This window comes from Zalophus californianus, chromosome 3 (genome assembly GCF_009762305.2).
Source record: "Zalophus californianus isolate mZalCal1 chromosome 3, mZalCal1.pri.v2, whole genome shotgun sequence".
In the NCBI taxonomy this organism is placed as follows: domain Eukaryota; kingdom Metazoa; phylum Chordata; class Mammalia; order Carnivora; family Otariidae; genus Zalophus; species Zalophus californianus.
The window spans coordinates 69952787-70096965 of NC_045597.1; the positions used below are offsets into that span (position 1 = coordinate 69952787).

A 144179-nucleotide genomic window follows, 5' to 3' on the forward strand; every position below is an offset into this window, starting at 1 on the left:
ATAAACATCAGGGTGCTTGTGCCCCTTTAAATCAGTATTTTTGTATCCTTTGGGTAAATATCTAGTAGTGCAATCTCTGGAAAGGTTGATTCCTGGGTATCTTACAGTTTTTGTAAATGGGATCAATTCCTTGATTTCTTTTTCTGCAGCTTCATTATTGGTGTATAGAAACACAACAGATTTCTGTACATTGATTTCATATCCTGTGACTTCGCTGAATTTGTGTATCAGTTCTAGCAATTTTTTGGTGGAGTTTTTTGGGTGTTCTACATAGAGTATCATGTCATCTGTGAATAGCGAAAGTTTCACTATTTCCTTGCCAATTTGGATGCCTTTTATTTCTTTTTGTTGTCTGATTGCTGCGGCTAAGATTTCCAGTACTATGTTAAATAATAATGGTGAGAGTGGACATTCCTGTCTTGTTCCTGATCATAGAGGAAAAGCTCTCAGTTTTTTCCCCTTGAGGATATTAGTTGTGGGTTTTTAATACATGGCCTTTATGATGTCGAGGTATGTTCTATCTATCCCTACTTTCTTGATGGTTTTTATCAAGAATGGATGCTGTATTTTGTCAAATGTTTTTTCTGCATCTCTTGAGAGGATCATATGGTTCTTATCTTTACTTTTATTAATATGGTGTACCACGTTGATTGATTTGCAAATATTGAACCACCCCTGAAGTCCAGGAATAAATCCCACTTGATTGTGTTACATAATTCTTTTAATGTATTATTGGATTCGATTTGCTAGTATCTTGATAATTTTTGCATCCATGTTCATCAGGGATATTGGCCTGTAATTCTCCTTTTTAGTGGGGTCTTTGTCCAAAACCAGACAAAGACCCTGCTAAAGACTACTCTAAAATTAATTCTTAAATTGATCTTCAATATATCTACTGACTCAAAATTGCCTTGAGTTAATGGAATTTTTTTCTTCTGGGTGTTCATGTTATTTTATCACAAGATGGTTGAATCCTTTAGCAAGTTTTAAATTCAATAAGACTGTATAAATTCAATATTTGGCAGCATAGTATAAGCTTCTCATGAACCCGTTTAGAGGTCCCTTTCCTCTCCTATATGCCTTTAAGTGCTTTGCAGGTGACTTAAAACTATTCTGGCATTTCTCTGTATAGGGATTCCTTATATTTTGGTTAGTGTTCTAAATTGTCCGGTGGACTTCAATCTGACCACAGTAGTTGCATCGGGGTTTAGAGTGTGATACCCAAACTTCCCCTTTGAATCCCCTCTCTCCTTTTACCCTCCGAAGCAAATTCTGCCAAACAAAACTCTGCTGTTTGCTCAGCCACCAGGAAGTCTCTCCTGAACCTGGTACCAAGGTCTGTTCTCTGATGTGTCCCTTTCTCTGAGCGAATTCTCTCTATCTCATGAGTTAAAGCCAAGGGTTTTACTCTGCCTCTTACCTGTGTGTTCTGCCTTGCCTCATTCATTCTCAGCACCAGCAAGAAGGACATCAGACATTTTCTCTCTTTTAAGAAGATCTGGTTACACTGAAAAACACATAAAAGATGCTCTATTCAGTAGGTAATAAAATTGTGAAAAGACCTTATATGGATCTCAGTGTCTTCCTCTAGGTAGGGTTTTTACATCTTTGGGTATGTTTTCTTATGTATTAATAATCTACAATTTCTTATGTCCTGCATAACACCATTTCAGCCATCTAAAATACTTGGATCATTCTAGATAATTAGAGTGTGATTTCAGGAAGCTAAGGATATACATATTTCATTTACCCATTCTACAATTATCGAGCCCCTACTGTGTATTAGGTAGGCATTGCTCTAGACGACCATTTACCTATAAAAGCTAAAGTTTGAAATGAACTCTTTCTAAAACTTTTTATATCTTTTTGCTTTATCCTCTTTATATTGATATTAATCTAATCCTTTCTTGGTGTCAAGGTTAGCTACAGTGTGGAAAAGCATTATATTAGGAGTCAAGGGGACTGGATTTTAGTTTCAGTTAGTTCTGCTGAAAATAACTTGTATGATCTCAAGTATTTCTTAAATTGTTTTTTGTGTAAAACTTCCTTACAAACTGTGGATGGCTGTACATATATAAGGCATCATTATTATGGACATTCATTCTAGTACCAGATCACAAACAAACATTTCTTCAGCATCAATTAAGGCATATGGGAATTATGTGCACTTTTACTAAATGGCCTTACATACATACTAGCATTTGTATGTATGTGCAGGCTGCGGGATAAACTGTGAACAAGTTTCTGGGGGAGGCTCACCACTCTTGCAGATTTATTCCGGACCAAAGGAAAGTGAATTTTGATAATGTTTTCCTTCCGTTTTCAGAAAGTCTTGTAGGGTGAAGCTATCATTCATAAAATTTGGTCAAGCTGAAGGAAAACCTACAATTTCAAAGATTTTCCTTTTGTTTGGTGCAGCTACAGGGTCAAGACCCTGAATAGAGGGTTCTTTTTTTTTTTTTTTTTTAGCCATGTACATTAATATTCTGGATAAGCAAAGGTAGGCTTGAACCTTAGTTTCAGGCAGGGGTGAAGAATAAAACTATTTTGCAGAAAAATTAACAGAATTTTGGAGGTAGGAAACTGACAGTCAGAATAGGGATAATGTGTGTGTGTGTGTGTGTGTGTGTGTGTGTGTGTAACAGAAAAGCCCCAGGGGTACCTGGGTGGCTCAGTTGGTTAAGCCTCTGCCTTAGGCTTAGGTCAGGATCTCAGGGTCCTGGGATTGAACCCCACATTGGGTTCCCTGCTCAGCAGGGAGTCTGCTTTTCCCTCTCTCTCTTCCTGCCGCTCCCCCTACTTGTACTCTCTCTCTCTCTCTCTCTCTCTCTCTCTCAAATAAATAAATAAATAAATACAATCTTTAAAAAAATAATGGAAACGGTGTAGGCCTAAATGTAGAGGTGAAAATGTTTGAGCCTTTAGAACATTTTTTAACTATTTTACTGAACTGTAATCCATATTCTTTATTCTTAACTATCAGTACAAGTCTATGAACAGTAGTCGTGTATTGATATTGTGTTGGGGATGATATAGGAAGGGGTGAGATAATGCAGCCCTCCCTACAGTGTCCCTCTAAAATACTATTGTGTTGGTGGCAGCACCACATTGAGGAGGGAATGAAGCCTGTGGCCCAGGTGTTCAAGGTCAGAGGATTCTCAGAACTGGGGATCAGGGAAGAAGGAAAAACACTCACAGAACAGGAACTGACCTCGCCAATTGTAAATTTCCTGAAAATTCAAAGAAACCTTGAAGAGACTTCTGGACATTCTATGCTGTGATATGTAGGATGAGGGCTTGAGCCATTTACATTTTAATTCTGAAAGATGATGGGACCACAGAAAAGTTTACAAATTAATATATAACAGATAACAATGAACATACTGTCCAAGTTAAACCAATAATCACATCAGTTATATTTGCTTCAGGTCTTTATAGGTTTTTTACAAAAATTATTAAAGACAAATTAATTTTTTTCTTTCATCTTTCCCAGAGGTGTATCCTTTCTTAAAATTAGAAGATATACCCACATATTGGATATATATGGGATATATTGTTTTGTGCATTTCAAAATTTTGTATAGATGATATAGGAGACACAATATGTCACAATTATCTTTTTTCAGTCAACATTATGTTTTTGACATTTCTCTGTTTTGATACATGAGATCATTTTAACTGTTGTCTGATAATTGATTGTTTGAATAAGCCACAGTTTATTTATCCCTTCTTTTATTGTATGAAACTTGGGATGTTTCCACTTTTGTGCTGTTACAAACCGTAAGGCATTAGATATTTTGGATTCATCTCTCTGTGCACATATGCAAGAATTTCTCTAGGGCGAACATCTAGTAGTTGAACTGTTAGGTTGTAGGATGTCTTAGTCTGATTCCCTAAAAAATCAGGGCCTGAGGCAAGGCTTAGGTGCTAATGATTTATTAGGAAGCCAGGCCTAGAGCAGTGAGGCTGAGGGAAGCAGGAAGCAAGGCAGGGAAGGATGAGAAGCAAGTGCAAGGCTTGTGTGAATGCCACTGCTTCCCAAGAAGCCAAGAAGAGATACAGCTGGTGGTTGGGCAGGTGGGCTTACTGGGCCACACGGACTGTCTCTGGGTAGGCTATACTATTCCCAGGAACAGCCCATAGGAGGAGCAAAAGAGGAGAATGATCTGTTGGCTCTCACTTCTCTTCCCTCTTCCATGAACAAAACTGATTCCAAGGGAAGTAAAGCACCCTGTACTTTCAGATTACGTTACCTGGCCTCTTTAATAGCTGCCAGATAAGTCAGAGTCCACTTCCCCCACCCCGCTTCTCACCCCTCCTGTAGCCCAATGCTTCTTCCTGAGTGCTAAGTGATGGGAAGCATCAGGGACTTTGATGTCTGGCTGGCCAGTGCCAGGCAGTCGAGCTTCACAGGTCTCTGTGGAGCTAGTTGTAGTGACAGCAACTGAGTTGGCATAGATGGTGCATGAGAATTTAGGGAGGCCCATGAGATGTAGCCAATAGGGAATGCCTATGACTATTATGCACACGTTCAAGTGTACTAGTGTCAAATCGTTTTCAAAAATGACTGTGATAATTTGCACTCCCACCCAGCAATGCAAAAGATTTTCTGTTTCACCACATCTTTGAAAACTCAGTTTACTTTTACTAATATAATGGTATAAACCAGTATTTCATTTTTGTGTTAAATTGCATTATCTGATTAATGGTGTAAGTTTGTTTTTTGTTTTGTTTTTTATATTTTTTTAAATATTGACTACTTGGTTTTCTTCTCTGAACTGTTGATTCAAACCCTTGGTCCATTAAAAAAACTTTTGGCTTGTTTGTCTTATTCCTATTAATTTCCAAATAATATATATTTGTAATTTACATGAGTTACAAAGACATTCTCCAAGCCTATAAACTTATTTTTATTAAAATTTTTTTAGATTAAAACTTTATTTTTTTTAAATCAGTTTAAAGTGCATAGCAAAATTGAAAGGAAGGTACATAGGTTTCCCACATACTCCCTGATCCAATGCATGAATTATCTCCCCACCAGAGTGGTACCTTTATTATAGTTGACGAACCTAGAGTGACAAATCATGATTACCCAAATGTCCACCATGTTCATCATGGTTCATTCTTGGTGTTGTATATTCTACAGGTTTAGACAAATAAATAATGACATGTATTCATCAATGCAGTATTATACAGAGTACTGCCTTAAAAATTCTCTGTACTCCACCTACTCATCTTTTTTCTCCCTGCCTTTGTACCCCTGATCTTTTCACTACCTTCATAGTTTTGCCTTTTCTGGAATGTCATACAGTTGGAATCATACTGTATGTAGCTTTCTCACATTGGCTTCTTTCACTTAATAATATGCATTTAAGTTTCCTCTATGTCTTTTCATGACTCTATAGCTTATTTCTCTATAGTGCTAAATAATATTCCATTGTCTGGGTGTACCACAGCTTATTTATCCTTTCACCTACAAAAGGACATTTTAGTTACTTCCATGTTTTGGCAATTATGAATAGATCTGCTATAGACATCCATGTGCACATTTTTGTATGGACATAAGTTTTCAGTTCCTTTGGGTAAATACCAAGGTGTACAATTGCTGGATCGTGTGGTAAGAGTATGTTTAGTTTTGTAAAAAACCGCCAAAACTTCTTCCAAAGTGGCTGTGCCATTTTGCATTCCCATCAGTAATGAATGAGGGTTACTGTTGCCACCACATCCTTGTCTGCATTTGGTGTTGTCAGTAGTCTAGATTTTGGCCATTCTACTGGGTGTGTAATGATATTTCACTGTTGCTTTAATTTCCTTTCCCTGATGATATATGATGTGGAGCATCTTTTCATATGTTGTTTGTCATCTGAGCCATCATTTGTTGGAAGAATGTTTCTCTTCCATCCTTTCTGTTCTTTCCATCTGAGATTCCTTTATTTTATTTAAAGAATTTTCTTCCAGGTTTATTAAAGTATAATTGACAAATAAAATAGTTTATTTTAAAAATATACAATGTGGCAATTTCATATTGTATACATTATAAAATGATCACAGCCATCAAATTAATTAACACATCCATCATCTCACATAATTACTTTTTTGGGTTATTTTGGTGGTGAAAACACTTAAGATCTAGTCTCATGGCAGATTTCAAATTATTCAATACAGGATTAACTAGAATGACCACGATGTACATTAGATCCCCAGAACCTGGGACTCCTTTTAAATGTGCATTTGACCTTCTTGTACTATCCTTTGTGACTCCTAAATCTTGATCATAATTCATGTATTTTTAAAATCTGTCTCCATTTTCTATGCTTTTCTCATGCTCAACGTCTAGTTCAATAGTTTTCTTTTCAGGTGTACATAATCTGGCCTTTAAACTATCCATGGAGTTTCTAATGATAATGAGCACATTTTTCATTCAAGAAGTTTTGTTTTTGAAGATGCGTTGCATAAGGTCTTTTACATTTTATGGTTTCAATTTCTTTATTTCTTGAATAATTTTTAAAAATGTGTTTCATAGGTTTTGTCAGATAATTCTATTACCTGAAGAATTATTGTTTAGTTTTGTGGGTTTGTCGACTCCCACTTATGATGGATTATTTCCTCATGGTTTATTAATTTTGGATTATGAGCCCATCCTTTGTGAGACATTACCTGTCAAACTTCTATAAAGGCTTGTATGAGAATCTAACATTCTGGAGATGTTTGTGAGGACTGAGTTGGGGACAGATGTTCTAGAGAAATTTTTTTTTTTTTTTTGGTTCTTCCTGTTATCTCAGGGTTATTTATCTTTCTCCTAGAATTAATTTTTAGGTAAGTTTCTTGGCTTTGGGATTCATAGATCACAGGAAGTCTAAATCTGTAGTGGAAATACACATGGATATCCAAGACACACATACATGCACACACATACAAACACTCATACATGTGCGTTGTACTCCACATATATGCGTTCCACATATATACATACTTACAATCTTCTCTGAGTTTAGAAACAAGAAAATAAATCTTGCTAAAATTATATGTGAACTATAGGAAAATGGATTCTGAATATATAAAGTTCTCTGAGATGAGTGAAATTTGTGAGATTAAGATGAATCTACTGTTTGTTGAGTAATTAACACATTTCAGGCTATGTGCAGGAATATGTATCTGTTCATTTAAAGCTTTCAGGAATTTTGTGAGGTAGTTATTATTTTCCCCATTTTAAGATGAATAAACTGAGGAGAAATGGTGGCATTGGCCATTTTACTCAAATGTCACTTTTCATTGAGGACTCACACTGCCATTTCCCCTCCTCTGGCAATAACTCATCTGCTTTCCTGATTTATTTTTTTCTGTAGAATTTCTCTCCCTCTAGTACACTATAGAGTTTGCTCATTTTCCTTTATTAATATTTCTCTCCCCCTCTACCTGTCAACCCCCCAAAAAGTAAGCTCCATTAAAACAGGCACTACTTTCTGGTCTAAGTGTTCCCTGACTAGTTCTGTTACCTAGAATATTGCCTGGCATAATGGCATCTGATAAATATTTGTGAAGGAATGAACAGCTCAAATGAGATGCTCTGTGCTTTTGCTTATGCACCATTCTACTTCTGAACTTTAATTTACAAGTCTGTAACAACTGTTTTGTCTTGAGTTCCTGAAAGGCCTTTAAAAATTTATGGGTTTATTCTTTTAACTTAGTTATGTTCCAAGTATGTGAGATTGCAAGATAGATTAATTCCAACATAATGAGGTATTTAATGTGTATGTACATGTCTGTAAAACCATGCATTTGTGAATAAATAATGCTTGACCTCCAGCAAATTAAAGGCCATGTGAAAGCATTTGGCAGACTGTAAAGCACTGTTCCAGTATAGAATACTCCTAGTATTATTTGTTGCTATATGATGGTGCTTAGACGGTTAGACCCCCTATCATTGACTTAGGGCACTTACAGCTGGAGGAGAGCATAAAATGGACCTAATCAATCACTCTACTCCCTGATGTGCTCAACAGAAGAGTCTGTCTCACTTTTGGCCTCGCTCTGGCCTTATATCTCCTGTCCAAACACTGCCTACCCAGGAAGAGAGAGAGATAGACAGACAGACAGCAATAGAAAGAGTCAGGACAGACACAAGGAGGCAAAGAAGCAGATTTAGAGAGAAGTAAGGAGGAGTATGTGTGTGTGTGTGTGTGTGTGTGTGTGTGTGTGTGTGTAGTGAAAGAGCAAGAGAAAAGAAACAATAAATATCAGCAAAAAGTTTGAAAGAGGAAAAAGGAAGAACAGTAAAAAGAAAAAGATACTGCAATAAAGAAGAATGTCCTGTGGATAAAGTGATAAGACTGGTACACATGTGGGACTTAATCTCTGAAGGCAACTCTAGAAAAGTCCCTGGTTGTCTAGCTGAGCCTCTTTTATTGGAGTGTGAATTATCTGCCCTTGAAGATGACCTTGTCAGACAGCACTATGGCAGCTCCAGGTAGTTGTACAAGGCCTGTTTGCTTACTGAATAAACGAATGGCAATAGAAATTTAGATGCGTATTTCCTGAAGTGATTTGCTTCCTTAAAAAAATGTATTATTTTAGAATCATACATTATGTCCAACTGTTTTATTATTGGCTGACAAAGAACATGGCAGGACTCCAAAGATAGCAATGATCCACAGTAGTCGAACAAAGGGCAGGGCTAAGGCTGGAAAGACACAATTGTGAGGGGCGCCTGGGTGGCTCAGTAGTTAAGTGTCTGCCTTCGGCTCAGGTCATGATCCCAGGGTCCTGGGATGGAGCCCTGATTGAGCCCCGATTGAGCCCCACATCTGGCTCCCTGTTCAGCGGGAAGCCTGCTTCTCCCTCTCCCACTCCCCCTGCTTGTGTTTCCTCTCTCGCTGTCTCTCTCTCTGTCAAATAAATGAATAAAATCTTTAAAAAAAGAGACACAATTGTGAATCTAAATCAAACTCAGCACGTGGCGGGTTTAGCATTAACCCCTATTCAGGACAAAACCTTGAGGCTTTTCTTTTTTTGAAGAATGATATAAAAGAGGTAGAAATGAAAAATTCAAAGCAAGTGAGGAACCAAGATTTTTTTTTAAGGATTTCGTTTTTAAGTAATTTCTACACCCAACATGGGGCTCGAACACAAGCCCAAGATCCAGAGTTGCACACTCTACCAACTAAGCCAGGCAGGTAGGTGCCCCAGGAACCAAGCATTTTAAAGGGAGAATAAGCCACTGAAGAGTGGAAAACTAAGACAAAAGGATTTGCTATTTACTAAGCAGCAGAACAATACAGCCTTTGATCTCTAAGGCTACTGCCAGCTACATAAAAATAGGAAAGGTAAATCAATTACTATCACTGGCCAGTCTCTATGATGGCTATCATGTGATCTGAGGTTTCCACCCCACCTCATTCAGTGACTCTTTGGTAATATGTGTAAAACTTTTCCTTAAGATCCCTTTCTGGATCTCATACTTTTGGTGGACATGTCTGCACATTCTGACCTGGTCAAATAAAAATAAAGAAAAAGCAAGAAGTTGAGGTAAGCTTAGGTCCTGGATTGAAAATAAAGGAATTGAGAGGAAATTTATATAGAGAGCGACCAGAATCTTCATCTCCCCTCTCCAGCCTAGGCCACTTATGTAGTTTAAGCTTATGGGATTTTCTATTAAAAATCTTCCAAACAAATGATTTTGATGGGTTTTGAATCCATTTGTTAAACATGTAAAAATGCATCACTTTTATTTTATTCTTTTATTTTATTTTATTTTATTTATGTTAAATAAATTTAAAAGAAGAGCTGATTCTCAGCAGGGAAGTTAGAAATTTCAACAAGTTTGTATGGTGGCAGACATTAAAAAATAAATGTCAAGATTTAATAAGAACTATCAAAATAAGCTCTTTCTATTTATAATTATTTTAAGTGAGTTTTAAAAATAAATTTACTTAGCTATTATGGCTATAGAGAGGCTGAAGTCCAGGAGGGACTTATGGAGGGTAAAGAATGGAGCCAAGAGTAAAACCCCAGAAATTTATTTATAAGTTTGTGGGACCGGTGGAGGAAGAGCAAACTCATAAAGGTGTGAGAAGGAAGAGCCAATGAAGTAGTGTAGAACAGGAGAGTGGTGTCCTTCATTCCCAGAGAGGAGTTTAAAGGAGGAAGTGGCTGTCAGTGACAAATTTTTCAGAGAAATGAAATAGTTAAGGAAAGGAAACTGTCAATGGAGTTATTATCATGAAAATCTCAAGGACAGCCTCTGTGGAGTGGTGAGGGTGGAGGCATTTAGTTGTTGAGAAGTCAAAGCACTGATGACAAAGAGTTTACCATCCTTTCTAAATGTTTAGCTGTAAAGAGAAGGTGAGAATAGGCAAATGCTAAAGGAGGGTGTTGGATGTCAGGACTGTCTTCTTAGATATGAGAAATTGGAGTATTGTGAGCTGAGCAGAAAGGGCCAGCAGAGAGGGGAGGTTAATGATACAGGGGAGGGAGTTCGTGGCCGATGGAGCAAGGTTTGAGGCAGAGATCAATCCTGGGTCAAGATTGAAAATAAAGGAATTGAGAGGAAATTTACATAGAGAGCGACCAGAATCTTCATCTCCCCTCTCCAGCCTAGGCCACTTATGTAGTTTAAGCTTATGGGATTTTTCTATTAAAAATCTTCCAAACAAATGATTTTGGTGGGTTTTGAATCCATTTGTTAAACATATAAAAAAGCATTACTTTTATTTAATTTTATTTATTTATTTTACTTTATTGTATCCTTGTTCTATGGGGGAAATTGGATATGTTGTGTCTTTACCCTAACAGTATTTTTCCCAAGAATATACCCAGGCATAAGTGCTGGACATGCCTGTGCATTTATGTGTTTTCCAGGATAATGTAGGTGATAGTAAACCTATTTATACACTTACATAAAGAGACCAGTTTATGACTTGTAGTTAATTAAAATGGTTGCTTGTTAATTACACCACTGTCTGTATTCCTAGATTTTGCTAACAAGAGGTCACCTGATTTTTAAGTTGTACTCACTGCTGTACTATTGTAATCTTCCACGTCTTAGGAAAGCTTCAGTGTCTCAAGTTTTGCCTCAGAATTCTTTTCTTTCCAAAATAGAACGGGGGCCTTGTAAGCCTCCGCTGGAAGAATTTCTGAACATTGATAACCCGTGCATTCATTGGTTCTTTCTGAGAACTTATATTATCTCAGGGAACCTGAGAGTTGGATGATCCTTGAACTTTATGTAAACTTTTGGATTTTTAAGCCACATGGACCTTCAGTAAGTGGTTTAATCCACATTATAGATCTTCCCAGAAATGGGACAGGACATCAATTTATGTATATGATCCTAAGGAAACTCAGTTATAGGGAATTGAAGAAATTTAAAGGTATTTATCTGAGGTCTTATAAGTAGTTGATGACTGACCTGGAACTATGGCACCAGCCCCCTGAATTTGACTCTGTATTTCCTTGCCCTGAAGGTATACTGTCTGTAGCAGGAAAGTAGATAGCTTCCATTACAAAATCATTACTGAATCAAGTACCCTAGCACCATGAATTCAGAGAATTAGTAAACAGGTGAAAGTTTTATTGGTTCCCAGACAATCCAGAAATAATTTCTTTTTGTATCCAAACTAATTGTGAGTTTATAACTCAAAGTAGTTATGCTTGTTCAGGTCCTAGAGATAAGAGGTGTCATTATGAACTGGAGCCAGGCTGTTCAGATGGCATAAGGCAACCGTTCTTGGATCTGCAATTTTGTCACTTGGCCTTATTATTTTCGATTTCTTTATTTGTAATTGATTTCTTCCATATGTGTCCTGTAGAGAATATCCTGAAGACTATTCTAATGAAATACACTGAATAATAGGTTTCAATCAGCTTACAGGGCTTTAGGAAGTATTCCTCAAGGACTTTGAGATCTCCTACTTACAAAGCCATTTAAAAGAATACTCTAATTACATTTTATATTACTGGTTCAGAAGTAAATATTATCTTTATTAAATATGTATCTCCCATCTTTCAAAAACAGACTATCAGACAATTGACATGTAAACAGATAAATATAAGGAGAAATCTTCGTAATCAGTCTTTCTTTTCCTTTTTCAGGAAATAAGAAAATACAAATATTTATCAGCAATGCTTTTTTTCTTGAGTAAAATTGCCAGAAGGCTATTTGTTAAATAGGACCATATGCCCATTTATGTTACATTAAAAAAATAAAACTAAAGAGAAATATGTCTTATATGTATTCCTTGTTAATTTTGGAAGGTCCATTTCCTTCAGACCTCTCTTGGGGCATTTATAAAATGATAGGGAGCATATGATTGGTGACACTTTACCGTTTTTCATTTTTATCGTGTGCATTCTTTGAATCTTGGCATTGCTTACAAACTTGAGGATGATAAGCCAGAGTGAAGGATCACATTGGGTGAGATAAATTCTTGACAATGTAGCATGAATATATATATGTAGCAAATCATCAAATACTGACTTGATCTGATACCAGAGTCACCCTTAAGAGACAAACATTGGGGTGATGGGTCTGCTTTTGTGGCTCCATTATATGCTATAGAGACTAGGTAGATAAGGCTGCAGTGTTGGGGTGGGGAATGGTAATACTGCTCCCTGGGAGCTAAAGTTTAGCTATGTGTAATCCCACTTAAATCCCCTGGTCATCAGGGCCTCTTTCAGCAACCACAATGGGCATAAACTATTTTAATTTTGATTACAAATAAACTTTAAGAACAAAACAAAGTGATGTAAGTAAGCTTGGCTATGTCTAACACACATAAACCATGTATCCTCTTTTTGTACACTCATTTGAGACTCCATGTTGATTTTTTAGAATATCTTTTTTTATTTCAAGACCGGACATCAGTAATGCACAGAAACATGACGGGGATGTGGATTGGGCGATTTGCCCTCATTCTTTCCTACTCAGAGATGGCATAGTCTACGGCCTCTTACATTCTCAAGTCATGCTTACATGCTGTTTATATTGTCATGGGAAGTGGTTCAAGAACAGAGGTGGTATTTTCATAACCACCCAGAAATTTTGGGTTTAGAAAACAAGTCTAACCTAGTGCAAAAGACCTTACTCAATCCAGACGAAAGACTTATTTGCTAAAATCAAATGTATTTCTTACAGGCTTCTATTTATACAGCAGTACAGAATAAGAGTGTAGATCAGTAAGCCATTAGAATTCAGTTTTATGCTATCTGTTAGCATGCTGCTGACCAATATATAGCTTCAATTTTTCTGTGAAATATGCTTCCAACTTCCCTAACACACCGGGCCTTGTGCTTTTCATGTTCACTACTTAACAGTTGAGAGTGCAGACATTCACAAACACAGTTCCCAGATGCTTGGTGCGTGGGCCATGCCTGATGCTTTTCAAGAATAGGAAACACGCATTTGTGCTAAGATTGAAATACCCTGGGCTCAGGGTCGATTCCTTATTTATGTTCCTGATGTTTAGGAAATGTATTAGGAAACAAATCATCTGATGATTGAGGACTGGCAAAGGACATTTAATAAAATGTCAGCAAATATAGGAAAGAAGTTGGGAAGTAACTCACCATAGTGAAGAGACAAGATGGAGGAAAGTTTGAAACCATAGGGGAAAAGGGCAGCCTACCTAATGGGGAGGAAAATTATTTGTAGAATCCTAATGGAAAGATTTCACTGATGCAAAAAAAATATTTCACTTGATCAAAACACAATGGTTTTTTTAGTCACTATTAAGTAATAACAGGTAAATTACCAGAACTTCTGTGACATATGAACTCTAAGATTCTTTCTTGGCTGCTACTGGATCCACATAATAAGAAGTAATCTGGAGTTCTCAGTCAGCTGCTTACATTCCACTCATTAAAGGAACTCAGAGTGAAGCAAGCAATGAAGACATTCACTTACTGCCTCATGCTTTGGGAAAAGGGGGAAGAGAAAAACGTAAGATATGTCTTGTTAACTAGGTGTTGTGTTTCCTAGCTATATTCTCTATCAGGAGAAACATGGTAACAGCCAATAAGCACTCTCTGTAGTCTTTGTCAAACATAAAGCAATATACGGACAAATGCAAAATATAACTTTATTTACCTGATTTTTTTTGTCACATATAAACTTACATGACAACAACATGTCCAGACCATCACAAGTACTTTTCATTTTCAAAAATCAAATCCAAACTTACTGGCCTTTTTGCTAAAAACAGTGGGAATCTCTCTGAGTATGCAAATGGTCCCAATCAAACCACTATTCTTAAATCCCCTTTAATACCTCTCATCCGTGTGTTCTGTGAAGGCAGAACTTTCTAGCAATAGGAATACAGCTCTAAAGAAATTATACCTGAAAGATATTAAAATATAGCTTTGGCAGGTAGGGTGCCCAATTTTTTGTGTCCTGGGCAATCTGAAGAAAAATATCTTGTTTGAGATCCCAGCTCTACTGACATTAAATAATAGCCAAGAAGGCAAATGGTACTAGGCTTAGTCAGTGTATCTCTCTGCTTCTATGTTGGATGTGATAGCCTTGTGTAAAGAGCTGCTTTCAAAGTTTCCACTCCTCCTGGCCTCTGGAGGGCTGGGCTTGAGGAAGGTGAACATCTCAGAAATCCTTTTCCATCAGTACAGCAGGATGCTGATGATTTCATCTGACATTGAAAAAGCAAGGGAAGAGATGCCAGGCTTATGCTATTATGGTCACACTGGCATTAGATGTCATGAATGTTTTTATTTTGTGGACAGTGCAACTCAACTTAAAAGCAGACCATGAAGTGCCAACATGTGGGGGTTCACCAGTAGGTTGGTAGTTTTGACTAGCTACAGACCAACTGCACATCAGCCTACTATATATGGATTCACTAGTGCATTTCAGGAACATAAGGGTGAGAAGAACCCATAGGTACAGTTCTTGGCACGGTTGATAAATAGTACAGCTGCCATTGGGTTGTGGTGCATGCCAGAAGTCATTCTGCTGTGCTCTCTGTGCAGAAATGTTTGCTGTTGGTGGAGATAAAAAGCATTGCAGATGTCATCTTCCAAACGCTGTACTTTTCTTATAAGTAGTCCACTGAACAAGTCCAGGGATCTAAAACGATTACTAGGAAATTGGTTTCACTGTACCATCCCCAAGGGTTATTTTGTTCAAAACCCCAAGTTTAAGTGAAGAGGAGTCATCTGTCCACACAATGGATGTAGAGAGACTCTTTTTTTTAATTTTGAAAATCGATTTCCTCCGATGTTTGTGCAGCAGCTGTTTCAACTTGTCCTTGAAAAAGCTGGTTGTGAGAGTGTAGAGGATTGGGTTCAAGGCACTGTTTACTGGAAGGAAAAAAATGACTATCCAGGAGGTGATTGTGCCTGGAGAGGGAAATGAAGTGTGGAAAATTTCATGAAGTGGAAATTTTAAACAACACAAATAACACGTAACATTTTGTAGTCAATGTTATTTGGGGAGGGCTACCTAGTTCACTTAAGTTTTCTTTCACCTTATTGAAAATCTCTCTGTGGGAGGAGCATAGGAGCTATGAATCCAAGGTCCTACCATTCTGAATTTCAGGAAGTACTGGGTAGTTTGTTGTAAGGTCAAATGAGAGGAAATATGTAAAAAACACTTCATAGATGTAAGTTGATATGTAATGTATTTTTCTTGTTTTTATTGCTTTTCTTAATAGAAAAGTAAGAAAATGAGGAAATACTTCTTAATCAGTAGATCAGTGTTCAGGAAATGTCTGGTCCAGGGTCAGATCTGACCTTGGTCTTAACTCCACTCCTGAAGGCCTTATTGCCCCGCGCCTGTATTCCAACCATCCTATCCAGAGTGGAGGCTGAAAATGTGAAGGGCAAATGAGAATACATCTTCCAACTTAATCAGTCCTTTTGTGTGAAGCCTTACAGGTACATTTAGAATATTAAGGGAAAGATGCCACAAAAAGTCCTTTGTGAGGAGAAATTTGTGATGGTAGTGTCCTTTCCAAATACATCATGCACTTGGTTAAGATGAAGTGTGTTTTCCCCTTTATGCGCAGCCCGCTCTTAGGGTCAGACACTTAGCTACGTGACCATGGGCAAATCACCTAAGCTCCCTGGGCCTCAACTACCCTGTCTGCGAAAGGGGCTGATGATAACTTACTTGATCGAAGTCAGGGGGCTGGGTCAGAGTCGGCGGCTCTGCTGACGTCCCTCTTCAGCACTAATACCTGTGGTTCTCTGACCCCACCACACTATGCTGCCTCTTCCCACATCTCCAAAAATGCAAACAACTCCCAGCTCAGGTGAAGAGCTGGATCGTAAGGCCAGGGATACCTTCCCTGTCACTCTCCTTTGTCACCTTCTCTTTCCTCCCCACCCTCACAATTTTCTTAGCCTTTAGATACCGTTACTTGTTCTTCTTTGCCCTGCTTTTTCCTTCCACCCTTCCTGTTCTTCTCTTTCTTTTCTATTTTTCTTGACTGTTTATCTGACCTTTCTTCCTCTCTTTCCTCCTCTCTTGTTATCTCTCCCTTCTCCTTTTTTCTATGTTTGCCTTCCTCTTTTCCTATCCCATCTTCTCTTTCTTGTCCTTATTTATTTTTTTGAACTGGAAAGAATATGGAAGAAAAATATCTATATTTAGCATATCTTAGATTTATTAAAGTTTCATATTACTATATTACTTGTATTTCATTTTTAAAAATTAGACAATATGGACAGTGCATGGTTGAAAAACAAAACAAAAACAAAGCAAAACAGAACAAAGTAAGTTGTTTTTGTCTGTTCTGTCCCCAAAGGAAATTGTGACCAGGAATGAGACTTCCTATTCAGCCTCAAGGTGACTCACTAATGTAAAGTCAGCAGGTGAGTTCTGAGAAAGGAAGGCTAGTGCTGGCTTATTTTTCCAGGCTGACCACACATACTATCAGTGACATGCCATAGTGGAGCACACTCCAGAGTTCTTGGGGGTGAGCACAAGATGGGTTTAGGTCAGTGAGTGCAGCATTTCCTACAACACATGGGAAGTTAGGCAAACAAGAAGGGGCTTAGTCAAAAATGATCAGGGCTACTCTCTTAGACCCACTGAAGTGTCCAAGACAAACCTCAAAGTACTGCGCTATAAATGTAGAGAAAGACTGAGGTATGGCCCAAGAAGGTTTTCACAAAACATTTTTTTTCCTATTCCAGTTTCCCATCATGATCTGAAATGTCGTAGGCTTTCCAGGGATGATGATTACTCCTGTGGCTCTCAGATACCATGGATCACCAGACATCTCTTGATTCTAAATCAGACAGTGTGATGGGCTGAATTGTGACCTCCCAAATTCATACACTGAAGTCCTAACACCCAGGACCTCAGAATGTGACTGTTTGGAGACAGACCTTTAAAGATATCATTAAGTTAAAATAAGGCCATTAGGGTTGGCCTTAGTCCAGTTTGACGGGTGTGTTTATAAGAAGAGGGAAACTTTCCTATATGAGAGATACTGTGGGAACACACACAGAGGAAAGGCCATGCGGGAACACAGTGAAAATGTGGCCATCCTCAAGCCAAGGAGAGAGGCCACGACAGAAATCTGCTGACAGTTTATTCTGGACTTCCAGCCCTCCAGAACTGTGAAAAATAAATTTGTGTTGCTTAAGCCACCCAGTTTGTGTTACTCTGTTATGGCAGCCCAAGCAGAGTAATACAGAGAGGAAAAGCCTCACAGATTTGACAGACTCACAGAATATGAAAACTGGAAGGAATTTGAGAGGCCGTATGAAAATCATCTCCATGAGGTGAGGTGACGTCCCTACATTTCCTCAACTGCTCAGTGGTGTGGTCACGACAGAAACCCAAGACTCCTGCCTCACAGGCCCCTGGGTGGCTTAGTCGTTAAGCGTCTGCCTTTGGCTCAGGTCATGATCCCAGGGTCCTGGGATCGAGCCCCTCATCGGGCTCTCTGCTCGGCGGGAAGCCTGCTTCTCCCTCTCCCACTCCCCCTGCTTGTGTTCCCTCTCTGTCAAATAAATAAATAAAATCTTAAAAAAAAAAAAAAGGACTCCTTCCTCCCTTGGTCCTTCTTCCACCACACAAGGCTGCCTCCTCCCACATTCAAGAGAAGCAAGTGACTGAGGTGGGGAAGGACATCAAAAGGTGTAGAAAGAGAAGTTGGGGAGGTTGATGAGATCATTCCTTTCCCACACTGTTCCACCACTCTTGGACCAGCTCAGCATCTTTAGTTGAAGAAGAATTTATTAAATAACATTATGTGAAACGCACTGTGGAAAGATGAACAAGACATGGTCCCTAACATCCTGAAGCTTATAATCTGAAGGAAGCAATGAACACATTAAAAAATAATGCTGGTAGGCGGTTCAGATGAGGCTAATAAGTGAACTATGAACAATATGTAACAGACATTTAAGCAATTGAGTTGGATGGGAGTGGGTTGGAGAGAGGTCTGGAATGGTGCTATAGGGGAGTGAGTATTTGGGTTGAATTTTGAAGTATGAGAAGGGGTATTTAGTACCTAGAGTCTTACAGGTTGAAGATACAATCCAGGTGGAGGGAACAACTTCAGCAAAGGCAAGACATCAAAAAGGTGCAGAAGAAAAAAATCCCAATGATTCTAATGGGCCTGGATCCCAGAATACATGAGAGTAGAGTGGGAGATTAACATTTCTAATGCTGATCCCAGCATTTGGACTTTATAATCCATGAGCAATGAAGGCCAAAGGCCATTTTAGTCCTGTTGAATTTGGAATGTAAGAATGTAAACATTGAGATGCTCAGAAAGTTGTAGTAGACCGGATAACTCAGACTGGACAATTCATCTTTCCTCTTAATTAACTCTGCTCCTCACAGCCACCTGGCTCTCCCCAACCCCAAGTGATGGCACACACATTCTTATGGCCTCTGCTCTCCCCGCCTACTGGAAGGTCCAAGTAGTCAGCCCCGATCTCTCTTTTGATCTGCACTTTCACACCTTACATGGCTCCAGGGACACCTCTGCCTTGCGGTCAGGCTATATGGACAGGTTAAGGGGAAGCTGGGGATGTTGTGTGTCATTTTGCAGTGAGGCATTTGACAAGGCCTCCCATGACTCTGTGCACAAGCTGGAAGGACATAAACTGTTACAGCTGTTTGGTACTTATACATTCATCACACTTTTATAAGTGCTTCTGAAGGGCCAACCCCATGCATGAGCCTGGGGTGCCAAGATGAATAAGACACAATTGAGCCCCGGATGGACTCCCCAGGTGGAAAGTCTAGTTCATTGAGAGTCGAGCCAAAGCCCTGGGCGGCCCCTGCATGGCTGTGATTTCTAGGTCCTAGAAAGGGATTCAAATGAAATCCTAACTCATGAAAGGTTTTTTCCTCTGGTTGAACTAGGGGTGTGAGTGGGAAACCTGGCCTTTTTGATGAAGCACTTGAACAGAACATCTCACACTCTGCAGAGTGGAGCCTCATGTGACAACCACAGGGCAGGGACCATGAAATAGACGGTAGTTCTTAACCAGGGGTGTGTGCCTCAGAATCACAAGGGGAACTTTTCCAAAATCCCTGTGTGTAGCCCTTTGCCCCTATAGATTAAATCTAGAACCTGGGCATGTATATTTTGATTGTTTTGGTGTACTCTTGGTTAAGAACCACTATCTAGCTCAGGTAGAAATGAGACACTGAGTCTTAGTTTTGTTTTTTTTGTTGTTTTTTTTTCCCCAGCTCCTGTTTTCTTATTATTCTTGTCTGGATTGCACCACTCCCCAGTTTCTATCTTAGAATACAGATTATAAAATACTGAGGAAAATAATAACTGTTTGTACCAAAGTTGTAGGTATTTACAGAGAATTTACTATATGTCAGGCACTGTATTCTGTCCTCATCAGGGAGTGTAAGATGGCACAATGTACTTGGGAATAATAGAAGGGACTGACCTGGTATTTCCACCCGGAAGAGGGAGAGAATTTTAATTACAAATACAGGAATCCAGCAGATGGCATCAGAGAACACTATAAAAAAGAAACGATTTGCAACAGCCACCTCTCTTCCAATGTGATTCCTCACTTCCGAAGTCTGCAAGGCAGTTTTTTTAATGGAACAGAACATAATAGTATAGGAAAACACAATGATGAGAAAAGCCAGCAAGTTCACACCTGTTGGGAAAAGCACAGCTCTTAACATCTCAGGGGTAGAAATCAACAGTAAAAATACTGTGTTACACAGATGTTCATTTCGGTGCCTCTTCTTACGCTGTACTACCAAGAAGCATTTTGTGTAAGCCCAGTCATAATCAGCTAAAAACCTTGAATCTAAGGCTATAAGCTAACTGAATTGGGTTTGTCAGATACCAAAAGATATTTAAAATACACAAACCCTTTATGAAGAGTTACAGAGCTCTGAAATTCAGATCTAGGTGTATCATGAGGTGAATTTTAGCTTTTTTAAAGCCAGAAAAAAGCTATTTTCATTTTTGGCTCTCTGCAAATTCAAATCTTAATGGATTACTGTAATCATATGTACATCTCAAAAAATAAACATGACCCCATTTCTTTATCTTATAAATATGAACAAGATAACCTTGGAATAGCAAGAAGATAATAGCTTCAGAAACATTATTTCTCATGGTTTTTTTTTTTTCTGGTCCCAAGTAAAAATAATACATAGAACAAAAATCCATTCTTGTATTTTTTCTCAGATAGCTTACAGTAATTTAAACTAAAATTCAGAACCCTTTAGACTTGTTTTAGAAAAAAAGAAATAAGAAAAAATAAAAAAAACAACTATATGGTTTATTTTTTTAGGGTCAAATATGTTTATACAATTCTCACTTAACATCATTATCTTATAATGTTGACTTCTTAGTCACTTTGTTATATTCTTTCTATAATAAAATTCCTAAGAGTAATGATCTTATTCTTCACTGTGAACATAAAATATGCTTACAATTTCAAAGTTGCTTAAAAAAATGTTCTTCTGAATCTAGACTATATGTAAAAGATGGGTGAAGTCTAGGGGAAAATTCTATAAATTCCCAGTGTTCTGTTGTTTTTATTCAAGGTATTTCACATTCTACAGAATCTCATAATAAAGCCATACAATAGAATTTTATAAAATTGGTTTATGTTAGGCCTTTTGTCAGAAACTTCAGTTAAGAATAAAAGAAAATGACTGTTAAAGATGATCCTCTGGTGCAAATTATGAAAACAGATGTGAACGGACCAAAAGTGTGTGTTCTAAAAGCGCCATAGGGATGTGAGTGGTTAGCAATAGAGGATACTGGGTAAGGGGCATATGGAAACTGTACTAACCTTGCAACTTCTAAGTCTAATTCCATTCTAAAATAAAGAATTCATTTAAAAACTGTGTATTCTTATACTCTTTAAAGATAAGAAAGGGCTCTAGGACTCCTCTCATAGGTAAGCCAAGTGTATATAGATGATGATGAGATACGTGTGTGTGTGTGTGTGTGTGCGTGTGTGTGTGTGTGTGTGTGTGTGTTACTATCTCCTTTTCTATCTGGAATACATCACAGGTGCTAAACCCATTTTAGCCTAACCCACCCCCTTTAACCGTAAGGTCTAGCCACACCTAACTCCTTGGCCCTTCATCTGGACTTGTTCCTTGTCTATGGGCCTCTACATCTACTATGTCTTTTCCTGGAATAGACTTCACTTGGCTAATGCCTCCTTATCATTTGGGCCTGAGGATTTGGACTCATTTCTATTGGAAAGCCTTCCCTGGTGCTCGAATTTGGGGCTCCTAGAACATCCTGTACACTTTCTTTGTGGTATTTGTGAGTCTGTGATGTAAGAATGTATTTACTTGTCTTTATGCCCTTTTCTGGTGGCAGGTCTGTGAGGGCTGATCTATTGTATCTCCAGTACCCAAAATTGTGCCTGGCCTATAGCAGGTGCTTAATAAATCCTTGATGAATCAGTGAATGTAGTGGTGTTTGTGCGTGTGTCTATGAAGTGCACCTATGCTAGGAACAGCTTACAATATCCATGAAAAAATAGCTATAGAACAGGGTAGTATGTAAAGAGTATTATTAAAATGGTGCTAAGAAAGTGTATTTCTCAGAAGAGAAGGAATAGTTAAAGATCTGGGACTGGTGGTTAGAGTCATTTTGTTTTGCGTTTGAGTGATTAATTTACAGTTGATCTTGGTAGTAGCAGGAAGTCACTGAAGGTCTTGGAGGGGCAAACACAATCTTTTTGATACTCAGGTAGTGAACAGGTTAATAGGAGAGAGAAAGCCTCCAAGGCCAGAGGACTAGTAAGGGCTAAGGTAATAAACCCTATTAATAAGCCCTTTGGAGTTGAGGTAGTGAGGTTTTAAATTAAGCTGGTAGTAGGTACAGACTGGAAGAAATAGAAGACAGAGGCATATTTTAATGAAAAACTATTCAGTGAAAAAGAAATGATGATAGAGCTTATTGACTACTTAGATGAGGGGAAAAGATGAGAAAGGGAAATTAAAATGATAATACTGCCCTAGTTAAAAAATGATGTGGAAGTCATCTTAATTTTAAGCATGAGGGATACTTATTAGGCAATAACAAATGTTTTTTGTTCTAAAGAGCTAAACCTCTCATTCACTTTTTTTTAACAGAGAAAGTAGGATCTTTTCTAAAAAATTAGGGGGAATTAAGAAAACTGAAAAGCAAACAGTTTTATTAAGTACTCTTATGTTGTTGACTTTAGAGCTGCATTTACCAAAGGCAATACACTTTCCTGGTATTTCCATTCTGGTAATCTCCTGCTAGTGAGTTTCCAGAATTTTATTATTATTATTTACTTAACTCATATCTAGATTGTAAAAATAAATGATTTCAGATAACTTGGTGAGGTCGCAGCTCAAGGCACTAAAACTAGAATTCCTCCAGCTCAGAGTCACAATGTGAATATCAAAGGGTCTTACAGATAATAAAACATCATCCAGACAGTATGCTTTTGTTTCTCATACTAAATCTCTATAATAAAAAGTTAAATAAAAACTATAAATAGTAAGAACTTTTCTTTCAAAAAGGACACAGTCTAGAGTATAATCTTTTACTTTCTGAAGTGGACAAATACACACTTGCTGAAATTTCTGTTGTTTCTATCAGAATTACGTTGGTCCAGAAAATGAAACATATAATTTACCTAGGAAAATTCCAAGAGAATACCCTTTGCTTCCAATATCTTCTGTTTGGTCATAATAGAGTGGGAAACATACGCCATTTTTTCCATAAAAGTTTCCAAAATAATCCTCATTCCAAAATGGAATCACAGCTATTAAAAATCCCACAATCCAGATGCCAGTGAGGATGACCGAGGTCTGCCATTTTCCAGGACGAATGTTACTGAAGGGAAAGACTATGACCAGGAACTTCTCCAAAGTCAAGTACGTCAGCAGCAGGACAGAGACTTCAGTAGACAGCATGGCCAGGAACCCCATGAGACGACACTGTAAACTCTCCATCCACAGCAAAGCATACTTCTGATACTGCCCGCGGTATTTTATATCAAAAAAGCCAATGAAGAACAAATAAACACCCATCAGGCAGTCTGCACCTGTTAAGGAATTAATACAGTATCTGTTGATAGTTCCCAGCATCTCTGTTTTGGTTTTTTAACTAGGTCTTCCTCCTCCATCCTGTATTAAATGAACTAATATAAACACCGACAACAGTCTCTAAAGGACAACGGACTTCATGAAAGGTGTCCTAATTCTAAAGTACCACATTGGGTCTTCGTTTTATAATTTAAAAGTAATGGTGGTGGTGAGTGTGTGTGTGTGTGGGGGGGGATATTTGTGTGTGGGAAGCTAGTTTTTGAACAGCAAACAAATATCATTTGCATAGTTAATAAAGAAAATAATTTTCTTTGGGCTTGAGAACGTGGGTGCTATTCTAACTGAAGGTTTAACAGAGCTTAGTTTATAACCCAAAACCTGTCCTCCATAATCTGTCCATTGACTCATTGGCTCCCTGTTACCCCATTTCCAAGATATAACCCCACACGGTGGGTGCTGGATCACTGCAAAATGATGCAGTCTAAAACAGAGAGTCAAAGAGAACTATACTTCATTCTTAGAAAAAAAGCTGCCCAGCTCATATAATTTATATTAAGTGCCATTGTTGAAGGCCAATATGTTATCTAGTGCACACGTCACAGAAGACATCCTAAATCCACTTAGATAGGAAACATACTTACAACAAAGGATTTTGATGGACGTAGCGTGAGTCGTGTTTTCAGCTTTAATGAAAGATCTCATGCCAATGACAAAAAGATTTCCAAAGCAGGTTATGAAAGCTATAACCCAGACAAATATTCTGAGGATATTGTTAGCCAAGAGGTCCTCAAATGAAGAAATGCCGTCAGTCAAGGGCATACATATGCGGACATGGGGAGCATAGGAGCAGTATCGAAAGTTTGTGAAATAACTAAATTCAAAGGGAAAAAAAGAGTCACTTCACAGCAATGACAGAAAAACTACAGTTGCCATCCTCTATCAGAGCTGCTGCTCTGTCAGGTATGCAACTTCACTAGGTCTGTTTATTTTTGGTTATAGTGATTATAGAATTCTTTATCAAATATTACGTTACTCTAGGCAGTGTGCTTCTTGGGAAGACGAAGAACCTGAAGGACATAGAAATTCTGTGCCTTGACTGAAATGAGTCAGGGGTGGACATGAGAATATGAAGTCTCCAGGACTCCATTTTTCATCATCACATTGAATTATTCTTTAGGGTATGATAAAAAGTAAATTGTCCTTGTTACACTGATCTGCAGCAAACATTCAGGGGCTTGGGTTTGGGATGGAAACTGAAAACATCCCTGTCTTGTACTTCATTTTAAGTATACTCACTTAACCAGCCTCCTTTTCCCTGACACTGGCGGGAAGGGAGGGTCTCAGAGACTAGGAAAACTCAGTCTCACGGGAGCTAGGAGAAGAAGCAGATTTCATACCAGGGCCTAAAAGGGCTTAAACAATTTCTAGAGGCAGATATAGGTTTGTTTGTGATCAATGTGTTTTTGATCTAGGTGTGTGGAAGCTTGACGTGTTTGAATTGGGAGGTCATTTGGCTTATCGCCATTCCCCAAACCTGTGTGTTTAGGCCTCCCCACTCCCCATTAAAACGTATTCCATTTTTGTTTTCTTGTACCACCTCTTTTAGTTCATTTCTCTTTGTCTAATCCTTTTTTGCCATCTCCCCATTCGGTTTTGAGACTAGCCAGTTAATTCAAGCTTTACTCTGCCATGGCTTCAAGGCCCCCGTGATTGATTGGCTGCCCAGATCCACCTCACCTTCCCTTCATTGCTCCTTCCGTTCAGACATATTGGCCTTCTTCCAATTCTCAAAGAAGCCAGGCTCACCCCTCTTCTTACTGCAACGCTTTTGCTGTTCCCTCTGCCGGGAAGATTCTTCCCCCTAGGTATTGCCAGGTCCCTCCCTCCATTCAGGTCTGCTCAGATGTCACTTCGCTCTTCTGTGTGAACCATCTATCTCCTCTTTCTGTCCTTTTGTCTTGCTACACTTTCTTTCACAGGGTTTATTCACAATTTATTTGTTCACTTTCTGTTTCCCAAAGCTGAATGGAAGCTCCATGGGGCAGACACTTCTCTCTCCTGTTTGTCCTGTGTTCTTAGATCTAGAACAGTGCCTGACACATGCGAAGTACTCAACAAATACTTCCTAGATGAGCACGTGAAAGATGGATAATTTAGTGCTAGGCTTGTCAGGTAGGGAAATAGGGGGCAATCCCTGCCCTCAAGTAGCTGACAGTTGAGCTTCCTGAAATCATCTATGCATTTAAAGGAACTTGATGTATAATTCCCTTTTTATCTTCTCCTTGCCTGGAGTCCTTGGTACACACTTGACTTGACCTTTTAGTCCCTTTAAGATTCCGTTATGTCCACTGTCTTCAGATGGACCCAGCTAGGGTCTCTTGGTCATTCAGCCTTTCCTCCTGCTGTGACCACGGCACTGGTCAGCACGTGGAAGAAGAGGGGCTTATGAGGTGGAGGTGTTTCAATAAATGGTGGACAAGGAGCTGAAGAGAAACTAGGTCACTTAGTAGGGAAGTAACTAAGTTAAAACATTTTCTGTTAATTATTAGCTCCTTCTTGACCTCAACCTGAGGTTCATATTTCAAGTGGCAGCTTCTCCATCAAGTTCTAAAAAGGTTGAATTTCTCTATTCTAAAAGGACCTCACATTCTACCCTCAACAAGGAAAAGATAGCCTCATTAAATAAGTATCTACTGGTGCCACAGAAAGAGAAATGATGAAAACCATGTGGATATGCATCATGTACTTGTCTTTTAGTAATCACACCTACTGCAGAGACTTAAACAAAATGTTCTCCCAAAAGAGCACCTTCACACCAACCATTTCATCCACTTGCTGCACCCAACTTGTAATCTTACACCGAATCCTCCCTATTGTTGTGGATAACAAGGGTTAATTTTTGAAATCATGAACACATAGAGTACACAGTTGATAAAGAAATGAATCATGTCATAAACACATATATTAACACAACTTACACAGTGCACTTTAGCCAAATATATTAAAGTGACATCAAAAACTACTATAAAGATTAATTACCTCCATTTTGTAGTGCACTTAGTAACAGTAACAACACCTGGAATTTATATAGCACCTTTCTTCCTAAGGGCTCAAATCTTAGAGCAGCCGACTGCTCATTCATGTGAGGTGAATTAATGTTTCCAGGTCTCCTGAGTACCATTTAGCCAGGGACTTCATCTTGTGTAATGTGTGGTATTCTGGTACCCTGATCTCTTATTGGGCCTCAATTGGATAAACAGCATGTTTCCAGAGAGAAGTGTCATTCATGTCGGCACATCATAATATTGAACTCTATTTGAACAGGGACCAAAGGTGACAAAATTAAAAAGTTCTCAATAAAAAGACTTTTCTTGCATAAAAACACATTGCAGTGATACATTAGACAGTTTATACTAGAACATCGGCAATATTTCGCCATGCTTACTTCTCCATTTTTCATACATACATACATGTGAGAAAGATTCATCATGGGCTGAAACATCCGTGTGTTTATATTTGGAATCTCTATCCTTTCCAGGTCTCTGGAAAATATGCACAATAGGTTTCATGTTTTCAGGGCTTAACTTTTTAATAATTGCATTTTTTGTCATATCCTAGATACCATGCTTCAAAGTCCTGTTACCAGTTCAAATTAGGATGAAAATTTTACAGTAAACTATCTTAGGAGATTGCCATTTCTATTTATGACTTTTATAAGTTGGAGCTGATTTTGTCACTTCATATGCTGAATTACATTCTAATAGAACATTCTCATGAATTTCTTTGATTTAAAAATGGCAGTGGTGATTTGTGTGATCATGAAGTTGGCTGCCTAGTTTCATTTTATAGACCACACCATGTGAACTTTAGAGGGTTTCAGACAGGAACTGATATTTCCAACCTGAGAACATCACTGAAGTAAGTTTTGTGAGAACCTGGATTCAGATACAGTTGTTTCTTCCAGGCCTATGCATCTTTAGGGTGGAAAACCATGGAAGCAGTAAGCAAGGCTCCAATTCAGGACAAGTGTTCCTAAGACAGTAGTGGGAAGCATAACGCCTTTCCCTTCTCCAGACCCCATGAGATGTCCTCAGAGGGCTCCAGTGGGAACCACTATATTCCTCATTTATCCAGAAGCTTCTTCAAGTACAGATTCTTTGAAGACTCTTTAGGATGGCATGAATTAAGGGAGTCTCCCATGTTCTCAGGAAACAGATGGAGAGAGGAAAATCTAAAAAGACAGAAGCCTTTTACTTTTAAGGTTTATTTTGAAAGATGTTTGATTCTCACTCAGTTTCTTTTTGACTGATCTGAATAAGGATTTCTTGACATGGTTCTGAGTTTTCACCCATCCACTGAGTCTTTCACAGAACTGCCTTGTTCTTTGGCAGTCAGAAATGAAACCTAGTGGAGCAATTATACTCCAGAATCGTCCCAGGGTCTCTGTTGCAGGAAACTCTTGTGTCCTTTTTAAAGGATTTGTTTCCCTCTTTCTTTTGCTCTCTGGCTTTCTCCTGGCCTTATCACAGTTTTAGCTCTACATGGATTGTGTGATTATTTGATTAATAGCCGATAGTTTCCAAAAGGGCAGGGGTCACTATATCTTGGGTGCCTAAGACAATGCTATGAATAAGTTGGTGGCCAGCAAATGTCTGTAAAATAAATGTGTAAATGAATCTTAAAAAGAAAAGGATTGAGACAATAAAGAAAAGAAATAAAGAAAAGTGTTGGGTAAATAGTTTCTGATTTGACTTTTAGAAAGGCATGATGTGGTAGCATGATATTTTGACTTTTAGGATTCAGTGTGTAGTAAGTGAAAAATCATTTTGTTCACATCCTAAGGTCTATTATTATATGAAAAAAACAATATGTTTTATATATATATATATATGTATAACACACACACACACACACACACACATCTTTGTTTTTTTATATTCTCACTTCTTAAGAACAGGAACCAAGTCTTTTTCATCAGTGGATGCTCACTAATACCTGTTGAAAGAGAACTTAATCTGGAATTAATTTCCAAAAGAAAACTATTTAGCAAGAGGAAAAAGTGAGGGACGCCTGGGTGGCTCAGTTGGTTAAGCGTCTGCCTTCGGCTCAGGTCATGATCCCAGTGCCCCGGGATCAAATCCCACATCAGGCTCCTTGCTCAGCAGGGAGTCTGCTTCTCCCTCTGCCTGCAACTCCCCCTGCTTGTACCCTTGCTCACTCTCTCTCTTGCCCACGCTCTCTCTCTCTCTAACAAATAAATAAAATCTTTAAAAAAAAAAAAGGAAAAAGTGATATTAAGGATTAATCTTTGGAATTAAATGAACAAAATCTTAAGGCTGAGATCACATAATATGTATGTAATCTCCGTGTAAAAACAAACAACAAACTTGAAGCAACAACGGTTATTCCTGGGAGAGGAATGAGGAAATTCAAAGAAAAACTGGCAGAGTTCTTGACTCTATTTGAACCTCATACATTTGAAATTTTAAAATACTAAACAACATTAAGTGCCTGAATGTTCACATTGGTGAGATAATTTTTTTCTTTACTGAGAGAAATATAAAAAGCATGCACCGTAGACCAATATCAAGTAGACTGTTGTAGCAGAGGGGAAAGGAAAAGAGCAAGCAAGTCTTACATAATTTGTTTTTTACCAACTGTTCAGTAACCAAACTACTGAAAATTTAATTCTTTGGGAAGATTGCAGGATGAGATTTTTCCATGTGAATCTGGTATATGTAGCTTCAAACACAGAAATGTTCTTTACAACATATTGAATGGTTTTGCTGTCATTCAGTACATACTTGATGGTAACAATGATATTCATGACTGTCTGATGATGCATGCTCAAATAAAAACCCCTGTGTGTATCAAATACCCATTTAAAAATAAATGTGGTTCTGAGTAAAGTACATCCACTAAAATGATAATCAACATACTGTTATATTTCACTTACAGAGACTGAAGTTGTTTAAGACTTTCAAACTGGTTCTTGTGGAGATACAAAAGAGGATTGGACGACAGATTCCTTTTGTACCATTAGAAAGAGGGAGGAAAGAAGCATCAGGATGTTATTATTTTGGAAGCTCGAGACGTTGCCATTTAAATCTGCTGATGGTGGGAAGAAGAACTTACAGTTTTTGTAGAAGCTTCAGGTCTTTAAAAATGTGGGGTGGTAGCTCCATTATCATATTGCTAGACAGGTCCCTGTTGATGAGAGTGAAAACCCGACACAATTACATTGGAAATAAATGACATGGTTGTTACTCCTCACAATTATCATCATCCCATTTGATGTAACAGAAAATATGATCCAATTTAACCAACCTGATAACTTGTTACAAAACAAGGCTGTGTGAGTCAGCCAAATGGATGTGTTTTCCATCACTTTCAGATGTGTGATATTTTGCTCATTCAGTTCCTGTCTGGAATTTCCTCTCAGTCTCTCTCCAACACATTCCCAACCTGGTTCAATGTCTACTTTGACTAATTTCCTCTGTTTCAGGTACTCTCTGTACGTTTCGATCATTCATTATTTCTGTGATTCTTATTTGGTTCAAGTTTATGATATCTTGTTTATCCAACTGTATTACAAGCTTTCTGAGGCCAAGACCTATGTCTTCTACTTACTCTTGCCTTCCAGCTAGGACAGTATTGGCCACATTTTATCTGCCCAGATAATCTTGAATGGATAAATTTGCACATTTTAAATCTATTTTGATATGGTACTATTTTTTAAAAGAAATTAAAAATTTAGAATGAAATATAAGAGGACTGTCCAATCCATGAAGAATCATAGGGAAATGCTTCTACAGAATATATAAAAGGATTTGCTTGGGTCAGAAGGAATCAGGGCTCTTCAAGAGTCCAAAATATCCTTCTAAAGGGAAGATGTTCAAAAGTGAAACAGACATGCAATTGCTTAAAACTCAAACAAAAGATCTTATCTATTTTTGATGCTTTGGAGCTGCTGATGGGTATGTGGGAGTTACAAATAACTAAGACTTAGGTCTTTTTCTAAAGAAGCTTACAATTAGAATAAACAACTAGATTATAAAACAAGGAAGGAATGAAGCAAGTGCTATTATAGATGTACTGATTAAATAAAGAGGAAGGAGTTGGAAATCAGGAACTGTTGGAACAAAGCTTTATGATTTTCATAGGTAGTATAAAAGAAGAACAGCTTTTCAGGTGAGAGTTAAGCAGGATCAGTGAATCAGAAACTTGAGATTCAATGACATCTTCTGGAGTTGGCAAATGGTCCAGCGAGGGTGGAGGATGGAGGGCATGGGGAGATGTAGAGGGAGTGAGTCTGGAAATGAGCATGGAGACAAAATGGAAGGGCCATGAGTACATTCCAAGGCAGAACTTCCCAGGGCATAGTCCAGGCATCAGAACCAAAGAGGATTCTTATAAGAAGAGTACATTCCTGGTGCCCACTCCAGAACTATCTCTTCAGAATCTCTGGGAGGGAGTCTGGTAATATGCATTTTAATCCGGTATCCCTTGTGATTCTTCTGAACATTAACATTGAAATCTGGCAACAAGGAGTGAGAATATGAAGCAGGACAGGGGCATACTATGCTCTGGTTCATGGGATGTTAGTTCTGTCGGAAGCATGAAAAGTTGGAGAGTCAAACGATGGAGACCAGGCAGGAGGCTTTGACCCTGTACCATGTGAAAGCTGATGAGGGCTTAAGGGGGTCATGGGCAGGTCTCACCATCTGGTAGGACAGGAAGTGTAAGGAGGGTTGAACGGAAGAGAAGAGGCTTCGAGCCTGGCTGCCAGGAAGGATGCCGATAGCCCTATGATGGTAAGTTCAGGGAAAGAAGCTGGCAGGAGGGTAAGGGTTAGCTATAAATTAATTGTAACAGATTACTTTTGAGATGCTATCATGATATCCAAGTGTAGTTGTCCTGCCAGGTGGCAATTCTGATCTGGGGCTGCCGGTAAGAAGAGGACACCTGGGTCTAGTGTAGAAGGAAAGCCACAGGCTTGCATGGGTCAGACAGAGCATGACCACGGAGCAAAATGATGACGTCTTGTGCAGCTAGAAAACATCCTGTTCAGTGTTATGTTGCAAAACGAAGTACAGCCTTTTGGAAGAAAGGACTTTAGTGGCCTCACCTAAATGTGCTTATTCCTCTCCAGCACGGTTTGTTGTCATGAAGGCATAGTAAAATTACCCAACATTTTCGTAAATTCAGGAAGTAAAAGTGCCTTGTTCAAGTTAATTCTATAAACTTCTGAATTTCTTTTTTCACTTACTGATGAACAGTGGATCGGAATAGATTATTGGTGATGTTTTAAAAAACAAGCTAGTATCTCTTAATCAGACTCTTTTTTTGGGGGGGTGGGAATGTGTGTGGCTCTAAGTGTAGGATAAAAAGAGGATTAGAATATTTTTTCAAAATGTGGACTCCGTACCACTGTTTCCTTAAGTTTGCACTTAAAACATGCTCCTGTGTGTCCTGGGGTGCTCGCTTTCTCTACCCTATAACTCAAGTCCCTATCAACCCTCTAAAGTCTCAGCAGGAATGCCCTTGTGAAGAATAAGCAAGTGATTCTGAGGGAGCTGCCTTTCACTTTTTGCCATAAAATGACGATATTTTCAGTTGTAATGGAGTGTCTTGCACATACTAGGCACTTAGTAAATATAGGTGGATTTGGTTTGTGATACTTATAAATTCATTTGAATTATCTTGATTATTCATGAATTAGTTTTCAAATTACTCTTCCTGAGTTATTTTCCCCAGTACTTCCTGGATTTCAAAGCGAGGTATAAAGAACGGGGGAGAGGTTAATTAAGAAATTAATTTCCATTTTTAGGCTTCAGATCAGGAGGAGGAGTTCTATACCCAAGTCACCCCCTTTGTAATGTAACAGACTTAGTTTTAACTTCTAGTGATACACAGTTATGGAGGTAGCAATGAATTAATAGTGAGACATGCTTTTAAAAGTTTTAGCTCCACAAAATATATATTTGAACAGGAAAAGTTACATAAGCTCTCTGAATATTTTTCAATAAACCCGATCATTCTAGACATTTGTATTTGCTTCATCTGCTCTGGAAGTCATAATTTCTCAAGGGATAATAAGCATCTTTGTTCCTTTGTTCAGTCATGATTAATATGATTTCAGTCAGTCGTTCATTTAGCAAGCGTTTATTGAGAATTAACTATACTCCAGCCATTAGAGATAATGATCCTTGAGTTTAAGGAGCTCTGGAAAACTGATTTGCTCCAAAACACACACACACACACACACACACACACACACACACACACACACACACACGAAATCACCCAAAGAAAATAGGGAGAGAAATTAGAGTAGGCTAAATCCATATTAAGCCCACTGCTTGATTTTAATTTGCTTTTGACTTTAGGATAATGTTGGTTCTCTTAATTGATTTTGAATATCCAGGAGTCTGCAGAATTTGATTGCCACTAGGGAAAAAGCAGCCTCCCTAGTCACTTAAATTTATAATCTTGGAAGAAGCAATCCTATTTTCCTAGTAGACAATGCTACTTACAGTTCTCCTAAATTTTTTAATGAAGAAAATGTCTTCTCTGGAACAAAATCAATTTGATTTCTAGGCAGAAACCTGTAAGACATGGTGAGAGTCAGCACTGTTGGTTTGTGTCTACTGTAAGAACCAGTTCTCATTGGGAGATGCCACTGTTCTGGGGGTAATTCCATAAGGCCTCCTTTGAAATCTCAAAATAAGGTGTGTTCTGGTGTGGAACGTAAGGCAGGAATTTCTCACCAAGGATATCCACGTGTTCTCTCTAGGAAATGCTGCCATAGGTAATTTGAGGTGCGGAGTGTGGTCTATGAAGCTGCGTTTTTTTGGAATCTGATTATTTCAGAAAGTGTTCATTTCCCAATATACACACACGGATATCAAATTTGGACCCTGTTAATTAATTAGAGTAGGGGTTGAGGGGATCCGTTAATTAATTAGAATAGGCTTTGAGAGAGAGGATCCTTGTGTAAGGCATATTCCTTAGGAAAAGGCCAGAAAGAACAAAGCTTAAACCAACCCCATAGCAGTTTCTGGGGCCACAAATGGATTTTAAATTGGGTGGTGGTGGGGAAGGCAGTGGTTTTACATTTCCTTTGTCTAGAAATGGAATTCTCCAAGATATACAGTAAAAAGAGGGGGTCTGCCGCTAACTGCTTTACAGAGGTGCTAACAAATGAGATCATGAGTGTGACAGTGATTCAAAAGCTACATGGGTCTATAAAACAGAAGGTGTCAATGGAATTTGTTTAGTTTACCAGTGTTCTCTGTACCAGTGTTCTCTGTCATTATCTATGAGAAAAGGAATAAACTCTTTGCATCTGCTGAGTGGGATAGCCCCTCTTTTCTCATTAAATATGCTAGTCTGCAATCTGATTGATAGATACGTAGCCTGGCAATAACCTTATCTCTTTGTTTGTTGAAAAACAGTGGTTAGACGACTACAAGTGAATATACTCCAATTTTTCTTTTCCAACAACCTGTGCAACCATCAAACATTACTGCTTACTGCATATGGAAAACTATGGTTAAAACCAAAGCAAAATTCTTGTGTTTTTACCAGGGCAAATATGCCATAGCCGATCCACATGCATACCACCCCCGACACCCTTTAAAAAACGTAATCAGCAATCAGAATCACCAATCAGAATCTTTGGCAAACCAGAATACATCAGATATTCTTCCCTTAAGAATAAAATTATTATTTTTTTCTTTAGCGAGAAAGAAGAGACATCAAGGGGTAATTGTTCACTGGCAGTAACAGCTAATTGTTGTAGAGCTAACCGTTTGCACACACATTATCTCATTTCCTTGGTGATCACAGGGTTAGACGTCAGCTCAGCTGAGAGGATGCATGGAAATAGTAATTGCCCTCAGCAAGAAGCAGAGCAGCTGGAGACCTAGAGGCTGGGCAGCTACATTGAAGCCTGGGCCCCACCATCAAAACTGATAAATCTATGTGTGCGTTTTCTAGGACTGCAGTTTCAGACCGAGGCTGTAAACAAAACACTACTTTAAAATTCCTTGTCAGTGTTTTCTTCTGACTTCCAAATCTATTGGGTTTCCCATCTTTACTGATTTCCATTGTATACTTACAGCACCGTGAGTGAATTGCATGAGAGAAAGGTGGAATTCCTAAGATGTTTTATCCCATTGCCTTCCAAATCCCTAAAAGGCATGGAGGAGAAATATTTTTAATGTTTTTGCACAAATCACATGTCTACAGGCACTTTTTGTTGATATAACAGTTCTGAACTTTATTTTTTCCTCATTCCAATTTTTATGCTTTCTTCCTAATTATCGTAGGGTTAATAATACAATTAATATTATGCTTCTTTTCTCCTTCCAATTAATATTCAAACTTAATAAAATTGAGGGAAAGGGCAGCCCAATATTTCGTGAGTGTCTCTCTGTGCTAGATACCATGCTATTAATTATCATTATATTGCCACCATGATAATGGTAACTACCATTTATTAGACTTTTATGGTGTCAGGTACTGTTCTGAGTGCATAACAGCATTCCTGCAAAATTGGTATTATTTCTCCCCCTCCTCCCCACCCATTTAACAAATTAGGAATGTGAGGCTCTTGGGAATTCACTTAATTTCTGGTCACACAGCTGGTAAATGGTAGAATTGACCTTCTAACCCAGATCTCTCTGTATTGAAAGCCTAGACACTAAACCATGGCATCATAGATCCTTATATTCTCACATTTCACTGACATCACGTAGATACTTTTGTCTCTATTTTGCTAAAGGAGAAACCCAAGCAAATTTATCTTCCAGATACTGAACACCAGAGTCAGGATATGTATCCATTTGCATGATGGAAAGTGGCTACTCTTTCTTGTATTTTGTTTTTGGTGCCGAAACCCAGAGACGAAATGCCCGCTCTCTCTACCATGCCTCTGAGATCCTGCAGCTGGTTGTCGCCCTGCTCCAGTGTGGCTGGGACAGCCCTCCGAGTCACCTGGGGACTTCTTAGAAATGCAAACTCTCGGGCTCCACCCCAGTCCTTAGGACTGAGGTCTTTTTTTTTTTTTAATTCCAGTATAGTTAACATACAGTATTATATTAGTTTCAGGTGTGCAATATAGTGATTCAACACTTCCATACAACACCTGGTGCTCATCACAAGTGCCCTCCTTCATCCCCATCACCTGGTTTCCCCATCCCCCCGCCCAGCCACTCTCTGGTAACCATCAGTTTGTTCTCAATAGTTAAGAGTCTGTTTCTTGGCTTCTCCCTCTCTCTCTCTCTCTCTTTTACCTTGGCTCATTTGTTTTGTTTCTTAAATTGTACCTATGAGTGAGATCATACAGTATTTTTCCTTCTCTGACTGATTTATCTAACTTAGCATGATATTCCATCCACGTCATTGCGAAGGAACTGCGGTCTTAACTAGTCCTCATGTTGTTTGCGATGAGTGCTGACACTGGAGAAGCACTGGCAGAATGATTACATCCTGCTGGTGATCCCTTATGGCAGTGGCATCCCACCATCAGGGAACCCCCCTCGGGAGCACTCTGACATTGCCACTCCCAGCAGCGCCAAGGAATGAGACAGAGGCAACTTTCCTGCCAAGTCTCCTAACTTCTTTTTATAGTCTGCTTCCTATAATCCTCCATATATATGACAATAGCTATATTGCTGCTTCTGAACATTTCTCACATTAACACTAAAATCACCAATCCTTTTGTCATTCCCTTTTAAGTTTTATTTTATAGCCATCCAGGTGGTCTTGTAGGAACTTGATACATTTTTCATCCTTAAAATACTGTGATTAAAATAATAAACACTATACTCTCTTAAAGGTCCAAATATGGGGCGCCTGGGTGGCTCCGTCGTTAAGCGTCTGCCTTCAGCTCAGGTCATGATCCCAGGGTCCTGGGATCGAGCCCCACATCGGGCTCCCTGCTCGGCGGGAAGCCTGCTTCTCCCTCTCCCACTCCCCCTGCTTGTGTTCCTGCTCTCACTCTTTCTCTGTGAAATAAATAAATAAATAAATAAATAAATAAATAAATAAAATCTTTTTTTTAACATCCAAATATTGTTGAATGGAATGGAAATAAATGTTTTTACATTTCACAAGTATAACAGTAAAGAGTTGAGAGCATAGCCCTATTGATGGCAAGTGATGGAGGAGAAGCCTGGCCAGGGCAGTTTTTTCTGCCTTATGGGATTTTTTTGGGTCTGACCTCTCAGTTCTCTGTCCTATTGGTTTAAAGGCCTTTTTCCATGTGCAGACTATCTTCCTAACAACATATTTTCACTGGGTGTCTACATTTTTCCCTAGTGTTTGAAGGAGGCTTGAGTGACCATGAGTATGCCAGAACCCAGGGTTTTGACGCTGGTTCCCGATCTCCTCTTGGTTGCCGATGTCCATTTTGGGGAACGGGCCTGGGCCCTGATCTTTTTTTGCTACCTTCACCATTTCCTGTTTGCTTCTCATTGTGCAGATGTGCTCATGTGTTTTCTAAGTTGTTTTTTCTCACCTATTCTTAACACGTTTTATTCTCATGTTGATCAGACCATTATTTCCCTTTCGGCAGTGGCACATCTACATAAGACCTCTGTTGCCTTAAAAGTATTTTGATAACAGGTATATAAATAATAAATAAATAAATAAATAAATAAATAAATAAATGCATGTCAGTAAATAAACACAAGGGCACCTAATAGTTGTAACAAGTAATTGTAAGGCTAGCTCAGAAAGGATCAAAAGCTGAGGCACTACCGTTTTATCATCTTATGAGTATTGAGTCCCCTGATTTGACAATGAGGAGAGTTCTGGGGACAGTACAATCAGCATTTCACAGGGCAAGAGATATCTGCATGGGACAATACTGCCTGTCTCAGGAGACCGTGAAGATGAAGGTGGCAGGAATGGGGAGTAGTGGTAGTGAAGCCATGAAGTAAACCAACTAAATGTTTTAAACAAGTATTGGCTCAAAGTTAACAAGGAGTGGAAATGGTTTAGCACATTCATTTCACAAAGGTTTGTTGAGCAGTTATTATGTGCTGGTCATTGTACAAATGCTGAGATATAAATCCCAAGGTGGGTTTCTGCCCTCGTAGAATTTACAGAACGGTAGGGACAGACAAGTAAACCAATGGTTCTGTGATAGTGATAGCACGATAGGTGTGCCATGTAGGGACCAGGTGGCATGGTGGACGTCTGTCCATAGTGTAAATAAAGGAGGCAGAGAAGCAGGCAATAAAATTGACTGACGTGTCAGGGATGGCCTCCTGGAGGGGATGTTTAAGCTGACTTTTGAAGGAGATGTTGGGGTTAACCAAAAGAATAAAGGAGCAAGACTTTTCTAATTGAAGGAATAATATGTGCCCAGGGAATTGATTATAGCAGTTTGGTGCATCTGGAAGGAAGACTCGTGAGGAGGAGGAACAGGGTAGTAGACTATATGGAGGAAGGGATAGAAAATGGGGGCCTTGGGTGCTCAAGGGGCAATTCTGAATTTGACCTGCACACCCAGTGGAATTCTCAAAAGAGTTTTAAACCAGGAAATAACATAATTGGATTCGGGTTTTGGAAAGATCACCAATGGGCTTTTTATGTAATCATGAATTAACTTCGGGTCTAGTTTCCTTAATCTGGATGAAGAACAAATTAGCTCCTAAATGCGTACTCACATCCAATTGAGATGAGGCATTTGGGCACACATCTGTTTGGGAAGGGCTTCTAAGTAGTTATTAACCATAGACCTTTACACAAAGAAGATGTTAATTAGAAACAAAATGATATGCCACTTTAAGAACAGCATTTTTACTATTTCCACAATTCGGAAACTTGCATGCTAAAATCAACACAGCCGGATAAAGAATACAGACATAACTACCTCTTCAAAATGATGTCTAGATATGCAAATGGCACAGAAAAGGAAGCAGATGTCAAAGAAACTATGAACACAAAAGTATGATATATATAACCTGGGAATAAACATTGTACAGTTTAATTTTATGAGATGAAACAAAAGTATATGTTGAGTAATAATTTTGAAGTTCATGGTAATTTTCCTTGTAAACTTCAGATTTGCAATCATTTCTAGCATCCTACATCTGGAGGTTTTTTTTAAGGGAAACATTAATCACTTACAGTATTAAAGGGCCACATCGCAAACTGCATTAAAGCTAAGAAGTGGTAGCAGGGGGCACTGGGGGAAGGAAAACAACCCATCAGCATGTTAAACTGCACAATTAATTTATGATATTGTGGTCCCTTTTGACGAATGGAAAAATAATGATGCTATACGATCAACTATAAAGGAACATAATAATCCCCTGCTGATAAATCATTTCAGTGTATTAGTAAACAGAGAGAATGTAATTATGAGAACAGCTCTGTTGGTGGGACAAAGAATTTGGAATTTTTAGTGACTCTCGCTGGGCAAAAGCACATTTCCCTCTGTTAAAAATGTAGTCGGAGCTGAACTCCCGGGAGATTCTGATAGATTTAAATGTAGTTAGGAGATAAAAATGAATACTATCTTTGGTTAACCACTGCAAGTCAAACATGCCTTAGGATTAAAGGATATTAAAGGAGATCAAAAAGCAATCAACCAGTAGGCTTAAAATATACCATGGCCAGGAAATCACAACAGTAACTGTGGCTGGACATACAGGAAAGGTTTTGACTAATAAAAATGCTAGCCGGCCTGAGTTTTTTTAAAGCTCTTTTTTGTAAGCTAGTGTTAGATGTTTTTGCAGTTTATAGACAGAGGTACTGAAGGGTAGATGAACACTTACAGGAAAAACAAGGACTTTAATCCAGTAAACAACCTCTGTGAAATTCTGGTTATTGGATTGTCATCTAGAATTCTGAAAAAAGCATATCACAAACATTTCCAGCATTAGAGGCATCTGTGAAATAAAACCAGGTAACAAGAAAAGGCCCACGACAATCATGTCTCCCCCAACACCTGCTCTCTTCCTTCCTGCCCGTCCACACTTGGCCCCCATCCTTCACCCTGGCTCTTTCCTCCAAATTCTTACCACCCCCGTCCCAGCCCTTATGAGCTCTGTCCTGACTGTTTTCTCTGCCTGCATCCACCTCCCATTGGACTTCAAGACCTGAGTCATATGCTTCACCTCTGGATACTTGGGTCCGGCACAAGCTGAATTATTAATTGGCTGAATACAGGCTTGGTGAATGCTTTGACCTACTGATTGACTGAATGAAGAGCGAATGAGGAAAAAAAAATTCTTAGGAAATCACAAATAGTTCTTTGGTCTCACAGTGTTCAAATGATGCATTTAATAAGGTCTGCACAAACAAACTCATTAGGAGCCTTGAGGGTGAAAGAGCGAGAATATTCATATATTCAAATCACCGTTTCTAATGATACATGGTATTTTCCTAGAAAGAAACAGACTAAAGGGAAATATGCCTTCTTTTTTCTTGTGCCTTTGAAGCCAGGGGTCCCTGAGGGTAAGAGTTGGAGAAGGGAGTGACATCGGGCACCTACTATATGCCAGGAGCTCTGCATGTGGCAGTTTATATATGCCCTGTGATTTAACCTCACAACATTGTTCTTAGAAAGGAACTGTGATTATAGTTTACAGATGAGGAAAAAAGCAGCCTCGGAAGATTAAGAAAGTTGCCTGGAACATTAAGCATAGGACCACGGCATACACAGGATCTGGATGAATTGAAGTTCTGGCTTTTTCCACTAGGCCAGGCCAACCTACAGGAAATGGGCAAACTGACACATAGAGCCTTCTAACTGCCTGACGTTCATTTTTCTGATGAAAACACAAACGTCTGATGTGAGACTCCTCAGTATGGAGCTGGTGGCTCAGCCTGGAAAGTAATGAAACACCACAAACTACCATATTTTCAGACTTTTCTATGAATGTTCTGGAAATCAAAAAAGCCCTTACCTTGCTTACTTTCTAGGTCAGGGGACATTTGAGAATGTCTGGAGACATTTTTGGTTGTCATAACTCTGGGAATCAGGACTACTGGCATCAACTGGGGTAGGGATCACAGGTGCTGCTGAACATCCCCAAATACACAAGAACACCCCCCTCGTCAAAGAATTATCTGGATCAAATGCCAACAGAGTTGAGGTTGAGAAATGCTGGAATAGGTAAACACTGGATGGACTCAGGAAACTTCCTGAAAGAGCATGGCACAGATTTCTTTGCACATAACTACCATTTGGCATGCCATTATCTGAATTGCTTGGGTAAAGTGCTCCAGATTATGTGACAGTCAGAAAAATGAGTATAATAAACAAGATACATAAATAGATGGAAACTATAAGCATTGATGTATATCATCAAGACTGATCTTTTGTGGGGGAAGAAAAAGCTAGAATACTTACAGCCAAGTTAGCTGATGTAAGTCTTTGAATACTCCGGGTCTGAGAGTTGTAATGCAGTTGTGGCTGAGATACCTATAAATAGCATGAGCAAGTCAATTAGGCAAACTCAATACTCCATTTTAGTCACATATAATTAGAATATGAGCTGCTGCTGATGATTATGGAGTATGGACATCTGTCTCTGACAGCACCCAACTGGATAAGAAGAGGGGGAGAAATCCAGGAACAACTAGGAGATATAGATAACAAGCCTAGTGTGTGCAACACCAGGGCCAGGACCAGCAAAATGGCCAAAAGTTGTGTGTCGGAATATTATATTTTTTAAGAGTATAAGAGTAGGTTATTCTTGCTTTTGTTCTTTTTGGTCACATCCTTAGTAGACTAGCATTTTAAGAAAATATATAGGTAAGTTAGCGAGGGTTAGCAAAAATAAAACGCTAAAATATTGTGGAAATGACCCAAACTTGAGAAGACAAGGTTAAGGAGAGCCTTCGTAACTGATAAAACTAGGAATCTTTTAATAATTCTTTTAGCATAATAACTAATCTAAGTACTTCATGATACCCAATTCCTCCCATTTTACTATAGCCAAGTCAAGCCTTTAAAAATGATCATTCTACCCTTCTAATCTTTACTTAAAATTTTACTCATAATTATAAAGAAGTTACTTACAATATTTGCAGGTTATGTAATCCAAAAAATGCTTTCCTGGAAATGTGTGTAATACAGTTATGCTGAAGAAATCTGGTAGGAATAAGATAGAAGAGTCATGTGATTATGGTTTAGGTGTTTTGTATTTTATCAAGTTGTTGAATGTGGTCTCCACTTTCTTCAACGAAAAGACATTTTGTGAAACTGGCTTATAAAGTCCCAAGTCCTATTCTTATATTGAGCAGTAGAGGTGTTGCCCATGAGAGATGGCTGTGAACCTAGCCAATGTTCCTGTCCCACTGGCACCCATGCAGTGAGATTCAGGCATCTCTGGTTTGCACCGCTGAGCTCCTGTGTGATGAGTTTGAGGAGCCAAGTGGTCTTGTTTCACAGTTTTCTTATTCTGACTTGCAAGAGATACGCCCCTTGTGAGACCAACCAGTCTCACTGTTGAGCTTTATTTTTTTCAGCACAGGGTTCCAACTTTAATTCCCCATTTCTCTTCATTCTATTCCCACGGAAAAAGGAGAGGGCAAGTCTTATTCTTTTCTATTTTGAGATGCAGAGCAAGAAGCACAAAGGGAGTTAATAAGGTGCTCAAGGTCACAAATGGCATGAGTAGTTAAACTGGGGCTAGTACATCAACTTCAGCTCACAGGGTCATGATTTACTTAACCCCTGAAGCAATTTAGCAATAGAGTATTATTCAATAATATCTAAGTTGGGAGTATCTAAGTAAATAATTTCCATTTCCTGTGTTCATTGTACAATGAGTTTAGCCTTGAATTCATATTTTCTAGAGGTATTTAAGAGCAGGAAATTTCCACTAATAATAGTAACTAATGACTACATAGTCTTTTGAATGGCTTCCCTATCTCTTATATTTATTTGCTTCGGTTCCTAAAATCTTGCACAACACCTTCTTAACTGTTATGATACTTCACTGCAAAACTGTTCATAGAACATGTGCTCCTTGAGCATATGACTGTACTGTAACTATTCATTCCCTAGCAAAAGCATTATAGGTGTGCCAGGATATTAAAACCCTCAGCCATTCAGGTAGCTAGGTAAAGCAGAGATCACCTCCCAATTATCAGCGAACCCATCTATAACCCTAAGTGTTAAACAAATATTGTCATTTTCTCTGTGTACCACCAAGTGGAAAAGGCTGGTTCTACAGAGCACGTGCATTACATCCAAAGATACACAAAGCATCAATTTCAATCCCACAAAGTAAACCTGAAACCCATGGAGACCTCATGCATGCCCTTCTAACCCTCCTCCCCATCACCATGTCTGTGAAGAGATGCTTCCCATTGCAGCATAAATTGTGCTTTTGCTTTTAAAGTTCTGCTACGAATAGAATGAGTCCACACAGATCAAAATCTGTTTTAGCATTTCAGAGCCCTTGAGTGATGTAATGAAAATTAAAATAATGAATTATGTTACAACAATAAATGAAAATAGAAAAAGAATATAATACCATAATATAGATATATTGAAGTTCCTCTTAAATATAAGATTTACCACCTAACTAGTGCAATTTATATTTCATTCAAGATAATGAATTCAAAAGTGGAATGCACATTTTACCTACATGCTCTCAAAATCGTGAAGAGATGGGCAGTCATAAATTGTGAATTTGACTTTGTGCTTTGGATCTGCATGACTCACTGGACATGTACAGCCTCTCTGCCTTCCCTGACATGAGTTAAGACTCCAACTCCTTAAATAATGAAGAGCCTCTAGTCTTTTGGTTTGGCTTCAGCTTGCTGGCACTCCAAAGAGAACCAGAGTCCCAAGTCCCCTGTCTCAGGCTTAGGCTAGTGAATTTTAACTTGATCCTGTAGTATCCCCTTTCTTCTTTGCAGAATAGAAGCTTGGTGAATATGAGGGGAAATTTGGAAACATGACAATTTGGCAAGTGGTGTCCTCTTTTTATTCAGAGCTGAGATATGAGCCCATTTGATATACTTTACATTGAATGGCCTTTTAAGAATAACTTACTGGTTCATGAATTCCTGCTGTTTCAGCTGTCAGGACTTTTCAAGCAGAAACGCCAGGAATTTATGTACCTGAAACTAAAGCAAATAAATGCTTTAATGACATGCATGTTTATAGGCCATTTTTTAATGCAACATTTTGTATTCATGAGCCAGGCAGACTCCTTGAGCTACATTTTGTTGCCAGTGATTGCCTTGAACAAGAACCATGTTTAAGAAGGAATTTCTAATTTATATAAGGTTTATGTTATAATGGGGGGGAGAACTGCTGTTGGTTTCCATGGTAGTGGTGATAAAGTATTACAGTCAATGTTATAAATTATATTTTATTTCTCTGAAAGGTCATCTTAAATTTCTTCCCCCCAATATTAGAAATTCTTGATATTTTAAAAGATTATTAAAATGAGTAATCTGATCAATAGTAAACGCATTCAGACAAGTTGAACAACATTTATTCATCTGGCAAATAAACTTTCATTTTGATTTATAAATTTATTTTTCTGGATGCCTAAATGACCTCAATCCACTGAATATTTAGAGCTTTCTAGACCACAAACTCACTCAAAGTTAGATTCAGTGATCTCTTAGGATATATCCCAGTGCAGAGAAGGATGAGTTTGATGTTTGTTCTGGGCAAGATCACAGAACAGGCTATTTAGGACACTGCCTGTGAATGCCTCAAAGAGAAAGTGAACAGGGGACTACATGAGAATCAGGGCATGTCAGAACAACTTGATTTTTTTCTTTGAAAAACTGATCAGTCCGACACGAATGTGTGGCTGACATTGCTTACAGGTCTATCAGGCATTGATCAAATGGTTTTATGATGGTTTTATGGACAAAATAAAGAACAATACACATTATTTTAACAATGATGATGAAGGGCTCAGGAAACAGTATTTGACACTGTCTTCTTCAATATTTTACTCCATGATATGGGGAAAGGTGGTTCATCTAATTTTCATATGACAGAATGCTGGGAAGAATAGTAAATATGTTGAATTTTCCAAAAAGTTCTTCACACTCTGATAAGAAAAGCTGACTCTAACAAGATGAAATGGAATAGGGATAATTTACGGACCCATCACTAGCTCTCAAATGCCAAGTGCACAAATGCAGGATGGAGTAGCCATCACTTAGCAGAAACACCGACGGCGCAAGACTGGGAATTTTAGAAGCATGATCACTAAGAGTTAAGGGAATGAAGTAGCCACCAAAAAGCAAATGTAAGCTTAGGGCATATAGAGTTTAGAAAGGAAATGTTGCGAGCTTTCTCCTACCCTGCTTTGGTCATATCACAGTGTTAATATTACATTTATTCTAAATACTACATGTAAAGCAAATGTAGGTGAATGACAGGACAAAATTTATTAACATTCTTTGAAATTTCTTTTCCTTAGCTCGCCCTCATTCCCTTCCTGGCTTATTTTTCTCCATGGCCCTAATCAGTATCTAACACACTATGTATTTTCAATTTTATTGTCTAACCTCCGACCTTGTGCCTTAAGCTCCATGAAGAGAGGCCTTTTCTTGGTGTTGTTTACAACGGTGTCCTCAGTGTGTGGCACCTCACATGTATCAACAAATATTTGTTGAAAGAATGAATGAACATGTGGTTTTCTCAGCTTTTACCCTCCTGATGAATGCTACCAAGGGTTCTGGGGGTTGTCTGTTCCCCGGATGCCTTCTCCTGGGGATGGTTTGGGTTTTGCTATGGTAATTTGGGCCATTGTAATGCAGAACAGGGAAGGAGAAGGTAAGTGTAGGACAGGAGAGGGAAGGGCATGTCTAAGGCTTGGGGCTGGAGAAGGAGTGGCAGGAGCTGCTGAAGAGTGGGAGAAAAGGCGCTGGGGGTACTCATGAGCTCATGAGCTGCTTTGTGGTATTTGAGTAATGCTTATAAAAAACTTGAGTTATTTTCAAATCAAAGTTTGGTTAATGGATGTTTTCATCAACAGTAACAATATTCTGAGACTGGATCATGCTTCCAAAGGACCACAGTCAGAGGTCTAGTTTTGAGACCAAGCTCTAATACTTGTCAGTTGACTGCCTTTGGGCAAACAAACCCTCTTCTCCAGAGTAGATACCCTCATTTCTAAAAGGATCTCATGATGTCTGCCCCCACCTCACAGATTTTGGGGATCAAAGTCCAAATGAGAATTCCAAATGTTGGATTCTTTGTAAACTTTAAAAAGTGTTATATAAATATAAAGAATTGTGCTGTGTTTTGCCTTTAATAGATAACTTAGTATTTATTGATGAGGGTCTCATGATCTCTTTTCTCTCAGTCTCCAGGAGAATCAACCTGCCTAGAAAGCATCAAATAGCAGCTCGCATCGAGAAAGCCTCTGCTGGATGATGATGTGGCACCTAGGTTTTCTCAAACAAAGTAGAAGTAAACATTTATTTGGAGAATTTTCCAGCTGCTCTGGGCAATTAAGGTTAATCCCTATTTTATTTCACTAGGAAAAATTGGGGCCTGAATTATCAAAAGGAGTGATTCCATGTTCTTCCCTTAAGTGGGCTAGCTGATACTACAAGAGATATTATTGACATAGATCAGTGGTCCACAAAAGGACTTGGTCTAAGTAGTTGAAATTTAACTCTCCTTTGTTTGATCTTCTGGTGATCTCTCTGCCTTCTCAGAAGTCAACTTGTCCCAAATTAGAGGGAAATGTAGAGAAGGGAGTTCTGTATGGTCTAGGACAGTATGTCTTGGTAGAACATTCAATCTGATGCTAGAATGATTTCTTTCCATCTCTGGTTTCTGGTTATTATAAAATAAACACTGCATCAGGCATCAGAAGATAGGGGTTCTAAATGTGTCTCTTCCACTTACTAGCTGTAGATCCTAGTTAAATCATTTAACCATTGCAGACTTTAGTTGCCTTGTGAATAATAAGAAGATTTAATTAAAAATTCATAAAATTTCTACGACTCTAGATCATAGAATTGAAACATACTCTACAACATGAGCCTTTTTTCTTTCCTTTCTGCTAGTGCTATTTTTTTTTTCCACTCTTGAGCATTATTCAGGCAACTGCAAGCACAATATTGATTCATAGAATGAACATGTGGTGATTCTAAGAATTTTCAGTAAGATTAGCAGCAGCATAGTTAAGATTTCCTCTCTGGAGGAATCTGGAAACCCAGAGTCCGTGCACAGCTACTCCACGGTGGCGATGTCAACATGATCACATGCTCCACCAGGATGGTATTTACAGAGATATAAGATGATATTTACAAAGGCTGTAATCAAACCCAGGCATGATTATCTCTGTTCACAGAAGATTCCACCTCACTCATGGACTTCCTTCATTGACTTCTTTTCTTGTATGAGAAAATCTGTACCTAAATTCATGAACAGCATAGAATTGTCGATGGCATTTTAAACCAAATATGTCTGTCCAGTATAAGCCAAAGATCAGATTATTTTTGTTCCTTTTACCATATTTTACATTTCTAGATTTTAACATATTTCACATTTCTAGAAACCTTCTATGCTGAAGGCTGAAGGATAAAACAATATGATTGTACTGCCAAGGGGCTTTACAACATTACTTTGTTAATTTTTAAGTCTAGTCTAATGATCATCTTGGCAAGTGTAGAAATTTGATCTCTTCATTATCCCAGAGTGGCTGTGCTCAGAGGAACTGACATAGTAACCAAACTCACAAGAGGTTGAATATTCTCAATTTCTTTATTTAAATAGGAGATATCCAATTCCACCAATAGGAATGTTCTTATACCTTATCCAAGATAACTGCCCAGATACTTTAGTATGAATAATTTGGGAAGTTAATGCAGTCATCATAATGTTGCTTGGTGAGCAGAGAATCAAAGCAAAGGTAATATCCATCAAAAGATAGTTCATGCTAGTTATGGTGGAAATTGACACTCCATCCCTGCCCTCCAGTAGAGACTTCTCTAGGGATTATGTCTCCCAGATCCTGGTTTTCTTTCTTGGAAGATGGCATCTTGATACTTCGTTTCTTGCTGACTACCATTTCTTCACTGCTGACTGTGCTCTATTTATTAACATTTTCTTTCCTCAGATATGCTAATATCGCTGATTTCACTAAGATTGTGGTTTTGTTCCTATTGTCCTGGGAGATAGGCTGTATCCTTTCATTATGTGTTTTAAATGATCTGATCATTCTGGTCTATACTAACATTCCTCTTTAAATTAAAAAGTACATCTAGTGCCTCTGAATCTACAATGTCATTTTCCAAATGATCTTGGAAAATCACATGGAACTATGTGTTTTCTTATTTAGATGCCTCATCTCAACTCCAATTTAGTTCTCTAAAAATAGCTTAAATAAAATCAATTCAGCTATTTTAAATTATGAAATGGAAAGATAATATGCTAGTTTTCAAAGCTTAATTTCCCAATCTTAATTACATTTGGAAAAATAAATTTCATGGTAAAAGTTATCGTTTATATTTCATGTTACTTAAAAAGATAAAAGGCATCTTAAATAAAACATCACAAGGATTTCTTCATAAAGACACTACTAATAGCTACTTACATCTGTTTAAGTTCTGTGTATTTGATGAAAACTTTATCTGGAAGGCTGTGAATTTTGTTTTTCTTAAGAGACCTAAAATAACGGTAAAACAGACTTCATTACAGGTTTAATGACAAAACAAAGTTTTCCTAGAAAGTGCATGCTTGAAAACAGGATATTTAATGATACTCCATGCTGCTTAACACATATTTGAAAATGACTGTGGTAACTGAAAACTTCCTCATGTGAGAAAGAGAAGTCCATAAAGCAAAATAAAGCAGTTTGCACACATTTGACAAGTCTGGCCAGTTAGTATGATAGACTAGAATGTCTTTGGTGATTTAACATCTTTACTCTCTGGGTAATTTAACAGAATACAACAAACAAAACAACCCCCCCCCCAAAAAAAACCCCAAAACAAAACAAACCAACAGGAAATCCTAACCAACTTGGGATGCCTGGGTGGCTCAGGTGGTTAAGCGTCTGCCTTCAGCTCAGGTGATGATCTCCAGGTCCTGGGATTGAGCCCCACATCAGGCTCCCTGCTCAGCAGGGAGTCTGTTTCTCCCTCTCCCTCTGCCTCTCCCCACTGCTCCTGCTTTCTCTCTCTCTCTCTCTCTCTGTCTCAAATGAATAAATTAAAAAAAAAAAAAAGAAAATCCTTACCAACTCATGCATGGTCAAATTATAACATGATTGCAAATTCCTGAGGCTCTCAAAGCATTTTTCCAAAGTACAGGAAAATTTGCACAGTGATAACACAGCTAGCTTCATGGATCTTTTCTATCTTTGCAATCTTGGACAATTACTGCTATTTAAAATGAGATAGAATAAGCTAGTGGTTTTCCTTTTTATTTCCATTTTTAGTTGTACAGTACTGGCACTTTAGTAAAAACAATAGATCAGAAAGTAACTGAAATAAACACTCCAGACCACAGACATTTGTGAGTTAAATGATATTCAAGCTAATCTAACACTCAGTGTTTAAAACCTGTTTTCCTTGGAGAAGAAGCATGAGGAAGTCCCTAATGGCTGGTGGTTTAAAGGGAGCTTCTATTATTTTGCTAGTATACAAGTAACATAAAACAGAACAAGGGGAGGTTAGATTAGATTACATTGTTTCCATATGACTTTACAGGCAAATATCAGCAAGATGTGAATTCTACTCACAGTAATGTCATATTGCTGGAAATCACTGGCACAGACTTTAAGCCGACATTTACACATTCCAATTCAGTTCCTTTGCAGTCACAGCGTTGTGGATACTGATTTAGAACTAGGGGGCAAAAGAGTAGTTCACTGGGAAAAAAATACTTTTTTTTAATTATGACCTTATCTCTAATAAATGACATTGTTCTCTCTTCATCAAAAGTATAACATTTACACCTTCACTGCACTAATTTGGGCCCATAATAAAAGCAAACAAGACTTCTCACCTAGTCAAATATAGACTAATGTGGTGTTTCATCTCAGTTCTAGCTTCCAGTGGTCATTTCAGAGGCACTTAATAAGTGATTAGAAAGAAACCACAGAAAGGTTTAAATGGCAAAAAAGCATATAGTGAAGCAAGATTAAGTTCTCTTCGATGAAAAACATTACTATGATGGAGTAAATCTGTAATAGGTATAATTGAGTCAATTTAATTGAATTGAATAACACAAAGAGGTTGTTCAACAAATGCTTGTTGATTAAAATTAAATTCCATTCTTTTTCCCCTTTCAAACTTCTGGAGCTGGGAGAAGAGAGGGATGCAGTTTCTGCCATAGCCTCCATTGTTCCTTATTGAAATCATCCGAGTCAGATTCCCTCTTATTTTGGTTCTTTGTTTTTCATTACTATAAAGTTATAGTGGAAGATAAAAATTGTATAGATGCTATGAAGCTGAGAGAACCAAAGATCCATCTATCTGAAACATTCAGAAGAAAAATAAAACTTCAGATTTTACTGTGAAGAAACTTACATAATTATTAAGATAATGGCATATAAAAGGAGTGAGAAATCTACAGAGAAACCAGGCCAAGTTGTCCCAAAGGACAGATAATCACTGTGTGTGTGTGTGTGTGTGTGTGTGTGTGTGTGACAGAGAGAGAGAGAAGCGATATTTATGGAGCACTTGATTTTGCCTCTGATCCTGTGGGTAATTGTTTTGATGGGAGCTAAGAACATGAGGATTATTTTCCAACTTTTGTGTTTATTATTATTTATTTAAATCTTTATAAGTTCTTTCTAATTGCTCTGTTTCCTTTAAATCACTTTTATCCAAACTTTTTAAAATCAATGTCACTGAATTTTGGTAAATTCAACAAACTTTTATTGAGTACCTGCTTAATTCAAAAGATACATTCTAGTGTATAAAATTCTGGAAAATATTCTATGTTGTTTATAAGCTTATGCTAATTAGCTCAACTTCTTAAAGATAAGTTCAGAATGTTTACTTCAATGTTTATTGACATTAGAAATAGTGGTTATATTATTAGATTGAAAACCTGGGGTTCGAAACTCTTATTTACCAATAAAAGAATCCCATGTAGTCCAAGCTGAGCCTGTTGTCTAAATGAGCAGTGTGAACATAGACCCCCTCACCTGCAAGTCAGTCATACCCACAGGCTCTGGATTCTTCTTCAGGAATGCATCTTGTATCTCTATCTTAACTTTTCTCACTGACATTTTCTGGTTTTAGATTATGAGTATTAATCTGAAGTATTGCAGGAAACATAATGATCAGTATCTCTTTCACCACACTTTCTCCTCAGCCTTGACAAGGTTGACGTTTGGGGAGGCCCATTCTCCACTGTGGGGGGCTGTCCTATACATCATAGGATGCACAACAGCATCCTTGACCTCTACACACTAGATGTCAGTAGCAACCCACCAGCTGTGACAACCCAAATGTCTCCAGACAATTGTCAAATGTTCTCTGGGGGCAAAAGTTGCCCAGGGCTGAGGACCATTGTTCTAATCCATTCTCTAGAATTTTGGTGGAAGAATCAGTCTCACAAACGCTCCTTATCATGTGCTTCTTCCTCTTTATTAAAAGAAAATAAGCCCACAATTTTGGTGGGTGGTTGCCTACTGTGTATAGCAGTGATCTCCACAATGGGATGTGTACAAGATGACTTATTGTGGTTCAGGAAGAAACTATTAGAACTTTCAGTTATATTTATTTTTAATCTTTTAATTTCTAATTTTTATATATGATGCTCCTGTGTATGTATAGTAAAGCATATAATAAGTGGTGATTATAAACTGGTATTGTAAAGTGCATAATATAATATTAATATAGTGTTAAATATATATGCATTATATATACATAATAATATACACATATAATTGTATATACACCTACATAATTGTGCCTATGTATACATTAATCACATGTATGTAATATAGATATGTATAAAGACATGATTCTATCTACAGAGTAGAGGCCAATGTCCAAGGTGTGCACCCAAAACCCTTTATGGGCTGGCCTCACCTTCTAGGTCCAGCTCCTCTGCTCCAGGCACTCAGAACCACTGGGAAAAAAGGCATCAGGAGCTGCTCTGCACCTTCCTACCTCAGTGTTTGGCAGATCTTGTTTCCCTGCTTGTCCTGTTACCTCCTCCCATTCCCTCATCCAGGGACTTCTAAGTCCATCTCAATGTCATCTTCTCTGTGGTTCATTCCCCACCCCTGGCACAGCCTTCATTTCTTCCAACAGGCTTCCACATTCCCTTGTGCAAACATCATTGCCCCAGTTTAACACTATATTGTACCTTCCCTGCTTCCATCAGGATTTGTCTTTCTTGCTACAGTGTGAAGTATTTGTGAGTTGGGGCCACATCTTTCTTATCATTGTACTCCCAGTCCTTAACATAGGGGCTGGAAAGTAGTTGGTGTTCAATATCTTTACTGAAGAAAGTAATTAAAGGGAAAAAGATCTTTATTATTTGTCATAATTATTCAATATCTATGTATTCTTGCAATCATAGGCTAATACATAAAATGAGCATGAATGGAGTATACTGTTTTCTTCCATCTCTTCAGTCCCATGGCAGACAACAAACCAGTTGACCATTGAAATACATTGAACTGAAATTGAAATTCCAAAGGGAATTTATCACACCACCCATATAAATCCATGCACCGCAAATCATGTTGCTCGCAAAGCTGATACTGAGTCTTTGAATCAATACCACTTACAGCACTCCTGTGTTAATGCCACATTATTAGCATTTCCATGGACTGTGCCAAATATAGTCGCCCATCCACTAGTGTCTCCTGTGAAATGGTGATGAATATGTGTCAGTTATTCTATAAATCAAATATCAAATTACAAAACAAAAGTATAAAAAATTGATAATGAAATCAACCAAAAATTTGTTTAAGTAATTGAATGATAACATAGATGGTAAGGGAGAAAAAGCTAGGCAAACATCTGGAGTTTCCCCTTTTTTGCAGTTACAAATATTTCAAATGTATGTATCAGAAAATATATAATGGAACTAGATAATTATTTTACATACATATATGCATCTTGAAAAATATTACTTGTTTCTAATGCTGACGGTTTACATGTTTCATCTTTAATTTTGAGGTCCTCAGAAGAAAATACAATCTGAATGGTTTTGTCATATGCATATTGCTGCATATGTATGTGTAGATCCATACTTGATAGATGTGATGACTGATAATAAAATGTGTCACCTGATCTCCTTCATAAAGCAAAAGCAAAGTTCCTTTTAATAAAGACTATCTAGTCCTATAGAGTGAAATCATATTTTCTCAATTCGTCAGAGAACATAACCAGCTTATTTGCTAAATTTCCTTCTCCTTTTCAGCAAGAAAATTCTATTCTTTTTAAAAAAGAGGCCTGATTCTGAAATATCATTACTTTAATATATGCTATTAAAATGGTGAGATACATGTTATAATGTACGATACTGAAGTCTGTACAAATAGAAAAGTAAATTTAAATAGTTGCCCACAAGTCCCCTTTGATCCCTGAAACCTTTAACTTCTTTCTATTTCTTATTAATACCCACAATGGTTTTCAAAATGATTCTATTTGGTGCCTTTACAAAAATTATTTTTAATTTGCTTTCAGAACATCCTCATGAATCAGATAAACATGAAGGGTCTCTGATTCCCATGCAGTGAAGAGGGAATGCCAAGCATTTGATTGACTTGCCCATTGACATCCAGACACCTGCTCTCATCACAGAGCAGTGAGTGAGGACCTGCGATATACTCTACTGTCTTAGGCTCTGGTGACACCAAAGCAAATAAGACAAAAAGAAGAACTCTTCTCAAGAAGTTCATGTCAGGGAAAGAAGTACCGTGAAAAGACAAGGCAGCCCTTGGTATGACCATACAGGTACAGCCAGGATGCTGTGGAAACAGAGGGAAAAGGTGCTTATCTTAGACTGGTGAGGAGAGCTTCAGGACAGGGAACTGGGACCAGGGAAGCCAAGCTTCTCAGGTGAAAAGGGGACCTGAACTGAATCCCAAAGGATGAGCATGAATGATCCACAGGAGGTGAGGGCAGAAGTTTCCATGAGAGGGAAGCATGCATGAATAACAGGGGCAGGAAAGCAGATTCTAGAGACAGATGCCTGGCATTTTTGGACGATTGTCTCACTTTGATTGCTAGCTGGGCAGAGCCAAGGAATGGCAGTTCAGGGTGGTAGAAAACACATAGGATTCTTTCAGATTCAGGAGATCTGTGTTTTAGTGTCTACTCACTCATTAGCTAGACATGTCAACTTGGCATCAGCTTCTTCAAGTAAAAATATACATGTTATATTAGACAATATATACACTTCCAACATACAGACCTGAAATGGCCTGTAAGAGTTTTGGTGATCTGGTCTCTGCTTATCTCCTCACCCTCTATATCCTTGTTCACTCTGATCAAGCCATTCTGGCTTTTCTGTCCCACAAACACATTTTCTTATTTCATTGAGCCTCAGGGCTTTTGCACTTGCTGTTTCTTTTGTCTGCAACTCTGTTCCTCTACAGTTTTTCATGGTTTGGTTCTCAATTCAAATGTTATTATCTCAGAGAGGTTTTCTCTGGTTGCATCTTTAAAATAACCCCCCCTTCAGGTCACTTTCTATCCCGTCATCTTGTTTTCTATTCTTTCTGGCACTTATCACTTTCTGAAATATTTAGTATTTAAATAAATATTAATACTTAAAATACATTTTATTTATTTATGTACAGGTTTATTGTCCTCCTTGTTCACATGGCCCACATGAACTCCATGAGGGTAAGACCTCCTCTCCCTTGAGCCTGCTGTGGTCAGGTGAGTTGAAGAGCCCCTGGCACATAGTGGGCACTCAATATAGGTCTGTTCAATAATCAGTTCTCTAGGCAGAGCCCATTCATACTTTATGAAATGTATTCCTGCAGCTGAACCAAATTACCAAGCCAAAAAGAGGTAGTCATAGGAAGACATTTAAAATTAGAATATGGACATCCAAGTGGATTTCAAAATATGGCTTCAATTTTTATCAATTTCATATTTCTGATTTAAGCAACTCCTACCTGTGAAAATTCTGGTTATCATCACAAATTAATTGGGAACAATTACTTGTGTTATAATAGGATTCCCTGTAGAATGCCAAATCATCTCTTCCCTTTCATGATAATTATTATTTGGTCCAAGCACAGTTTGAGGACATTCACAAGGGGAGGTGGGTGTCTGGAGCTGAGTGGGGGGACTCACCACAGTTGTCCTCATCAGCCCCGTTCCCGCAGTCATCCACACCATCACAGTGAAATGCACGGGGTAAGCACTTGGTAAGATTCCCACAGGGAAAATATCCTTTTTGGCACAAAGGAGTACTGCCTTCGGTCAGTGGAAAATCTATGTGAAAGAGGGGACAGAAATCTCATGTGACAGAAAGAAAGTATTAACATGGCTAAACTTTTTCATGGCATCCCCTTTAATTTTCATAAGAGCCCTATGAGTTGAGTTTGTCTGGGGTCATTCATAGCACACAATTTCTTTGAATAATATTCTTAATTATAGCATTCTAAACAATCACGGTCATATCTAACACCAGCTATACCAACAATGGGATCAAGGTTCATTTTGAACTAATTTCAGGAAGGTAATAGTAAACAAAACCAAAGTAATTGTCTTACTTTCGTGTGAAATCAAAGGATTGTCCATTCTTGGAAACAGAAAGGTAAAGCCATGAGCTAACAGAATTAAATAGATGGATTTATTTACTTACTGATCCTTAATGAGAAGGATTTGAGGTGACATAATAAAAACACATATGCAAAAGGACAGTTTAAGTGTGAATTAGAGAGAAATCTAGAACCACATTTGAATAAGGAGAAATAATAGTAAGTTAAGAACACCTAACACTCATTGAGCTTACTGTGTCCCAGGCGATTTGCACAAGTGGTTTATCTCTGTTATTCCTTCTATATATTCCAGTCTATATATGGGTGATATTGTCTTCTATGTTTCAGGTGTAAGGAAGTTAAATGCAGTCATCAGTTTGGAAAGTCACAGAAGGTTTGTTCTCTATCCTGCTATATTAAAAAACATCATTATCACCAATCCAAGGGAACTCCTGGCCTTGATGCCAACCTTCAGTGGCATGGTTAGGAGCACCTTGTTAACGCCCCTTACTCCTTTCAATTAGTTATAATGAACTATAGTCATGCCTGAGTGTACACTCTCCTTCAGTCAATTTCTGTGAAGTTTCATCTTGCATTCCTTTAAAAAAATACATGACTTCCACAATTGTACTAGAGTATTTACGAAGAGCATCTCTTTATTTTCTGGAAAGTACTCTTTTGAAATTGAAAGAATGTCTTTTACATCTAAATTTCCGGAATGTTTTTGGTCATCCTATCCGCAGAGTAATTTTGTCAAAGTTAATTATATTCCTTTTTTATTCCTTTTATCATATTCTCATTCAACCTAGCCACTATTCAGCTTTTGTTTTCTCTTATGTTCCCTGCACAAGGAGACTATTTTTAATCTGTCCTCACAGAGAACTTACGCCCCTTGAAATCAGCTTCCTGCTTTAATTGATATCTTCATAACACAGTAGTTAACAGCGGGCCCTTGGGGTCAGGGGATGATTCAATACATGTATGGGGAGAGAGGATACGAGAACTAAATTGTCTTTCATATGTAGGAAGTTCATAAAAAATAGTTTAACATCTTAGAAAACACATTATATTTTGTATTGTCTTTGCTCATTTTGTCTAATTTTCACTTCCCTTTAATAAATACATCAACAACACACACACACACACACACACACACACACAGACACACACACACACACACACACAGAGCCTGGCCCTCCTTGGGGACAGCTGGACATACCAATGCACACTCTACTCCAGAAGCTGCTGCTGCGCGTTGGTGGTAGTATAGTGGTGAGCATAGCTGCCTTCCAGAATCTGCTGCTGCTACACCTTCCCCAGATGGGGAGGGTGGCCCTTGGATGCTTTTGTACCCATTGGATTTTTGTTCTTACCAAAGCAAAAAATATTTGTTCTGCCATTGTTGCAGTGGTAAATGAGTGATTTACTATTAGCAACTTGGCATAACACCAGTCAGGTCTGACTATTTTAGGGAAATTCTGCTGCGTGGCTCTGGGAGTTGGCTTGTTAAGCCTATTCACACAAGGAAAGGCGTACTGAGTTATAGATTTTTAAATCTCTCCTTTCTTATAAACATTTCTGTAGAGGGCAGATTTATAAAAAACTAGTAGTCCTCCTGTATTTGGAACATGAATGAGTGAGAATCAATATATCTAAGTGAAGCAGCTTTGAAAATTTTTTATGATAGTAACTCACAGACATATATTTTGTATCACAATTCAGCATACAAACAGACACACACTGAAAACAAAATTTCTTGAAATATAACTTGCTTTTTACTTTGTGGGATGTTCTCTGATCATTGCTAGTCTATCTTATTCACATATGGGATCACAAGCTACTAAGTTGACCTCATGATCCACTAATGGTGTAGGGCCCATTATTTACAAGTATTCATTAATGATGAAGTACTCTGGAGACCATCAGACTTACCTAGATTGGAATTATCTCTGCCATTAGACTTCAAGCAAGCTACTTAAGCTCCAAATTTAGTTCCCTCATATTTAAAATAAAGTTTACGTAGTATCCCCCTTATGGATGTGTTTCAGGAGCTAGATAAACTAATGCTTGTGAAGTACTGGAGAGTGCCTGGCCCATGGTAAACCCTCAGTTAATGTTGGTAGGAGGGCAGTTTCAACATAGGGCAAGAAAATAGGACTTTAAGAGGGAACCTCTAATGTAGAATGAAAGTTTGTTGTGTCTTAGTGTTGCAGAATTTTTTATGTGATTTCTAAGAAAGAAATAACAGGGATTATAATAAATCTTCCCCTACTTCCTCACATTTTCTATTTGAAAAGCCATATGACATATATGGTTTTATTTTAAGCAGCCTCAAATCACTTTGAAAGCTAACAGGGAGTTGTAAATGATAAAAAAGCAATGAAAATACCCTTACAACCTCATAATAATAATATTTTCCTAATGATCTAGTAGAGGTGATTAAACATTTGATTAAAGACAATTTTGAAATAGAAAGCTGAGGCTGTATAAGACAATTTGAAGGCAATATATTGTGTTCCCTTGTGGGGTTTACCATGAAGGCAACCTTGAGTTCCTTGCAGGCTGGACCCAACTAAATATCCATCTCACAGATGCAGATTCAGAGCAAGATAAGCAATCAATTGTCACAGACAAGAGGGGTCAACTTTATTTCCTTGTCCCTGAAAGAAAAATGGAATGCATCTAGCAAGTTACAGTGAGGAAAGGGAAAGGGAAAGACTGACCATGTGCAAACAGAACTTATCAATTGCATTTCTCTTAATTCCCCATTTTGCACTCAAGAATGGCATCTTCCTGAAGACATGCTCAAGGTATAAATTTTATGTGGAAGGAAAATAAATAAGTGAAATCTATTCCCTATGCCTTCCCCTCTGTATCCTAAATCACTATTATCCAAGTGCGTGGTACTTACTTGGTGCTCAGTAATTTTTTTAATAAACGAATGAATTAATGGGTCATTTAGGAATAAAAAGAATTAAAGGAAGAGCTCTTTTCAAAATTTAAACTTCCCCAAATTGCAAACTTATATTTTATTTTAATAACAAAAATATTGTTTAGTTTTCTAAGTACTCCATTTATTATTTTTTCCTGGTCATTATATAATTTAAAAAATAATTAAGAATTCTTGCTGTATTTGGCACATACTGAAAAAGAATCAATAGCCGTCTGTAGAAAGCATATTCTGCTGTCTAGTCTTCCTGCCATCTGTGGAAGTGTAAAGAGATAGTTTTTATTGAAACTTGGGGATTATTAAAATGGAGGATGCCTACATAAAAGCTATGTTGATAGCTTCTGCACCGATTTCTATGGGACCCCTGCCAAACACACAGCTGAGAGGAGGTTCGAACATGTGAGAGAAAATTGCTCAGTGAGTGCTTCTTCTCTCATCTGGTCAATATTCTGGACATGTCTGTGCAAAGAGCTTTTTAAATGACTCCTTGAGAGCCTTTTGAGGCCAACTGGACTGCTGCCCAAGAACATTTTTGCTGCCTGCCAACACCTTCCTCCTGTTCCTGGGAAACAACAGGTGAAGATGCTTTTTTAGGTCCTCAGTTTAAGAATCCATGGAGATGTGCAAGTCCCTCTTTTTTTCCTCTGATTCTTTGCCAATACTAGTCCTGCATGAAGCTGAAGACAGCCCTTTTTCCTTCAACCTTGTGTTCTGGCTGAGATTCTTTCCACACTAACACCAGAGATGACAGCTCTACTGTCCCAGGGGGAACATAAAGGATCCTGGCCAATGAGGCCATTTCCCAGAACACGCCACTCCTACCTAGTGGAGTCCAATTCAGATGCAGATGAAGCCTCTGCCATTGATGAAAGAGCCAGCTTACTCTTTACGCTAAAGAGCAGCACCAGAAGAAACATTTATTTCACATGCAGAAATGTTAACTGAGTGCCTTCTGTGTGCTAGGTCAACAGGGTAGACAATGCCCAGTCCCACCTGGAGCTCAGGGGCTAGGATGTCTAAGAGAAGCAGCAATTCCATTCACGATGAGAAGCAAAAGTGAATCCAGCTCATTCACTGAATCCACCTTCTAGAAGCCCTCCTATTTCTCAGAAGAGTCTGAGCATCATAAAAGCCCACATTTGTGGGATGGATGATTTATTGTTTGTGTAGAGATAACGATTAAAGTCTTTCTAAAAAAACTTTAATGTTAAGGTGAGTGGAGAGAAATTGGCTTCTTGTTTGTTTTTTTCTTTTTAAACTTAGAAATCTTAATGCTTTTATGCCTCTGTTTGGTCCTCCCTTCCCTGACAGTATTGTGTGACCATATCAACCAAGATGTATAGGATTCAGATCCAGCTTTATTCATACATTTACCCACCTCCTTTTCATTTCACAGATTGCTGCCTTAACAGAATTTCTCTAAACCCCTATTCTCTGTCATGTTCTTCTGGGACAAACCAACCATTTCAGGCTGGTCAAAGTCCCTCGGGATCCTATTCACAGATGTTCTGTGGAAACTATCACCCTATCTCCCTCTGCAGATGATTGTCCAATGTTTGAACAAACAGATTTGGGGAAATGATGACAAACCACGTGGAACAGAGTATAGGCTCAATAAATGTTGGTTTAAATTAGAAAACAAGAGAACTTCAAATTGTCAATATCATCATCAACAGGGATGGATCTCAGGCCCATGTTTCCCTTGGCTGGGTGCATTTATGTGGATCATGAATAGAATGCTGTGGCCCTTGATGAGTTATAAAGATATAAGGGCACCAGGAAGACTTCTCTTCCAAAACATCTCTGCTACTCACCAATGAAATGCTTAAACTTCACCTTTAGGGATGAATTCTTTTAAGTTAAAATATTGTCTTTTAGTATATAAATACCTATCTTGTTCTGCATGCGTTTGAGAGACTATTTTCTTCTTATAACCTGCCTGAACACAGTGGACTCAGAGAATGATCACCGTGGTGGATGAAGGAATAAGAACATGGAAAGAGTGCTTGTGGAAGTGAAGCCTGATGGAAGCTTGGCATGGGAAATGTGGAAAGGAGAGAAGGTGCTTCCCTTTTCCCTTCTCTCACCCTTCTAATTCATCCCGTCTGCTGACTGCTTAGTGTCAAGGGAATTTCACTGGGGTTTCTTCCTCTTGGCGGTAATTCTCCCAAATTCTAGTTCCATTGACTTACAGATTTACCTACATACAAGACTGCTGCATGTGCCTGGGCAGGATGTACCTCACACAAGCATGGGGCACCATTCACATAGACAGCTGGTGTCGAGCCACGTAGAAGCCACACATTCCTAGGCTGAGGCCCTGGGTGCTTCTTTGATGATGCACAAAGGATGAAGTTCTTCTTCCCTGCCCATGCTGAAGTTGTCCATCTATGTTTTATATTCCACTTCACCTCATGTTCTCAGAATCTCTCTCTGTTAATTATTATCTTATTCTCCTATATTTTAATATCCCTCTCTCTCCACTCATTTTTAAACTCATGTTAATCTTATTCAACCAGCTCTCATCTTCAAAACCAACCAACCAACCAACCAATCAATCAAGCAAGCAAGCAAACAACCAACCAACCCATCAACCCAGATCCTACTGTATCCACAGTAGAACTGAGACCCACTTCTCTCTTCAGAATTAAATTTCTCAGAAAAATCATACAAGTCAGTGTCTCCACTTCCTCACCAACCTTTCTGTCTTCAACCCACAGCATTTGGTCTTGGCCTTTCTGCTGTCTACCATCAGCATCATTAATGTCCTCTTTGTTACTAGATGCAGGAGCTATTTTACAGTCTTCATCTTACTTAGTTCTCTGTAGCATTTGACACAGCCAACCACAGCCACTGGGCTGAAACCTTTTTTCCCGTGGCTTTGTGATGTCTCACTGCCCTGGTGTACTTCCTCCTCCATATTCTCTAAAGGTCCTCTCCTCTCTATCTTCTTTTTTTTTCTTTAAATTTTTATTGTTATGTTAATCACCATATATTACATTGTTAGTTTTTGATGTAGTGTTCCATGATTCATTGTTTGCATATAACACCCAGTGCTCCACGCAGAATGTGCCCCCTTTAATACCCATCACCAGGCTAACCCATCCTCCCAACCCACTCCCCTCTAGAACCCTCAGTTTGTTTTTCAGAGTCCATCGTCTTTCATGGTTTGTCTCCCCCTCCGATTTACTCCCCTTCATTCTTCCCCTCCTGCTATCTTCTTCTTTTTTTTTTTCTTAACATATATTGCATTATTTGTTTCAGGGGTACAGATCTGTGATTCAACAGTCTTGCACAATGCACAGCGCTCACCATAGCACATACCCTCCCCAATGTCTATCACCCAGCCACCCTGTCCCTCCCACTGCCCCACCATTCCAGCAACCCTCAGTTTGTTTCCTGAGATTAAGAATTCCTCATATCAGTGAGGTCATATGATACATGTCTTTCTCTGATTGACTTATTTCACTCAGCATAACACCCTCCAGTTCCATCCACGTCATTGCAAATGGCAAGATCTCATTCCTTTTGATGGCTGCATAATATTCCATTGTGTATATATACCACTTCTTCTTTATCCATTCATCCGTCGATGGACATCTTGGCTCTTTCCACAGTTTGGCTATTGTGGACATTGCTGCTATAAACATTGGGGTGCACATACCCCTTCAGATCCCTACATTTGCATCTTTGTGGTAAATACCCAGTAGTGCAATTGCTGGATCATATGGTAGCTCTATTTTCAACTTTTTGAGGAACCTCCATACGGTTTTCCGGAGTGGCTGCACCAGCTTGTATTTCCACCAACAGCGTAGGAGAGTTCCCCTTTCTCCGCATCCCCGCCAACATCTGTCGTTTCCTGACTTGTTAATTTTACCCATTCTGACGGGTGTGAGGTGGTATCTCATTGAGGTTTTGATTTGGATTTCCCTGATGCCGAGCGATGTTGAGCACTTTTTCATGTGCCTGTTGGCCATTTGGATGTCTGCTTGGAAAAATGTCTGTTCATGTCTTCTGCCCATTTCTTGATTGGATTATTGGTTCTTTGGGTGTTGAGTTTCATAAGTTCTTTATACATTTTGGATACTAGCCCTTTATCTGATATGTCATTTGCAAATATTTTCTCCCATTCTGTCGGTTGTCTTTTGGTTTTGTGGACTGTTTCTTTTGCTGTGCAAAAGCTTTTTATCTTGAGGAAATCCCAATAGTTCATTTTTGCCCTTGCTTCCCTTGCCTTTGGCGATGTTTCTAGGAAGAAGTTGCTGCGGCTGAGGTTGAAGAGGTTGCTGCCTGTGTTCTCCTTTACGATTTTGATGGGCTCCTGTCTCAAATTTAGGTCTTTCAACCATTTGGAGTCTATTTTTGTGGGTGGTGTAAGGAAATAGTCCAGTTTCATTCTTCTGCATGTGGCTGTCCAATTGTCCCAACACCATTTGTTGAAGAGACTGTCTTTTTTCCACTGGACATTCTTTCCTGCTTTGTCAAAGATGAGTTGAGCATAGAGTTGAGGGTCCATTTCTGGGCTCTCTATTCTGTTCCATTGATCTATGTGTCTGTTTTTGTGCCAGTACCATACTGTCTTGATGATGACAGCTTTGTAATAGAGCTGGAAGTCTGAATTGTGATGCCGCCGGCTTTCCTTTTCTTTTTCAACATTCCTCTGGCTTTTCGGGGTCTTTTCTGGTTCCATACAAATTTTAGGATTATTTGTTCCATTTCTTTGAAAAAAGTGGATGGTATTTTGATGGGGATTGTATTGAATGTGTAGATTTCTCTAGGTAGCATTGACATCTTCACAATATTTTTTCTTCCAATCCATGAGCATGGAACGTTTTTCCATTTCTTTGTGTCTTCCTCAATTTCTTTCATGAGTATTTTATAGTTTTCTGAGTACAGATCCTTTGATTAGATTTATTTCTAGGTATCTTATGGTTTTGGGTGCAATTGTAAATGGGATCGACTCCTTAATTTCTCTTTCTTCTGTCTTGTTGTTGGTGTATAGGAATGCCACTGATTTCTGGGCATTGATTTTATATCCTGCCACTTTACTGAATTCCTGTATGAGTTCTAGCAGTTTTGGGGTGGAGTCTTTTGGGTTTTCCACATACAGTATCATATCATCTGCAAAGAGTGAGAGTTTGACTTCCTCTTTGCCGATTTGGATGCCTTTGATTTCTTTGTGTTGTCTGATTGCTGTGGCTAGGACTTCTAATATTATGTTGAATAGCAGTGGTGATAGTGGACATCCCTGCTGCATTCCTGAGCTTACGGGGAAAGCTCTCAGCTTTTCCCCATTGAGAATGATATTCGCTGATGGTTTTTCATAGATGGCTTTTATGATATTGAGGTATGTACCCTCTATCCCTATACTCGAGTTTTGATCAAGAAAGGATGCTGTACTCTGTCAAATGCTTTCTCTGCATCTATTGAGAGGATCATATGACTCTTGTTCTTTCTTTTGTTAATATATTGTATTCCGTTGATTGATTTGCGGATGTTGAACCATCCTTGCAGCCCAGGGATAAATCCCACCTGGTCATGGTGAATAATCCTTTTAATGTACTGTTGGATTCTATTGGCTAGTATTTTGGTGAGAATTTTTGCGTCTGATGCTCATCAGGGATATTGGTCTGTAATTCTCCTTTTTGATGGGGTCTTTGTCTGGTTTGGGGTTCAAGGTAATGGTGGCCATATAAAACGAGTTTGGAAGTTTTCTTTCCATTTCTATTTTTTGGAACAGTTTCAGGAGTATAGGTATTAATTCTTCTTTAAATGTTTGGTAGAATTCCCCTGGGAAGCTGTCTGGCCCTGGGCTTTTGTTTGTTGGGAGATTTTTGATGACTGCTTCAATTTCCTTAGTGGTTATAGGTCTGTTCAGGTTTTCTATTTCTTCCTGGTTCAATTTTGGTAGTTGATACATCTCTAGGAATGCACCCATTTCTTCCACATTATCTAATTTGCTGGCATATAGTTACTTATAATATGTTCTTATAATTGTTTGTATTTCTTTGGTGTTGGTTGTGATCTCTCCTCTTTCATTCATGATTTTGTAGATTTGGGTCATTTCTCTTTTCTTTTTGGTAAGTCCGGCCAGGGGTTTATCAATCTTGTTAATTCTTTTAAAGAACCAGCTCCTAGTTTCGTTGATCTGTTCTACTGTTCTTTTGGTTTCTATTTCATTGATTTCTGCTCTGACCTTGATTATTTCTCTTCTCCTGCTGGGTTTAGGCTTTATTTGCTGTTTTTTCTCTAGCTCCTTTAAGTGTAGGGTTAGGTTGTGTATTTGAGACCTTTCTTGTTTCTTGAGAAAGGCTTGTATTGCTATATACTTTCCTCTTAGGACTGCCTTTGCTGCATTCCAAAGATTTTGAACCGTTGTGTTTTCATTTTCATTGGTTTCCATGAATTTTTTTAATTCTTCTTTAATTTCCTGGTTGACCCATTCATTCTTTAGTGGGATGCTCTTTAGCCTCCATGTATTTGAGTTCTTTCCGACTTTCCAGTTGTGATTGAGTTCTAGTTTCAAAGCATTGTGGTCTGAAAATATGCAGGGAATAATCCCAATCTTTTGGTACCGGTTGAGACCTGATTTGTGACCTAGGATGTGATCAATTCTGGAGAATGTTCCATGGGCACTAGAGAAGAATGTGTATTCTGTTGCTTTGGGATGGAATGTTCTGAATATGTCTGTGAAGTCCATTTGGTCCAGTGTGTCAGTTAAAGTCTTTATTTCCTTGTTGATCTTTTGCTTAGATGATCTGTCCATTTCAGTCGGGGGGGGTGTTAAAGTCCCCCACTATTATTGTATTGTTGTCAATGTGTTTCTTTGCTTTTGTTATTAATTGCCTTATATAATTGGCTGCTCCCATGTTAGGGGCATAGATATTTAAAATTGTTACATCTTCTTGTTGGATAGACCCTTTAAGGAGGATGTAGTGTCCTTCCTCATCTCTTATTACAGTCTTTGTTTTAAAATCTAATTTGTCGGGCGCCTGGGTGGCTCAGTTGGTTAAGTGACTGCCTTCGGCTCAGGTCATGATCCTGGAGTCCCTGGATCGAGTCCCGCATCGGGCTCCCTGCTTGGCAGAGGGTCTGCTTCTCCCTCTGACCCTCCCCCCTCTCATGTGCTCTCTCTCTCATTCTGTCTCAAGTAAATAAATAAAATCTTTAAAAAATAATAAAATAAAATCTAATTTGTCTGATATAAGAATTGCCACCCCAGCTTTCTTTTGGTGTCCATTAGCATGAAAAATGGTTTTCCACCCCCTTACTTTCAATGTGGGGGTGTCTTTGGGTCTAAAATGAGTTTCTTGCAGACGGCATATTGATGGGTCTTGTTTTTTTAACCAATTTGATAGCCTCTGTCTTTTGATTGGGGCATTTAGCCCATTTACACTCAGGGTAACTATTGAAAGATATGAATTTAGTGCCATTGTATTGCCTGTAAGTTGACTGTTACTGTATATTGTCTGTGTTCCTTTCTGGTCTATGTTGCTTTTAGGCTCTCTCTTTGCTTAGAGGACCCCTTTCAATATTTCTTGGAGGGCTGGTTTCATGTTTGCAAATTCCTTTAGTTTTTGTTTGTTCTGGAAGCTTTTTATCTCTCCTTCTATTTTCAATGAGAGCCTAGCTGGATATAGTATTCTTGGCTCCATATTTTTCTCATTTAGTGCTCTGACGATATCATGCCCATCCTTTCTGGCCTGCCAGGTCTCTGTGGATAGGTCTGTTGCCAGTCTAATGTTTCTACCATTATAGGTAACATATCTCTTCTTCCGAGCTGCTTTCAAGATTTTCTCTTTGTCTCTGAGACTTGTAAGTTTTTATTGATTTTGAGAGGGGTTCTCTGTGCCTCCTGGATTTTGATGCCTGTTTCCTTCCCCACATTAGGGAAGTTCTCTGTTATAATTTGCTCCAACATACCTTCTGCCCCTCTCCCTTTTTCTTCTTCTTCTGGGATCCCAATTATTCTAATGTTGTTTTGTCTTATCATATCGCTTATCTCTCGAATTCTGCCCTCGTGATCCAGTAGTTGTTTATCTCTCTTTTTCTCAGTTTCTTTATTTTCCATCATTTGGTCTTCTATATCGCTGATTCTCTCTTCTGCCTCATTTATCCTAGCAGTTAGTGCTCCCATTTTTGATTGCACCTCATTAATAGCCTTTTGGATTTCGACTTGGTTAGATTTTAGTTCTTTTATTTCTCCAGAAAGGGTTTCTCTAATAACTTCCATGCTTTTTTCAAGCCCAGCTAGTATCTTTAAAACCATGATTCTGAACTCTAGATCTGACATCATACTAATGTCCGTATTGAGTAGGTCCCTAGCAGACAGTACTACCTCTTGTTCTTTTTGTTGAGGTGATTTTTTTCATCTTGTCATTTTGTCCAGAGAAGAATAGATGAATGAGAGAACAAAATGCTAACAGGTTAACAACGTCCCCAGAGAATATACTCTAAACAAATCAGAAAAGTCCTGAAACCAGGGGAAAAGAAAGGGAAAGAAAGAAAAAAGAAAGAGAAGAAAAAGAAAAAGATAAAGATAAAAACAAACAAAAACAGAACAAAACAAAAAAAACAGAATATGATCAAATATGATAAGGCTAGTGTACAGATCAGTGCCACACACTAGATTTTGGGCGTATTTTAGTCTGTTAGTAGAAAGTGCCTCCTAAAATTTTAAAGAAAGAAAGACTTATATATGTACAAAATAAGGGTTGATACAATGAAGGGATGGAATGTGACTGTAAGGATGAAAAGTATAAAGAAGTTTTAAAAAGGAATTGATAAGGTGCTTGAAAAAAGAAAGAAGAGGATATAAAAAAAGAAAGGAAGAAAGAAAAAAAAGGGGAGAGAATGTGATCAGGTAGGAGACTAGAACAAAGCCATACACTAGAGATTTAGGGTATATTTTGATATGTTAGAAGAAACTATCTCAAAATTTTAAGGAGGGAACAACTTATATATATATATATGCCAAAAATAAAGGTAAGTACTATGAAGGGATAGAATATGACTCTAAAAATGAAAAATAAAAATGTTTTTTTAAAAAAGGGATTGATAAAATGTTGGTTGAAAAAGGGAAAAAGAAAAATTAAAAAAAAAAACAGTTAAAAAAATTAACTTTGAAAGACTAATGAATCATGGTAAAAAAGCCATGAATTCTATGTGCAGTATTCCCCTAGCGCTGGAGTTCTTCGGTTCTCATTGATCAGTAAACTTGGTCTTGGCTGGCTGTTCGTGCTGATCTTCTGGGGGAGGGGCCTGTTGCCATGGTTCCCAAATGTCTTTGCCAGAGGCGGAATTGCCTCGCCCTTGTCGGTCCAGGCTGAGTAATCTGCTCGGGTTTGCTCTTGGGAGCTTTTGTTCCCTGCAAGCTTTCCGTACAGCTTTGGAGGACGAGAGTGAAAATGGCCTCCCAATCTCCGCCCCAGAGGAGCCGAGAACTCGGGGCCCCGCTCCTCAGTGCGCCCCCAGAGAAAAGCAGTCACTCCCGTCTCCCCGGTCTCCGGCTGCACTCCGTGCTCACCTGGCCTGTGACCGCGTGTTTCTATGTCTGGCACCCGACCCCGTGTGGAGTCTCCAAACCCAGCCGATCCCTGTGGTGCGTTCCCGCGCCACTCCTCCCGGGGGAGGAAGGGGACTCTCCCCAGATCTGCCGCTTGTTGGGTCCCTGCTGGAGGAGCAGTGCCCCGACTGTCACCAATCACAGTTTATGGCAACCCCAAGCTGAGAGCCCGTGCCTCGGCTCCGTCTCTGCAGCCAACTTCCCCACTCCGATACCTGGGAGCTCTGCTGCACTCAGTCACCCCCGGTCTTTCTGTGACCCCGAGGGTCCTGAGACCACACTGTCCCACGAGGGTTCCACCCCCCGCTTAGCCACTGGAGCGACGTCCCTCAGCGGAGCCAACTTCTAAAAGGTCCGATTTTGTGCTCTGCGGCTCTAGCATTTGCCAGAAGCGGCCGACCGAGGCCCCCTCCCCCACTGTCTGTCCTCCCAAATATCGCCTTGGATTCACTTCTCCGCACGTCCTACCTTCCAGAAAGTGGTCGCTTTTCTGTTCAGAGAGTTGTTGCTATTCTTTTCTTCGATCTCCTGTTGAGTTTGTAGGTGTTCAGAATGGTTTGATCCCTATCCAGCTGAATTCCTGAGACCAGATGAAATCCAGGTCTCCTACTCCTCTGCCACCTTGCTCCTATCTCCTCTCTATCTTCTTAATGTATTGGCTCCTTTGTCTTTGTCAACACCCTAAAGATCACTGTTAAACATATGGTCAGAGATTTCCCAGACCATAAAGTCAATTAAAGAATTAAGAGGAATCTTTAACAAGTTACTAATATTTAGTTTTTCAAATAAGAAAAAATTTTAAAACCCTAAGTTACCATGTATTACAATAATGATTTATTAGAAAAATAGTATTTTATCATTGAAAATTACACAAAACATATCCCCAGGGAAAAAAGACAATCCTTTAAAAGGAATACACTTAGCTTTATGGAAAAAACTAACTTATTTATGCTCCTGGACTGGTGAAACTTTCATTCCTGATAGCAGTGGCCCGGAACACAGTGTTTGGAACTATGTGTGAGAAAATTGAATCTGGCAATGTTACCAGAATTCTTTAGAGAGCTTAACCTTCTGGTCTATAACTTACAAATATTTTCGCCCAGTCTGTCATTCATCATTAACTTTGCTTACGACAGGGGCTCCAGAGATGTATCTATCAAGTTCTGACTTTAAAATAACTATGCAAACTAAAAATAGAAGGTAACTTGATTTAATAAAGGGCATCTGTAAAAACCGATAGTACATAATATGCTTAATGGTGGATTTTTGAAGGCTTTCCTTTTGAGATTCGGAACAGGACAGCAATGTCCACTATTTCTATAACTATTCAACATTGTCCTGGAGGACTCTAGCAAATGTAGTGAGACAAGGCAAATAAATCAATGGTTTGAATATTGAAAGAAAAGAAATAACACTGTCATTATTTATGAATGATGTGATTGTGAACATAAAAAAATTACTAGTAGTAGTGAATTTAGCAAGGTTTCTGAAATTCAGTGTCATTTCTCTATGTCAGCAACAAACAATTAGATAATAAAATGTTTAAAAAATACTTTTTATTACAGCATCAACAGTGTTCTATATTTAGGAATAAATCTAACAAAAATCTGCAAGACATTTATGTAAAGTATATAAAATTATTGAGTGACATTAAAGATGCAAATAAATGGAGACTTAATATTTTAAAGAAGTTAATCCTTCCCCCAATTGATCTACAGGTTCAAAGAAATTACAATAAAAATCCAGGAGTGTTTATGTATATGTGCATAGAAATGGATAAGTTGTTTCTAAAAGGCATATATTTCTAGAAGCTCAGTAAAAGCCAGGTTAGTCTGGAAGAAAGAGAACAAGGCAAGAGAACTTATCTGTAAACTAAGACTTATCATGTGGGTACAAAAATTTATGCAGTGTAATACTGGGGGGAAAGGATGAACAACAGACAAATTGAATGGAATAGAAAGTTCTGAAAGAGACAGACAGATGTGAACGTTTGATTTATGACCAAGTGGCACTGCAGAGCAGTAGTGGGGTATAGGTACTTCTAGGTGGCTTATATTTAAATATTAAAGGTAATCCAATCGATGTTCTGGAAGATAATAAGGGAAAAGTCTTTATGACTTTAGGGTAGAGATTTTAAGGAGAATACAAAAAAAAAAACACAACCCAGAAAATAAACAAAAGTGTTAATCATAAAGGAAAAGAGAGCTGAATTTGACTATATTAAAATTAAGAAATTCTATTGCAAAAAATGAAAAAAATATACCATTAAGAAAGTGTAAAGGCAAGCTACAGAGTAGAAGATGTTTCAGAAAGTTTGTAATTAGAATGTATGTGAGTGTGAGTGTATGTGAGTGTGAGTGTGTGAGTGTGTGCAGTGAGTGTGTGTATGGGGCGGGGGAAAAGGGAGGTCCTACAAATTAATGAGGAAAAGATGAACAGTAAATAGAAAACGGACAAGAAACTGAATAGACACATAACAAAGTGGATATACAAATGGCCAAAAACATTTGAAAAAGTATTAAATCTAATTAGTATGCAGGGAAATGCAAATTAAAACTACAAGCTATCACTACAGATTACCAGTATGGCTATAATTTTAAAAACCACCAATCCTACACTATTTGGCGAGGATGTGAGGCTATGCAAACTCTCATGCACTTGTGGGGTGTTCCTTGGAGCAGCGGCTTTGGGAAACCACCTGTCATTACCCGTTAAACACGAAGCCTTGAAAACCTGATGAGTCAGCAGTTTTAATTGGCGGCATGTACCCAGAGAAGTGCATGCACGTGCATACCAGAGACTCAGACAAGAATATTCACTGAAGCATTCTTCATAACAGCCTCACACTGGAAACAACCCAAATGTCCTTGAAAAGTAAAACATAAAAACTGTGGTGTGTTCATCAATGGCATATAGTATAGTATTGAAAATGAACAAATTAAGTCATTCAAGGTGATGTCTGATCAAACACAGGCAGCAGAGAGTTCTTTACTTTTTATAATTGTGTATTCTGGCAGCCCTACATCTACGGGGATAAGATTTTTGAGGCTTCAGCTTGTGCTGTTCTCTATATCCGAAATGCAATTTTTCTCTTTTTCACTTCATCATTCTTTTTTTTTTTAATGTTATGTTAGTCACCATACATTAAATCATTAGTTTTTTGAGGTAGTGTTCCACAAACCATTGTTTTCATATAACACCCAGTGCTCATCACAACATGTGCCCTCCTTAATACCCATCACTGGGCTACCGCTTCCTCCCACTCCCTCCCCTCTGAAACCCTTAGATGGTTTCCCAGAGTCCATACTCACTCTTTATACCCATTTCAAAAGTCATTTCTGTGAGAACTTTACTGAGCCCCTCCAGAATCTCTCCAGAGTAGGAACTTTCTCGGGTTGCCTGGGTGGCTCAGTGGGTTATGTGTCTGCCTTCGGCTCAGGTCATGATCCTGGGGTCCTGGGATCGAGCCCTGCATCAGGCTCCCTGCTCAGTGGGGAGCCTGCTTCTCCCTCTGCCTGCTCTGCCTGCTTCCCAGCTTGTGCTCTCTCTCTCTGACAAATAAATAAACTCTTAAAAAAAATATGAACTTTCTCCCCACCAAGGCATCTTACACATATCTCTATTGTAGTATTTATGGCATTTTATTATAGATATTTTTCTTTTTCCCATTGTGTCCCACTGATGAAAGGGAACTTATTCTACCAATTTTGATTCTCCCAATGCCTCGCGAAGTTTTCAGTTTTTAGCACTTACTATATGCCTCAAAATTGTTATCTAAACTTAAGTAACATATTCAGGGGTAACTGTGTTTCCATAATTAGACTACATATACCTAAAATGCTGTATGTGGAAGTGGGGAGTACACAGGTACTTCATGATAATCCATGTCAGAAGCATAGGTCCAACTTGAGTGTACATGTGTCAGATAGGACGTCAATGTGGGTTAGGTGCAGATAGGAGCTTTATGTTCATTTCTCTTTTCTCATTTATCTACTATCAATACTATAGTTATTTTTATGTTGGCATTTTTTTAAAAAAAAAGATTTATTTATTTATTTGAGAGAGAGAATGAGCAGGGAGAGTACAGAGGGAAAGGGAGAAGCAGACTCCCTGCTGAGCAGGGAGCCTGATGCAGGGCACTCCCAGGATGCTGCAGGGCTGGATTCCAGGACGCTGGGATCATGATGTGAGCTGAAGGCAGACACTTAACCAACTGAGCCAGCCAGGTGCCCCATATGTTGGCATTTTTGCTTCAAGTTATCTACCACTGAAGGGGAGAGGTGTTTAGGTCTCCTAATTTCTACCTAAAAAATAGGTAGATTCTATGTACGTTGAGGTAAGGTGGCCCACACTGACTTATGGTATATGCTCTATTTCTGGGAATCAGTATAAATATTTCCCTCATGCTTTGCTTTTTACAAAATTCTTGCAATTCACTCATACAATGGACACAAATCACATCGCCTTTGCAAAACCCTGTGTTCCTAGTGAGGGCAACTTATTTTTCCAAGTAGATAATTTTAGCATTAGTTACAGTAAGAGTGGCATTTATAAGTGGGAAGTAGGAAACAGCCATAAAGGAATGATTTCTGAACAAGGGAAGAGAATTTTTCACCAACACTCAGCATGGGGTATTATCCCTTTCCTGACTATAAGTAAGTTTGCCTAAAGACTCTCTTATCTCAGTTTCAGACAGAATTTAAGACTTTTGAGGGAATATTTTTGCAGTGGCCCTCAAAAGAAGAATGGAAGTAAATCAGTATCTTTTGAATTTCTTATATTTCATGAATTTACATGAAAGAAAATTAAGAGTAGAAATATCTACAATAATAGATACACTATTTTTAGCCTAAGATACACTATTTTTAGCCTATGTGGTTGAGCCTGAAAATCTCAGACAAAAGGGTGAATAAGAAAGAGACAGAGGTGGGTAGGGGGAGGGAGGGGAGAGGGGAGGGCGAGGGAGGGGGGAGGAACGAGGCGAGTGCTTGAATTAGCGATCTTGTCCTGCTGCAGGCAAATGACTCGTCTAGTCCAGTCCACTGGCTGGACCATAATCAAGCAAAAAAGTGGATAATTAAAACAACATGACGAATGAAAAAGAGGATCTCACTCTAAATCAGAAGAGATGCCTCCCTAGCCATTTTGTCATGGGTTAACAGTTTCTTCCAAAAAAGGGAGTGGTAGAGACTACCTTGTAGTTAAATGTGCACATTAATTATTCTTTTCTGGATCATACTATCCACTAAGAGGCTGTATACTGATCATTAGACAATGTGGGTTCAGCTATTTCTTTGCTAAATATTTAATTTGTTCTTATAATCCTCAAAATTAAAAAACAAATTCAAGTAGAATTAATATGTTAAATAATGCAGTGAATGCAATTAACATCCTGATATGCGCAGAGTATAGCAAGGAATTAGCATTTCTTCTAGGAAAAAAAGCCTACTTATATTTTGATGTGCTAACTGTAATACCAGTGTTTCCAGAGGTGTGATCCAGAGGACAAGTTTATAAGATCACCTGGCTTGCTTCTATACTGTGCAGAGTCCTGCGCTCTAGCCTAGACCTATTGACTCTACTGGGGGTGGAGTCCTAGAATCTATTCCCTTAACATCATCACAAGTGGTTCCTAGAAACCCAGCAGTTACACCAATATTATGACCGAGGCTAAGAGATTATTTGGCGTGCTGAAGGCCAAAGGCTGGTGAAGGATAAGGCAGTGACTTGAACACAGTTTTGCTAACCCTAAGTCGAACATACTTGCCACTCTGCTGCGTCCCCTACCCTGATCCCTTACATCCGTACGGCACTTCTCTTTACTACTCCAGATCTCTGGTTTGTGTGCCCATCAGTGTCCAATTTTTGATAAAGCAAAATCTGAAGAATGAAAACTACCTTCTTTTCCGAGCTTCTGCATCAAGATGATCTGTTGTGAGCAAGTTCTGAATATGCTCCCCACAACACAATTTTCCATAGACACAAAAACGATTGCTACTATGTTTCTTCATTAAAACATTAAGCTCTTAGCAGAAAGAACTCTCCACAAATATGAATAGAGAAAAAGCCGCTGGTGTGAGAGGAACTAGCCCCCCAGGTGGGACTGGATGAGCACTAGGACTGGGCTCCAAGCTTCTCTCTGAAATGGGCTGAATGTGGCCGGGCCAGCAGGTGCGTGGACCTACGGGAAGCGTGAGCATTGGGACTGAGCTCCTGATGATGAATGGGGGATGAAAAGGCTCTGCCTGACTACCCAAGGTTGTGAATTTGATATTGCCCTGCTCATGCCAGCAGTGAAAGCAGCAGTGGTGATTTGCAAACTGAACATGAGATTTGGAACTGGTAAAATCCCCGAGATTCGAACATAAATGACAGCTCAGATTTCAACACTTCAGTGGGCTATGTCGAGGCAATTATGGGATCCCTCCCAGGGAGAGGTGTGCAGGAGGAAAGTCCCTTCGACTTTATGAAAATGTCCAGGGCTCCAGAAAAGGGAGAATTCATACGTGAGGAATTAGATGATAGTGCTTTAAAAATCAGTTTAAATCTGTATGATTAAAATTCTCAAAGAAATAATGGAAGGAATAGTATCATGAGGTAAGAATGGAAGTTTCTAAAACCAGAGCAGACAGATTTAAATACAGTTGGAATTCTTGGAGTGGAAAATATCATCACCAATATTTTTTTTAAATTTGAGCAGATTGATTAAAAAGTAAACTGGCATTACAGAAAGGAAGAAATAGTTAAAATGATCTCTCTCTCTTTCTCATTGAACACTTTATTCTAATAACACAGAACTTCCCCGGGGAAAGAAAAGAGTCATACAGCACTGGGGAGAGTAATGTGGCATGGGACAGTGGTAACCTGAATAGAGTGATGGCTAGTATAGGTCTATAACACCTTAAAAGAAACCCATTGGAGAAACTTATTTCAGAATTTATAATTTGCTTTATTCTAGAAAGTTAATATGATGTATATGCTATAAATGACATAACATTCCCTGCTGCGTGTGGGGCAAAATCACATAATCAAACACATTAATATTTATCTATATCACAATGTGTGAAGTTTTGCAGTAAAATTATAAGTGAAGACTCTAAGTTGCTTCTGGTCAATTCTGACCACATTTTGTAGGCAAAAGAGTTCATACTCTCAGTTTTCAGAGCTCTCTGGATTTCAGAATTGTCGAGAAATCACCATGGACCTACAAAACCAGTGCATGTTGGGGTTGCAATTATAAGGAGACATAGTATGAGTTTGCTTATGTTTGGACACATGTTCTAGCAATCTGAACCACAGAAAGGATGACTGCTGATCAGGCCAGGAGTCACTGGGGCTAGCTAGCCACAAATAACAGCAAGGAGACCAGGGCCTCAAAGGGGGACAACAGGTACGTGAAGACCCGGAGAGGAAGCTCAAGAGCCACAGGAGGCGATTAGAGGTGAGGCATGCTTGAGGGAAGGAGGAAATAGAAGGGCAGATGGATTCCAAGGGGGAAATAACCAGGTGGATGCTAACAATCAAAGTGGAGAAATAGGCTTGGGAATCAGAGAGCACGAGATGTGAAAAGCGGGAAGCTTGAGCTAGAGAAGGTAAGAGTTCAAAGAGCAAGAGAATTGAAAAGTGGAGGCAGGAAGACTAGAGAGAAGAGGTTTTAGAGGCTGGGAAGCCTGGAAAAGACCACAAGGAGAGGTTGAGATGGAGAAACGACAGCAAGAGAGGCCAGGTGGGCATCTGAGACAGATGTGCGCAGAGGTGAGGAGAAGAGGGGGTAAATGTGGTGGGAGGCGAATCTAAGAAAGGAGCACTGGTGGGGGTGCGGGGTTGGGGGTGCTATGGGGAGGGGGCGCCAGGAAAAAGAGAGAGGCGTAAACAAGAACAGAGGTAAGGACAGAAGCCAGAACAGTGGAGGGGAGGAGCAACATAAGACGAGAGGTCTACCATTTTATCAATAACGCCAATTCCTCAACTGCAATTCTTTTCTAATTTTACCATATTCAAAAGTTTATTTAGTCACAGGAGCATGAAATCAATCATTTTATTTTGATTTGAAGATACTTTCCTGAGGTATTTAACAACGTTGAAATTATTGCAAACTTAATTTTTTTCCCATACATACTCAATGACTGGAAGTATGGGGTGAGAAATTGATGGGTGTGAATAAAGCATAGAAGACAGGTATATTTTTTATTTTCAGATAATTCCACTACTATGTCTCATGTAAAACAAGCACATTAATTTTTTTTTCCTGATGAATGTTAAGTTGTATATTTACTAAGCAAGTAAACCAAGCCACTTTGGGTTCTTAAACACTATATATATATATATATATATATATATATATATATATATATATATATATATATAATATTCCAGAAAACACTGTGCATTTATCATTATATAATTATGTGCACAAAAACTATTCTTAGTTAATTGAATTTTATTCAGGCCACAATTTTACAGGATAAAAGTGTGCCATTTTTCAAAAATGACTTATTTGAAGGCATACCAATTTTGTCTCTAAAATCCAGGTGACAGCCAATTTTGTTAGTTCAAGTAAGAGTTCTTAAAACTCTTAATATATCTGGTCATATTTGTTTATAGTTCAAGTAAGAGTCCCTAAAACTCTTAATATATCTGGTCACATTTATAAGCTGAACAAATGAATAAACGTCTGTTGCAGCATGTATTTACTTAGTGCCTTTAGAGAGAACATATCTCAAATAGCTTTCTCTTCTGGGTTTCTGATGTTTTCCCTCTTCGCTCCCAATGGGCTCTTTTCAGCCCTCAAGCTGGTGAGTTTCTTTTTCATCAGTGGTGCCACATTAGCCTCTCTGTATGACTGACCTGCAGTATAATTGATTTTCACAGCTCCCAGCAGCATGATGTAATTGTGTGAAATTAAAATTTAGTTGGAAAACCTTTTCTCAAGTCACTGCAACCAATTAGAAGTGACATTACTTAGAAAAGGAAACATCCAAGCTGAGCTTTGAACTTGTCCATTAGGGGGCAGTCAAATACTGCTCACTTCAAAATATTGTTCAGGCCCCGTTTCCAAGGTTACCAAATCATTTGAGTAAGTAGCAACTGGTAGTTACCAAGTAGCAATCTGGGCACTTCATGCTTTTAATTTCCCACAGAAGCCCATATTTTTGGTTTGTCATATTGTCCATAATTAGTCCACAAAAAACTTTTGTTGAGAGGAGGTGGCTTGAGGCTGGTTAACAAGGATACCCAGTGAATAAACTGATGATAAGATACATGTACAAAGTTATAAGAAGATATGTTATTTTTACTTATCAGTTGATATCTGTTGCTTAAGTTAGTCAATATCATTCATCCCTTAGGCACTCAAGGGTGATCATAGCCAGAAGAGAAAAGATAATAGCATAATGTCTACTTTTCCTTTTGTTTAGCTGTGGCCTAAGAATCTATCGCAAATATTTATGTAAAGTTTAAAAAGCAACCTGTGCTCTTACATAATTTGGAATGACTTTTCTTTATTATAGCCTAACTGCTTTACCTGTCTATAATTTTGTTGTGAAAAAGAAGTTTCACTAGTTACATAGGAAATGATTATTATTTTTATAAATAGGAGTAAGATATCAAAGCATTAATATGTCTAACTTTGAAAATAGATAAGTTTGAGTATAAAGGGTTAAATTAGCAATCAAAAGTATGTAAAATCAGAACGAAATCAGAATGTGAATTTTGAAATGTAAAATCAGAAAATGAAAATTTCCACGGAATTACAATTGAAATATTTATCAGGTTGGTACTGTGGATCTGAAATATGGCATTTACTTAGAAATAAAAAACAAAATCATCTGTTTAAAATTTCTTTCCTTTTTTTTTAGAGAATACCATTATGTTGTGGTGAATATTAAAACATTATTTCAGGAATAGATGCTATTCATCTCAAAGATTTTGTTTTTCAAAATCAATTAAATGCATTACCACAAGCAGAAGCAGTACTATAGTAAAATTGGTTAACTATAGTTGCAATTCCTCTACAGTTAAGAATTAAGGGTACAGATGATCACTACACAGTGTTTTGAATCCAAGAAACTACTTCTTAATTTCTATTCTTAAAAATCATATTAAATTGAATATTACAAATGTGCATAAGGACGTATGAACTGAAGGAAGACCTGAAATCAAAGAAATGGACTACTTTCTACAACTGTATTTCATGTCAAGTGAGTTCATATAGTCTTTCTCTTTAAGAAACATGTTAAGATCATGCTTAAAAGATAACTTACATTTTCATGTAAAAGAGATTAAAATCCAAGATAAAAATCATGCTAAGTATATTAGAATAATATTCTTAAGTAATTGGAAAAAAAATTTTAGTATTTCCAATTCAAACTAAATTTAATATTTAAAAAATCTTTTATTTGTTAGAAGTTTGTAAATAACTGCTTATAAATACTGTATTTTATTTCGAGATTAAAAATATTCAGTTGAATTCATTTAATAAAGATTGAGTACCTTAAAAACCTAAAACAAATTTCTCAGAAAATAAAAATAATTTCAAATTCTAACTTTTAGTCTCAGAGGTTTATCAAAATTCCTTAAGAAAGACTATGGACTTAAACAGATACATTTTGAATAATAATAAATCCAACGTGCCTTGGGTATGATTTATAGATACAAGTATACAAGCTCACAACAAAACAAGTCTATATCTTTCTTTAAAACCAGGTGAAGATTAATTTTTTTCCTTAGCTTTACAAGAAAAATGCCACTAACTTGAAAATTAGCAGTTTGGCTGAAATAAAAATGTTTAAAAATTAAGAACAGTAAAGAGAATGATCTAAATAGGTATACTTTTGTTTTAAATGATTTTAATTTATATAGGTTTGCCCTTACGGAGAGCTTTTGATATTTAGATTTGTCTGTGGCTTTTTTTTTTTTTTTGCAGTTCCCAGTTTAACTATGTTAACAATGAAACATAGCAACTAACAGTTACATACATTTTATGAAGATATTTCAACAGGTTGAAGTTTCATAAGGCAAAATTTTAATTTATTAATTTGTCATACTTTTGTTACAAATACTAAAAATTATTTTCTCCATTATAATTGACATATTCAACCTTGCTTTTTAAAGATGTTTTATCCACAATTTTAATAACACATAAAAGCAAGTTTCCATGAAAAATTTGTTGTTAGGATGGGACTATAAGCAATTAGTGATCATGACAAAGACAGTGTAAACCGGATGTCTGTTTCTCAAGCGCTGCATTGAATCTATTATAAATATGCTAGAACTAAATAGAAATATTCTATTTCCTATTCTTTTGGAATTTCACTCATTTAAGCGAGAAAGTAGCAGCCTTACCTTTGATGTCTATCAGGATGATGAAATGAAGTAGTAGGAACATTGCAATCAGTCTGAGGCTGAAGAGATGTTTAATACCAGAAAAATAACAATAGGTTTACAGCAACTGAAGTATTAGATGTATCCTCCTTATACCTCAGAAGGAGTTCTGATATAGTAACTTCGGTGCCTCCCATGTGTCTGAGCATGCTCACAGCTAGAACCTTACTGGCATGAGGGGAGACCGTCTTGTCACCAGCAGCCTATCTTTTTTGCTCTTTCTTTTCTGTTTCATTTTATTTTAAACCTACAGTTGTATTCTTGGTCGTTATTTCATTATAGGATGGACAGAGAGAGACATAAAGAAGACTATGGTATTATTAGATAGGAAACATTTTTTTTTAAATCACGTAAGAATTGTTTCCCCTCAAAGCATACAGTGCAATTTGCTCTTACTTAAAATCCAAACATATACGGTTCTTGCATATGAAGGGATATAGATTTACACTGAATAGGTGATGAAACTCTTTATAAGCATGTTTTTTAATGCAAGAAGCAAGTGACAAAAAGCCACTTATTGACAAATACACAGAGAACACCTATTCACGTGCACTTAAATGTTTTCAAATAATATACAGAAAGATAGTAATAATGAAAATATATGGCCTTGGGTTTAATAGTCACTGTAAAACAGTTGCACAGTATTTTAAACATTTACTTCCTCTATAACCATATTCCTTTTTTGAAGTGGATAATTTTCTTCTTGCTTTCAATTCTTGTTGCACGCCTATTAGAAAACATTAATTACAGCTTGGTTCTTACATCCTGAAAGTGGCTTCTAACACAGCAGAGTTAGTGCGAGTTCAATTATAGGAAGGGATTTTTGGTTGATCCTACGTAATCAGAAAGATTTCTACGAAAGTTTGTTGTAGAATTTTGTTGTCAGAGTATATGTTTTACTAATTGGGAAATGCCGACGTAGACATACAAAATAGTTTGTAGTCTTGATTTGGACAGAGGACTTTGTAAGTGAATGATACAGATTTTCTTACGTGTTATTATTAATTGTGTCGTTAACAGTACTGTTTGAAAAACTACCCCTTGATGACTGGCTATTGCTGTCACAAATCATAAGAGATGGGGTTTTCATCATTCTTTCTTTCATTCCAGCCTTTGATAGAATAAGGATTCAAGAGGAATTTGAAAGGGAAAATACTTTATTGATCACATAATGTGCCAGTTCTTTCTCTTTTAAGAGGTGAGCTAAATTCTCCAGATACATGTAGATGTGTTCTCTTATTTTTCAAACCAAGAAAGCAACAAAGAGAATCAAGTATAAGATGAGAAGAAAAAATTCAAAATCTTTTCTTACATTTCAGGCACTTTTTCCTCACTAGCTTCGGAGTCTTTTCAAATAAAAATTGCCTTACTTAGCTTACAAAAAATCAGGGTGATCAGTTTTTCTTATATTTTGTGTTCTGCTGTCAAGAGGATGGATGCTGGTTTCTAGTATTGAAATATTGAGTATGAATTTTTAAGTGCAAGTAAATGCCACGGATTGCCCATCACAAATCTGTTTGAAGTTTAAATATATAGTCCATGAAAATACAATTTTTAGAGAAAGAAGAAATGTCAAGATTTCAAAGAACTTACTAGACTTCTTCATGAATACTAAGCCTTGTAAATAGATTTAAATTGCTAAAAAGTTGAACCACCATCCCTTTGTTTTAGGCTTTTCAAAGCTAATCTTTGAAATATTAGCACACATACAAAATTTTCAGAACTCAGTAATTACAAATAATAGTTAAGAACAACTTTGGGTCATTATTGGTTTCTAAAGGCAGAAAAGGACAAGTATTGAAACATGTTTCAATTAATATGTTTTAACTTTGATTTATCTAGTGTGAATATCCAGCCTTTTGAACTGAAACCGAAATGGTTGAAATGTGCACAGGGTATAATATATGTGTTTAAATAAGGGTAAATGAATTTACTCTTTCCTTGGAGACACTGCTGGGGAGGAAGTTCCAGATAGTGCTTCACACAGAGCTGAGAAGAGATGTGCAAACCGATTCATCCCTGGATATTAACTTCAAATTTGCACAAGTGTGCTTTATTGAACCTTGCCTGAATCAACTCATTCCTTCATTCCAGTCCCTGATAAGTAGCACCCATGTTTTCAGCGATAATAGTAAAAGCTCATGTAAAAATAGTATTTACTATATAGCACAATTCAGTATCATTCTGGATAGTTGGAGGGAGTTTATTTACTGAAAGTACTGATTACCTAGTTCTGTTGGGGGTGGAGGTGGGTTGGGGCATTTTCCTAGTTTCCATTGTAACTGTTATTTGTATTTTAGACACCATTGTTACACATAAAGCTCTGAGCTCCAGAACATAATTTATTTAAATATTGTCAGAAAACCCTGATTTTGACACATTCTTAGAATTATGTGATCATTTTTCATATAGGCTATAATTCATTATCTTGCCAAACTAATGTTTTCATCAAGATGTTTCCTGAACATTCACTGTGCTTAATGCCAGTATGGGCTTGTAAACACCTCTCACTTTTACAAATTGTCTTGTTTTTTATTCATAAAACCTGATCCATTCACTATTTACTATGATTTTTGGGTTTGGGGAAAAAAGACAGAGTGATATTCAATGAATGAGCTATATTAATAGATAAGATTTGTTCTCAAAAAAATTTTTAAGTAATAAATATCAGAATTCCAAGCTTATGATAGCAGGCCAACAATGGCAATGTTCACTTGAATAGTCTCTCTACCATAAATAAAGTTATAGTAAAGCCTTAATAATTCAGCCATATTAGCTAAGTATTTGTGATGATTATTGTTAGCCTTTCTTCATGAGGTTGTCGCTAAATTATCATTCAGTAAGTGATATTTTGAGTAATCTTTTCAGCAGGGTAATAGATCTATATATATATGCACCCTGTTGGCAGAGCAAACCGGACTGAATCCTATGATCTCATTAGCATAAGCTGTCAGTCATTTAAACAAACCAGTCCTGATATAGGGCCCATTTTGAGCAAGAGAGTCTAAGTTAAGCCTTCTAACTCTGATGTTCTACGTTTAAAATAATTTAAGCCATGCTCCATTTATCTGGGACTCTCAACTCTTGGCAAGCGCAGCTTTTAGGAGCATAGCTATAAAACCAGAGTAAAAAATATCACCAAGACATCCACTACTAGCAGTGTGGTAGATTAGATACTCTGCAAGGTCTTCTTGTTGGAAAATAATAACTCCTGCATAAAACAATTTTTATTGTATTTCTGAAGTCTTTGAAATGAGGGGAATTAAGTATAAGAGGAAAACACAAGACAAAACAAAACCAAAATGCTGAGATGGCAATGAGGAACAGTAAACAAAATCAGCACTGCAACTTTTAGACCAAGCCTTGGGTCAGTGGCAAGTTCTGAGGCTTCATGTCTGCCTCCGAAGAGGATACAGCTGAGCACTGTTAACACCATTCAAAACAAACATGAACCCTGTAGGAAATCTCCTCAATTTAGATTTTTAGGATTTACCCAGACCAACATCAACCAAACATTAGCTCATTATCAAAGATCAACCAAGCGCACTTGGGTGAGAGCAGAAATAAAAGCAATAAATTTAAAACCCCAGCAGTTTCAAATATTGAAACAATCAGTTATAGAATATAAAATGTTTAAAGAAAGAGACATATGGAATAACAAACATGAGTAAGAAATAAGAAACCATTCAAAAGAAACAAAAGAGAATTTTTAGAAATGACCAATGTATTGTGGAACTTAAGAATTCAATGGGTGGGTAAAATAGTTGTTAAAACATAGTTGAAAAAAAAAGTTGTACATTGGAAAAAGAAGGTGAGGAAATTATCCAGAAGGTAGTACAGGAATGAAAAAAGTTAAGGAAGTTAAAGAGATTTGAAGGAAAGCAAGAAAAGTTTTAACATACAGGTATTTAGAGTTCCAGAAGATAGTGAGAATGAAGAGACAATATCTGAGGAGCTAATGACTGAGAATTTTCTAGAAATGATAAAATATAAAATTTACAAATATAGGAAGAACAATTTCTAGTGGGCAGTACAAATAACAATAAATCCACTTCTAGACTTTTGGCATTGAAATGGTATAATATCCAATATACAGAGAAAGTTTTAAAAGAAACCAGAGGGGAAAGACATCACCGACAAAGAGAGTACTTGAATGCTAGGCTTCTCAACAACAATGATGGAAGTCAGAATAAATAACATAGCACTCAAAGTTCTGAGAAAAAATAGTTGGCAATTAAAACTTGTGTATCCAGGAAAACTATCTTTTAAAGGGAATATAAAGTAAAGGCAAGCACAAGATATATTAGAAAGTTAAGTAAGTACCAAAATGAAAGATGCAGATGAGAAGTTCAACAGCATTTCAGGGAAGGGAATAATCCGTTTGAGTTGCAGAGACTATTAGGTAAAGCTTGAGCTCTGCGCATCTTGAATAATGGATTGAGAGATTAGGAAGTAACATCAACTATTCTCACAGTGATATTAAGACACAGTCAAGTGAGGCTGAAGGGAGAAGGAAGTAAAGCAGATTCTTGTGTTTGTGTAAAACTGAGAGAACAATAGGATGGATGTTCAAAGAGTGTATCGGAGGAATTGTGGTACATTATTGCTCCTAATTCTTCCACTTCCTATGAAAGGATTATACACACCCACTTTTTGCCACGTGACTTGGCAGTATCTCTTATAGGTAGTGTGTATTTCCCTGATCCATTGACTTTTCCCTTGGCCATGAGACTGGTTTTGACCAATTTGATGTGACCAGATGTAGCGCATGCCACATTCCAGCAGAGGCTTTAAATATCTTCGCGTTGTGTGGCTTGACCTTTTGAGTTCCCCTACTCCTTAGCCAGAATGAGAGTGACATGCAGCATGCTTGAAGTTGAGCTAAGCCCAGAAGAGTGACAGATGATCCACAGACCTGTGAGCAAGGCATACATGTTTATTGTGGAAAGCCACAATATTTTTTGACTTTATTGCTGCTGTTTTGATTGCCACAGCAAAACTTGACTCAAACAGATAGATAGAAGTCATCAGTCCTGTCATTTATTTTTCAGGACAAAAGCTGAAGACATTGACCTAGAGGCATGCTCTGTGTATACTGAATAAGTTAATGCACAAATCCCAAATTTTCTTCTTTTGGAATACCCTCTTCATGATACAGTATTCCTCAATTTCTTAGAGTCAGTTATGTAAGGACTGCTTCCAGAGATGGCATTCCTGTCATTGTTCACAAAATGATTCCTAAACATTATTCTTTGATTTTTCTGAAATTCTGTGTAATATGACTGAACTTCAGTATGCACTTAGTAAATATGTGCTATTTTCTAGTCCATACGTATCATGGTCTCTAAGTGCATACCTTTTAAAGCTTCAGGTAACATAAAATAAATTAGAACTCTATTTGATTGCTTTAATTTTCAAGTCTGTGCGTTGAGTCTACCCTGAATGAATGTACTTTTATTTATAAAGTACGATCATGTATATTGTTGGGTAATGATCTTTGATTTAAAGTGAAAAGCCACAAATCATTTTTATCTGGATTCTTTTCAAATTCATTAAGCCAGCTCTTTGTTTTATAGGATCATAAAACCAGAAACCTGGCAAAGCCCGATGAAGCCCTCAAACCGGCCAGAATGCTCATAACGGCCATTACTCTCATCCTCTTCTCTTACTTCACCTCTCACTTGAGGATGAGCACTGATCCGTGCACTGTTTCCTCATAGTGTTACTTCCATCTCTTGACAGCTGGATGAAATATCCAGAAGAGCACCCAAAATGTTAGTTTCAGATGGGAGAATGAGCAAAAAGCAAGGTCCCAAGCAATCAACAAATTGGATCATCTAGGATGGCAGAGTTAACTGCTCATCGTTCGGCAACTCGTGACAACTCATGTTGGGTATTTTTATTTCATTTGTTGACATAGGCATTCGACAAACACTTATTGAGTTTAACTGTGGTTTAAGCTGAAGAGAGAGGGGGTGTGGCTTGTAAGGAGGCCTGGACCTAAGGGGGCTGTGGGGGAAGCCAAGAGCTTGTGTGGAATTAGAATGAGCATGTGAAGGGCTTTTTAAACCACGGAAAGAAAGGTAGACTTTTAGTGGCTGGAAGGGGAGAGCTGTTGAGAAGCTTTAACCAAATAGAAAGGGAGAAAAGTTGGCATGGCCACTGTGGAAGGTGAACTGAGGAAGACAGATCCCAAAGGCAGGAGGACCCATTAGCTCTACTGCAGCGGTCCACAGGAAGGCATGAGCCAAGGCTGTGGTGGAGAAAATGGTGAAAAGGGAACAAATGCAAGATACATTTAGGAGGGAGAATTGAAGGGATATGATGAGCAATGACAGGAAAGAGGAGAGGGAAGCCTCACGTGACTCTCAGATCTTCAGACTGAGCCATTTGGTATGAGAACTAGAAGTTTCTTATCAGACACAGCATTGAGTGAATATTTCCATGTGCTAAATTTGAGGGGACTGAGGGACATCTCAATAGCAATGCCCAGCCAGCAGGTGGAAATAGAAGTTAGAATTCAGGAGTGAGATATAGTGTGGGAAACAAGGAGTCTCATTTGTGAAAATAATTACCGAAAATACTTTACAATAAAGGGATTAAAATGCTTCAATCAAAAATTTTAAACCATCCAGTTGCTATATATCAGAAGATAGTCATTAGAAGCTTTATTTAAAAGTCACTGGAATTCCAAGGCACTCAAGGTACCAGGGTTACATGTAGCTAATTTCAGATTACTATCTCATGAGCATTCATTCTATGAGTAGCATACATGAGCTCCGTTTGGCTATACCAAAGGAAAAGAGCTAGGAAAAGAAAAATTATAACACCACACAGGTAGTAGATGAGATTAGGTAAGTGATTATATGCACATGTGCATATCCAAGCACATATGCAGAAAATTAGGTAGATCCTGTCAATACAATGCTATTGGTTTTCAGAATGAATAGTTAAGGCACACACAACTCTAACAAATGAGTGGGAGTAACCCCTAAACTTTGTGAAAGTGTTACGGAGTTTTATTTTCACAAGTTTTGAGTTAGCAGCTAACTTTATGATCAAGCCGATCAGCCCAAAGAGCTGAGGCCAAATGCAGTGACTCATATGTCATTAGCTGGCATATGTTGAACTAGTTTTGCAGTTTAAAAACTGTTTTAATTACTAATTTTACTAAATTGAGTCTTTGTTGAAATTTATAACAGATACCAATGACATACTTTATCTATACTTGAATGCTTCTCGTTTAGTGTATATTTCAGGAATATAAACAGATTATCATTCAATTAAAAAGTAACCCTTGACTATGATCAATTTTTCACTACATGAAACTCTGAACTCAGGACATACTGCAGAATAGTTGTTGTAAAAACATATTGGATTGCTTTGGATTTGGCAAACCTCCTGCCCCTTGGCCCCCCGCTCTAGTTCATCTGCATCTTGGCAAATATTCCCTATGTGAGTTTGGGCCTGCCAAGAGCTTCTGCAGCCCCCAGTGTGATTTTATTGCTGGGATTATTCCATTTGGGGAAGAGTCTGTGAAGGTTTAGTGATGCGCTATGGAGAACTGTGCAGTGCAGTTCAAAATGTCAAAGAGCAGCAGGGTCGGCTTCGGGTGACTGCCCCTTGGATAGCAGAGTGTTGGAGAACAGCAGTTAACCCCGGACTACGTCTTGTATGGAAACCAGAGGGCTTCTCCCTTGCCTTCACTCCCCCCTTCTTCCTCCCCTTCCACCTTTTTAGCACTGCTCTAGGCACATCAGGAAATATTGCTGATGGAGTAGAGGGGTGATGTTTCCTTCATCAAACTTCCTCTTTATTCTGTGTGTTTCTTTCCATTTCCTGTTACCTTTCCCATCTGTTTTCTTTCTCCCTCCATGTCTCCCTCGTTTTAATTAATACAATATGGAGCTCAAATAGATTTTGATTAAAATGATTTTAATTCAATAAAAAAATGAAAATTTCTTTACTGAAAAGACTGTTAGGATTCATGTAATCCATGGGCGAGTTGGTAAATTGCCTGTGTTATAGTTCATGGAAAAGGAAAAGAGATTGTTTTTAAACCTTGATTGATTTCTCTGTTTAATATTATAAGTTCCTGATAGAAAAATTTTTGTTTTATTCCTTATCATTACTTGATGAACTAAATATCATTATTATAAAAATACTAAAACGATTTTTAAGGTACCAGTACTGAAGTAAGGAAAACACTTGCTTTACTTCTTTCCCCAATATTACTTGGCTCTTAAAGGTTTTTTTTAAATACTCGGAGTAGTTAGTCATTTTTGTCTTTTAAAGACTTTTGAAGAGAGAGACACTTTAAGAAAAATAGCATCCTGATTCTAAGCATAACCATATTATATAAATCAAGAACAGATATGTCCTAAGCAAAGGATACTTAATTATGATTAGAAAAGTGCTCTGATGAAAGTATTCTCTTAGAATATTCCTCCTTTGAGATGACTTCCCTAGATGTTCTTTCCTAACTTGAGGTGGTACATGTGTGTTGCATGTGCTTTGGGACTCCTTGGGGTCTCATTGCAAATGAGGTAAGAGGGGTGACTCAGCCAGGGTTGAAGTAGGGGATGGAGGGATCCCTGAAGCTAATTACTGATGGAGAAAAAGCAGAGCTGGGAAGGTCTGGAGAGTCTGTTTTTGAGTTATCAAATCCCGGTGTAGCCCACAAAGAAGTGAGCATAAAACAGTTCCACATCAAAATCTGAGAGCAAAACATCGAGAACTTATATGGGTGAGGTCTGCATCAGATCACACAAGGAATCCAAGAACACAGGACTTCTGAGGAGTTGGCAAGAACTTTTCAGGTCCTTGGAAACTATTCTCTTACCAAATGCCAGAGTAGCTGCAAAAGTACTGAACTCCACTTCCTCTTGGAGAAATTGGCTATAAGCACAGGAAAGACGTTTCTGAAGAAATGGGAGCCTGCACTGGGCAGAACATGCATTGAAGAATGTTGCTTTTCAAAATTCATGTGGGGATGTGCATGAGCAAATCAGGAATAAAAATAACTTGAGTAGGAGGAACACAAAGACAATACAAAGACAAATAAGGTAGACATGCTTAAAATCAGATCATTGATTCTTTGCAGACATGGAAAAGGAGAAATTGTCATTCTAGCACACTTTTAATGGAATACGGAGTAATGCTGTGAAAGCCAGCATTTCCAGAGTGGCTGCACCAGCTTGCATTCCCACCAACAGTGTAGGAGGGTTCCCCTTTCTCCGCATCCCTGCCAACATCTGTCGTTTCCTGACTTGTTAATTTTAGCCATTCTGACGGGTGTGAGGTGGTATCTCATTGAGGTTTTGATTTGGATTTCCCTGATGCCGAGCGATGTTGAGCACTTTTTCATGTGTCTGTTGGGCATTTGGATGTCTTCTTTGGAAAAATATCTGTTCATATTTTCTGCCCATTTCTTGATTGGATCATTTGTTCTTTGGGTGTTGAGTTTGATAAGTTCTTTATAGATTTTGGATACTAGCCCTTTATCTGATATATCATTTGCAAGTATCTTCTCCCATTCTGTTGGTTGTCTTTTGGTTTTGTCAGCTGTTTCCTTTGCTGTGCAAAAGCTTTTTATCTTGATGAAGTCCCAATAGTTCATTTTTGCTCTTGCTTCCCTTGCCTTTGGCGATGTTTCTAGGAAGAAGTTGCTGCGGCTGAGATCGAAGAGGTTGCTGCCTGTGTTCTCCTTTAGGATTTTGATGGACTCCTGTTCTCACATTTAGGTCTTTCAACCATTTTGAGTCTATTTTTGTGTGTGGTGTAAGGAAATAGTCCAGTTTCATTCTTCTGCATGTGGCTGTCCAATTGTCCCAACACCATTTGTTGAAGAGACTGTCTTTTTTCCACTGGACATTCTTTCCTGCTTTGTCAAAGATGAGTTGAGCATAGAGTTGAGGGTCCATTTCTGGGCTCTCTACTCTGTTCCATTGATCTATGTGTCTGTTTTTGTGCCAGTACCATACTGTCTTGATGATGACAGCTTTGTAATAGAGCTGGAAGTCCGGAATTGTGATGTCACCAGCTTTGCTTTTCTTTTTCAACATTCCTCTGGCTTTTCGGGGTCTTTTCTGGTTCCATACAAATTTTAGGATTATTTGTTACATTTCTGTGAAAAAAGTGGATGATATTTTGGTAGGGATTGCATTAAATGTGTAGATTGCTCTAGGTAGCATTGACATCTTCACAATATTTTTTCTTCCAATCCATGAGCATGGAACGTTTTTCCATTTCTTTGTGTCTTCCTCAATTTCTTTCATGAGTATTCTATAGTTTTCTGAGTACAGATTCTTTGCCTTTTTCCTTAGATTTATTCCTAGGTATCTTATGGTTTTGGGTGCAATTGTAAATGGGATCAACTCCTTAATTTCTCTCTCTTCTGTCTTGTTATTGGTGTATAGGAATGCCACTGATTTCTGGGCATTGATTTTATATCCTGCCACTTTACTGAATTCGTGTATGAGTTCTAGCAGTTTTGGGGTGGAGTCTTTTGGGTTTTCCACATAAAGTATCATATCATCTGCAAACAGTGAGAGTTTGACTTCTTTGCTGATTCGGATGCCTTTTATTTTTTGTTGTTGTTGTCTGATTGCTGTGGCTAGGACTTCTAGTACTATGTTGAATAGCAGTGGTGATAGTGAACATCCCTGCCATGTTCCCGACCTTAGAGGGAAAGCTCTCCGTTTTTCCCCACTGAGAATGATATTCGCTGTGGGTTTTTCACAGATGGCTTTTATGATAATGAGGTATGTACCCTCTATCCCTATACTGTGAAGAGTCTTGATCAAGAAAGGATGCTGCTGCACTTTGTCAAATGCTTTCTCTGCATCTATTGAGAGGATCATATGGTTCTTGTTCTTTCTTTATTAATGTATTGTATCACATTGATTGATTTGCAGATGTTGAGCCAAACTTGCAGCCCAGGGATAAATCCCACTTGGTCATGATGAATAATCCTTTCAATGTACTGTTGGATCCTATTGGCTAGTATTTTGGTGAGAATTTTTGCATCCACGTTCATCAAGGATATTGGTCTGTATTTCTCCTTTTTGATGGGGTCTTTGTCTGGTTTGGGGATCAAGGTAATGGCGGCCTCATAAAACAAGTTTGGAAGTTTTCCTTCCATTTCTATTTTTTGGAACAGTTTCAGAAGAATAGGTAATAATTCTTCTTTAAATGTTTGGTAGAATTCCCATGGGAAGCTGTCTGGCCCTGGGTTTTTGTTTGTTGGGAGATTTTTGATAACTGCTTCAATTTCCTTAGTGGTTATAGGTCTGTTCAGGCTTTCTATTTCTTCCTGGTTCAGTTTTGGTAGTTGATACATCTCTAAGAATGCAAAAATCTTTTTATCTTGATGACAGCTTCAGTCTTTGACTGGTGATGGGAAATTTCTGATTTAATATCACACCATCATTTACTTGTTTCCTTTTCCAATATCTCCCCTCCATTCAGGCCCATATACTCTCACATCTACCTACCAGAGAGGGCTCCTAACTATGCTGTACCATGTCTCTCTAATGCAGTCTATGTCTCACTCCTAGATTATCCACCCTGAAATAACATTTGACACATAGGATCAAAAATTTCTATCATTCCCCATTACCTTCATAATTTAATCTGGTGTCTTTATCCTGGCTTTCAAAGTCTTTCTCTCTAACTCTGTTTACCACTGGCCACTTCATGCTTCCTTGACTCCTGCCAATCAGTCTACCTTAACAATTTTCAAATACACCCATGATTTTTCACCTATAACCTGTCAATCACATACTCTTCTCCCTGCCTGCAGTGGTTGCCCAAGAATCTGTATTTGCCCACATACAGGTGATGTGTTCTTGGAGATCTAAACATCCTGCTACCTGCTCATCAAACCTTTTCCAGCTCACAGAGATTTCCCCCTCCTTTTATGGCAATTTTTGTCCATAATATACAACTCATTGCTCATAGCTTTGTGATGTTATCTGTTCCTTTGGTTATATGTTCTCATTCCTCTTCTAAACTCCCAGCTCTTTGATGGCAGGGACTTTGATGTTCACAGTGCATTAAGTGACCTGGCTAGTTATTCCTTTGTAATTATTTGCTCATTGTAATATTAAAGATCATAGCTGATTTCAGAATAAGGAATGAAGAATAAAAGTTGGAGACCTTCCCTAATCCTGGGAACTTCATTCTTATGATCAATAAATGAGACAGAACATTTAAACCTGCCTTTTCAAGTAGGTTTGAACTTGATTCTTTTCTAATTAGTAATTCAGTTATATTATCATAAATTTAATAACTGATAACCTTTACTTCCATAGATCACTTCATAGTTTGCAAAGTGTTTTTACAGACCTCGTTTAATCTTTATGACAACTCTGAAATAGGCAGAGTTGGTATGATTCACCGAGTATTTTATGGGTGAGAAATTAGGGCTGATGGAGTTCAGATGGCTTGCTCAAGGGCATTTCACCACTGACCATGTATCTTTCAGCTCCTTGTCCAATGCACTTGTCCTATTCTAAAGATACACATTTTATGATTATTTCCCAGTTGTGGTGAGATAGGACTCATGATGTCTGTTTGGTCTGTCAGCTCGAAAGGAAACCCAAAACTTGTGTGGCTAAAACAACCTAGACCAAACATGCCCTGAGAAATGGAACAACACTGTCCAAACCCATTGCAATTCAAGTTGAAGCAGAAAGCCAACTTTATCATTTTTAACGAGGAAAATGACTGCCAGAATCATGTGGTCAAAGAATGTCAACACATTTTCCTCCCAGTTGTTAATCCTGTTTTGGAAACCAAATACCAGTTCATTATACTTGAATAGAGGTTTTTATGGTTATAGTTTACAAATCACTCTCAAATTCATATTCTCTTTTGATCCACCCATCAGCCCTCAGTGTCAAGCATAACAGATATGATTACCTCCATCTTCATTCTACAGCAGGAAGGGAGGTTGCTGGTAGGCTCCCTGGGGCAGAGGTCATATAGATCTTTCCTAATACCACCTGATGTGGGGTTCTGGGGGAGGGACACATAAAGGCAAGGAATCTTACATATATTATGGCATTTCTTGTAATTAATTACTGTTCTGCCCCAAAGTCTTCACTTTCTTATGTGATTAGTTGTGAAATAAATGTGAAACAAAAAGAAGTTCTTTGAAACGGAAGGGTGGACAGGAAAAGTATATAAAGGAACAACATGAGAAGGAGGAATTAAGACATCTGAATCCCACTTTATAGTTTGGTCCTGAGGAGGGATATAGAGGGAAAATTAGGGTATCTGGAAAGAGGGAAGCAATTAGAACAAATCTCTGGAGAATTTGATGAGGGGAAAAATAGCCAGGAGACTAGTTCAGGAGACAGAGGGGTGTGGAGGTCAGGGAGACTTCCTGTTCTCAAACTTTGATGGGCAGTGAGACAGAAAACCACCTGCTCATGTACTCAGTGAACATGTGGAGATTGTCTGTGCCCAAATGAAGAACAGAGAAGCATTAGCAAGGTAGGGGTGCCAGTGGACCTCCAAGTAACTATAGAAGCGAAGCCAAGAGAGGGTTCCCTCCACCAGGTACCAGTGATTCCAATGAATGAGATTCACTGGTGGGGCACAGAGCAAAGGGCTTCTCAGGAAACTGCAGAAGCAGAATGTTCCAGCATGGGGAATAGAGGAAGTGCTATGGGACACAGGCAGCATCCAGAGCCCAGGACACAAGGAGCCAGGTCCAGAGCAGTGTGAGGACAGAGGGGAGTGTGCTGGTCCTGGAAGAAGGAGGAGTGTGGCCAGTCTTGCCCAGTGTGACATCTGAAGACAGGACACCAGGAGAGCAGCCAGGAGAAAACTCCTGGGAGTTTCCAGCCAGACAGGAGAAGCAGAGGTAGAGGATCCTTCTTAAAATCATAGCTCACCATAAAACAAAACAAAACAAGAAAATTAAAATACCAAGAAACCCAAGATCCACCCCCCCCCCGACCCCAGGACAATTATGCCACGGAGCAAGAAAAATTTAAAGAGGTAACAATGAAGATCCTTCCAAGGGAAGTGTTATATGCTTGTGAGGAAAGAGAGAGGGCCTTTGGTTTCATCTACCAAGTAAAAAACAAGCTATACATAAACAACACCAACACCTGGGAGCTTGGTGCAATGTTCTTAGTAAGAATATCAACTCTTGAGAGCAATTGGCTGGTCTGGGTGTGAGCAGAAGGCAGACATCTCTTGTTAGAAAAAGGACACCATGTGTAGCTTTCAGGAAAGCTCTTTGTACCTGCTCAACTTGGCCCAGAGCACAATAGAAGAAAACAACTTACCAACCAATGCCTGTAGAATCTCAGACTTTGGGTTTAAAGCCATTGGCTGGGAACAAAACAATTTAAGACACTATGGTAGTGTGTTAGCTTGCCAGGGCTGCCATAACAAAATACCACGGACAGGGTGGCTTAAAAAAACAGACATTTATTTTCTCACAGTTCTGGAGTTTAGAAATCTGAGATCAAGCTGTGGGCAGTGTTGGTTTCTTCTGAGGCTTCTCTCAGCCTGTAGATGGCTGTCTTCTCCCTTTGTCTTCACGTGGTCTTCCCTCTCTGTGTGTGTGTGTGTGTGTGTGTGTGTGTGTGTGTGTGTGTCCTCATGTCCTCTCTTTAAGGACACCAATCATACTGGATTGGGGCCCACCAGAATGTCCTCATTTTAACTTAATTATGTCCTTCAAGACTCTATCTCCAAATATAATCATATCCTGAGGTACTGAGGGTTAGGGCTTTAGCATATGAATTTTGGAGGACACACTGCAGCCCATAACAGGCAGGCACTAGTGAAAATGAGATCAGGACAAACTGTTTTTGAAATAATAAGAAATAAATATATATTGGTCTCTGCCTCTGGTTCTTGATAATATTTGGTTTTCGACTCTGGTTCTTAACATAGAGCTCCTCAAACACTTGTAATTTCTTGGATTGATAGGAGTGTCTTTTGTTCCAATAAAGTGACTTTCAGTGGGTTCCTGGATGGGGGCTGGTCACCAAAAAGACCAACTTATGATTAGAAGCTTGGACTTTGGGTGCCTGGGTGGCTCAGTTGGTTAAGCGACTGCCTTCGGCTCAGGTCATGATCCTGGAGTCCCAGGATCGAGTCCCACATCGGGCTCCCTGCTCGGTAGGGAGTCTGCTTCTCCCTCTGAACTTTCTCCCTCTCATGCTCTCTCTCTACCATTCTCTCTCTCTCTCAATAAATAAATAAAAATCTTTAAAAAAAAAAGAAGCTTGGACTTTTTGGCCCCTTCTCTTGTTCTCAGTAGAAGGGAGAGGGGCTGGAAATTGAGTTAATAATTGATCATGCCTACATGATGAAAGCTTCATAAGAGTCCCTGAAGTGCAGGGTTCAGAGAGGCTTCCCTATGGATGAACACATTCACAGGCTGGGAGGGTGGCACAATCCAACTGTACCAGAACAGAAGCCCCTGTGTTAGGGACCCTTCCAGACTTCACTCTATGTATCCCTTACATCTGGCTGTTCAATTGTATCTGTTCAAACATCCTTTGTAATAAGTTGGCAATAATAAGTGAACTATTTTCCTGAGTTCTGTGATTGGCTTTAGCAAATTACTGAACCTGAGGAGAAGGTTATGGGAAGCTCTGATCTGTAGCCAAGTTGGACAGAAATTGTGGGTAACCTGGGGACCTACTATTGGTGATTGGTATCTAAAATAGGGAGGAGTCATATGGGATTAAGCCCTTAACTTATGGGATCTGGGTTAACTCTGGTTAAAGTCAGAAATGAACTGAATTGTAGGCTACCCAGTTGGTATGGGAAACGTGGTGGTTGGTGTGTGGGGAACATACATCTGGTATAAGGAGTATTGTGAGTTTGAGAGAAGGAAAACACAGTGTGTTTTTCACAGATACCCTTGTACACCTTTCTGGGAAAACAAACAGCTCATTTAGAAGCAGGATCCCAAACTTGGGACTTTAAAATTGGTGAATTTGTTTGTAAACATCTAAGGGTTAAATTGTAGGTTAAGGGAAGACCAAGGAAACATGCTAAGTGGCAAGCTCAGAGAAAATTTTGCCAGATGAAAGATATATTTGATTCAAACTTACTTTTAATATTGAAATGTATAGTTTAGCCCATATGTCCTCATAGGTATTATCTTTTGGTCTCTATTGAGGTATCTTTCTTTATCATAAATTTTAAAAGTCAAATCTCATTAAATAAGTTGCCTCTATAATTCTTATTGTTCTGCCAATTGTTTTTAGAGGCTGAAAAATTATAGATCTCTTCAATTTCATTTAATCCTGATATAGTATATAAATGTTATCCAATTAAATATAAAGGAGCTCCATCAAAAGATTATCCCCACAAGTCAAGATGTTCCCAAACTGAGTTATAAACTTTCAAAATTAAATCTTGTGCATGATTGAGTCACTTCTTTAATTTGTTTGTTTTTCCTTGTCTGTAATAGGGGAAAACCCCGAAAATTTGTTTTCAGTAAATGCAATTCACTAGAATCTTCAAAAGCTGGAATTTTTGGCACTTCATTTGTTTCACCCTTTGATTAAAGATTTTTCAATTGACTTTGGGGGAAAAATGCAGCCAACATTTAGAAGACTTATTTACAAATGAAGTTCCAGAACATTGTAGGATATTAAGATTGGCTTGCAAAGCAGATCTTCAAAGACATAAACCATTTCCCCAAATCTAAATGATGATGGGCAGCTGAATTGGTTTGCTAGGGCTGCTAGCCACAGACTGGATGGCTTAAAAACTAGAAATTTATTTTCTCACAATTCTGAAGAGTAGAAGTCTGAGATCAAGGTGTCAACAGTGTTGGTTTCTTCTGGGGCTTCTTTCTTGGCTTGTAGATGGCCATCTTCTTGTGTCCTCACATGGTCTTCCTTCTGTACATGTCTATGTCCTAATTTCCTCTTCTTATAAGAACACCAGGCATGTTGTATTAGGGTCCATTCTAAGGATATCATCTAATCTTAATTATCTCTTTAAAGACCCTATCTCCAAATACAGTCACATTCTGAGGCACTGGGGGGGGCTAGGACTTTAATACATGAATGTTTTTGGAATGAGAGACACAATTCGGTTCATAACAGTTGCAAAGAGAGACGGCACACACTGTCATGCCACATTTTGTATTCAACATCAGGAGCATCACCAACCTCTTCTCTTTTCCATTATCTAGAGATTCTCTTTCTTTTTGCACAGGTGTCTGGCCCTTGGTGTTCTCTCTACTTCCTCTGGGGCCTAAGTGGAGCCTGTGGAAGAAAGGTGAGAAGCAGGAAAGCTCTTACTTGATTTGTACTCATTTAATCAGGCTCTGGTTCTCTCTTTGATGGATGTTTAAAGCTGATTATCTGGCTGTGGTGGTAAATGGGCAAAGGTGACTCTTTGGTGACCTTCAGAAGTCTGCATCAGCAACTCTTGGCCATAGTAGCTGTGCAGTCTTCTCTGACTGGCCACTTGGGGTTGCTCCATTGGCTGCTGAGAACTGGATGGCCCACAACTCCTGGCTGTCCTCTTAGGCAATATTTAAAATGGCTTCCAATTGGCTTTCTCTCCTGAGTGGCCCACATTTGTTCATGAAGAAATACATCCTTCCTCTCTTTTCCTCTGGCTCCCATGGTTTTAACTTCAATTACCTGAGATGTCATTTGGGATGGTCAGGGCAGCCACAGCTGGAGAAGCCATTGTGAGGACACCGATGGTTTGCTAGGGAGGCTAAGGCTCCAGATGTAGTAAACATCAGGGACTCTGAGCAGAGCTGGGATGCACAGAGAGGCCAAGAGAAGAAAGCTTCCAGAACGATGTGCCACATGTGGACACCTGTTTTCAGAGTAACTGTATCTGTGCTCAGAGCCTCTTATGGTGGAAAACATGCAATCAGTTTGCAGCTTCACACCCCTAGGAACCTCATGCTATCTCTCATGGAAATGGTTCTACAATTCCTTCTTTAAATTTCAGAGGCTCAAACTCAGCTCATGGGGCTGTGTAGCAACAGACACCTTGCCACCCTTCCTCCTCTTACCCCTCCCTTCCCTCAAGTCCCTGCTCAAATTAACCTTCTCCCGGCTATCCATTCACACAACCAAAATCATGTGTACAAAAAACCCCACAAAAAAAAAACACAAAACACTTAGTGATGAGGGATGTTGTCTGTCCTGCTCAACCAGAAAATGTCTGGTTATAACTGGAAATATGTTAAATTGCCCCAAATGTGGTTTCAGCATCATTACCATTATTATTTTTAGCTAATTTTTTTAGCTCTTTCTATATAAAAATGGTGCTGTTCTAACCACTTTTTACTACTACTTTTACCCTAACCCTAACCCCCATGAAGTAAATACTATTATAAATATGTAAGAAGGAATGTTATACAACTATTAAAAATCATGTTAAAAAAAGAATAATTATGGATATGGAAAATATAGTGCATGTTAAGTGGAAAAAGAAAGGTAAATATGTTTAGATAGTATAATACCGATTTTTTTTTTATAAAGTAAGACCATGGATGTGCAAGGAAGGAAAACTGGAAAGAAAATAACTGGAAATTATAATACCAATGGGTAATGAAATTATCAACTATTTTAATTTTCTTCTATTAAATGTTTTTGTATTTTCCAATTTTTTTACAATGAGCTTGCAATACTTTGATAATCATAAAACTGTTATTAAAAAAAGATATATCTAGAAGCACTGTAGAACATAGGACAGGGGAATGATAGTTAAAAAACTAACATTTGTGAAGCTCTTATGTGCCAGATATAATTTTAAGCATATATTTATATTAATTAATCTACACAACAACCCTAGGAGGTAGTTACTATCACTATTACCTTTTGTTTTTGTTTTAATTTTTTATTTAAATTCAATTTAGTTAACATATTGTGCATTATTAGTTTCAGGAGCAGAATTTAGTGAGTCACCAGTTGCATATAACACTCAGTGCTCATTACATCAAGTGTCCTCCTTAATGCCCATCACTCAATTAGCGCATCCCCTAATCCACCTCCCCTCCAGCAACCCTTAGTTTATTTCCTATAGTTACAAGTCTCTTATGGTTTGCCTCCCTCTCTGTTTTTTTTCTTCTTATTTTATTTTTCCTTCCCTTCCCCTACGTTCATCTGTTTTGTTTCTTAAATTCCACATATGAGTGAAATCATATGATGATTTTCTTTCTCTGATTGACTTATTTTGCTTAGCATAATACCCTCTAGCTCTACCCATGTTGTTGCAAATGGTAAGATTTCATTCTTTTTGATGGCTGAGTAATATTCCATTATATATTTTATATATACATATATTATATATATATATACATATATATATATACCACTTCTTCTTTATCCATTCATCTGTTGATTGACATCTGGGCTCTCTCCATAGTTTGGCTATTGTGGACATTGCTGCTATAAATATGGGGTGCATGTGCCCCTTTGGATCTCTATTTTTGTATCCTTTGGGTAAATACCTAGTACTGCAATTGCTGGGTCATAGGGTAGCTCTATTTTTAACTCTTTGAGGAAACTTCGTACTGTTTTCCAGCATGGCTGCACCCATTTGAATCCCCACCAACAGTGTAAGAAGGTTCCCCTTTCTCCATATCCTCACCAACATCCGTTATTTCCTGAGTTGTTACTTTCAGCCATTCTGCCTGGTGTGAGGTGGTTATCTCATCTTGGTTTGATTTGTATTTCCCTGCTGCCGAGTAATGTGGAGCACTTTTTCTTGTGTCTGTTAGCCATTTGTACGTCTTCTCACTTTTACCTTTTTATAGATGAGGACACTGAGGCACACAGAGGTCAAGTTGCTTGAGGTAGGCAGACCAGCATCCAGTCTCAGACTGGGGTCTGTGTTTAACCCTTTTACAGGTTCCTGGTTCTCAAAGCATGACCATTAGGTACCTAAAGCTGTAATCCAGAAGGAGCTTGTTATTATTAGTGGCTCTTCAAAGGATGGATTTATATAGCTCCACCTGCTGAGTGTTAAAGCCCATCATCAAAGGAAAGATCAGCAGGCACTGATGAAGGGATCTTTGCTGGCGTTTCCAGCCATACTTCTCAGATGACCTGGTTCTGGAAATGATAACATCAGGTCAAAAGAAAAATCCACTTTGGGGAGCAAATTGCCGAGAGGAGGATAAAGGGCATGTGACTACCTGTTATTTCAGCGGGTAAAACTTGGAACCAGTCGAGGTGGGCTGGATACTGGGAGGCAAATCTGGGTATGTCAAACTTCTTCCTCCCTCGGACTTTCCACAGGTTCTCCCTCTACATGGAATGCTCTTCTCCCAGATACTGGTAGGGCTGAAGCTCGCCTCGCTCAAGTCCATGCCCAGAGAGGCCCTTCTGACTAGGTTGGCCAAAATAGCAAACTCCACCCTGCTACCTCCACTCACTCTGCTTAACCTCTTCCTAGTCCTGCTCCACCTGTGATCATATCATGGATTTGTCTGTTTGTTGTCTATTTTCTCTCTCTAGAATGTGAGCTCCACAAGGCCAAGGCTGTGACTTTTTTTTTTTTTCATTACCTGTCCCCAGGGCCTACTACATGCTGGGCTACAGTAGACTCTCAAGAAATTATTTGTGGAGGGACTGAGTGATTTCATGAGCAAATGAAGAAGTCTGTAGAATATTAAGAGAGAAAGTTGGCATGCTGGGAATAACCACTCTAGCTGGAGAGTTTGGGCCCTTGCTTGTGGCTTGGGTGCCTAGTCCAGAGCAGCCAACACATTTAGTGATGACAGCAGGGAACACATGCTCTTAATAAACCATATGGCTTCTCCATGTTGAGAATTTAACTGGAAGGATGATCAGGATCTGTGAAGGTGATCATAGATATAGATTTGAAGAAAGAATTTTGGAAAGTAGAAGTAAGTCCGGAAAACAGGGCCAAGATGATTTTGTTGCCCCAGAGGGATTTTATGACTTTAAGGCATTAAGGCATTTTTCTTTCTGGGCAAGAAAAGCTCCAGCCACCTTGCAGGGGCTGGCCCATAATTTTTTTTTTTGTCTGAAATGGAATCCATTATGATTATGTGTATAGAAAATATTATAATTTTTAATCCAAAATATGCAAAAAAACATCTGGATTACTTGGCAATATAGAAGTCCAGGCTAATGATGAAACCCAGGCACTGTAATTTGGATCACCTGAGGTGTATGATTGGCCACATTATCACTTCTTAGGGACAGAATTGAATCTGTTCACAAATGGGGGAGTCTAAAAACATAGAGGCAGTTGCAAATTCTCCTGAATTGGATCAGTCATTATCTCAGGTCTAACATACCATGTAGAGCTTCAGCTTTTCTTCTCATTAATTTATTGATTAAATAAAAGCCAGATACAATGATTTGAAGCCCTGAGTGCTTGGGGGTCTTTGACTAATTGGAAGTTGGGAAGACAGAAGACAGCTGTTCAACTTCTCCAGACCTTTGTAGTCAGGGAGCAAGGGCTTATAACTAGTATGTTGCGGTGGAAAAGAAAAGTTCTCCCAAAGTTGGTATATATCCCAACAGCACCACTGCTGTAGCTGCTCTACATTCTTGCCAATACCTACTGTCATCTGTCTGTTTGATTTTAGCTATTCTGGTTGCTGGGCAGTCTTGCTGCCTGGTGACCCCTTCAATCTGCACCTCCTTGATAACTTCTTCACTTATTTATTAGCCATTTGGATATCCTATCCCGCAACCACTCATCCAGCTCTCCTGATGACCTCTCCTCCAGGTGTATATTCTCCTATGGTAAGCTGAATAATGGCTGCTAAAGATGTCCATGCCCCAATTCCCAGAAGCTGTGAGTTGCTACCTTACATGGGAAAAGAGACTTTGCAGATGGGAAAAGGTTCTTGAGATGGGAAATTTATCCTGGTTATCCAGCTGGGCCTAATGTAATCACATGGGTTCTATAAGAGTGAGGCAGGTGGATCAAAGTTAGAACAAGAAGATACCACAGTAGAAGCAGAGGTGAGAGAAGTAAAATAAAAATGGATTCTCCTCTAGATTCTTCAGAGGAACGCAGGACAACATCCTGATATTAGCCCAGAGAAACTGACTTAGGACTTCTGACCTCCAGAACTATAACATAATATATACATTTATTTTAAGTCACTAAGTATGGCAACTTGTTACAGTGACAATAAGAAATTGATAGACTTCCTGCTATCTGCAGGAACTTCCACTATACTCAGAATAGTTTCCTTTCTAGACTAAGCATTGTGGACATCCTCTATCAGTCTGTGGCCAAACCTCCCTGCTCCCACGATGATATTCTTAGACAAATAGGAGTTCTTAACTTCAGTATAGTTTAATTTATTATGTTTTATTCTTTATGGTTAGCAATTTCTGCATACTATTTACAAAATCTATGCCTACTCCAAGGTCATGAAGACATCCTTCTTTTACATTCTAATATTCAATCAACTTGGAATTGATTTTTGAGTGTGGTAGGAGGCAGAGGTTAAGATTCATTTATTTTCTCATGTGATTTTCATTTGACTTGTTGTCGTTTCTTGAAACAGCCACCCTTCCCCCCATGCCTTGTAGTGTCAACCTTTGTGGTATATGTGTGGGGCCTGGTTCAATGAGCACTTTGTCAGTGACTTCACTTTCACCAAGGGGAGCTCTGGTGTCTTGGGAAACACCAAAAAGGGGCTTCCCTTGGCTGGAATAGTGGTTAAGGGGGACCAGCCCTTCTGACATCCCCAGGACATCAAGCTAGCCTCTAGGGCATTAGCCTTGCCAGCAGTCTCTGTCAGACCTTGTAGTTCACATTCCTTAAGAATTGTGGCAGGCCCTGCATTGACTACATTAATTATCAGCCTGATGGGCAAGGTAGCCACTCAGAACAGGCCCATAAGACCTGCAGTAGTACCAGGAAGCCCTAAAGAATGTGGAAGAAGATCCTTTTCCCATGTTCTGTATTAATGTGAATATTTGGTTTGGAAGGATATATTCATGTAGTCAGTTCATGAGTAAGAAATTGGGCTTCAGTTTGTTGGACAAGGGGGCCCTTCTCCCTAACCTGGATTACATCTTCTGCTCTTTGGTGCTTGAGATTCCTTGATCCTTCTAAGATCAGCTACAGATCCTGAGTTTGGGCACAGGCCCGAGCTTGGGAGAATACAGAGGAAAGAACCAGCAGGTGTCAGATTGGGAATTCCCCCTTGCTGAACTGTTGGATGGATGATGGGGGAGGGCACTTTGCAGCCTTGGTCACTGACCTTGTACCCACTGCAGAAAGTGAGCTATAGATTCTGCCCTTCAGCACAGTACTTGTTCATGAAGAGACACAATAATGGGAAAAGGCAAGTTGGGCTTGGACAGGGAGCTGGCTGGACCCTGGCTGGGAGTTCTCTTTGCCAAGGCAGCAGTTCCCTCTGTGAGGGCAGGAGAGCAGAGCAATGAGTGGATGCATACAAACTTCACAGTGGGATGTGTGTGGCGATACTGCCAGGAGGAGAGCTGTTTACTCAAGTGTGTGAGCCACAACCTCCGTTTGACCATAGGTTTGAGATGAGTGGGTGGTGTAGACCTGGCTTAGCCTTAGAAGTGTCTTCATGGGGCTTGTTGAGAATTGGATAAAATCTGAGACCTCCAGATCTCACAGGGTGTGTTCAGGAAGTCAGAGAAGGGGAAGAAGCTTCATGAACTTAAACATGTGGTCTTGGCCTAAGAGGAGGCCCCAGCCACACCAGCGTTCTTCCTATCCTGAAGCAGGCAGGAGTCAGCCGTTTTTTACACCATGATGAGATTGTTTTGTCTTCATTTATCAGAAAGTCGACTGAATGCCTGCATTGGGGATCTTCATTTTTTTCTCCAGATAGCCTCTACAATACAGAATGGAAGTAGACTCTCTCTCTTTCCTCCTGCTCCTCTTTGAGCTCAGAGCAAGCAAACAGCCAGTTCTCAATGTTTCTCTCTTGTGGGGTGCTATGCAACCCCTCACATCTCCAGAATGAAACCAGTGGGAGACCTTCCATGCTTCAGGTCATTCAGGAAGGGAAAGAAGCAAAGGGAAGGACAGAACACATGGACAAAAGTGTAATCTTTAACTTAAAATGTCTCTGGTGTCTGTTGTAGGTTTCTACTCCTATCTTGTGATATCTGCAAATGAACTGAGAGTCATAGTAGGAGGGTAAAGGTGTGTTTACATGTTTCCAGCAACCCATCCTGATAGGTACCCAATCAATGGCCTGTCTCTGGGCTTGCCCAGCCCTAGTCTTTTCACAGAGTCACTCTTACCCTCATTTGGAGGCTTCCCTAGGCTGGGCTGCACTGCTCTGCTGCACTGCTCTGCCCACAAATGGGCCCAAGCACAACTGAGGGCCTAACTGACATCTGATGGGAATGCACTGAAGACTGGGAGAATAGAGCAACTTCAGATAGAAGCAAGATGAATGCCTTAGCCTGCTTGGGCTGCTATAACAGAACATCACAGATGGGGTGGCTTAAACAACAGCATTTATTTCTCATGGTTCAGGAGGCTGGGAAGTCCAAGATCAAGGTGTCTGATGAGAGCCCACTACCTTGTTTGCTGATGCCTATCTTCACCTTGTATCCTCACATGGCAGAGGCACACATTTAGTCCATAGTTATGAATCTTTTCTCAGAGTCTGCATGCCCCAGACCCTCAAATTCGTTCCTCATGGTTGCATCTTTCCTCTGACCCTAGCATGATGCTAAATCTTGCCCCTCACATGGACCAGAGGCATCTCCTTGACAAATGTCCCTCCTGTATAGAGTCTAGTCACCAATATGAAGAAAATGAAAACGCTTGCCTGATAGATGGAAGAGTTGAATAAATGGAGAGCCCTATGGTGTCCTCAGGTAGAAATACTGAGGTTTTTAAGGATAATGATCCTATGAGAGGGTTTACATAATTAAAACAAAAAGAAAAATTTTAGAACTCTATAATGGATTGTGAATTATTAAAAAATAAATATGCAAAAGCTACTTGAAAGAGATGAATTATGAAGCGAACTACCCAGTTTCAAAATCCATTTTAAAGAAAGATAACAATGGCGATAATCGAACATTTGTTGAGCACTCATGATGTGTTGGGCATTATGCTAACCACCTTCCGCACATTATTTTATCTAGTCTTTGCAGTAATGCTGTGAAATAGGCACTATTATTATCCATATTTTATAGGAGAAGTGACAGAATTCAAGTGGTTAAATACTAACTCATTGAAGACCAAACAGCTAATGAGCTGTGAAGCCAGGATCGGCCTGATTTCTTGGGGCATCTCTTCACCCCTGTACTGCAGGCATGAAACCCACATGCTGCTGCTGAAAGAAGATGCACACTGCCCAGTAGAACAGACTAGAAAGCCTAGAGTGATCTTCTTAGTTAAAAGTGTTGACATAAGACACAAGGAAAACATCAATGAAAGTAATCCTTTAAAAATTGAAGTTGATGATGTTACAAACACACATGCCTACACACTCAGCGCACATACAAATCAAGTCTCAGAAAAACCAAACTTGAAAAAAAGTTGCAGCAAATATAACAGAAGTTGGATGGGGTTAATATGAGAATTACAGACTGCTGCCAGAAAAGGAAAACAAGTGCAAACAGAACGGAGTAGAGGGGGAGAAAATGGCTAGAGACACTTGCAGTCAACTCCAGCTTGGAATCAGCCACCATCTTGCTTATTTTGGCTGAAAGGGGCAGGAGGTGGGGAGCTGGCAAGGGGCAACACCAAGTCCTAAGTCCTCAGCTTGTGTTCCACTGTCCCCTTGGACTTCATTTGTAAAACACAAACTCAAAGATAAAATTGTTGAAAATGTTGAGACTGGAATCACACAACATTAGACCCCAAGTGTGGGGTCCTCCTGAGGAGGGGGCCCTGTGTCAGCCTGCCCCAGTCACAGGCCTGGGAAGAGTCGAGTAGTTGAGACAGAGATGTTATGACCCTGAAAAGAGCTACAGAAATATTTTACAAATCACATTCGCAGATCCCTGGTGTAGAGGACTCACAGGTTGTTGGACTCCGTGGGGGCCTGTGCGCTTCATTGGTGTAGCAATTTTCAACTCCAGAGAGATAGAAGCTAAGTCTTAGAGGGTCATGCTGTGGCTCCTCTGTGCAGGAGGCCCACTTTACGTCTAATTGTCAATTCACCTCACATTCCTGATTCTGTCTGTGTCTGCACTTTGGATTCTTCTCTGGCCTCCCCCGTTTTTTTACACCTTACTGTAAAATGAGCTAAAGGAAACCATTGACACATGTCCACATTCTTCATCAACAGAATATTGTTATTTATCCTTTAACAGAATATTGTTCTTTATCTAGGGATTTTCTTTTATTCAATTTCAGATGGGGGGAGACCAGTGTTTGTACAACATCAGGATTTGAGGAGGGTTTTTCTTGTTGTTTTGTTTTGTTTGTTTTGGGGATTGTGTGTTAAAATTTTCAGCTGACTGCCGAATAGTGGATGTTTTCTAAAGTTCTGTTTGGCCACAGTACAGTTCCCAGTTGGCCCTGAGGTGTGAGGGTGGAATGATCAAGAAGACAGGTGTCGAAAGTATAACCTGCCAGCTGAAGTGCTGTTCTGGAGCAACAGCTCTATAGCCAGAACAGCTGTGCAAGGGCTGTTCCCAGCCTGCAGGGCCTTTAGGTCCAAGGGAGTGGGGTCTGACTTGACCTAATGACCTGTGGAAGGTGTGTGTAGAGTGAGGAGGGGCGGAGAGGAGGGTCTATCAGTGCTGCCATGGAGCAGAATGTCCCTGCTGGGCGTGGTGGCATGTGGCTGCCATGCCCCCACATGGGTAGTGCAGCCCTGTGTGAACAGGGCACTACCCTCATTCTCTCTAATTAGCATGACTACCCCCATCAGGAGCCCACTGCTGACTTTATCAGTGAAGAACAGGGCAGAAGTGGCACCAGGGCTCTAGGGAGAGAACTGGTGCAGTTAGGCAGGTCTTCTCTGTCTCCTGTCACCTCTGCATCTCCAAGGCTAACTGATGGCCTGGCCTTCCTTGGCCTTTGAGGTTTTCCAGGGATCTTTCAGGGACCCTCGTCCACTCATCTCCTAGGTGGGGTTCCTCCTCTGCTTATGTCCAAATGTGAACCATCTGCCCTGGCTAGCACTCACTATACAGTCTGGAAATTATTCAGGATTATTTCCTTGTTTATAGTAATGTCCCTAATTTTTCAGAATGGATATAGGATTTTCTCTTAAAAAAAAAACAAAAACACCCCTTTGGCAATTTTAGTGGGATTTGGTAGAAAAGCAAGGCAAATCAGTTGGCTCAAACAGTTACCTTAAAATATATCATTTCCAATCATTAACTTGTTTAAATAACAATGATGCCATTTTCATATTTGGATAATCTTAAAATCTAATTCCACAGTGTGATTACGGGCATACGCATATTGACATATTTATGACTTGGTGTATAATTGCTAAACTGTTTTTCTAAAGGGTTGATCCAATTTATAGGGCTGTCAATGATATCTGAAGATACAAAATGGCAAGACTAGCTCATCATTACCATTTTTCCTCCCTAATCTGATAGCTAAAATAGTACCTGCTGCTTATTCTAATTTGTATGTCTTATTCTTTTGAGAAAGAATGTGTCACATTAGCTGCAGGAATGTTAGCAAGTTCTCTTGTTTGCTGGTTTCACCTTGTTCTCATTACATTTAATTAAAATAGCTTCAATTCCCTTGGGTGGCAGAAACCCACTGTCTGCTATGACATGTCTGGAAATTTGAGGGTCTTATTTTTCTTCCAGTCACTTCTTGTTCCACTTTTCTGAAGGCAGAGAATTCTCAGCCTTTCTCCGTTCTTACCTTCTGTGATCACGCTCTCCCCTATTCTTCATTTCCCTCAAACACTCTTTATGCCAGGGACAGCAAAAGAGGAGTGGAACTTATAAATAAACAAAACCTCTTAGCATGGCAAAACCCTGAAAATTAAATAGTAGACATCTTTATCTGTAAAAGTGATGTGGGAAACAAAGGCAAAAGAAAAATTAAATTTTGTTACTACTTACAGCCCACTGACAAGTTCTTGAAACAGGCAGGGTGGCATTCCTCTAGAAACTCAACTGCTTCGATGTTAATACTTAGCTAAGGGCAAAAGGCAATCTTAGCCTGACCCCCACGATCCTGTAAGTCTACTTTAACATAAAAATTCCTTTGGAAACTTCCTTTTTCTCTATCCCCCCAAGATATATGTTGGCAATCATCACCCAAACATATGACCCACCAATATACACCTAAAGGGTCTTATGACTCAGGTTTTACTAGACAGTAATAAATGACTTTTCCCAACAATAGCTAGCCCCCTCCAGGTCCTAGAAACCTTGCTTCCAAAATTCCTTAGAGCCTTATGCTATCCCTAACCCCCTCCCAACTTGAAAGTATACAATGGGCCACTCCTTATGGCCCCAGTGCTGCTCTTTCTACCCACGGGTCCTGTCCCCGAGCTTTAATAAAACCACCTTTTTGCACCAAAGATGTCTCAAGAATTCTTTCTTGGCTGTCGGCTTTGAACCCTAACCCCTTCCCTGCGTCAAAAGCACAGAGCTGTTCCTGACAACATCTTGTCAAACTCCCTTCTCTCCTCGCCACCCTGGGCTCTTGGCCCTGTGCTTTCAGAGGCCCCCCAGCCCCTTCTCAATTCCCCCCGGCCTCGGCCTGCAGCTGTCCTTCACAACCCACAGAGGCCCATCTATGTTTTGCTAAACAAAATGCAGTTTTCTCCTTGAGTAATTATACCAATAATTTCTAACCACTATTTTTTTCCTCCCCATTTCTCTGGCCATATTTTCTCCTTTGTGTGTTTTCTGGTCAGGCTCTTTGCTCATTTATCTGTTGTCTTAATGTTTCTCTTATTGGTAATTGCCCTCTTTTTGTTCATTTAAAGATTTCTGAATTAAGGGAGAAAAATCATAATTAACAGATGCTCTCTTCACAATAAACAAAAGATACTATTGCTTAGTTTCTGGGAAAAATTACTTTCTCCCAGAAGGATCAATAAATCTTTCAAAAGATTATTTCATATATGGCTTCAAACTACAAAGCAGAAACTCAAGTCTCATTTTAAATATATTAGAAGCAATTTTGCATAATTGTGTGTATTTATCTCTGGCGTATCTTGGTAATTAGTATCTCATCCTCACCCATATAAAATACCATAGATAGTCAACATGTGAATCCTAGACAAAACAAACATCTGCTTTAAATATTAGACATGTGTTTTTTAGTTTTGAATCTTATTCTGAATAATCTGAGAATTACCTAGTTCTAGAAATATATTCTACGAAACTCAAATCCTTACTGGTGTCTTTGAGAGAGTTACTATATCTTTCTGGTTATTATATCTAGATGAAAACAGGTAGACTTTCAGAAAATGCAATTCAAGGTTGTGTACTTTATATTTTCCTAAAAAATCTGAGCAGCTGCATAGCTAATACAAATTAGTAATAAATACTTTTGCCAGCATTTCTCATGTCCTCCTCAATATACATGCAGTAGCTACCATTTGAGGAAAGGTGAAATCCTCTTTATAGAAAAAAAATGATTTTGGATGAGGGTGCAGAGAAAGGGGACCCCTCTTACACTGTTGGTGGGAATGCAAACTGGTGCAGTCACTCTGGAAAACAGTGTGGAGTTTCCTCAAAAAGTTAAAAATAGAACTACCCTATGACCTAGCAATTGCACTACTGGGTATTTACCCAAAGGATACAAAAATACAAATTCGAAGGGATATGTGCACCCTGGTGTTTATAGCAGCATTATCAACAATAGCCAATCTATGGAAAGAGCCCAAATGTCCATCGATAGATGAATGGATAAAGAAGGAGTGGTATATATATACAATGGAATATTACTCATCCATAAAAAAGAATGAATGAAATCTTGCCATTTGCAACAATGTGGATGGAGCCAGAGTGTATTATGCTAAGCAGAATAAGTCTGAGAAAAGCAAATACCTTATGATTTCACTCATACATGGAATTTAAGAAAGAAAATAGATGAACATGGGGGAAAAAAAGAGAGGCAAACCATAAAACAGACTCTTAACTATAGAGAACAAACGGAGGGTTGATGGAGAGAGGTGGGTGGAGGATGTGTTAAGTGGGTGATGGGTATTAAAGAGAACACTTGTGACAAGAACTGAGTGTTATATGTAAGTGATGAATCACTGAATTCAATTCCAGAAACTGATATTGTGCTGCATGTTAACTAACTGGAATTTAAATAAAAACTCGAAGTAAAAAAATGATTCAAGAGTGATATACAAAGAGAGATTATAAAGAATCAATGGGGAGTAAAAATAAATAAAATAAAATAAATATAAATGTAAATATTTAGATGTATTTTATAAATATAAAATAAATCAGAATAAAGGGGTTGTCGTGTTAAGAACTTGAAGATGGAAGTGAAGAAATTTTATGCTATTAATCTCTATGACTGGCATTGGATTTCTGTCAAAGGGTTAAATGTGCATCTATAGAGGGATAAGCAGGCTGCAGAAAAATAAGGTTTCATGTGCACCAGATCATGGGAGGAACTTTAACATCATCTCCAAGTGGTGGCTAATGAATTTTAGTGTATTCGGGAGAGGTCACCTTACACCCATCATGATGCATCTAGGCAGAGGGCTACCAGCTGGTTTTGTGCTTTATTAGCTGCTATCCAGCAGAGAGCCTGCTAAAATATGGCAAACTTCTTCCTTATATAACTTTTCTACTCTGCTTCTGCTGATTCATGTGGTAATAATTCACAGAACTGAACAAACCTACAAAATAGCTCCAGTAACTTTGAAGTACCAGGAAGAAAACAATAGGTCTTAAGAACGCAGATGGTATTTTTAGGTTTTCTTTAATTTTGGAGACCAGGCATTAAAGGTGAGGAGGTGATCAATAAGACAGAAGTGAAAACTTGCTTACATGGATGGTGTCAAAAAACAGAATTTGGTTTTCTAGATCATGGGTCTTTTTTTGTTGCTGTTTTTTGTTTGTTTGTTTGTTTGTTTGTTTGTTTTTTACAATGGGTCTTTAATGAGGGACAGAACGCTTTCCTTAAAGACCAGAGAAAAGGTTCCTCAAAAAATTAAAAATAGAGCTACTCTATTACCCAACAATTGCACTACTGGGTATTTACCCCAAAGACACAGATGTAGTGAAAAGAAGGGCCATATGCACCCCAATGTTCATAGCAGCAATGTCCGCAATAGCCAAACTGTGGAAAGAGCCGAGATGCCCTTCAACCGATGAATGGATAAGGAAGATGTGGTCCATATATACAATGGAATATTACTCAGCCATCAGAAAGCATGAATACCCAACTTTTACATCAACATGGGTGGGACTGGAGGAGATTATGCTAAGTGAAAGAAGTCAAGCAGAGAAAGTCAATTATCATGTGGTTTCTCTTATTTGTGGAACATAAGGAATAACATGGAGGACATTAGGAGAAGGAAGGGAAAAATGGGGGGGGGAATCGGAGGGGGAGATGAACCATGAGAGACTATGGACTCTGAGAAACAAACAGGGTTCTAGAGGGGAGGGTGGTGGGGGGATGGGTTAGCCTGGGGATGGGTATTAAGGAGGACACATACTGCATGGAGCCCTGGGTGTTATATGCAAACAATGAATCATGGAACACTACATCAAAAACTAATGATGTACTGTATGGTGACTAACATGACATAATAAAATAAAAAAATAAAATAAAATAAAATAAAATAAAATAAAAGCATTTTCTTTCTCTCATTCACTTTTTACAGAGGCTAATTATTTGAATAAGAATATGTTTTTATCAATGTGGATGTAAAGAAAAATGCTTTTGTAACCCTTGCTTTCTGAGGTCACACTAGCCTATGGAAAGGTGAATAGAAATGTGGTTCACATTTTTATTGGCAATAAATATACTCTTTGGTTCTTTTTTTTTAAGATTTTGTTTATTTGTTTGACGGAGGGAGAGCACAAGTAGGCAGAACAACAGGCAGAGGGAGAGGGAGAAGCGGACTACCCACCCAGCGGGGGGAGCCCAATGTGGGGCTTGATCCCAGGACCCTGGGATCATGACCTCAGCCAAGGGCAGCCACTTAACTGACTGAGCCACCCAGGTGTCCCATACTCTTTGGTTCTGAGCATATAATAAAGTATGGTGAAATTTCAGCACCCACTGTACCATCCTCCACAGCTCTATGCTATGCCAGGTAGACCAGTAGCTTTTCTTCTCTTGGTGAGCATGTGATGTGGGGTGTGTATGTGTGTGTGTGTTGGGCATGGATGTGTGATAGGGGCAGAGAGTGTAGAACTGGTTCCTCTCCCACAGTCTTCAGGATTCAGCACAGTACCCAGGACACACTCCATATGGATACGGTAAGGATGAATGGAATCTTGGGAAGTACTACAGCACTGTGGGGAAAAGCCCTGTTTCAGGAGTCACATGAGATAGGTTCAAATTCTTTCACTTCTTAACACATCATCTGGCAAATCACTACACCTCTTTACACCTGCAATTCTTCATCTGCAAAATGAGGATAGTAATACCTTGCCTTAAAAAATGCTGACTCCATACCAAAAATAAAAGGAGTTCAAATTCTTTTTTTTTTTTTTTTTTTTTTTTTTTTTTTTTTTTTTTTTTTTTTTTTTTTTTTTTTTTTTTTTTTTTTTTTTTTTTTTAAGATTTTATTTTTTTTTTTTTATTTAATTGAGAGAGAGAGAGAGAAACAGCATGAGAGGGGAGAAGGTCAGAGGGAGAAGCAGGCTCCCCGCTGAGCCGGGAGCCTGATGTGGGACTCGATCCCAGGACTCCGGGATCATGACCTGAGCCGAAGGCAGTTGCTTAACCAACTGAGCCACCCAGGCACCCTCAAATTCTTTTTTAATACTTATAAACTTCTTCATAGTTTGGGCTCAAACTAACCACTCCTGGCTCTCACAATTTTCTAGTGTATCTTATTCTCCAACCCCACCAATAATCTCACCTTTTCATAATAAGACAGGTCCATTAATAACTGGAATCTTGCTGGACAAGGTAACTTTATCTGGCATGCCTGTCCCCTTTTCTGCCTGCTGAACTCCTTTTCACTCTTAGGATCCCTCTCAAAACTCTCCTGCCTTTTTTTGGACTTCTCTGATTCATAGGAAAGAGTTAGATACTCTCCTCTGAGTGCATTTTGAGCTCTGAGTTTCTAGCTCTCTAGCAGCTATCACTGTTTCCTATTATTTATGATTTCACTTTTAAGTATCTTGAGGGCAAAATATGGGTTCAATTTATCTTTGTGTACCATTCTCAGCACAGTAATGGTACATAATAGCTTATCAATTAATGTTGAGTGAGTACAGCTCTTCCTTATGTGTTTTTTTGTTTTTTGTTTTTAAACTGAACTTAATTTGACAAATAATCTTATATAAGAGTTTATGCAGTAGCTCAAATTGATGAATGAGTGAGGTGGGTGCATCTTCTTATTACTTCACTAATGTTCAATTCTGCACTTTAAGGCTGGTTGATTCTAACTTAGCTCATATAAGAAAGACAAATGGACAGTAAACATAAAAAAATGTTCAACTGAACTAATAAAGAAGTTAAAATACAAAAACAAGATAGCAAAAATTAACAAAATAAAGAAAAAATTTGTAAAAGATATACAATTCTGATTAGGGTGCTATGAAACATGAACTTTAATACACTGCTAGTGGGAGTATTGGTTTAATGTTTCCATAAAACAATTTGGTAATATATATTGGGGGTCTTAAAAATCTTATTTTTTCTTAGTCAATTTCTAAGAATATCTCACACAGAAATACACAGAAGTGCAGGAAAACTTTGTGCACATAGATACTCAGTATGACATCATTCATAATAACAATTGGAAACAAAACATTCAACAACACAGGAAAAGTTAAACAATTTATAGTACATCCATGAAAGAAATATTACATAGCCACTGAAAATTATGGGTACAAAGAATATTTGAAACTATTGAGAAATGTTGAAGATTAAAAGTGTGTCATCAATTTCAGCACAAAGGTGATGATAGGTAAACAGTCCATAATGTCAACACTTTTTATTGGGCATTTTTTATTTTCCTCTTTACTATATTTTTCCTATTTTTAGTTTTCTGTAGCGAATGTATATTTTATAAAAATTTAAAGCATTAATTTAGAATAAAAACTGAGCTTATCAGAGAGCTACAATCATAGCTTCAAATATTTTTTTCCATAAATGGATCTTTTGCTCACCTTCCCTTTAAGAGTGCTCTCCAGGCAAGGGCTCACTCATTTTAAGCTGAAATTTGAAGAATCAGAAGGACTTCATTAGGTCTCAAACTAACCACAAACCATTCCAGGCAGGGGAATAAATGGAATTGGCATGGGAGATGGGACATCGTGATGATAAGTCTGCAGGAATTGCAGAGTAAGATATGAGAGATGGGTGTGAAGCAGATGACAGGTTCATAGAGTGAAGGGCACTGGGGTCTGTTCTGTGGAGTTCGGGTTTACACCTGCTACCCATGAGGAGCCAATGGAGGACTTTGAGCAGGGAAGTGAGCTAATTAATTTCATTCTGGAAATTGGTACTCTGGCTGCATTGTTGATGATCATAGTTTGTGCCTGACATTTAGCAAGTGTTCAGTAAATGCTTTATTTGAATAAGTAAGTGAATATAAGAGGGTTGATCCTGGAGGCAGGGAGGCAGTACAAAGGCTGTTGCAACATCTGCAAAAGAGGTACTTGTGGCCTAAATAAAGACAGTGGCTGCTGGGCTGAGGAAAAGAAATAACTTAGAAGGAAATTTAAGACTGCTGGTTCTGGTCTGGCATGTAGGGAGCTTGGAAGTCATCTCTCCTTGTTCACACAACAACATCAAAAAGCTGAACAAACAGGGAGTCAACAACTCTTTGTAGATTCATCAGATAATGGAGGTCTTAGTCAAATCACTGCCTCCAAAATTAAAGAGGCAGACAAGCAGATACAGAGAATCACAGCTTCTCCAAGCAGAAGTTCAGGAGCAATAAAGAAGTACTGGTATAGAAAAACACTGTAATCCATGAATTGCTAGCCAGTGTGGACAAGTGTGAGAGCTAAAAGCTCCAGGAGGGCCCAGTCTTGGTAGTGGATGGGAGCACACTTCCACAAGTTTTACCTCCAGGAAACCTACCAAATTTCTGATCAGAGAAAAATCCCTTCATGTTTCTGGTAAGGGGAGGGGGAAAGTAGTCACTTAAAAATATGCACAGAATATTCTGTTCTTCACAAGACTTGCCCTCAAGAGGAACTATGCAAGTAAGCAGAGAGTAGAATAAAATATTTAATGTTGAAGGTAAAGAATCACCAACCTAGACTTCTGTACCCATTGAGTCATCCTTCAAGTGAAAGAGATGAAAATTTGGGAGACAGAATGAAGTTGAAGAGGCTTTATTGGCTGCTTGGTTATGGGGTGAAGTTGTGGGTGAGTGGGAGGATTTTATGGTTATTTTCCCTCTGCTACAGAGACTGAGTGGATTAATCAGGAGTGAGTACAGGAGGAGGAGGTTGGTGAGGAATGGTTTGGAAATAATGAATTTAAGACATCTATGTAGAACAGACAGAAGAGTTTGGCGTAGAGCTGTAGATTTGTGCATCCCCAGCATATTGGTGTCAATGCATTTGGTTCTATCATCCAGGAAGATAGTATCGAATGAGAAAGAAGGAACCGTGGACAGAACCCTGAGAAATAGCAGCATTTGAGCATGTATCAGTTAGGATTTGGCTGCCACTGAAAATCTGAATTGTGTCTTAAACAAATAAGAGTTTTATTTTCTCTTCTAACAAGAAATCTTGAGTTGGGAATTTAGTTGGTTTAGAAATCTCTCTAGCTTGTGTTTTCCTTTAGCTCCTAGTCACAGGTTTGTTAAGGACAATTCCAGCGAGAGTGTCTGCATTTTAACAGGGACAAGGTAGAGGGTGCTGGTTATCAGGAAAGCAAAGCTTTGCTGGGCACCCCAGAGTTGACTTCTGTGTGAGTCCCATTGATTAGGACTTTCTCAAGAGCCTGTCCTGGTGGGAAGATGGCTGGGAGATAGAGGTTGGGAATGGGGGCTGATTAGTTACCCAGTAGTGTCTGCTGCTGGTAGTTAAGAGGGAAGAAAAAGAGAATCTGGGGGGAAATATTGAGAAAAGAGGCAAATCAGGAAGGAGGGAGGGTATCCAGAAAACAAGAAAAGAGTGTCCCAAGAGTCATGGAACCTAATTTTGTCAAATGCCTCAGACAATTCCAGTGAAATAAAGACAGACACCTAAGTGATGAAAAAGCCATTGGGTCACATTAGCACGGAAGTTTCAGTGGTGTGTTGGGTGTGGGGTCCAGATTCCAATGAGTTCAGCAATGAATAGGCAGTAAGGCTTTGGGACTGCTCCTCCTTTTTCCTTTCTCTTTATTTGCTATTTTTTTATTATTATGTTATGTTAATCACCATACATTACATCATTAGGTTTTTTTTTCATTTTCAGAAGGTTTTTTTAAAAATTTTTTTATTGTTATGTTAATCACCATACATTACATCATTAGTTTTTGATGTAGTGTTCCATGATTCATTGTGTGCGTATAACACCCAGTGCTCCATGCAGAACATGCCCTCCTTAATACCCATCACCAGGCTAACCCATCCCCCTACCCCCATCCCCTCTAGAACATTCTTTTTGTTTTTCAGAGTTCATAGTCTCTCATGGTTCATCTCCACCTCTGATTTCCCCCCCTTCATTCTTCCCCTCCTGCTATCTTCTTTTTCTTCTTTTTTTTTTTTTAACATATAATGTATTATTTGTTTCAGAGGTACAGGTCTGTGAATCAAAAGTCTTACACAATTCACAGTGCTAAAGCACACATGTGCAACATATATGTAAGTTGTGGAACATAGTAAAGAAATGAATATTATTGCCCACAACCCAACTGAAGAACAGAACATGGCCAATACCATTGCACTTCCCTGAGCCTGAAGACCACTATCTCAAGAAGTCTGATTCTAAAAGATGGAATAAAGCAAGTGATATAGGCCAGAGTGGGAAGAAGGCAAGAAAGACCTTTTCCAAAATGGCAGATTGGGAGGGTAAAGATACAGGGGAGAGTGGGAACCGTGTCTGGCAGTGTTGCAGGGCCCATCACAGGGGATCTAGGAGACAAGCCACAGGCATCAGGCTAGTTTTGCAGGGTGTGCCCTTCCCGAAGGAGGAGTAGTTAGGGCTCTCTTTCTGTGAAAGGGGCAAGTCTAGGAAGAGGATGATTAACACCAGAAAGAGGGACATAGGTCAAAGCTATTTGTTGGAGAGGTAAGGCACTGAAGTGTAATTCCTGAGGGGTTATAGGCAGGGCTCCCAGCTCTTTGCCTGGGGTGAGCTGCACAGTGACAGGGACTCAAGTCAAATGGCCACTCTGAGTCCCTCCCACAGGAAATCACCTTTCCCCAAGCTCAGGATCCAGTCTTCTTGAATTTGACAGATATGGAGATGGCACCTTTGTATAAACAAAACTCTTATCTTCAAGATGGGAGCAAAGATGATTTCAAAAAGAGACTCTCAGGGGACAGAAACCGCGCAGTTCCTGACCATGTTCCCCTGTGTTTGCCATCCGCTTATAGTTGGTTACCATGACACCTGATGTGTGCAGACTGTTCTCTCCCTTTGCCCTCTGGTCCACATGTAGAAAAAATACGGTTCTTTTCAACTTTCTCCCTAACTAGGACCTAAAATCTTCTGGATTAAACAAACAAACAAAACTCCCAAATTAATTGAGTAAAACAGAGAAATATTCTCTGAACATAGCATGTATTGAACTTTGAAAGTACCAACTTTGGGCTCTGTAGTAACAATCCGTTTTTCTTCCCCATCTCTGTAGCTCTGCTCTTGCCCAGTAACAAATATTTATTTAGCATTGATTATGTGCCCGGGATGGGCTAATTGCTTCAAATGGATGACATCATTTTGTTTTTATACCATTTTAGTGAGGTGGTTGTTAATAGGTTTATCTCAAAACTTTTTTGTAAATGAAGCTACTGAGGCTGGGTGAGGTAAGTCAACTTGCTCCAGTCTACAAGGTGTGTCACTAGCAAAGCTTGGATTCGAACCCACTCATGAAGGATGCCATACTCAACTGTGCCAAACAGCCCCAGATTTGTCTTTCAGTCACTGCAGGATCTGCCCCATAGCTCCTCAGGGAGGTGTTCACACACAACGAGGTCTCCATTCCTCTCTATCCTGCCTTCACTCTGTTTGATGAGCTGTAGATGTTACATCTCTTTCCTGAAATAAAATCCCTGGAATTAAACCCAGTACTTCAGCTGAGGTCTGGCCTGTGCCTAGGATGGTGAGTCCATTGCTTTCTTTGTAATGAACGTGAATCTTATGTTAATGCAAGACTAGTCTGTACATTTCTTTCTGTCAATTCAGTGTTGTCCATCCTGAACTGTACCACAAATTTGTTTTTAAATCTAAATGAAGAATTTTATATTATCTTTATTAAATTTTGTCTTGTTTGTTTCAACCTATTGTTTTAGCATGTTAAATCTTCTCAAATATCTTTCCATCCAACATATTAGTTTTTCTCCAACTTTCTAACTTCTGTATACCTTCATCAAAGAGACAGTTCCAAAAACAGAGCTCCATTACCCTACAGATCATCTTTAGTTGCCACTGATCCTCAAATAAGCCTGAATTTTAAAACTTAATCAGATAGGAACACACCTAACTAACTATCATGTAGTAATACTTAAAAAATATTTTGATGAAGATTTAAAAGACACTGTTAAGTGGCCTGCTTTTTTTCCTCCAAATTTTTATTCAAATTCCAATTAGTTAGCATAGAGTATAATACTAGTTTTAGGTACAGAATTTAGTGATTCATCATTTACATACAACACTCAGTGCTCATCACAAGTGGAGTAGCCTGCTTTCAGTAAAGATATAATGTTCTAAATTTGCAAACTCAGCTAAGCAAAAACGTAACTATACTTTTTAAAACGTATTATCTATCTTGATCCATCATTATACCCATTAACAAAGTTCTTAACTTAGATTAGACCAGGTAAAGTGAATCAAATTCTGTACCAATCTGATTGTCTCTATTTCTTTTAGTAACATATGAAACAAGATCACTGGCAAAAGCAAAGATCACAAAGAAGAGAGAATGGTGTGTGTGTGTGTGTGTGTGTGTGTGTGTGTGTGTGTGTGTGTTGGGCAGTGTTGAACAGAAAGATGATTGCTTTTTTGGAGGGTGGACAAGCATACATATTAAAAATGTGCTCATTTGAGATTATCACTATGAACTTACAGAGAAGTATGTTTAATTGTGCATTTGTGGCTTTGTTGAGCTGCTTGAGTGCAGGCAGGGAGCAGGTGGATAGTGGGGCTTGTGCGTGGATAACAGGGATTGCATAGTTTTTCAGCTTTATAAGGCCAGTTAAGTGAGGAAGGGAAGAATGAGGGGGTTAAGTTTATAATCGTGGTCTATGGAATTTATGCTGAGCAAGAAGGGACACAAGCATAAAGGGAAGGATGATAGTAGGAAATGGTCAGGTCAAAGCTTTGGTAAGTCTGGGGATCTCGGAAGCAGCACTCAGGGTAGGTGAGCTGGAAGGAAGAAATGTAGTTCTCAAAGAGAGGGTGTTTTTAAAATTCCAGAATAGCTGCTGGGGTGGAGGAAGTAACAGGTCATTAGAAGCAAAGAGCCCCAGGATTTGAGAGATCAAGATGCTGAACCAATTATCCATGTGGATGCTCAAGTTGTTAAGAACAAGGACAGGAGAAGTGGTGGGGAAGTGAAGAAAGCTCAGTTGATCAAGTCATCACTCTCTGAATGAGAAGGAGTGTGTGGGTGCTACAGATGATAACAACAAAGTGGAGAACGAGGTCATGTGTGATGGTGTGACTTTCAGATGTATCTTGGAACAACTGGATGGTCTGGACACCAGCAACACAGGGATACCAGATGTTCCACTGGCGCCTGTACTTTTTCATTTTCATTTGGATGTTGTGGCATAGTGTGGGAAGGGCTACAAATATAGAGTTAGAAAAATAAACAAAACACCCTCTTTACTTTCTGAAAAACATTCAATGTTAATTATGTTACAATATGCTTAATGTGTCCCCACTGGCAATGGCAAACATTTCAAGAACAAAGAAATCAAGATATTCCAGGGCTGGTAGTGAATGATAAATGAAAAATATACCAATAACTCAAGTGTATTTTTGACAGCTGGGGAAGGAGTTTCACTCCAGGCAGATCAAACAGAGGTTTTGCCTGGAGACCACAACGAAGAAAGTCCCAAGCGACTAAGAGACACAGAGTTGTAATTTGACTCACTTAGCAAAAATAAAATTTAGATAAAGTGAAAGTTCTCTTGTGAAATTATTGTGGGTCATTTCTTATAACCCAGCTGAACAATATCCCTAAGGCTGTTTGGTTTGATTTTTTTCCATGTCTTATAATAATGATGAATACAGTTTGATTTCTGATTATGTAAACTGGAATTTATAGCAAACACATAAAAGATGCAAGTATAAGACAAAGCTACATTTTATAATGTATTTTGAACAGATTTTGCCACTAATTATGGCAAATGGAAAACATTAAATAATGTAATATAGAATCTGTTAAATCCAAGAGTAAATGTATAACATACAATCCAGGAATATATGTATAATATACCACCTCTCTTTTGTCACCTATAGAAATACTGAGGTGTTTTCTATCACATATTTAAATTTTATCCATCTAGAAAGAGTCCCACTCAGGTGGTCTGACTCCAATGGCTGCGTTCTTAATCTCTAAACCCTGCTGCCTTATTTATGAACTTTGTCCTGTGGAGAGTACATGGGACTAGGCTGGACTGGGTGTCCATGGTGGTAGGGGTAGGTACTGCTGAGGCCTCAGGAAGAGTGCTCTTCCTTTCCCTGGCCTGTATTCAGCCTAGGCCTCAGGGCCATACAGAAGAGCACAGTCCCTACCTTTGTGGTTACCAACTCGCATGCCCCAGGAAAATGACTGACTGACAGAGTCCTGCCATGAAGCCCCTCCTTGAGTAAGCTCCTGCCCTTTACAAGGTACATGCAGTGAGAAGTAGAGTCTCCTCAACCAAAACCACATCCCACCTCCTGGAGTATCCAGTTCCTGTAATTCCTGATTGCCTCTGAGTGAATATTTTCCATGACTAAACCCCACTGCCTATTGGAAAACCCTTTCCATTTTTACTTGCCTTTAATTTGTAGGGAGTTCTTTAAATTGAAATGTAAATAGCTTAAGTTGAACTTTTTTGAACTGGGTCCAGATCTGCCCTCGCCATTTCTCATAACAAATCTGGGTTTGGTGTAGTATCTACATATTTGGTGCAGAAAGATTTGCTCTGACCAAAACTCTCCGTGTCTTATTACTCATCCTGCGAGTTGCATGTGCATGAGAGGATTATCTACTGATATGGCATCAGGCACCTCCCTTTATAGCATGCTACACTCCTAATAGAAGAAAATTCATATTAGCAAGTTTAATGTTCTGAATGTAGAAATGAGACCAGTTTAACTTTGTTAACCCATCATTCCCCAAATTATTTGATAACAGGATTCTTTTTCTTAAAAGCAGAATATCTGGGGGGAGGAGCAAGATGGCGGAGGAGTAGGAGACCTAAATTTCATCTGGTCCCAGGAATTCAGCTAGATAGGGATCAAACCATTCTGAACACCTACAAACTCAACAGGAGATCGAAGAAAAGAATAGCAGCAATTCTCTGAACAGAAAAGCGACCACTTTCAGGAAGGTAGGACATGCGGAGAAGTTAGTCTGAGGTGATATTCAGGAAGATAGATGGAGGGGGAGGGGGCCTCTGACGGCCACTTCTGGCAAGTGATAGAGCCGTGGAGCACAAAAATTGGAACTTTTAGAAGTCTGCTCCGTGGAGGGATGTTGCTCCAGTGGCTAAGTGGGGGGTGGAACCCTCGCTGGGACAGTGTGGTCTCGGGACCCTCGGGGTCACAGAAAGACTGGGGGTGCCTGAGTGCGGCAGAGCTCCCAGGTATTGGAGTGGGGAAGCTGGCTGCGGAGACGGAGCCGAGGCGCGGGCTCTCAGCTCGGGGTTACCATAAACTGTGATTGGTGACAGTCGGGCCACTGCTCCTCCAGCAGGGACCCAACAAGCGACAGATCCGGGGAGACTCCCCTTCCTCCCCCGGGAGGAGCACTGTGGGAGTGCACCGCAGGGAAATGCTGGGTTTGGTCATGTGCCAGAGATAGAAATGCTCAGTCACAGGCCGTGTGACCACGGAGTGCAGCGGGAGACCAGGGAGATGGGAGTGACTGACTGCTTTTCTCTGGGGGCTCAATGAGGAGCAGGCCCCTAGTTCTCGGCTCTTCTGGGGCGGAGATTGGGAGGCCGCCATTTTCACTCTCATCCTCCAAAGCTGTACGGAAAGCTTGCAGGGAACAAAAGCTCCCGAGAGCAAACGTGAGCAGATTACTTAGCCCAGACCAGGCAAGGGCGGGGCAATTCTGCCTCTGGCAAAGACATTTGGGAACCATGGAAAGATTCCCCTCCCCTAGAAGATCAGCAAGAACAGCCAGCCAAGACCAAGTTAGCTGATCAATGAGAACGGGAGAACTCCAGTGCTAGGGGAATACTGCACATAGAATTCATGGCTTTTTTCCCACGAGTATTTAGTCATTCAAAGTTAATTTTTTTCCCCTTTTCAACGAACATCTTATCAATCCCTTTTTTAAAAAATCTTTTTTATTTTTCATTTTTAGAGTCATAATCTGTCCCTTCATAGTAATTAACCTTATTTTTGGTATATATACATAAATTGTTCTCTTTAAAATTTTGGGATACAGTTTCTTCTAACAGACCAAAATATACCCTAAATCTCTAGTGTATGGCTTTGTTCTAGTCTCCTGCCTGATCACATTCTCTCCCTTATTTCTTTTTATTTTAAACCCTCTTCTTTCTTTTTTCAACCAACTTCTTATCTTATCAATTCCTTTTATAAAATCTTTTATAATTTTCATCATTACAGTCATATTCCATCCCTTCATAGTATTATCCTTATTTTTATACATATATAAGTTTTTCTTTCTTTAAAATTTTGGGAGGCACTTTCTTCTAACAGACCAAAATATGCCCAACATTTAGTGTGTAGCACTGATCTATGCACCAGCCTGATCATATTTGATCATATTCTGTTTTTTGTTGTTTGTTTGTTTTTATCTTTTTCTTTTTCTTTTTTCTTTCTTTCCCTTTCTTTTCCCCCTGTTTCAGGTCTCTTCTGATTTGTTTAGTTATATTTTTCTGGGATCATTTTTACCCTGTTAGCGTTTTCTTCCCTCATTCATCTATTCTCCTCTGGACAAAATGACAAGACGAAAAATATCACCTCAACAAAAAGAAAAAGAGGCAGTACCGATTGCCAGGGACCTAATCAATATGGACATTAGTAAGATGTTGGAACTAGAGTTCAGAATGATAATATTAAAGATACTAGCTGGGCTTGGAAAAAGCATGGAAGTAATTAGAGAAACCCTTTCTGGAGAAATAAAAGACTAAAATCTAACCAAATCGAAATCAAAAAGGCTATTAATGAGATGCAATAAAAAATGGAGGCTCTAACTACTAGGACAAAGGAAGCAGAAGAGAGAATTAGTGATATAGAAGACTAAATGATGGAAAATCAAGAAGCTGAGAAAAAGAGAGATAAACAACTACTGGATCATGATGGTAGAATTCAAGAGATAAGTGATACCATAAGATGAAACAATATTAGAATAATTGGGATGCAAGAAGAAGAAGAAAGAGAGTGGGGCAGAAGGTATATTGGAGCAAATTATAGCAGAGAACTTCCCTAATGTGGGGAAGGAAACAGGCATCAAAATCCAGAAGGCACAGAGAACCCCTCTCAAAATCAATAAAAATAGGTCAACACCCCGACATCTAATAATAAAACTTACGAGTCTGAGAGACAAAGAGAAAATCCTGAAAGCATCTCAGGAGAAGATATCTGTAACCTACAATGGTAGAAACATTAGATTGACGAAAGATCTATCCACAGAGACCTGGCAGGCCAGAAAGGACTGGCATGATATATTCAGAGCACTAAATGAGAAAAATATGCAGCAAAGAATACTATATCCAGCTAGGCTCTCATTGAAAATAGAAGGAGAGATAGAAGGCTTCCAGGACAAACATAAACTAAAGGAATTTGCAAACATGAAACCAGCCCTACAAGAAATATTGAAAGGGGTCCTCCAAGCAAAGAGAGGGCCTAAAAGTTACATAGACTAGAAAGGAACACAAACAATATACACTAACAGTCACCTTATAGACAATATGATGGCACTAAATTCATATCTTTCAATAGTTACCCTGAATGTAAATGGGCTAAATGCCCCAATCAAAAGACAAAGGCTATCAGATTGGATTAAAAAAAAAAAAAAACATTGATATGCTGTCTGCAAGAGACTCATTTTAGACCCAAAGACACCCCCACATTGAAAGTGAGGGGGTGAAAAACCATTTCCCATGCTAATGGACACCAAAAGAAAGCTGGGGTGGCAATCCTTATTTCAGACAAATTAGATTTCAACCCAGAGACTGTAATAAGAGATGAAGAAGGACACTATATCTTCCTTAAAGGGTCTATCCAACAAGAAGATCTAACAATTGTAAATATCTATGCCCCTAACATGGGAGAAGCCAATTATATAAGGCAATTAATAACAAAAGCAAAGAAACACATTGACAACAATATAATAATACTGGGGGACTTTAACACCACCCCTGACTGAAATGGACAGATCATCTAAGCAAAAGATCAACAAGGAAATAAAGACTTTAAATGACACACGGGACCAAATGGACTTCACAGACATATTCAGAACATTCCATCCCAAAGCAACGGAACACACATTCTTCTCTAGTGCCCATGGAACATTCTCCAGAATAGATCACATCCTAGGTCACAAATCAGGCCTCAACCAGTACCAGAAGTTTGGGATCATTCCCTGAATATTTTCAGAACACAGTGCTTTGAAACTAGAACTCAATCAAAAGAGGACAATCAGAAAGAACTCAAACACATGGAGGCTAAAGAGCATCCTGCTAAAGAATGAATGAGTCAACCAGGAAATTAAAGAAGAATTACTGTTCAAAATCTTTGGGATGCAGCAAAGGCAGTCCTAGGAGGAAAGTCTATAGCAATACAAGCCTTCTCAAGAAATAAGAAAGGTCTCAAATACACAACCTAAACCTACACCTAAAGGAGCTGGAGAAAGAACAGCAAATAAAGCCTAAACCCAGCAGGAGAAGAGAAATAATAAAGATCAGAGCAGAAATCAATGAAATAGAAACCAAAAGAACAGTAGAACAGATCAACGGAACTAGGAGCTGGTTCTTTGAAAGAATTAACAAGATTGATAAACCCCTGGCCAGACTGATCAAAAAAAAAAGAGAAATGATCCAAATCAACAAAATCATGAATGAAAGAGGAGAGATCACGACCAACACCAAAGAAATACAAACATTTATAAGAACATATTAGGAGCAACTCTATGCCAGCAAATTAGATAATCTGGAAGAAATGGATGCATTCCTAGAGATGTGTCAACTACCAAAACTGAACCAGGAAGAAATAGAAAGCCTGAACAGACCTATAACCACTAAGGAAATTGAAGCAGTCATCAAAAATCTCCCAACAAACAAAAGCCCAGGGTCAGACGGCTTCCCAGGGGAATTCTATCAGACATTTAAAGAAGAATTAATACCTATTCTCCTGAAACTGTTCCAAAAAATAGAAATGGAAGGAAAACTTCCAAACTCGTTTTATGAGGCCACCATTACCTGGATCCCCAAACCAGACAAAGACCCCATCAGAAAGGAGAATTACAGACCAATATCCTTGATGAACATGGATGCAAAAATTCTCACCAAAATACTAGCCAATAGGATCCAACAGTACATTAAAAGGATTACTCACCACGACGAAGTGGATTTATCCCTGGGCTGTAATGTTGGTTCAACATCTGCAAATCAATCAATGTGATACAATACATTAATAAAAGAAAGAACAAGAACCATATGATCCTCTCAATAGATGCAGAGCAAGCATTTGACAAAGCACAGCATCCTTTCTTGATCAAAACTCTTCAGAGTATAGGGATAGAGGGTACATACCTCAATATTATAAAAGCCATCTATGAAAAACCCACAGCGAATATCATTCTCAGTGGGGAAAAACTGAGAGCTTTCCCCCTAAGGTCAGGAACACCGCAGGGATGTCCACTATCATGACTGCTATTCAACATAGTACTAGAAGTCCTAGCCACAGCAATCAGACAACAAAAAGAAATCAAAGGCATCCGAATCAGCAAAGAAGTCAAACTCTCACTGTTTGCAGATGATATGATACTTTATGTGGAAAACCCAAAAGACTCCACTCCAAAACTGCTAGAACTCAAAGAGGAATTCAGTAAAGTGGCAGGATATAAAATCAATGTCCAGAAATCAGTGGCATTCTTATACACCAACAACAAGACAGAAGAAAGAGAAATTAAGGAGTCGATCCCATTTACAATTGCACCCAAAACCATAAGGTACCTAGGAATAAATCTAAGGAAAGAGGCAAATGATCTGTACTTAGAAAACTATAAAATACTCATGAAAGAAATTGAGGAAGACACAAAGAAATGGAAAAACGTTCCATGCTCATGGATTGGAAGAACAAATATTGTGAAGATGTCAATGCTACCTAGAGCAATCTACACATTTAATGCAATCCCTATCAAAATAACACCACTTTTTTCACAGAAATGGAACAGATAATCCTAAAATTTGTATGGAACCAGAAAAGACCCTGAAAAGCCAGAGGAATGTTGAAAAAGAAGAGCAAAGCTGGTGGCATCACAATTCCAGACTTCCAGCCCTATTACCAAAGCTGTCATCATCAAGACAGTATGGTACTGGCAGAAAAACAGACACATAGATCAATGGAACAGAATAGAGAGCCCAGAAATGGACCCTCAACTCTCTGGTCAACTAATCTTCGGCAAAGCAGGAAAGAATGTCCAATGGCAAAAAGACAGTCTCTTCAACAAATGGTGTTGGGACAATTGGACAGCCACATGCAGAAGAATGGAACGGGACCATTTCCTTACACCACACACAAAAATAGACTCCACATGGTTGAAAGACCTAAATGTGAGACAGAAGTCCATCAAAATCCTAAAGGAGAACACAGGCAGCAACTTCTTCGACCTGAGCCGCAGCAACTTCTTCCTAGAAACATCGCCAAAGGTAAGGGAAGCAACGGCAAAAATGAACGATTGGGACTTCATCAAGATAAAAAGCTTTTGCACAGCAAAAGAAACAGTCAAAGAACCAAAAGACAACTGACAGAATGGGAGAAAATATTTGCAAATGACATATTAGATAAAGGGCTAGTATCTAAAATCTATAAAGAACTTATTAAACTCAACACTCAAAGAACAAATGATCCAATCCAGAAATGGGCAGAAGATATGAACAGATATTTTTCCAAAGAAGACATCCAAATGGCCTACAGACACATGAAAAAGTGCTCAACATCGCTCGGCATCAGGGAAATCCAAATCGAAACCTCAATGAGATACCACCTCACACCAATCAGAATGGCTAAAATTAATAAGTCAGGAAATGACAGATGTTGATGGGGATGCAGAGAATGGGGAACTCTCCTACACTGTTGGTGGGAATGCAAGCTGGTGCAGCCACTCTGGAAAAGAGTATGGAGTTTCCTCAAAAAGTTGAAAATAGAGCTACCCTATGACCCAGCAATTGCACTACTGGGTATTTACCACAAAGATACAAATGTAGGGATCCGAAGGGGTACGTGCATCCCAATGTTTATAGCAGCAATGTCTACAATAGCTAAACTGTGGAAAGACCCAAGATGTCCATCGACAGATTAATGGATAAAGATGTGGTGTATATATACAGTGGAATATTATGCAGCCATCAAAAGGAATGCGATCTTGCCATTTGCAATGACATGAATGGAACTGGAGGGTGTTATGCTGAGCGAAATAAGTCAATCAGAGAAGACATGTATTATATGATCTCACTGATATGGGGAATTCTTAATCTCAGCAAACAAACTGAGGGTTGCTGGAGTGGTGGGGGGTGGGAGGGATGGGGTGGCTGGGTGATAGACTTTGGGGAGGGTATGTGCTATGGTGAGCACTGTGAATTGTGTAAGACTGTTGAATCACAAATTGTACCTCTGAAACAAATAGTACATTATATGTTAAAAAAAAAAAAAAAGAAGATAACAGGAAGGGAAAAATGAAGGGGGGGAAACCAGAGGGGGAGATGTACCATGAGAGACTATGGACTCTGAGAAACAAACTGAGGGTTCTAAAGGGGGGGGGATGGGTTAGCCTGGTGATGGGTATTTAAGAGGCCACATACTTCATGGAGCACTGGGTGTTATATGCAAACAATGAATCATGGAACACTTCATCAAAAACTAATGATGCAATGTATGGTGATTAACATAACATAATTAAAAAAAAGAAAATAAAGCAGAATATCTGTTAATTCACCGGAAAGCTAGAGTTTAATGGAATCCATTTTGGAAAATTTTGGCAAGGAGTATATAACCAAAATTGTAAGCAAGTGATAATCTAACAGACTTCTTCAGGTTCTAGTCTCAAAGAAAAATATGATTAATACTTCTTGCCAGTCCATTCAATTAATTTTCTTTGCGTTTTCACAGGGTCAGAAACATTGCAGAGAGTAAGTACTTCATGCAAATTCTGAATTGTTAAAATATAAAATCATCTGGTGGTTCAACAAAGGAAATATGCTATTGATGTGAAGTGTAACCTTTACATGATAATACATTTAATCACTTTTTTAGTCTCTATGAGAAGGAAGAGATCTTTGAGATCATCCAGTTCAACTCAGTTCACAAATGAGAAACCTGAGGCCCAGAAAAAGAGATTCTGTCTGTGGTCACACAGCTAGTTAGCAAGAGAGAACAGGAATAGAAGCCTCCCAGGGCACTGGATGGGGCAGTCTGTTGGGCAACCAACTCTTGGTTTTGGCTCAAGTTGTGATCTCAGGGTCGTGAGATAGAGCCCTGTGTTGGGCTCCATGCTCAACATGGAGTCTGCTTGAGATTCCTTCTCCCTCTGCCCCTCCTGCTTGTGCTCTCTCTGTCTCTAAAATTGAATAAATAAATCTTGTAAAAAAAAATCTGAAAGAAAACAAAGAATAGCAGCCTCCTGATTCCATATTTCCATTCCCACTTAGTAAATACTTTGGTTCCAAGTGAAATCTGAACATGAAGGACATACTTTTATATATTGAATATATATACAAGCATACCTTGGTGATATTATGGTCTTAGATCCAGACCACCACAATAAAGCAAATACCACAATAAAGCGAGTCAAATTTGTTTTGATTCCCCAGTGCCTAAAAAAGTTATGTTTACACTATACTGTAGTCTATTAAGTGTGAAATAACATGAAGTCTAAAAAAATGCACATAATTAAAAAATATTTTATTACTAGAGGAGAAGTGGGTGGGGGATGGGTGAAATAGATAAAGGTAAATAAGAGGTATAAACTTCTATTATAAAATAAATAAGTCATGGAGATGAAAAGCAACATTGGGAATAGAGTTAATAATGTAATAACATTGCATTGTGACAGATGGTGACTACCTTTATCATGGTGAGCAGTGAGTAATGTATAGAACTATTGAATCAATATGTTGCACACCTGAAACTAATACAACATTGTATATCAATTATAGTTCAATAAAAAAAGTGAGAGTTAAAAAAATTCTTTATTGCCAAAAAATGCTAACCACCCTCTTAGGTTTCAGTGAGTCATAATCTTTTTGCTGGGGGAGGTTCTTGCCTCAGTGTTGATGGCTGCTGACTAATCAGGGTGGTGGTTGATGAACGTTGGGGTGACTGTGGCAATTTCTTAAAATAAGACAACCCTGAAGTTTGTCACATGGAATGACTCTTCCTTTCATGAACAATTTCTCCGTAGCTTGTGATGCTGTTTGATAGCATTTTACCCACAGTAGAACTTCTTTCAAAATTGTGGAGTCAATCCTCTCAAATCCTGCAGCTGCTTTATCAGCTAAGTTTATTTAATATTCTAAATCCTTTGTGGTCATTTCAACAATCTTCACAGCATCTTTACCAGGAGAAGTTTCCATCTCAAGCAACTACTTTCTTTGCTCATCCATGAGAAGCAGCTCCTCATCTGTTCAAGTTTGATCATGAGATTACAGCAACTTGGTCACATCTTCAGGCTCCACTTTTAATTCTACTTCTCTTACTATTTCCACCACCTCTGTATTGACTGCCTCCACTGAAGTCTTGAACCCCTCAAAATCATCCATGAGGGTGGGAATCAACCTCTTCCAAACTGCTGTGATGTGGCTATTTTGACCTCTTCCCATGAATCATGAATGTCCATGATGGCATCTAGAATGGTGAATCCTTTCCAGAAGGTTTTCAGTTTGCACAGATCCACCAGAAGAATCATTCTTTATGGCAGCTATAGGTTTACAAAATGTATTTCATAGAGAATAAGTCATGAAAATTGAAATTACTCCTTGATTTATGGGCTGTAGAATGCATGTTGTGTTGGCAGACATGAAAAGAACATTAATCTCATTGTACATCTCCATCAGAGCTCTTGGGTGACCAGGGGCATTGTCAATGAGAAGTAATATTTTGAAAGAAATCATTTTTCTGAGCAGGTCTCAACAGTGGGTTTCCACAATTCAGTAAATCATGTTGTAAACAGATGTGCTGTCATCCAGGCTTTGTTGTTCCATTTATAGAGCACAGGCAGAGTACATTTAGCATAATTCTGAAGGGCCTTAGACTTCTTAGAATGGTAAATGAGAACTGGATTCAACATAGTCACCAACTGCATTAGCCCATCACGAGACAGTCAGCCTGTCCTTTGAAGCTTTGAAGCCAGGTACTGACTGCTCTCTAGCTATGAAAGTCCTCGATGGCATCTTCTTCCAACAGAAGTCTGTTTCATCTACATAGAAAATCTGTTGTTGAGTGTAGCTACCTTCATTTCTATTGTAACTGGACCTTCTGGAGAACTTGCTGCAGCTTCTCCACCAGCCCTTGCTGCTTCATCTTGTGCTTTATGTTATGGAGACAGTTTCTTTCCTTAAGCCTCATGAACCAATCTCTGCCGGCTTCAAACTTTTCTTCTGCAGCTTCCTCACCTCTCTCAGTCCTCACAGAATTGAAGAGTTAAGGCCTTGCTCTGGATTAAGCTTTGGCTTAAGGGAATGCTGTGGTTGTTTTTGATCTACCCAGGCCACTCAAATTTTCACCAGTAGGGCTGTTTCACTTTCTTAAAATTGGCATGTTCACTAGAGTAGTACTTTTATTTTCCTTCAAGAACTTTTTCTTTGGACTCATCACTTGACTGTTTGGCATATGAGGCCTTGCTTTTGACCTGTTTTGACTTTTGACATGTCTGCCTCAGTAAGCTTATTCATTTCTAGTTTTTGGTTTAGAGTGAAACACATGTGACTCTTCCTTTCACTTGGACACTTAGAGGCCACTGTGGGTTTATTAATTGGCCTAATTTCAGTATTATTGTGTCTCAGGGAATAGGAAGGCCTGAGGAGAGGGAGAGACAGGGAATGGTTGGTGGATAGAGCATCCAGAATACATACATTTACCAATTAAGTTTGCCATCTTGTAAGGGTGTGGTTCATGGCACGCCAAAACAATTATAATAGTAACATCAAAGATCATTGATCACCATAAGAAATACAATAATAATGAAAAAGTTTGAAATATTGAGAGAATTAACAAAATGTAACACAGAGACAAGAAGTGAGCATATGCTGCTGGAAAAATGATACCCATAGACTTGCTCTATGCAGGGTTGTCACAAACCTTCAATTTATAAAACAAAAAACAAAACAACCCAATATCTGCCTTTTTTTTTTTTTTTGTAAAAGAAAAGGTGCAATAAAGCGAAGCACAATAAGGTGAGGTATGCCTGTGTGTAATTTATTCTCAATATTGCAGCAGGTATAATGGAAAGTATATTTTCACTCCACCCTCTGGGTCTCCCTGAGTTAGGTATCTTGGGAGTTGCACAAAACATGAGTTTTTTTTTTCAGATATCATAAAATATCTTTAGAATGCTACAAGCACAGAAATCCAGACATTAATGGCAGAAGTACCATCCTGTATGAACCAGAGTTTATCTTCCATGAACATATTTATAGAGTCTACTCAAGACATTTACAAAGCCCACTATGTCTCTGTTTCATATAAATATGAAAAATGCTCTATAAAATTTCTTTGGAGAGGAGGTTCACAGGTTTGACACACTGAAAGTTTCCATCTGCTAATAGAGTTGTTAGTAGTTCAAATACTAGACACACAAGGTAAATATTTATTGCCTCCAAATATTTGCTATAACATCTAAAATAAAACTGTCTATCACATTTTATTACACAAACTTTTAAATTTCCTTTCTTTTCTTTGATACAAGTGAAAATAAAAATTTCTCTTATTAATTCAACACTAAATATGTTAAATTATTATTTCCTTAGATCATCCATAACACTAAAAATTCTTTCTTTGCCAGGATTTGATAGGAAGTAAAGCAAAAGAAACCAATTTCAGCAAATGGAAATCACCATTATCTATCAAGGGCAGTGTTGGGAGACTTTCCAAGTATCAAGCAGTGTTTTTCACTGTGAAAAGTGAAATACTATCTAAACTATGAATGTCTTCATAAAGTCAATTTGGAAGGAGTCCATATTTGAATCAATTTATCAAAATAAACGACTTTCTTCAAGTTAAACTTAAAGGAATTAGAATGAATTTTGTGTTTACAATGTAGTGAAAATAACTCCAAATTGGAATTTTCTAACGTGAGATAATTTCCTTAGATATTTGAGAACTTCATGTCCTGATTTAGAACTTCAGGGCTAATTTTTAAGGAATTCTTCCACATGCCAATGTAATATTTTTACTGGAAGATACTTTTCTTCTCAAGAAATTTCAGAATTAAAAATCCCCTCCCAACTTTTTCTATACCTCTGTCACATATTCCTTAATTCAAACAGGCATGGTCAGGTATGAGCAGGATAAACATTCTGCAGAGGAAGAAACTGTCAAAGGATGCGTTCGAAGTGGAATTTATTCACTACTTTTGTAGTTTCACTCTAGAACATTCTTCTGGACAGAAGGTGAGAATATATGTGTGGCCAATTTAATGAAGAGTCTCTGCCGAGTGGTTCTAAACATGAAGCAGTTTTCTTTTCTCTAAACATTACTTCCAGCTATGCTCTTCTGACTCATCTGTTGTGATCCCTTACTTGTTCCTTTGGCAGATACTAGATGTTTTAGATCACTTTCAGTTATGATTACCTACTCCGGTTCAATTTTCAAGTTTAAGCTGAATTTGAGTTTCATCTTAACCCTCTTCTCTTCTACCCCCAATGTGGTAAATTATTAAGGCTGTTTAAGAATCTTCTAGGCTTTTTTTTTTAAGATTTTATTTATTTATTTGACAGAGAGAGAACATGCACAAGCAAGGGGAGCGGCAGGCAGAGGGAGAGAGAGAAGCAAGCTCCCTGCTGAGGAGAGAGCCTGATGTCCTTTTTAATAAAATAAAAAAAGTTAAAAACTTTAAAAAAAAAGAATCTTCCAGGCTTTTTAAAAAAATTTTATTGTTATGTTAATCACCATACATTACATCATTAGTTTTTAATGTAGTGTTCCATGATTCATTGTTTGTGCATAACACCCAGTGCTCCACACAGAACATGCCCTCTTTAATACCCATCACCAGGCTAACCCATCCCCCCACCACCCTCCCCTCTAGAACCCTTAGTTTCTTTTTCAGAGTCCATCATCTCTCATGGTTCGTCTCCCCCTCCGATTTCCCCCCCTTCATTCTTCCCCTCCTGCTATCTTCTTTTATTTTCTTAATATATATTGAATTATTTGTTTCAGAGGTACAGATCTGTGATTCAACAGTCTTACAAAATTCACAGCGCTCACCATAACACATACCCTCCCCAATGTTTATCACCAGCCACCCCATCCCTCCCACCCCCCACCACTCCAGCGACCCTCAGTTTGTATCTTGAGATTAAGAATTCATCATATAAGTGAGGTCACATAATACATGTCTTCTCTGATTGACTTATTTCACTCAGCATAACCCCCTCCAGTTCCATCCACGTCATTGCAAATGGCAAGATCTCATTCCTTTTAATGGCTGCATAATATTCCATTGTGTATATATACCACTTCTTCTTTATCCATTCATCTGTCGATGGACATCTCGGCTCTTTCCACAATTTGGCTATTGTGGACATTGCTGCTATAAACATTGGGGTGCACATACCCCTTCGGATCCCTACATTTGTATCTTTGGGGTAAATACCCAGTAGTGCAATTGCTGGATCATATGGTAGCTCTATTTTCAACCGTTTGAGGAACCTCCATATTGTTTTCCAGAGTGGCTGCACAGCTTGCATTCCCACCAAGAGTGTAGGAGGGTTCCCCTTTCTCCACATCCCCACCAACATCTGTCATTTCCTGACTTGTTGATTTTAGCCATTCTGACGGGTGTGAGGTGGTATCTCATGGAGGTTTTGATTTGGATTTCCCTGATGCCGAGTGATGTTGAGCACTTTTTCATGTGTCTGTTGGCCATTTGGATGTCTTCTTTGGAAAAATGTCTGCTCATATCTTCTGCCCATTTCCTGATTGGATTATTTGTTCTTTGGGTGTTGAGTTTGATAAGTTCTTTATAGATTTTGGATACTAGCCCTTTATCTGAAATGTCATTTGCAAATATCTTCTCCCATTCTGTCGGTTGTCTTTTGGTTTTGTGGACTGTTTCTTTTGCTGTGAAAAGGTTTTTATCTTGAGGAAATCCCAATAGTTCATTTTTGCCCTTGCTTCCCTTGCCTTTGGCGATGTTTCTAGGAAGAAGTTGCTGCGGCTCAGGTCGAAGAGGTTGCTACCTGTGTTCTCCTTTAGGATTTTGATGGACTCCTGTCTCACGTTTAGGTCTTTCAAACATGTGGAGTCTATTTTTGTGTGTGGTGTAAGGAAATGGTCCCGTTTCATTCTTTTGCATGTGGCTGTCCAATTTTCCCAAAACCATTTGTTGAAGAGACTGTCTTTTTGCCATTGGACATTCTTTCCTGCTTTGTCAAAGATGAGTTGAGCATAGAGTTGAGGGTCCATTTCTGGGCTCTGTATTCTGTTCCATTGATCTACGTGTCTGTTTTGTGCCAGGACCATACTGTCTTGATGATGACAGCTTTGTAATAGGGCTGGAAGTCCGGAATTGTGATGTCACCAGATATGCTTTTCTTTTTCAACATTCCTCTGGCTATTCAGTGTCTCTTCTGGTTGCATACAAATTTTAGGATTATTTGTTCCATTTCTTTGATAAAAGTGGATGGTTATTTTGATGGGGATTGCATTACATATGTAGAATGCTCTAGGTAGCATTGACATCTTCACAATGTTTGTTCTTCCAGTCCATGAGCATGGAATGTTTTTCCATTTCTTTGTGTCTTCCTCAATTCCTTTCATGAGTATTTTATAGTTTTCTGAGTACAGATCCTTTGCCTCTTTGGTTAGATTTATTCCTAGGTATCTTATGGTTTTGGGTCCAATTGTAAATGGGATCAACTCATTAATTTCTCTCTCTTCTGACTTGTTGTTGGTGTATAGGAATGCCACTGATTTCTGGGCATTGATTTTATATCCTGCCACTTTACTGAATTCCTGTATGAGTTCTAGCAGTTTTGGGGTGGAGTCTTTTGGATTTTCCACATAAAGTATCATATCATCTGCAAAGAGTGAGAGTTTGACTTCCTCCTTGCCAATTTGGATGCCTTTGCTTTTTTTTGTTGTCTGCTTGCTGTGGCTAGGACTTCTAATACTATGTTGAATAGCAGTGGTGATAGTGGACATCCCTGCCGTGTTCCTGACCTTCACGGGAAAGCTCTCAGTTTTTTCCCATTGAGAATGATATTCGCTGAGGTCTTTCATAGATGGCTTTTATGATATTGAGGTATGTACCTTCTATCCCTATACACTGAAGAGTTTTGATCAAGAAAGGATGCTGTACTTTGTCAAATGCTTTTTCTGCATCTATTGAGAGGATATGATTCTTGTTCTTTCTTTTGTTAATATATTGTATCACGTTGATTGATTTGCGGATGTTGAACCAACCTTGCAGCCCAGGGATAAATCCCACTTGGTCATGGTGAATAATCCTTTTAATGTACTGTTGGATCCTATTGGCTAGAATTTTGGTGAGAATTTTTGCATCCATATTCGTCAAGGATATTGGTCTGTAATTCTCCTTTTTGATGGGGTCTTTGTCTGGTTTGGGGATCAGGGTAATGGTAGCCTCATAAAAGGAGTTTGGAAGTTTTCCTTCCATTTCTATTTTTTGGAACAGTTTCAGAAGAAGAGGTATTAATTCTTCTTTAAGTGTTTGGTAGAATTCCCCTGGGAAGCCGTCTGGCCCTGGGCTTTTGTTTCTTGGGAGATTTTTGATGACTACTTCAATTTCCTTAGTGGTTATAGGTCTGTTCAGGTTTTCTATTTTTTCCTGGTTCAGTTTTGGTAGTTGATACATCTCTAGGAATGCATCCATTTCTTCCAGATTATCTAATTTGCTGGCATAGAGTGCTCATAATATGCTCTTATAATTGTTTGTATTTCTTTGGTGTTGGTTGTGATCTCTCCTCTTTCATTCATGATTTTGTTGATTTGGATCATTTCTCTTTTCTTTTTGACAAGTCTGGCTAGGGGTTTATCAATCTTGTTAATTCTTTCAAAGAACCAGCTCCTAGATTCGTTGATCTGTTCTACTGTTCTTTTGGTTCCTAGTTCATTGATTTCTGCACTGATCTTGATTATTTCTCTTCTGCTGGGTTTAGGCTTTATTTGCAGTTTTTTCTCTAGCTCCTTTAGGTGTAGGGTTAGGTTGTGTATTTGAGACCTTTCTTGTTTCTTGAGAAAGGCTTGTATTGCTATGGACTTTCCTCTCAGGACTGCCTTTCCTGCATCCCAAAGATTTTGAATAGTTGTGTTTTCATTTTCATTGGTTTCCATGAATTTTTTAATTCCTCTTTAATTTCCTGGTTGACCCATTCATTCTTTAGTAGGATGCTCTTTAGCCTCCATGTATTTGAGTTCTTTCCAACTTTCCTCTTGTGATTGAGTTCTAGTTTCAAAGCACTGTGGTCTGAAAATATGCAGGGAATAATCCCAAACTTTTGGTACCGGTTGAGACCTGATTTGTGTCCTAGGATGTGATCAATTCTGGAGAATGTTCCATGGGCACTAGAGAAGAATGTGTACTCCATTGCTCTGGGATGGAATGTTCTGAATATGTCTGTGAAGCCCATTTGGTCCCGTGTGTCATTTAAAGTTTTTATTTCCCTGTTGATCTTTTGCTTAGATGATCTGTCCATTTCAGTCAGGGGGGTGTTAAAGTCCCCCAGTATTACTGTATTGTTGTCAATGTGTTTCTTTGCTTTTGTTATTAATTGCCTTATATAATTGGCTGCTCCCATGTTAGGGGCATAGATATTTACAATTGTTAGATCTTCTTGTTGGATAGACCCTTTAAGGAGGATATAGTGTCCTTCCTCATCTCTTATTACAGTCTCTGGGTTGAAATCTAATTTGTCTGATATAAGGATTGCCACCCCAGCTTTCTTTTGGTGTCCATTAGCATGGGAAATGGTTTTCCACCCCCTCACTTTCAATGTGGGGGTGTCTTTGGGTCTAAAATCAGTTTCTTGCAGACAGCATATTGATGGGTCTTGTTTTTTAATCCAATCTGATAGCCTGTGTCTTTTGATTGGGGCTTTTAGCCCATTTACATTCAGGGTAACTATTGAAAGATATGAATTTAGTGCCATTGTATTGCCTGTGAAGTGACTGTTACTGTATTTTGCCTGTATTCCTTTCTGGTCCATGCTGCTTTTAGTCTCTCTCTTTGCTTAGAACACCCCTTTCATTATTGCTTGTAGGGCTGGTTTCGTGTTTGCAAATTCCTTTAGTTTTTGTTTGTCCTGGAAGCTTTTTAGCTCTCCTTCTATTTTCAATGAAAGTCTAGCTGGATATAGTATTCTTGCCTGCATATTTTTCTCGTTTAGTGCTCTGACGATATCATGCCAGTCCTTTCTGGCCTGCCAGGTCTCTGTGGATAGGTCCGTTGCCAATCTAGTATTTCTAACATTGTAGGTCACATATCTCTTCTGAGCTGCTTTCAGGATTTTCTCTTTGTCTCTGAGACTCGTAAGTTTTACTATTAGATGTCGGGGTGTTGACCTATTTTTATTGATTTTGAGAGGGGTTCTCTGTGCCTTCTGGATTTTGATGCCTGTTTCCTTCCCCACATTAGGGAAGTTCTCTGCTATAATTTGCTCCAATATACCTTCTGCCCCTCTCTCTCTTTCTTCTTCTTCTGGGATCCCAATTAGTCTAATGTTGTTTCATCCTATCGTATTGCTTATCTCTCGAATTCTGCCCTCAGGATCCAGTAGTTGTTTATCTCTCTTTTTCTCAGCTTCTTTATTTTCCATCATTTGGTCTTCTATATCGCTGATTCTCTCTTCTGCCTCATTTATCCTAGCAGTTAGTGCCCCATTTTTCTTTGCACCTCATCAGTAGCCTTTTTGATTTCGACTTGGTGAGATTTTAGTTCTTTTATTTTTCCAGAAAGCATTTCTCTAATAACTTCCATGCTTTTTTCAAGCACAGCTAGTATCTTTAAAGTCATGATTCTGAACTCTAGGTCTGAGATCGCACCAATGTCCATATTGAGTAGGTCCCTGGCAGATGGTACTACCTCTTGTTCTTTTTGTTGAGGTGATTTTTTTCCATCTTGTTATTTTGTCCAGAGGAGAATAGATGAATGAGAGAACAAAATGCTAACAGGTTAACAACATCCCCAGAAAATATATTCTAATCAAATCAGAGAAGACCTGAAACCAGGGGAAAAGTAAGGGGACGAATGAAAAAAGAAACAGGAAAAAAAAAGATAAAAACAAATAAAAACAGAACAAAACAAAAAAAATAGATTATGATCAAATATGATCAGGCTGGTGCTTAGATCAGTGCCACACGCTAGATTTTGGGTGTATTTTAGTCTGTTAGAAAAGTGCCTCCTAAAATTTTAAAGAAAGAAAGGCTTATATATGTACAAAGTAAGGGTTGATACGATGAAAGGATGGAATATGACTGTAAAGATGAAAATTATAAAAAAATTTTAAAAAGGAATTGATAAGATGATGTTTGAAAAAAGAAAGAAGAGGATTAGGAAAAGGAAAGAAAGAAAGAGAAAATAAAAAAGGGGGGGAGAGAATGTGATCAGGCAGGAGACTAGAACAAAGCCATACACTAGAGATTTAGGGTATATCTTGATATATTGGAAGAAACTGTATCTCAAAATTTTAAAGAGAGAACAACTTATATATACATCTGCCAAAAATAAGAGTAACTACTATGAAGGGATAGAGTATGACTCTAAAAATGAAAAATAAAAATGTTTTTTTTAAAAAAGGGATTGATAAGATGTTGGTTGAAAAAGGGAAAAAGAAAAATAAAAAAAAAACAGTTAAAAAAATTAACTTTGAAAGACTAATGAATCATGGTAAAAAAGCCATGAATTCTATGTGCAGTATTCCCCTAGCGCTGGAGTTCTCCTGTTCTCATTGATCTGTAAACTTGGTCTTGGCTGGCTGTTCGTGCTGATCTTCTGGGGGAGGGGCCTGTTGCCGTGGTTCCCAAATGTCTTTGCGGGAGGCGGAATTGCCCTGCCCTTGCTGGTCTGGGCTAAGCAATCTGCTCAGGTTGGCTCTCGGGAGCTTTTGTTCCCTGCAAGGTTTCTGTACAGCTTTGGAGGACGATCGTGAAAACGGCGGCCTCCCAATCTCCACCCCAGAGGAGCGGAGAACTTGGGGCCCCGCTCCTTAGTGCGGCCCCAGCGAAAAGCAGTCAATCACTCCCGTCTCCCTGGTCTCCAGCCGCACTCCGTGCTCACCTGGCCTGTGACCGAGCGTTTCTATCTCTGGCACCCGACCCCCTGTGGAGTCTCCAAACCCAGCAGATCCCTGCGGTGCACTCCCGCACCGCTCTTCCCAGGGGAGGGAGGGGAGTCTCCCCAGCTCTGCTGCTTGTTGGGTCCCTGCTGGAGGAGCAGTGCCCCGACTGGGCCGCGGATCACAGTTTATGGCAACCCCGAGCTGAGAGCCCATGCCTCAGCTCCGTCTCTGCAGCCGGCTTCCCCGCTCTGATACCTTGGAGCTCTGCCGCACTCAGGCACCCCCAGTCTTTCTGTGACCCTGAGGGTCCTGAGACCACACTGTCCCACGGGGGTTCCACCCCCAGCTTAGCCACTGGAGTGACGTCCCTCAGCAGAGCTGACTTCTCAAAGTTCCAATTTTGTGCCCCGCGGCTCTATCACTTGCCAGAAGCAGCCGACGGAGGTCCCCTCCCCCGCCGTCTATCCTCCCGAATATTGCCTCGGATTCCATTTCTCTGCACGTCCTACCTTCCAGAAAGTGGTCGCTTCTCTGTTCAGAGAGTTGTTGCTATTCTTTTCTTCGATCTCCTGTTGAGTTCGTAGGTGTTCAGAATGGTTTGATCCCTATCCAGCTGAATTCCTGAGACCAGACAAAATCCAGGTCTCCCACTCCTTCGCCATCTTGGCTCCACCCCCCCCCTCCCCGCCCTGTATCTCTTCCAGTCCTTTTAATGAGGACATGGCAGGAAATCACTCCCCACAGCATTTCCAAGTTAGGGAGGCAATATGACTTGTGTTTGGCCAATAAAATTTAAGCAAAATGACATATATCACATTTGGGCAGAGGTATGAAGAGCTGGTGCATTATTTTCTGCATTTCCTTCCTTCCTATAGTGGTAGAGGAAGTACATATCCAGGTGAAGCATCCCTCAGCCTAGGTCTTTAAGTGATCACTGTGAGCACAGCCACCTGCCATTGTGCCTTGGAAATATAGCATGAGTGAGAAGAAACCTGCTTTGTTAGGCCTCTTTTCTCGGTTGTCTTCTGCTGATACGGTAGTCTCTGTAGACAGAACACATAGTGTTGAGTACCTCTCTGTTGCTGAGGATCCCTTCTGAGAGAGACATTTAATTGCCCTGTGCAGCAGGTCATACCTCATCTTTCCTTCTCCATACTTTCTGCCGCTTGTCTTCTACTTCAAGCTCTTTCACAGGGTCAAAGGCCAGGACAAATTGGAGTGAGGGTGTCCTATCCTCTCCTTTTCTTTTCAGGCATATGATGCTACAGCCCTTTTTTTCTTACTAATATGGGCTCTATCGTCAAGCCTGGGTCTTTAGGAATCCATCTGAGAAGCACACACAAGTTTCCATGTTTTTACATTCCTATTCCAGAGGACACGCCAGGCTTTCCCAAGGACTGCTTCTTCACACTCAGGCAGCGTCCAGCTGGAGAAGAAGAGTCCAAGAGTCAAGCTTCCTTTCTTGCTCGCACTGCTCATAGATGCACATAGGTCTTTTTTTTTTTTTAAAGATTTTTATTTATTTGACAGAGAGAGACACAGCGAGAGAGGGAACACAAGCAGGGGGAGTGGGAGAGGGAGAAGCAGGCTTCCCACGGAGCAGGGAGCCCGATGCGGGGCTCGATCCCAGGGCCCTGGGATCATGACCTGAGCCGAAGGCAGATGCTTAACGACTGAGCCACCCAGGTGCCCCAGCACATAGGTCTTTTGCACTCTCCTCCTTAATTTTTGGAGGGGGTGGAGAGTAAATCCCACATGAACACCACAGTCCCCATGAGGTCAATGATGTCCACTTTCCTCCCCCTGCCAAGACTTCTTCTCAGAGAAGACTTGTGGGGTGGGGCTGGAAGTAGGTGGTGATTAGTTGTCATCGGATCTGGGGTAGGAATGCCCTGGCTTTCATTGTTGTGGTCTCTCTTTAGAGTGTGACTCACTGTCATTATTTTCTGGTTCTGTGGTTTAATGACCACAGGTAAGTCCCACTAACCATCATATCACATTTACATTTTGAACTAAGTTGATTGCCTGGAGGTACTAGGGGACAGAAAGCAGGCCACCGATTCAATTACTCATGACTTCTTTCATTTAAATATTTATCCAGATTAACTATGTCTCTGGCACTCTTCCAGGACCTGGGATATAGAGATATAAGGTACTCCAGCAGTTAATAATTTACTGGAGGAGTAATGATCAAGCAGAGTGTTAACTATTACGTTATGGATCATATGGAATACTCTAGGGGAGTGAGGGAGAGGCCCCTAACCTAAGCTTGAATTTGGGGAAGGACAGAGGAATAGCATAGGTAAAGAGGGATGGGGAAGTGTGTTGCAGCATGGGGGCAACAGGAATCAGGGCCCAGGTGTGCCCAGGCCCTCACTTGGAGAGTGAGGAGGAATGGTTGATTCTACCTGGGAGCTGAGTAGGGTTGAGTTTTGAGGGCCCCTGCATGTCCCTGAAGGAATTTGAACTTTATGTAGAGGGCAAAGAGAACTCCATAAAGACTTTAAGGAAGGGAACAAGACAATCACATTTATGCTCTAGAAGGTACACTGGCAGCAATGTGGGGGATAAGGCTGCAGGCAGGTAAGTCAGTCACAATGATTCTGGAAACAAAGGATGGTGTTCTTGAACTAAATGGCATTTTCATGTCAGTGAGGCCCGTGACCTTGCAATCAAGGCTGTGACCTTGCAAACCAATATAGGAGACATAGTGAGAGTGTAACATGAGAATGAGGTGATTTGTATACTTGGAAATGATACCTGCATAAAACCATAATTTTGTCTGATATTTTCTCTACCTGGTTCTCAGACAGAAATCTCAAAAATGCCAGATTGAGGGGTTTCACATCAGATAAGTGGAAACCCAATTTGAAATCCTTGGTTTTAGGTTTGTAAAAATAACTCATGTCAGTCCTGTGAAACACATAGTGTAGGGGTCGTTTGAGAGTTTCAGCCTCTCCAGAGAGCTCTGGGGTCAGCTATTCGTCTTGTCCAACCCCTCCTCCAATCAAAAGGGAAGCCTGTGTTCTGGAATGGCAGGCTTCTGAAGCCAATGTACATCTTATCTAGTATTTATTTGCCTGAGTTCTGGATCCTGTCCCTCGAGAGGGAGGTGACACTATGGAGCATGGTCATTGCATTCAACTATTGTCACCCGCTGAAAAATGAACTCAGCTTTATATTTTTCACCCCCCAAGGTGGTAGAGAAGCCACTTGCATTTCAGCCATTTCCCCCAATTCAGTTATTTCTCACTTGGTGGAATAGCTGGGTTTAAAAAAAAAAAAAAGGCTCAGGAGCAAGATAGCAGAGGAGTAGGAGACCTGGATTTCGTCTGGTCTCAGGAATTCAGCTGAATAGGGATCAAACCATTCTGAACACCTACGAACTCAACAGGAGATCGAAGAGAATAGTAACAATGCTCTGAACAGAAAAGCGACCACTTACTGGAAGGTAGGACGTGCGGAGAAGTGAATCCGAGGCGATATTCAGGAGGATAGACGGCGGGGGAGGGGGCCTCCGTCGGCCGCTTTTGGCAAGTGATAGAGCCGCGGAGCACAAAATCGGAACTTTTAGAAGTCGGCTCCGCTGAGGGACGTCGCTCCAGTGGCTAAGCGGGGGGTGGAATCCTCGCGGGACAGTGTGGTCTCAGGACCCTCGGGGTCACAGAAAACCCGGGGGTGCCTGAGTGCGGCAGAGCTCCCAGGTATTGGAGCGGGGAAGCCGGGTGCAGAGACGGAGCTGAGGTGCGGGCTCTCAGCTCGGGGTTGCCATAAACTGTGATCCGCGGCCTAGTCGGGGCACTGCTCCTCCAGCAGGGACCCAACAAGCGGCAGATCCGGGGAGACTCCAGTTCCTCCCCCGGGAGGAGCGGTGCGGGAGCGCACCGCAGGGATCTGCTGGGTTTGGAGACTCCACAGGGGGTCGGGTGCCAGAGATAGAAACGCTCGGTCACAGGCCGGGTGAGCACGGAGTGCGGCCAGAGACCATGGAGACGGGAGTGACTGCTTTTCTCTGGGGGTGCACTGAGGAGCAGGGCCCCGAGTTCTCAGCTCCTCCAGGCGGAGATTGGGAGGCCACCATTTTCACCCTGATCCTCCAAAGCTGTACCTAGAGCTTGCAGAGAACAAAAGCTCCTGAGAGCAAGCCCGAGCAGCTTGCTTAGGCCGGACCGACAAAGGCGGGGCAATTCAGCCTCCGGCAAAGACATTTGGGAACCATGGCAACAGGCCCCTCCCCCAGAAGATCAGCACGAACAGCCAGCAAGCCAAGACCAAGTTTACCAATCAAGGAGAATGGGAGAACTCCAGCGCTAGGGGAATACTGCACATAGAATTCATGGCTTTTTTTTTTTTACCATGATTCATTAGTTTTTCAAAGTTAATTTTTTTAACTGTTTTTTTTTTAATTTTTCTTTTTCCCTATTTCAACCAACATCTTATCAATCCCTTTTTTAAAAAAACATTTTTTATTTTTCATTTTTAGAGTCATACTCTATCCCTTCATAGTAGTTACCCTTATTTTTGGCATATATATATAAGTTGTTCTCTCTTTAAAATTTTGAGATACAGTTTCTTCTAACAGATCAAAATATACCCTAAATCACTAGTGTATGGCTTTGTTCTAGTCTCCTCCCTGATCACATTCTCTCCCTTTTTTCCCTTTTTTTAAAAAATCTTCTTCTTTCTTTTTTCAAACAACCTCTTACCTTATCAATTCCTTTTATAAAATCTTTTATAATTTTCATCTTTACAGTCATCTTCCATCCCTTCATTGTATCAACCCTTATTTTGTACATATAAGTCTTTCTTCCTTTAAAATTTTAGGAGGCATTTTTTTCTAACAGACCAAACTACTCCCAAAAACTAGTGTGTGGCACTGATCTTTGCACGAGCCTGATCATATTTGATCATATTCTGTTTTTTTGTATTGTTCTGTTTTTGTTTTTATCTTTTTCTTTTTTGTTTTCCTCTTTCATTTTGTTTCTTTCCCTTTCTTTTCCCCTGGTTTCAGGTCTTTTCTGATTTGTATAGAGTATATTTGCTGGGGACGTT

At 39.1% G+C, this 144179-nt stretch overlaps 1 protein-coding gene across 1 annotated transcript; it reads right to left on the reverse strand.

Annotated features, from left to right (window-relative positions):
* Nucleotides 1-15084: 15084 nt before the first annotated feature.
* On the reverse strand, nt 15085-79082 carry RXFP2 (relaxin family peptide receptor 2). The gene is made up of 18 exons (XM_027590487.1): nt 79016-79082; nt 54748-54888; nt 52221-52298; nt 49209-49314; nt 48060-48131; nt 41546-41617; nt 40874-40945; nt 39294-39365; nt 38181-38252; nt 34623-34694; nt 33036-33107; nt 29635-29706; nt 29456-29527; nt 26970-27041; nt 24141-24370; nt 23088-23498; nt 19878-20096; nt 15085-15344 (listed from the first exon to the last, which is right to left on the reverse strand). Exons 1-18 carry the CDS (start codon nt 79056-79058, stop codon nt 15085-15087), a joined length of 2208 nt encoding a protein of 735 aa, XP_027446288.1. The 5' UTR covers nt 79059-79082.
* Nucleotides 79083-144179: the final 65097 nt, after the last annotated feature.

Bases quoted from the DNA above. Each gene is read 5' to 3' on its own strand.
- RXFP2 (XM_027590487.1), bottom strand. From the start codon at position 79,058: ATGTTCCTACTACTTCATTTCATCATCCTGATAGACATCAAAG. The intron at 33,108-34,622 runs GTAAGTATACAA...CATGTCTTACAG, and splicing joins TGCAATTCACTCACGGTGCT to GTTTCTGCCTAGAAATCAAA. The intron at 29,707-33,035 runs GTAAGTAGCATT...TCTCATCAACAG, and splicing joins TTAAAAAATTTAGGAGAACT to GGACCTGTCTAGCAATATGA.